The sequence below is a fragment of the Pelobates fuscus genome, chromosome 13 (genome assembly GCF_036172605.1).
Source record: "Pelobates fuscus isolate aPelFus1 chromosome 13, aPelFus1.pri, whole genome shotgun sequence".
In the NCBI taxonomy this organism is placed as follows: Eukaryota; Metazoa; Chordata; class Amphibia; order Anura; family Pelobatidae; genus Pelobates; species Pelobates fuscus.
Window position 1 is genome coordinate 50,550,114 of NC_086329.1, and position 123,026 is coordinate 50,673,139.

At 40.0% G+C, this 123,026-nt stretch overlaps 2 protein-coding genes across 3 annotated transcripts; one reads left to right on the top strand and one right to left on the bottom strand.

Annotated features, from left to right (window-relative positions):
• Positions 1–8,931: 8,931 nt before the first annotated feature.
• On the bottom strand, positions 8,932–112,145 carry ATG2B (autophagy related 2B). Of its 2 annotated transcripts, none has more exons than XM_063439825.1 (42): positions 111,774–112,145; positions 108,880–109,042; positions 107,264–107,413; positions 105,293–105,395; positions 104,418–104,580; positions 103,178–103,357; positions 102,529–102,625; positions 100,852–101,034; positions 96,415–96,497; positions 84,786–84,903; positions 84,201–84,462; positions 83,941–84,091; positions 83,156–83,248; positions 76,833–77,021; positions 75,918–76,191; positions 75,733–75,835; positions 73,978–74,167; positions 73,320–73,462; positions 71,591–71,745; positions 67,645–67,817; positions 66,307–66,457; positions 63,244–63,446; positions 62,557–62,637; positions 62,362–62,468; positions 61,231–61,323; positions 51,519–51,589; positions 51,036–51,103; positions 48,260–48,430; positions 47,390–47,531; positions 46,389–46,591; positions 44,566–44,795; positions 43,455–43,563; positions 41,116–41,310; positions 36,858–36,959; positions 25,834–25,912; positions 21,245–21,446; positions 19,988–20,057; positions 19,066–19,148; positions 14,358–14,479; positions 14,125–14,279; positions 12,140–12,289; positions 8,932–9,821 (listed from the first exon to the last, which is right to left on the bottom strand). In XM_063439825.1, exons 1-42 carry the CDS (start codon positions 111,933–111,935, stop codon positions 9,591–9,593), a joined length of 6,153 nt encoding a protein of 2,050 aa, XP_063295895.1. In that variant the 5' UTR covers positions 111,936–112,145; the 3' UTR covers positions 8,932–9,590. The 2 variants fall into 2 exon arrangements, with proteins under 2 accessions (XP_063295895.1, XP_063295894.1); XM_063439824.1 differs by having other exon boundaries at positions 96,415–96,569.
• Positions 112,146–113,027: 882 nt separating this feature from the next.
• GSKIP (GSK3B interacting protein) lies at positions 113,028–119,572 on the top strand. The gene is made up of 3 exons (XM_063440336.1): positions 113,028–113,117; positions 115,418–115,677; positions 118,093–119,572. Exons 2-3 carry the CDS (start codon positions 115,420–115,422, stop codon positions 118,258–118,260), a joined length of 426 nt encoding a protein of 141 aa, XP_063296406.1. The 5' UTR covers positions 113,028–113,117; positions 115,418–115,419; the 3' UTR covers positions 118,261–119,572.
• The last annotated feature ends 3,454 nt before the right edge of the window (positions 119,573–123,026 follow it).

Sequence of the window (123,026 nt, forward strand, 5' to 3'; positions counted from 1 at the left end):
CCTAATTCCCACGGTATCAGGGAGCTATCTACTAAAAGGCTGAAAGACCTAAATTGGTCTTTCAGCCAAATTTACTAACACTAAGTAAAAATGACTTGGTATTAGTAAATAATATGCCCCTACTCGCTATACCGCGAGTAGGGGCATGTCTAGTAAGCAGTGAGCAGCCTGTGGCTGCTCACTGTAAAAAAAAAAAATATATTGCCCCCCACCCCTAAACGACGGGTGGGGGCTGTAAAGTAAAATAAGGGAGGGAGACCTATTGTCCCCCCCCCGGCCCCCACCCCTGAGCGGTGGGTGGGGGCCATAAAGATAATGAGGGGGGGGGACCTACTGTCCTCCCCCCCGGCCCCCACCCCTGGGCGGCGGGTGGGGGCCATAATGGTAATAAAGGGGGGGGGACCTATTGTCCTCCCCCCCGGCCCCCACCCCTGGGCGGCGGGTGGGGGCCATAATAGTAGTAGGGAGGGGGGGGACCTACTGTCCTCCCCCCCGGCCCCCACCCCTGGCCGGCGGGTGGGGGCCATAATGGTAATAAGAGGGGGGACCTACTGTCCTCCCCCCCCCCGGCCCCCACCCCTGGGCGGCGGGTGGGGGCCATAATGGTAATAAGAGGGGGGGGACCTACTGTCCTCCCCCCCCCGGCCCCCACCCCTGGGCGGCGGGTGGGGGCCATAATAGTAGTAGGGGGGGGGACCTACTGTCCTCCCCCCGGCCCCGACCCCTGGCCGGCGGGTGGGGGCCATAATGGTAATAAGAGGGGGGGGGACCTACTGTCCTCCCCCCCCCTCCGGCCCCCACCCCTGGGCGGCGGGTGGGGGCCATAATAGTAGTAGGGGGGGGAGGGACCTACTGTCCCCCCCCCCCGGCCCCCACCCCTGGGCGGCGGGTGGGGGCCATAATAGTAGTAGGGGGGGGACCTACTGTCCTCCCCCCTGGCCCCCACCCCTGGGCGGCGGGTGGGGGCACTAAGTAAATTCCCCCCCCCCCATCAAGGTGACTAGGGGTGCCCAAGCCCCTAGTCACCCACCCCCCACCCAAATAAAAAAAAGCCCCTACCTACCCCCCCTCACCCTAAAAAATAGTGAGGGGGGAATAAAATTGCTAACCTGTAAAGTAAAATTAAACTTACCATTCGACGTCTTCTTTTTTCTAAAATCTTCATTTTCAGCCCCAAAAAAGGCCAAATAAAAAACCATCATAGCCGTCGAACTAAAAATAAAATAAAAAACCCGAGCGCAAAAAAAAAAAACCCAACGAAAAAGAAAAAACCAGAGCGCACAAAAAAAATAATCCATCTTCACCCATGGAGGGCTCCGCGCAGACTGAGCTCCGCAGGGCGGGACAAGGCTTATAAAGCCTTGCCCCGCCCTGCAATTAGCCTAAGAACACTCTGATTGTTCCAACACTCTGATTGTTCCAAAGAACTTTCCCACGCTTGTAAAATTACACAGAGCACTGTGATTGGATGGATTTCAAGCCATCCAATCACAGTGCTCTGTGTCATTTTACAAGCGTGGGAAAATTCCAAAGAACTTTCCCACGCTTGTAAAATGACAAAGAGCACTCTGATTGGCTTAAACCCACCAATCAGAGTGTTCTTAGGCTAATTGCAGGGCGGGGCAAGGCTTTATAAGCCTTGTCCCGCCCTGCGGAGCTCAGTCTGCGCGGAGCCATCCATGGGTGAAGATGGATTATTTTTTTTGTGCGCTCGGGTTTTTTCTTTTTCGTCGGGTTTTTTTTTTTGCGCTCGGGTTTTTTTTATTTTATTTTTAGTTCGACGGCTATGATGGTTTTTTATTTGGCCTTTTTTGGGGCTGAAAATGAAGATTTTAGAAAAAAGAAGACGTCGAATGGTAAGTTTAATTTTACTTTACAGGTTAGCAATTTTATTCCCCCCTCACTATTTTTTAGGGTGAGGGGGGTAGGTAGGGGCATTTTTTATTTGGGTGGGGGGTGGGTGACTAGGGGCTTGGGCACCCCTAGTCACCTTGATGGGGGGGGGGGAATTTACTTAGTGCCCCCACCCGCCGCCCGCCGTAGGTCCCCCCCCATTATCGTTATGGCCCCCACCCGCCGCCCAGGGGTGGGGGCCGGGGGGGGGAGGACAGTAGGCCCCCCCCCTATTACAATTATGGCCCCCACCCGCCGCCCAGGGGTGGGGGCCGGGGGGTGGAGGACAGTAGGTCTCCCCCACCTTTTACCATTAGGGCCCCCACCCGCTGCCCAGGGGTGGGGGCCGGGGGCTGGAGGACAGTAGGTCCCCCCCCCTTATTACTATTATGGCCCCCACCCGCCGCCCAGGGGTGGGGGCCGGGGGGTGGAGGACAGTAGGTCTCCCCCCCCTTATTACTATTATGGCCCCCACCCGCCGCCCAGGGGTGGGGGCCGGAGGACAGTAGGTCCCCCCCCCCTTATTACTATTATGGCCCCCACCCGCCGCCCAGGGGTGGGGGCCTGAGGGGAGGACAGTAGGTCCCCCCTCATTCCCATAATGGCCCCCACCCGCCGTCCAGGGGTGGGGGCCGGCGGGGGAGGACAGTAGATCCCCCGTCCCCCCCTTATTACCCTTTTTTTTTTTACAGTGAGCAGCCACAGGCTGCTCACTGTTTAGTGGACATGCCCCTACTCGCGATATAGCGAGTAGGGGCATTGGGGAGATTTTAATCTCCCTTGTGCTATTATGGGGGTCATATTGACCCCCATAGAGTGAGGAGGGGACCTGGGGGGCTTATGAAGTGGTGGGGAGCACTGCTCCCTGCCGCTTCTGTCTTTACATATTGCAAGGAGGGAGCTGCACGCCGGTAGGTCCCTCCTTGTAATAAAAGCGAACAAACAAACGAACACTGATACACAGTGTTAGTTTGTTCGTCTGATTTTTTCTATTCATTCATTCGTCTGTCTGATGAATGAATAGGTGAAATTCCCGTTCGCATGTCCAGATGTTTCACTGGGCATGTGCGGGAATCTCAGGGCTATCTAGTGTGGGTAGATGACGTGTCCCACAGGGACTTCACCTACCCACACAAAGATGGCGGCGCCCTGAATATAGATCGGGGCAGAAAATAAAGAATAAAAAATAGGTAATGTGGGGGGCATAGGGGCATTTGGGGGTGACTAGGGGGTCGATTGGATGTAGTTGAGGCGGGAGGGGGGTTAAAAAAAAAACGGAATTCGGCATGACAGTGCCGCTTTAATTTGTTGCGAAAGCTAGTACAGTATGGCTATGTTTTAAACAGAATATTTGGTTGAAGGCTGTGCATATTCCGGGTATTGAGAATAAAATAGCTAATGCTATCTCTCGTTGTCAGCTCAGCGCTTTCAGAAGTTTATTGCCGAACATAGAAGAGTGCGTGGAATTGCAAAAATTCCATTGGCAATTAATCTGGACGAGTTGATCCGGTAGGTGGTAATATAGAAGCTGCCTTCTCTTTTGTAAATCAATGTATTACTAATGTTATATATAAACACACCATCTCCAGACACTTAGCAGGTGTAACAATTTTGCGGCTTTTAGGTAAGCCAGTAGTAGGGAATGCATTTGTGATTAAAGAGTTGTTATAAGGTTATTTTAAAGGGGTTCGAGTTGCTGACATTATGTGTCCCATAGCTTATTCAGTGTTAGGAGATTTGCTTGATGTTTTTAACTATGTTATTTACAATTCACAATTTTCTTTAGCCTTTTGCAGCATTTAGGATCAGTAAGTTGGTTTCTTTCAGTAAATTTAGACTGTCAGGTTTACAATTTAAGAATGTTGTTATAAGGGATTCACAGGTAGATATTTAGTTGCAATCTTCAAAAGCCGATATAATGGGGAAAGGCAGATGGATTAATTTGTCAAGTATCAAGGAAAGCAGAGTTTGCCCAGTGGAGACATTGTGTGCTTATTTAGCTGTCCCCCTTGTGGTACATGCAGTGGTGTATCCTGGTTTTGTGCTGCCCTAGGCAGGACAAAACTCAGGCGCCCCCCTCCCGCCCGCGCCACCCCCATCCAACCCTTCCCCCCGCCCTCACCACCCCCACCCTTCCCCCGCCCTCTAAATACAAACACACATTCACTTACAGATACGCATACACTAGCTAACAGAAACACACACTCGCTAACAGAAACACACACACTTACAGACACACTCACACTCACTAACAGACACACACACACTCACACTAGCAGATACACACACACACTCGCACTAACAGACACACACACACACACGCACTAACAGACACACACTAACAGACATACACACTAACAGACATACACACACACTAACAGCCATACACACACACACACACTAACAGACATACACACACACACACTAACAGACATACACAGACACACTAACAGACATTCACACACACACTCACTAACAGACATACACACACACACTAACAGACAGACACACACTAACAGACATACACACACACACACTCACACACTAAGAGACATACACACATACTCACTCACATATTTAACACATTTTTTTTTTTTTAATTTACCCCCCCCCCCCCAGCCTCCTTACCTTTGGGAATGCTGGGGGGGGGGGGGGGTTCCCTCTCTCCCTGGTGGTCCAGTGGCTGCTGGGCAGTGCTGGCGGGCGGCGAGAGAGCACTTCCTCTGAGCTGTCTGCTCAGCTCCCTCGCGCGCCGCACAGTGAGGCTGGGAGGCGGAGCCGGAATATGACGTCATATTCCGGCTCCCAGCCTCACTGTGCGGCGCGCGAGGGAGCTGAGCAGACAGCTCAGAGGAAGTGCTCCCTCGCCGGCCGCCCACCCGCCCGCACGGCATGTCAGTTAGCCGCAAGGCTAACAAGGCATTTGCCCTGGGCGTTTGGGGGCGGCTTTTTTTGCCGCCCCCTGGAAAATGCCGCCCAAGGCAAATGCCTTGTTTGCCTCGCGGCTAATACGCCCCTGGGTACATGGTCCTCTGTTGGTGCATATCTCAGGCTCTCCTCCATCACATTTTGAATTCCAGAGGGTTTTGCAGTTATGCTTCGAAAGGCTTGGTTATAAAGGCATATTTGCCAACACATTCTTTCAGATTTGGGGCAGACACTGCAGTGGCTAAATTAGGTTTTGGAAAAGAGGCAATTAAGAAGATTGGAAGGTGCGAGTAAACATTTTTAAGTTAAATGTGTGAGATGACATGATATAATGGTTTTCTTTCCTCCTTTCACTCTTATTTCTTCAGGTATTGTAACAAATGTTTAGGTTGTAGGTCATTCCTTGTAAAATGGACCATGCATAGAGCAGGAACAAGGATACATGGCCTGAATTTGGACTTCAATCGTTATGACGTCGCACTATATTGGAAAGGTGTAGGTGGTCTGCGAATTCATCAGTTAATGGAGCTCAGATTAGAGTGCGCATCAACTGACGTACTCCAGATAGTTTAATAAATCATACAGGGGATCATGATATAGGTGTTGTTAAATCCGATCAGTTATTATGTAATGTTTAAAGTGTTCGTTTGGAATTGAGAAAGTTTTTCCCTTACACCATTCTAGTTTGGTCTGAGATGGTACAGCGCTGGCGATGGCTTAAACCAAGTTAAAGGCGAGGGAGAGAGTGCGTAAAGAATTGAAGTTAGCAATGACAAGATTTTGCCTGGTTTTCATACAGGCATTTAGAACTGTTTAGCAAGGACCAGGTTAATTTGTCATATATCTGTCTGGACATTTTCATGTGGATTTGCAAAACATGATAGAAAGGACCTTGGCTGTGGGGGCCTCAGCTGGGGTAGTTCTACCTCAGGTGAGGTGGTGGGGCAAAGTCATCCTCAAGTTCTGAGGAAGGATATGTGTTAAATGGTTGTATTTAAAAGGTAGTCAGGTTAACTATGACTGACTGGCAATTAAGAGATGGTGAAAGTTAAAAAAGTTTTGGAAGTAAAGTAAAAAGTTTATGTAAATATGCTACTGTTATCAAGTTATGGTGGTATACCCCTTTTAAGCTTTAAATAAACACCACAGCCAAGTCCATTAAAATATAAATAAACTGTGTCTGTGTTTATTGTGTGGTCTAAATTATTTATGCAAAATATTGCCTACCATACATAAAAAACCAGGAGGTTTTAGTATCACTCCTCGGGGCAACGCTGACCCGGTCTTCAGGAATAGCTGAAGAGGAAGTTTCCCTTCTGTATTTGATATATCAATTTACACCCTATTAAGACAGTGTTCATTGGCTGATAGCGTTAAACACAGGTACAATTAACATGACTAATGTAGAATGTGCGATCTAAAGAGGGGGCCGGGCTGGGGAGACTATGGGACACACTTAAGTGCCAGACTGTTCAGAAATGGTTTGAACGTTACCTGGGAAATGGTGCTCAGGAACGTCAGGAACAATATCCAATAGATCATGCTTTAGCAGCTGTGGTGCTTAGAGTGTGCATTTAATTAACATAATTTTTTTTTATTTTTTTTAAACAACAAGTTGATATAATTTAATAGTATCATTTCCAGATACTCTATAGCTCTTCTTCTATTCATGGATGGGAGCAATGATGCTTACTTCTTTCAACATCGAGCACGGGTTTATCCACTTGCCACATATTTACCATCTTTTTTACATCTTTCAACCCACGTCCTTCTCAGCTTTGGCTCAAGTCATAAACAAAAATGAGTTCTTCCCTGAACAATATTAGTAATGAGAAATTGTACATTTCAGAACTACTACAGCTCAGTGTAGTGCTTACGTTGCAAAAGAGACTATGGGTGCTATCCTATGCCTTGTTTGTCAGAACATTTGTATTTTATCTCATTTTTGCCATCACAAATTCTTATGCATTCACATTTCTACTTTACAACAACTGATGATTACACTAGATTAATCAGAAGGCTGATGTTAGCAGTTAATTACAAGTATGCATATTTCTATACTACCAGTTGGTAGTTTAAGTCATGTAAGATTATGGCGTTATGTGCAATATGATGATTTAAACAAAACAAAAAAGGAAAGGAATCAGAAAGAAAAATGGGTACGTTTCCTAGAAAAATAAATAAAAAATAAACACATAGGCAGTTTTTCAAAGATAATTTAGAATTCAAAATGCCAATTTTGACTGACACACTTTCAGAGTTATTCCCTAAAGGGAGTTCATTTCAAATTAATTAGTTAGAACATACTTAGGTTGTCTGTGTTGGCATTCACTCAGTATTTAAACTTCACTTGACAAGTAGGCAGAGCTTGGCATTTCCTCTGGTCGGTACCAGTGACAATTGTAGGGAAACAAAGCTCTTTCTATGGAGGATCCATAGACCTCAATGTTGATCTCCAGCAACTGTGCGAGAGTATAGTGCTGACGTTGGCTCTTGTCAACTGGAGAGTCGTGGCCACCGAATCCCCAGCGGCGATACTAAATACCCCAGATGATGACAAAGCCACTTTAAGGTTAGAGTAGCCGAACTGGAATGCTTTCTGTTTGGATACTCCGACATAAAATTTGAAGTTCACTAGGAATCCACCTTGAATTTTTACCATCTAAAGGAGAAGGGGTTTGGCATTTACTGGATGTTGTTAGAAGAGCTCTATAATACACACACTGACTAGACAAGGCTAAAATTAAGGGGTTAGGGATGGATTTTGCAGGGGATGGAGATAGTCAGTGTTTAAGGTAAAAGATTTAGGGTTAATGATTGTTGGTGCTCATTTAGGGATAGGGATATTAAAGCACGTTCCCAGGGCAGGAACAACCATAACGTGATCCAAAGCATTCACCTAGGTCAAAGGGGATAAAAGAATGAAAGAAAAGGTGGCAACCGATATCCTGACTAGAACCCTGTGGGTTGTTAATCCTTCTTTGAGAATGGGGAATATGATTTGTGTTAGTGAGTGTCTAGGGATAGTTAGTCTTAGGGTTAAGGATAGAGGATTAGATTTAGTGAATGCTTAGAGTTAGGAAGAAATAAGGTTAGGAATGGGGGTTAGGGTTTGTACATGTTTAGGGTTAAAGAGGGGCTAGAGTTAGTTTATGCTAAGAATTAGGAGAATTAACAATTAGAAAGAGTTAGTGTAGGTTTAGAGAGGGATTTAAAGGAACACTAGCGGAAAATATATCTTTATTCGCTTCAGTCTTAATGTCCATAGTAAGTTTCAGGGACCCTGGCCTGCACTTTTAAAACAAAACAAAAAATAAATAAATAAATAAATTACTCACCTCATCTCCAGTGCAACAGCTCCCTCCTTGCCCGATGTCATGCCTTCAGGATGACTGTCTAATCAAATGCTCTTCATAGAGGAGCATTAGTGATCGTAGGTGCATTTACGACGGTTCTGCCATAGAGAATCATTGTATGCATTGATTTTCTATTACAGAAAGTGTCAGCACTGCACATGCGTGCGAGATGTCACAGTTTGATAGGGTGTGAGAGCCAAGAAGTAACAGTCCTGACTCTCATACCCCAAGGGCTTGAAACTGCTTCTAAGTCTTCTAATTAGTAGAATCCAGTCATTTGGGACCACTAAAGAGGGAACTACTGTGTGCACTAGAACAACTTCATTTAGATTACAGTACAGTGTTCCTTTGAGGTTAAGGGTGTTTAAAAGAGAATCCAAAATCAGTCATTTCTTACTCTGCAGAAAGGAGAACGAAAAAAACAAAAACATTTAATCGTATTAAAGGTTTATTTGCTCGTGTGGAGAAATAAAAAGGCAAATGTCCATTTTAGACCTGTGTCCAAGAAATTTCATTTTGGCCTAAAACATGGTCAATTGATTATAATTTATGATTTAGTTATTAAATCCCATATGGGAGTTAGAATTGTGAGAAGGTATCAAAAAGGGTCTTCGGCTAGGGTGGCAAAAATCCTTAACCGCGCCCCGGCTGTAGGCAAGTAGTTGAGAAGAGCACATATATGAGCACGCGTGCGAGGGAAAGGATATTCTTGCAAACTGCATTACCAATATCTTTCTATAAAAAGAACATAAAGTCACCAGAACACAAGAGGTTTATTCACACTTTAAACATGTACAATTTACAGACTAAATGAAAGACAAGATCCTTGCTTGCAGGATTCAGCCGCCTAATTACGGACAACATAGAACGGCTGATTTTTCAACAAATAGCAGTGATGCAAAATGAAAAACAAACAAACAAACAAACAAACAAATAAACCTACAAAAACAGAAAGGTACAAATTCTGTAAGCTTTGTATATTGACTACATGTAACTGTGGAAACAGGCATATTTTCCACGTGTTTGAAGCCAAATCACAGAAAAAGTTCAAAGGAGCTTTTTTTAAACCATGGTCAGGATATCCTGTAAGTAAAAAAAAAACATCACCACTTAGGAAGGAATCCAGAAGAACAGCAGCCAAAGCAGGGAGATGTCGAGTAACAGGAAATAGGATGCCCTAGTTCTTATTTCTATCTAGAATTCATTTGTCCAGAAGTCTATTAATGTCGAGTACCAGGAAGCTTCAAAATGTAGTGTTTAAAGTGTTTTCTTGACTTCTGTTGCTAAGAATGTCTAGAATTCCTGAGCCACTTTCGTAGAAAGACCCTGAAACCTATCCAGGATAGCTGCTTCAAATTGCTGCAAAGACAATGATCCTCGATGGAGGTCCCTTTAAACACTGTACTTGGCATCCTAACCTTCTTCTAAACGCCATTTCTGAGACTCTTCCTCCCACACATCAGGCCTGATCTGATTCCGCATTCCACCAAGTACATTTGACGTTGCTTCTGTTGCAACTATTAAAGGTTTTACCACTGCAGGTGGGATCTGTCTGAGGACTCCTCCAACTGCTCCAGTTAAGCCTCTGTTCTCATGTTCCCGAGCAGCCGTCTCGTAGATTGCCTGAGCTGTGTCTGTTATCCCCTGGTTTAATGAAATATATAAGCACAGAATCAGAAAAAAACCATAAAACAACATCGTAAAGATATAAAAAACCTACTTCCACAGCTATACTACCTGCTCATTTCTCTTTCTTTTGCCATACTACCATTTCAATGGCATAGAACCTGCTCCATTCCACAACCAAAATGCATGCTCAGTTTCCCCTTTTCAAAGCGAAACTGCCAACTCATAATTTCCATTCCCACCGCCATACTGCATCCTCAAAATTCTCAAAATTACACTCCCTATTTCTTCCATTTTAAGTTTCCCACCCATTTTCCCTTCACCCAAATTTCAATATTTCTACATTCTATCACATCACAGTCTGAATATATAACTCAAAAGCGATACTTCCGCCTTCCTGACATTAAATTCTAAAGCCCCATTTTATCCCCCATTCTCACATTCCTAACACATAGCACCAAAATCTACTAGCTTAAAGGAACACTATAGTGACAGGAACACAAACATGTATTCCTGACACTATAATGGTAAATTCACTGTTTAGATTGCTGACCCCTTTGTCTCCATTTGAAAAGGTGATTTTACTTACCTGTTTTCCAATGTCACGCTGGTCTTGCCAAGGCTGGCGTCGCCTCACTCTGCCTGTTGCCGAGGTCACCAAACTTGATGATCTCAGTCTATTCAATGTTTTCCCACAGGAAAGCATTTCTGTAGGGAACGTTCAGCGTCTCTATGCAGAGCGTGAAGACGCTGCACACTGTGCATCACTGACACAGAAAGCACCTCTAGTGGCCGTATGAGTGAATGTAACTAGAGGTGCTACTAGGCACCAATTTAAACACTGCCTTTTCTCTTAAAAGGCAGTGTTTACATTAAAAAGCCTGTGGGGACACACTATAAACACCTGAACAACCACAATAACCTGTAGTTGTTCCGGTGACTATAGTGTCCCTTTAATAGTGTAAGGAAACCTAGTATATCCAATCCTCATTCGGTAGTTTCCTTCCGAGCGGCCAGAGTATCAGTGATTATAACTCTCCGTTCGGCAGATAAAATAAACAATTCCCATACGAATGCAATAGCTTTACCAGACGATTCCCTTAGTAAAGCATACGAATACCCAAACATCAGCCGGAGTCTAGAAGGGTGCAACAGAACTGGCTTTTAATTACAACACACTGACTTTTATGCAAGTCCCGGTGCAAGGGGACATCCCACAGGGAGGGACATGGTACATCCAATCATTTACAATGAAAACATAAAACACTCCCAGCACAAACATACAATTCCATTCCCTAGTCCTGGAGATAATCAAGTCTGATAAAGTAATAACTTAATTATCTCCAGGCAGAAAAAAATATTTTACCCAATATTTAGAACACCCCTTTAGGCATATGGTATCCCCACAAATAATATGTCCCCTGATAGCCCCGATCTGGGTGACCAACATATTCAAATTTCACCCAGATCGGTTCAGGGGTTCGCAAAAAGTATGGAAGTCTTTCGTGACTGGCTGACCGCGATGTTGCTGCCCAAAACAGTTCCATGAGTTTGGGTAGTTTTGCCAGTCTATTTCGTAAAGTTGCAAAACCGAATGTTTCCTCGAACGGTTCCCCCTGGCTCTTAGCAACGATTGTTCCCCTCATACGAATGAACAAAAGTAACGAACAGTGCTCTTCTAGCTGTTCGGGAAATAAAGATCCAGCGTTCGTATGTTGGGACCAGTGTTCGGGAAGTCGAATGTCCGATTTTAGTTCCAGACACTCGACGACCAAGTCCCGCTGCCTTTGTTCTCACAGAAAAAGATGGCCGCCGTTTTCTCAGCCACGTGGCGTTCGGCAATACGAACGACGGCCGCACAGGTAGAGGGTTTAATTAAGGCATGCTTTGAAGTTAACGAGCCAGGGGGGTGGTCTCTGTTCGGTAGTTACATCTACCGAATGAAAAAGGGGAGAAATACCTAACACAAAGAGGGATTTCTTCACAAATAGATATATCACCCATTAGCTATATTACCCAAAAAACAAAATACTTATTATTATTGTATTGAACATCAATGTGCCTGTACCAGTTCTTGGATGATATCAAACAATGCAACTACTTTTATGATTCTGCCAGCTCAGTGTATACTTTAGATATGTGTACCTAACTGCAGCTGACTGTCATTCGCGTGTTTTGGTTTTGACATGGCATTTTCACTAAACTAAGATATAGCTGACTTCAAGATTTTTCAACCAAAAGTAACAATTTCCATTTCTACATTTTTAGCGTATAACCCATAAAGAGTTTCATGAAGATTGTAACACAGTTTCCCTACCAGAAAAAGACAATCTTACCTCTTTTACAACAGTGTAAGCTTTAGCCACACCTTCCCTTAGATCTACTGGTTGATGCAACATTCTGTGATGTGAAAATCTATTTGATTTTTTCAACTCCACAGGACTTAGGCCAGGGGACACCATGTCATAAGCTGTTTCCGCAGCAGCCTAATAAAATAAATGGATTAGAAATTACTTTTTTTTTTTTTTTTTTTTTACATTTTACAGATATACTGAGAGGTCAAAGCATGCATAATAAAATATTAAAAGGACTGCAAGCTGAAGAGTGGTCAACAATGCAGAGACCACACAAAAGTGGGATTGGCGCTTACAATTAAAGAAAATGCATAGATTTAGCAAACAAAAGGTTTAAACTTGCTGGGCCCACCCCCTTCATGATATCATCTGATGTGTAATATTTTCTTCCCCAACTGTTCCCACCCCTTTAAAGTGCAATTTAAACAGTATGGTGTATCTGTCCTTTCTGATAGCAGCCAAGCTATACACACACCAGAAATTCAGGTAAATTCTTTTTTTTTATTATTGTTATTCCATATACCATAAACACTACAACACTACAGGCTGCTGTTTGTCATACCATTTTAGAAACCTGACAACTTACATGGGCACCTCATGCATCCACACTGCATCTGGCCTTCTTTTGCAGAAGCCAGATGTCTCTATTCATGAATTCATGGCTGATACAAGACAAGAGCGAATCAGCATGGTCCTGCATATCTCATTTTAGCTCAGAGTGTTATGATGCTTGGAATGTTTTTTTTAGCTTTTGCTTTACACAGAGCAGTGTTTTTTTTTTTTGTAGGAACCCAAATTATTAATTAAAATAATTTTGACAAATCACTAATTAGATTCTTCCCTGTGTCAGAGGGAGTCTTTGTTACATTGTGAAAGCCAATGCCATGAGTGCAAACAACAATAGTAGACAGATGCATGGAGGATGATAAATACAATGTGAGTGCTCCAACCACTATAGACCCACTGAAATAGCATGGAAACTAAAAATATTGGTCCCAACCCAGAATTACAGGGACACTGTTTTTACCATAACCACTGCAATGGGTGCTGGGTCCTGCATCACTGCTAAACACGTTACTCATCATTTAGGAGAGATGTTGGAATCCCGTCAGCTTGCAGCTCAGCCTCCAATGATGAAGTAGCAGAGAAGGAGCTATGCACCGCTTCACTCTGTATTAGGGGTAGTGGGTAGTAGTAGGCTGAGAGAGTGAGCTAAGCAATCTCAGCTAGTCTTTGGCCAAATATCTTTTATGAATTGGTATGGTGCTAGGCGAAAGCATATAGCTGTGCTTCCATCATGTCTTAACTGGAGGCAAGATGTGTCCACGGTTCCAGGCAACATAACCAATTAATTTCACTAAAGTGGTTATGGTACCTGCAATGTTTCTTTAACAACCACTTAGAGAAAGATAGATGACTCCCCTGTTCCCATGACTAATATATAAATATTAACAAAACTGTATTTTTGTAAATCAATTAAAAAAGCATTTTCCCAACAGATTATTTTTATCTAACTAATCTACTAGTTCTACAGTAATTACCACTATTTTTTTTCCAAGAGGCAATGGTTATCTTGGAAATGTATAGCAATTTTAAATCCTCTAAAGAACTTGGTATTACAAGAATGTAGCTTATTAATTCAACATTCCGCTGTGCAGTGAAGAAGAAGAAATTCTGAAGAGCCTGTTGATGTAGAATGCCCACCAAGCCATTGGAATACAGTTGTTTGTAAATAACCCGGACTTTCCAATAAAATCCTGCTAAAAGATTAATAATAAAAAATAGGGTATATTGCTACCATAGCTTCTAAAGTGCTACCATACATGATGGCGCAAAGAAAGCGTCCAATGGCAAAGCTATAAGATGCTCTTAATTTACTTAATGACAGGAAGACACAGACAAATAGATGAATCACGCACACAAGAACCAATATACAATGTGCATTCATTTATCAAAAGGAGTATTACCTGGATGGTTTGGACAATTCGATTGGTCAGCTCCAGAGCAGCCATGGCAGTGGATGTGCCAAACGATGCAGCCCCTCTTTGAAAGCCCCTTACGATGCGCCCATCTTTTCGATACTGTTCTATCGGTAGCCACACCAAATCCTTCAGACCCTGAACTAAAGCACAATCATATAAATAACAGATAATGAAACACAACCCCACAAAGGGAAATTTGTAGTGAAATATTGCCTCACCAAGCTGGACCACTGAATGAATTGGCCCCACTCCTCCCAAAATTCCTGGCAGTTGGTTCTTTTTGACATCAGTTAGCCATTCGTTAATAGCATAAGAGAATAGCTTATCCACTCCTAATAACCTGTAAGAAACACACAGGAAGCAAGTTGAATGCAATATATCCCTACATTGTCAAGTGAACAAACTGGGGTTTATCCACCAAAAGGATTAATTAAAGGAACACTATAGTCACCAAAACAAGTTTAGCTCAGTGAAGCAGTTTTGTGTATAGACCATGCCCCTGCAGTCTCACTGCTCAATTCTCTGCCACTTAGGAGTTAAATCATTTTGTTTATACAGCTCTAGTCACTTCTGGTAAAGAGTCATCTAATGTTTAAACTTCCTTTATTGCAAATTCTTTTTAATATAGAATGTATTATCTCATGCTCTGTTAATGGCTTGCTAGACTCAGCAGGATACCCCTATATGTAATTAAAGTTCAATTTACAGAGCAGAATATAAAAACTTTTAACATAAGTTACTTCAGAAAAAAAAAAACATTATTTTCATGCAGGCTGTGTCAGTCACAGCCAGAGGAGGTGTGGCTAGGGCACTATAAACATAAACAAAAGTGATTTAACTCCTAAATGGCAGGTGATTGAGCAGTGAGATTGCAGGGGCATGATCAATATACCAAAAGTGCTTCATTAAGCGAAAGGTATTTTGGTGCCTTAATTGTCCCTAATTAATTTAGGCTAAAGACTACAGACTATTTTAACAGCTATATTGGCCAAAATGTTGCAATACTGTTTAGTAAATAGTTATCATAACCCACATCATATGAAATGGTGAAATGTGTCATCAAGGTTTAAAAACAGGAAACAATTACTAAATGACTTTCTATCTAGGACAAGATTAAAGGAAAAAGACAAGGTTTTTCTTCACACAGTCTGTCAGACCATTTTTGGTAAAAATTGAGAAACAAAAATATCTTCTGACGTTTACAATAATTCCATTTTGGGACTTGCAATCACTCTCTAAGGTTGATAGAGTTAATTGTCAGATACGCTCCAGTAGACTCCAATGGTCCATCTGTTATTGAACCCAAAAAGGATTTTATCTGAAATATTTGCTCCACAGCCATAAAACATGCTTCCACTCCCAGTAAGCACTGAACTGGTGCTGGCAATATTAGATCTTATTTTTTTTTTAACCTGACTTACGCTACAGAAAGCCCAGAATTCTTACACAGGAAGGATCAAAAGCATTCTACAAATACCTTACATATCCTGTGATATGTAATACAGAAAGGCATTTGCTTTGCTGTGTTTGTAATACAGTCACAAGTATTGCTGACTTTATAAAGCAGTTCAGTTCAATGCAATCCCTTTATTAAAAAGGTAATACAGAGTTAAGGTTAGAAACATGTTAATCTTCAGGGTATCTAAGGTCAGGTTAGTTGCTCTTAGCATTAATCCCATCTAAGTAACAGATGAGCTAAATATGTGCATTTACACTTCATATTTTAAAATCAGGAGCACACGTCAGCTTTTACAAATTCAACTACTCTGTTTGTTTTCTTTTATAAATACTGACCTAACAAATGATTAACCCCTTAGTGACCAGACCATTTTTCAATTTTCTTACCATTAAGGACCAGGGCACTTTTTACATTTCTGCGGTGTTTGTGTTTAGCTGTAATTTTCCTCTTACTCATTTACTGTACCCACACAAATTATATACCGTGTTTCTCGCCATTAAATACAATACTGCCTATTATCACCTCTAGTGGTTGTCACTTTAACAGCCACGAAAGTGATTTCCTGGGTTCAGTGTGGGATGCAGACAGCACACACAAATTGTACAAAATTCACATGTCTACCCTAACAGACACTTGCGGTGGTGTAGCTACACGCTCCAATTAAAAGGTAAGAGACTGGGCCTATGCCACTTCAGCAACCTGAAATGGTTTTGGTGCTTAGAGTAACTCTAAGTTCACATCTGTAGACAAATACATTGATGTATGCTGTATATCACAATGTTGTTAAAAATGTTAGTAGAGAAAACACATCAATTGGTACAAATCTAGCTGACAATACAAGTGTCTTCTATGAGCAGTATTTCAGCAGAATAATAAATAATTTGTCCATAAATGGTATGGTTTACATGATATGCGGAAAAAAAAAGGGACCGAAAGAACTTTGTAAAAATAAATATTAATACTTGGTCCAAATATAAGTCTATACACTAGTACATTACTAATTGAGATGAAATCCAGCCAACAAATCCACAAAAAAATCCTCAACAAGTTTCATGCCACAGTGGGCGATAACTCAGTGGATGTGCGTGACCAAAATTAAAGCAAAATAAAATATTTATATTTTATTTATTTATTGTTTTCTTTTTTCAAAGGTCTGTTGATCACTTGCTTTTGTTTTTTTTTTTCTTTATTTTTGACATGCATAATAAGAAACAAGCATTGCACTGTATAGCATAGCTTGCAAGATAAATTCTATTGCAAAAAAATTTAGATATAGAAAATAGAAACAGGAATAACAGAGCATGTTATGCATTATAGGAAGCTTAACCTTAATAACGGGAGTTACATGCGCTAAGAGTGCTTAACATAATGTAGAAAAAGCCCCAGGAGGTCCCCCAAGGTATGCAGGCCGCATTCAGGAAGAATGAACAAAAATCAAAAAGTTAAAAAAATAAAAAGAGTTTGTCAGTTCAACATGGAGGTAAGTCTGGCATACTGTTGGTGTAGATAATGCCATAGTTGATACGAGCCACCTCCAAGATCAGCCGCTACCCTGTTGTGGGAACATTGAGCCAAGCCACGATATTGCTGTTATCAGGCCCTGCAGGTCACCTAGCTGAAGGTAGAAGGCAGGATCATGCAAGTGAGGTAGGCCCTCAGAGGTCCTTAAGATCAGCCACTGTGGCGTGGAGTCTGCGGGCGGAGCGGCTTACAGACTCGCTGGCATAGTTGATTGATGCCTCAGCCGGCAGCCAGATCTGGAGTGAGTCTCCAATCTCTTGCGGCGAAGCCCTGTTGCTTTTAGCTTCAATTGTGCAGCTGTATTATTGGATGGGGGACGTCTCTTTCGCGGCCGCAATTTTTTAGCTCTTTTGGCTGTGAGCTCTGGGTGTCTGTGATGGGAGCGTGCAGGCAACCCCAGAGGCAAGTGTTTACCCGATGTGGAGGCTGCAGCTTGGTTTTGTCGGAGTGCTAGGCTTCTCCAGAAGGCAGTGAATATGCTGTCAAGCTTAGCTGCGAAGTCTGGTTTTTCAGCACGGCACATAGAGGAGCACGTGGCATCTGCCATGATACGTGTCTCTGCGTTTGCATGTCAGTTGTTCGACAGTGAGTCATGCCTTTCACAAGGCCAGGTTGCCTCCCGGGAATGGAGGGGGGAGGGGGAGCAGGAGTTCAGCGGGTGCAAGGACGAGGAGAGTGGTCGCCTCTCACCAGCTCTAGCAACCGCAGGACGCAGTGAACCATCTTGGGCTCTTGCGTTCTGAAACCTTCGAGTAAGAAGTCAAAATGTTCACCAAGGTACTCCCAGCTTGGGTAGTGTGCAAGCTTGATATTCGGGAGTATTCATAGAAATTGGCAAATGCAACGGGAGCTCTGTGAACATGCTTCTGTTCAGTTTGCAGGTCAGGCCTGCCCCCGTCTGTTGATCACTTTAATCATGAAATGTATCCTCATATAATCCATTGCATTCATGCTCGTAAAAATTTACTTTGGTCCATGAGCACGCAGAGAACTTTTTCTTTTTCTATCACTAAGGTAAAGAGGGCCTTGCTCAAAGAAGCTTACAGTCTATAGGAAGTGGGGTACAAAAAGAGGTAAAGAGCAATGTGTCCAGAAGGCATGGGGGATTGACAGTTACAAAGCCTGTATCTTTATAACATATATATATATATATGTGTTTATATATTAATAATACTAATTATATTATTAATAATAATAATCATATTAAAGGAACACTATAGGGTCAGGAACACAAACATGTATTCCTGACCCTATAGTGAAAACCCACCATTTAGGTGGCTTTTACCCCCTTACCTCCCTCAGAATGGGTTAAAACTCATGGGGAAAGCATTGGATTGGCTAAAATCGGCAAGGGGACGGTGCCAAACGCCGTTTTGGCCAACCAGCACCTCCTCATAAAGATGCATTGAAACAATGCATCTCTATGAGGAAAATTCAGCATCCCCATGCTGAGCGTGGAGATGCTGAACGGCAGCACTGCCCCAGGAAGCACCTCCAGTGGTCATCTGAGGAGTAGCCACTTGGAGGTGTCCCTAAGGGCAATGTAAACACTGCCTTTTCTCTGAAAAATGAAGGCAATGATTATACTCACCAGAACAACTACATTAATACTTGTATAAAACCTATTCCATTTGTATGATACCTATATCCATCCATCTCTAAAGAACCACTAGTGGTGACTGTGACTAGGCACTAGAGCAATGGTTCTAAACCAATTTCTTAAGATACACTAACAGTTCAAGATTTAGGCAGTCCCAAATTTGTTACCAATAGGATACCTAAAAAAACTAGAATATTAGAGACTGACAAGGTGCTTCAAGAAGAAAGACACTATAAATATTTGATCTTTGCCTGATTGTGACTGCAACAGAATGTGACCTGGTTTACAGACTACATCTGCATTTTATAGATTAAAGTTAGTTATGAGAATGAAGCAACTCAGTTACCCATGCCGATAGCAGAGCCTCTTCAGTTTTAGCTCGGAGCTGTTCAGTTGAGCAAGACCAATGAGAATTCCAGTAAATGTCCCCTTAAAAATAAAATACAAATATTGGGGGGTATGAGAATTAGTACTTAACAAAAATAAAAAATAAAAATAAAGAATACTGGATGTAAACAACGTCACAATATTCATGTTGCAGATTAGATAACAGTAGATATTCACTGTATATATAAAGAGAGGTAGCGTAAGTAAGTATACTTTATTTATATAGCAATAACAGGTGTCCTTTGGACTGTACAGGTTACAAAACAGGAGAGGGGGATAAAGTACTGTAGTTATATATTAGTCGTATACTTCTGTTCAATACATTTCTCAGTACTATATGCTTCTTTGAGGCCTTTAGTAGGACTTCACTTCAGTGTAAAGAAAATTAACCAAAGTGCAATTAGGGAGGAAAATGAATTTCCTGAGAATACTGATTTATTTAAAAATTTTATTTTTAACATAAATAATGAGGAATTGAGCTATAACTGGATGCTATTTTTCCTCCTAACTTTTTTTTAAATCTCAGGCAAAGATGTGTCAAGTCAAACACAGGGGTTTTCTTGTAAAATAGTGTATATTTTGGAGAGGGGTAGATTAGAGTCCCATTATGAACGCTAGCAGGGTTCATCATTAAACTCCGATTTTTCACAAATTAAATCCAAATGGAAAAAGTGAATCAAAAGTAGATGATATCAGCTCATAACTTGGCTATTTTTACCTCAATGTTGCCATTTGGATTTAACGTGCAAAAATAAGGAGTGAATAACCCTGTAAGTGTTTAACGGTCAGGCAAAGTTCAATAGATTCCCATTACTATGCTGAGAATATAAGGATGGGGTGATTAGACTTGTATTATATATTATAGGTTAATGGGTACCCACCTGATCCATCGATACATGTTTTCCATGATAATCCAGCCTTATTGGAACTTCAGCAGTAAACCGAAATTCACTAATAAGGAAGAGAATGAATATGTTAAAAGGCATATGGGAAAACCAAGCAAACATATACTCACAAATTTTACAGTATAGAAAGAAAAATAGCCAATACTACCAGGCACAGGAACAATCAAATCTAAATCTACAACATTGTACTTTTTTTTTCCATGTTGTGATGTATTAACCCTTTACTGATCAATGTTGTAATAATTCCTTTATATCTCAGAGGCCTTTAAAGATCCTATATTCGAATGTATGGAATGTTGCACTCATTTAACTGTGACAGTTAGTAAAGAGATCTACAAATACAAAATAAGCAGGACACCTCGTTCTGGCATTTAAGGACCAGATTGCGAGGACAGCAAGGAATATAATCAGGTTCTTAAGATGCTAAACATTCTTTTCAGGAAAACTGCATGGCAGATTTTTGTGTAATGTTCCTACATAATATATAGTTACATAAGAAACTATTAATTAGATGATCAAGGAAAAAATTAATCTAATTTCGCAAGGATGGACATGCCTTCAAAGCAACTTTGTCTCTTGATGTTTGTGTTGTATTTGCATAATGACATGTATGTATAGTGATTCTGAGTGGAAAAGGGGGAAATGTGCTCAAAGGCACAAAATATATTGTAGTCTCCAGCCCTGGCAGATTATGCCTCCAGGAACTGCATCATTCGTGCACTTTCTTAAAAGCATGAAAAACAGGGGGTCCACAGACACAGGATATACATAAAGAAGACATGTTTGTGAACATATTGTAATCAAAGATTTCAGAATATATCTCCTTTTTTTATTAAACCTATTTAATGGATCAAGTAAAGCAAGTCATTATAGCAGTGGATTAAACATATTAACTTCCTTGAGTGGCAACAATGATCACAAAGGAATTTCTGTATGGTGTGCCTTGCCCATGACAGTACATTAGTTCTGAGATTTATGTCCTTCCCATCTCAAAAAGCATCTGCCTGGGTCTCAACTTGGAATGCTGATCTTATTAGGATTTTTCTGAATGCTTTTCTGTTCGCCTGATCATTGTCTAAGAATGACAGTCCTTTGTACAACTGATTTCTAACATCTGAAGGCAGAAATGGTCGTTACAGAGTACAACGAGGAGACAGTATACTTAACATGAATATACACTGATAAATGATAGCAGATAAGTAAACTCAATTAAAATGGCATTGTGATCCTTACCGGAAAAATATTGGCTCATCACTATATGACCCAACCTCTTCTTGAATTTCTGCCTCATCACCATGCACCTTGTTTGAAAAACTGATCTGGTCATGGTTATCCCACTGAGGTTGACCCAGAAATGAAATAACGGGATTGGGTTCTTGAGAGCTAAGATGTTTTGGCAAGCTGCAAGTCACATCGGAGCCTGGGGATCTTTTTACTGTAAATATAATGACATGGTATTAAGGAGACATATCTCAAAATAAGGCCTAATTTCCACGCTTGGTGGTCATTATTGCCAACAAGTTGCTAACGGATAAAATAGATGTTTCTAAGGTACGTGACTATTAGACACTTTCATGCTACAAACATGACATCTAACAACTGATATCGCCCACAGCACAAAAAAAGGTAAAGACAAATTTATGACTGCAAACTCTAAATACATTGTTAAAAGAATACACAAAATAGTAACAATCCAATGACCAATTAAATGGGGCAGCAACTCCAAAAAGATTTGAAGATGTCTTTAATTCATCATCAAAAAATGGACCTGGGGGGCGGGGCCGGGCCGCCGAGCCGAGCGGCAGCAAGCCATGTCAGCTCTGACTCTGAGACGCCTAAAAACACCAAAAAACGCCAAAAAACTGCATCAAAACCCATCCGGAGACGGGGCAAAAACAAGCCCTGAGCGGGGAGAAACACAGGAGCAAATTACAACGACACCCGCAAAGCCACAGCCGCACAACCCGACCGGGCTGAGCACATGGGACCTACCCGCACAAGGAGATGGCAAGAGCCACGAGATCGGATGGCTGAGAGAGAGGAGGGGGTCCGGCCCCGTCTCCCCCCCCTCGGGCCGGCAGGGGTGATCCCGGCCCACAAGTCAAATCTCCTGAGACTGGAGGCGGAAGGCCTGCACACTGGGGAGCCCTTTCCCACGTGGAGCCAAGATGGCAACTCTACACACACACTGCTGGGAGTCAAGCGGGGTCGCCCTGACCTACCGGGGGGACTGTTCCCACAGATGGACCCCTCCGGGCTGCAGAAAGGTCGACGCGGAGCCGGCTCTAACCCCTGGATTTGGTGGTGGTCCAGGGAGGCCTGCCCCCGACTCTGTGAGCCCTGTGGAGCCGGGGTAAGCTGGACCCCTGGCGGACCGGTGGCTGGGGAGGTGAACACCGGCGACAAGTATGTGACCGGAGAGGAGGGAGGCACAACGGAGCTGGAGCTTCACCGGGGAACCGCAGGTGCTGGGGAGGTGCAGGGGACGAGGTGCCCGAGGACTTTTCAGGGGTGGGAGTCTGCCGGGCTGCTGCTGTCCCTGAGTGCCCACAGCACTGCTACTCTCCGGGCCGACCGTCCAGAGCAGACCTGGAGTGGAAAACAGGGGGGGTTGGTCACACCGGGGAGCAGGAGAGACCCTGCACTGAATAACCAGCAAGGCAAGCATATACACCCGGGCACAAGCCTGCAAGAGGCCACGGCAATGTTATACCGGATGGGTCTATTGGCCCCGCGCTGGACAGTGCTTCATATCAGGCATTACATCGCCACCTCCAGTGGAGAGACTCTAAATTTAGTTCTACGGAACGATAACTGAAGAAACACCTTAATGACCGAGCAACAGGACATTACACTGTCATTCAGTTTTTACTTACTTTGATTATTTGATACCAATTTGCCATTACCATGTTAACTTAAAATGCCAAAAGAACCCAGTCTATGTTATAATGCCCCTAAGGGCCAAAGATCGATGCTGACTATTGCCGCATACATAATAGCTGCCAGCTACATGATAAACTGTAAAGTCGCTAATCTTTACATACTAGACAACCAGATAGCTTCACTATACACTATGCCAGGCAATACCCAATAATTACAATGCGTTTGACCTGTTGGTAGCACTAGCACTACAGCTTACACTGTCTGACCCGCATATGTTCTTAACACTCTGCATTCGAAACTTTGACAGAGCAACTGTCTAGCTACCTGCTATTAATGGCCCTTACTATGGTCGCATAACTATGTTTATTAAGGTTGATTTTTAAGCGGTATGCCTCCTTTATTATTGCATGCCTGCACCATTGGCTATTTAAGAGCTGCTGCATGACAAACAACTAAATCTTATTATGGCCACTGACATGATACAGTGCGTTAACTATGCACATGCTGTTAATGATGCAAAAAGGATAAGAGATAATGCTTATACATTGTTCTGTTTATTGGCGCTGATTCTTAGTTTATCTGCCCTCGTTTACCCGCTTATCTTATTATTGCCTACTGGCTCCTGGAGGGAACACGCTCGCTTGTGATACTGTATTAACTGATGTACAACAATTGCAAAGATAACCAGGCCTCTGCGCAGGCACTAACCCGCATTAAGAATATTCTGTTTGCAATGGAATATGTTATGAAACTAATAAACATATTTAACACAAAAAAAAAAAAAAAAAAAAAAAAAATGGACCTGGCAACATTTTGACCTTAATGGCAAATTAATGTTACTCAGCCATATGATTGACATAGTCTTTTAGAATCTGGGCAAATGCCCCATAGGTAATGTATAAAGATAAATGAAAGTCACTTCAGTCACTGAATTGGCCTGAGAAACACTAGAATTATGAGTAGACATTTGTCATTGTGATAGATGACAACGGAATGGGATTTTGTTCAACAAGCATTTATTTGATTTCAACAGGGACACAGCCTTGCTAAAAAAACAGATCTCTCATTTGCTTGTCATTTTGTAATTCTGTTAAATCTAGTAAGAGTTCCTGGCATCATAACTGCTCAAGTGACTTTGGTGCTTAGAGTGTTCCTTTAAATTTAGGTGTTGGACAAAAGAAATACATTAATTAATTTAAAAAAAAAAAAAATCTTATCTCATATGTGACAATGTTTTTAAGAAAGGATGTTATGCATGACGAAAAAAATCTCTTCTTTAGGAAACAGAAAAACATTTAACATTTTTTTATATATTCTTTATTTTTATTGTGCAAAGATTGACAAGCTTGAGATGCTACGGCGGCAGTAACAAGCATATGATGGACATACATTGAGATATAGTGTCATAGCATATGAGAATTGCAAATTTTTATGGGTATAATAAGCAGGCTGAACTGTAGATCTAAACATAAGATCTGAGAGAGAACAAGCTTAAAGAAAAGTAAGGTAGTGCATAAAGCATGGTATATGCTAGGTATAGGTTAAGTAAAACGTAGTGAGAAAATCATGAAAGTCCAGGGAGGTCCCCAAAGTGGTGGGAAAAACTTAAAAGCAGCACAGATAGCCCACATAGCTAGAAATACTATAGAGTGTGGACCCTAGGACAGTGAATAAAAAGTGGAGGAGATGAGAGACCTAGAGCGGTATTCTGGCCAGTCCATGTGTCCAGATCATCCTATGCCCTCCATAGGCTGAGCATAGTCCCATTGCAGTGAGGAGCAAATCAGGCCACCCCGCCTCACAGAAAACAGGATTGCTTGATTAAGTGGTAGGGTCTTGTGCTTCGAGTCTGCAGGCACTTCTCCATCTTTGGCTATGTGCCAGACTGATGTCTCCTCAGTGCCGTGTGCACGCTCCACCACCATCTTTGGGCCTTGCAGTCTTGGGAGTATGGAGGTGGTCTTCGGGGGGAAGATGGCACTCGGCTGTTGTTGGACAGGTTGGGAAGCCAGTGCTCCAGCTTGCACCAGAAGTCGTCGAAATGCCTGTCCAGCTTTGTCAGGATATCCAGGGTACCGCCACTGGGGTCATCAGCACATGTTGCATCCACCATCTTGGTTGGATTGCACCTTTGCAGCTTCATCGCACATCCCTGCAGGAGCACAATACACCTCCCTTGGTGGACCGGGATCACCCCCGCCGGTTCTGGGGTTGCGGGGGAGGGCAGAGGGAATGCTTGTATCGTTATCAGTACCAGGGTATGGCCAGGTCTGGAGAGCGGTCGCCTATCTACCCCAATCCGCATCAGGCTGCATGAGTAAACAAGGTAAGGGAGCCTCAATCCGAGCACCTTTCCCCCCACTGCTTGTCCTCTATTGAAAGGACCAATTGAGCAACTGATGCCGTGTCGGGCCACTCGTGGGAAAGCTTTAGTTAGCGTTATTTTGTAGAGTTGTGTGGGAGCTTGTGTTAAACACATCTCTCCACCATGCTGGTCAGGCCCAGTCCCCTTAACATCTTTTTAATCTTGCAACAGACTTAGAACTAAATTCCAAAAAAGGCAAAAAAAATGCTTAAATAGACAGACTAAATAAATTAAACAGTATTACAGTTCTATGAAAAGTATCATGAGGCAATTAATATTTTTGCAGCTGACATCAATTCATATATTTTATTAATTTATGTCGAAAGAAATTATTTATTTAGAATGCGCTGAAAATAGTAAGAATGACAGATTTATTTTCTACATAGTAAATTTAGATGAACTGACAATCACACTGCTAAATTTTTCCAACTTGGCAGATTTTCCCTGAATTTAGAAGTTCGGAGAGTCAATTCATTAATTTGATGATTATTTATTAAACCTCTATGATTGCTCTTTTTATCAGTAAGTCTTATCAGAGTCCAGCAACTGAAAATCTTGTTTAAGGAGAAGTTACCTTCAGGGTCTGGCGTAACCAACATCTCAACTTCTGCAGAAAGGCTTGTAAAGAAATCCTTCAGGAAAAACAAGGCATCCTGGAGAACAAACAAAACATGAAATGTATCTTATGATATTACTATGACATATGTAAAATAGATTTGGCATTCATACAATTCATAGCGGAAAAGATAGCAGATAAAAGTCCACATCAAAAGATAGTCTATTTTTATACTAGCATTAGGCACATACAGTTCACTCAATAATACCCATTATTTGCATCTCTATATCAACAGAGGTAAGCAAAGAAAGGAATGCTACCACCAAAATATTAAAGGATCATTATAAACAGAAAGAGTGTTAAGAGCACCGTGATCCCACTTTAATGACTGAAAGTGGCTTGTAGCAGTAGCAGTTTGTATAATAATAATAAAAAAAAAAAAAAAAGATCGCTCACATTATTATTATTTTATTATTAATATAGCGCCATCACATTCCGTAGCGCTGTACAATGGGATGAGTTGTCAATCAGGCAATCTAATACTTAGAATTTAGTGAATAGAGTTACGCACTGCAAATGTCAATATGGTCACTATTTGTGCATGTAATATACTATAGATTATAGTACATATAGTATAGTATAGTAAAGTATAGTATGTAGTGCAGGTAGTTGCAACCATCCGATGTGATTATTGGAACTGCTCTGTGTGTATTAACATTTTTCTCCATAAAACTCTGCTGGACAAAGTATAATGGAATAAAATCAGTTCCTATAAACCAGAATGACATGTTTCTGATTGGAGCATCTGCAACGCACTGAGAAACACATTTTTTTTTTTGGACTATCTGTGTAGTATGCACCTATCATTTTTTTTTTTTTTTGACATTCTTTATTTTAAAATGGTATGGTTACAATACAGGTCGAGTAGTAGCAGTTAAAACGGCATAACAAGTTTTACAAGCTCCGTAAACCTTAGTTCCATTAGCAGATTTAGAGTTTCGTCTCCAAGTTTCCTTATATCTCCCCTTCTCCCCCCCCCCCCTTCCCCTCCAGTCTTGGTCAGTCCTCATTGCTCCGTTTCTTAGACTTAGTGTACGTAGTGGTCCTTTATGCTGGGCCTGTCTTTATAGGGGGATACTAGTCCGTGTCCTACCCCAAGTCAGTTTGGCTCTTATAGTGGGGCCTGCCGGAAGCGCAGTGGTTTGTCTTTCGTCCTGCATTTAGTGCGTGTTCCACACTGTGCGTGGGCATATGTTGCAGTTGGCGAGGTGCAATACGTTGTTTAAATATCTGCGTTGGAGCCGAGCCCCCCCCCCCCCCCCCCCCCGGCTCGCCCGGGGGGTGGTGGCCTCTCCGTTTCTAGGAGCGTTCCCTGTGGGCCCTCCCTTGGTGCAACGAGTCGTACGGGCACCTATCATTTTTTTAATTTTACAATGTATATGTTTTTTTGAACAAAGTTATAGTGGAAAATGTACTTATACTTACCGTAAATTTCTTTTCCTGGCTATTATTCATGGCAGCATATACACATGGGTTAGCTCCTCCCCTACAGCAGATAGGACAGGAAAACCACCAAGGTTTTAAAAGGAGGCTCCATCCCAAAGGTCCTCAGTCAGTTTACAAGCTCTACAGTACATAAATAGAGACATTAATGGGTGGGAAGTATATGCTGCCATGAATAATAGCCAGGAAAAGAAAATTACGGTAAGTATGAATACATTTTCCACTTTCCTGGCTAATCATGGCAGCATATACACATGGGGAATACCCAAGCTTACAAAGGGAGGGACAGAATAGCCAATCAAATAATCAAAATAATTCAACATAGATAGAAGAATGAACTGAGTTAAGTACTTGAGTACCAAATTGTGCATCAGACTGTTTTAACGAACAGTATGAAATGCCAGACAAACGTGTCTAAAGAGGTTCAAATGCTAGCTTACAAAAAGTGTCAGCAGAAACCATTGCCATGGCAACCCATGATGCTGCAACAGCATGAGAGGAGAGTGCCCTGATACCCTCCAGCACAGGTAGAGAACGGATGTGACGTCCAAATTGTGCCTCATTAATTGCTTCAATGTCCAATATGTAATGCAGGACAAACTAGTTCAAAGAGGTCCAAATGCAAACTTTACAAAGTTTCAGCAGAGACCATAGCCATGGAAACCCACGAGACGCTGTAACAGCACTAGTGAAGAATGCCCCGAATCCTTTGGTACAGGTAGAGAATGGCATTGAAAGGCTCTCACTTTAGGCAGGATCTCTGGTGCTACATGCAAGACAACCATATCCTGTTGAAATTCTAAGTTTGAGTCAGTGTATCCTGAACCTGGGCATTCTGGTCCTAGCATGTAAAAAATACTTCTGGACCTGGTAGTTCCAAGAAATGGCCATCAGATCTATGTAGGGTATCAGACAATCTGCGTCAACCCCGAGGATACGTTGCCAATCCACCTTGTCCACAGTTATTCGGCTCCAGCAAACAGCCATTGTATTCTGAGCCACTGTTTGTTCTTCTGTCCTGATCATTATAGGCTGGAATTCCATCAATACGTATCTGTGAGACCCATCTTGATAGACATAGTATACAGTTGCATTGATATTTTTTTTTTTGTCAATCTTTATTTTATTGAGGCAAGTGGTTATGGTGGTACAGAATGAAGAGAGGGAGATTTGCAGGGATTATACAGTTTAGAAGCGTCATGACAAATTACAAAATCTCCTAGAAGGATCAGCCTCATTTTATATTATATGAACATGCATAATGACAATAAGTTGCTAAAACTGGTGAACAGTAAGTGAAGTCGTGTTATCAAGCTTTAATACATGCTAGGAAGCATAAGGTCCGATTGGTTGCATGCTAGAATGTTATGGCCTGCTATTCGGTGGAGTATGGTTAGACAATATGACGGTCCAGCTAGTCACAGTTGTTTTCGACTAGTGCTCGAGGTGAGAGCAGAGTGTGCTTATTAGCGGTACAGGTATGCGTATAACTGCCAGTCATGTGTAAATTTACGTCGCTTATGGCGATTTGTGTAGGACTCATGTCAAGCTTGTTAGGTGAGAGTGTCGTGAGGATGTCAGACTGATCGGTGTCGCTGCGTGGTGCAACGTGTTGATGCTGCGTTTGTCTGAGTTAGTTCCCTGTCCGTCTGTAGTCATGTAACCATGGGCTCCAACTAATACGGTCAGAGGCCTAGAATTTGCACAACACAAGTAAACAGAGTTTAGAGATAGGGTCTCTTCGCCACTAGCTAGTAGCTAACTTAAACTAAGTACAACTATACAACATGGGTTTAGGAGAACACAGATGCTGGTGCCCATATAGAAAGCATGCATAGAGACATTATTTATAGCAGACCTGGTGATTACATAGCCAGAGCATATCTCGATTGGTAATAAGTTATGTAGAACAGTATGTGATAAGTTTCTTGCAGAACAGGGCAATACAGTAGGCAGGTCTGACAGCCAAAGTAGACACACTCTGCCTGGAGCTTCGTCATGTGTAAACTATATAAGTTGCCTTTGCAGCTAGTAGCATACCATACATTTAAGCTAACTTGTCAGTTTACTCTAGGCTATCTTCATGTCAGGTACAACATATATCTACGGTGTTTCAGTTGGTACAAAGTCAATCAAATAACCTGTAGAAATGATATTAAACATAAGAGGTAGGGTAGTGTCCACTTTTTCGTGTTTGTTTTTCCAAATCCCCCAGATTTCGGTGGGTAGGGTTGGTGGACGAAAAGTCCTCGTGTTGAGGGGAGCTTACCCGATTCCTCTCCGCGGGCATACAGAGTCCCATAGTCCGACTGGGCGTCGTAGGTTGACCTGATGTGCTGAGGGTCTGCAGGTACGAGCTGTTACTGTGTGGGGTCCCCTTGAGACTGACTGTGAAGTACGTTTTCTGGTCTGGGCTCGCCGCTGTCTCTGAACCGGGCTCTCTTGCCCTGCTCTGCGTGACTGGGTTCGTCTGTGTCCGCTGTCGTTGAAGGACTGTGGTCTCAGCATAGGTCTCGGTGGTTTAGGGGTACTTAGAGTACGGGAGAGGTGTAAGGGCGGCTGGGTCTCCCTTTTGTCCCGGGCTCCGTGTGGGGTCAGCATCATGGCCCCACAAACTTGGGTGCTGCTGGAGGCCAAGTTTTTCCCTGCAGGGGCGCTTCGGGTAGCCCTGGTGTTTCGGCGCCGCCAGCGGCGGTTAGGCATCCGGCGGTGTGGCAGACGCTGAGGGATTCGTTTCGCCAATGACCCTTGGCCCAGGTGGGCAGTCTGTTTTCGGCGTTGGCGCTGAAGGGTATGTAGAGCCCTTAGAAGACCCATTCCGCTTCTGTTTCCTCGGCCCATCTGTTGTGCCCCCGTTTTGTATATGGGGTGTTGCGAAGAGTCGATCCAATTTGTCCATAAATTGTTGGAATATCAATTCCAGGCTTGAGGGTTGCACGGCCACAGATTCCATAAGGCTCGGGGCCTCCGCCATACTGCTGGGCCCGGAGTGTCCGGGACCCAAGCCCGAGTGGGTTGGTGCCGTCCGAGTAGCCATATGTGTCGCTTCGGTGGGGACCGGGATAACCCCCGCCGGTCCATGGGGGGGGAACGGGGATTCCAGCTTCGCCTTGCCGTGTGTTGCAGCAGTGGGAGAGCGGCCGTCTCCCCCGCCACCGCCATGCTTGTAGGCCGCAGACCCGCGTGGGTCGATTCCGGCACATAGAACCACTTGTGTGGTGTCCACTTTTCGGTTACGATGTCCCCCATCGTTTGGGAGCGCCAAGGCACCGGTCCGCAGCCTCCGTGAGTCGATAATCGGCTTTAGGTGATTCTATAAGCGGGAGCAGCAGCGACATGCGACTGCTCCCTTCTGTAGTCAGGCCCCGCCCCCCTTGCATTAATATTTAAGCAAATTTGGACCCACTCGTTCTTCAGCAAGCCTCTGGAGTGAAAAAGAGCCTTGAAAATGACTTAATTCCATACAAATTAATGGAAATATTGTGCAACATGGTCCAAACACTGTGCAACCAATCTTATAAAAACTGGAATTCGATCTAATATTTGACCAATGAGGTTCTGTTCACTGGAAACTCAGAGATCTAATCCCACTTTCAGCTGCCAGGGTAAGGTGTAACTCCACTGATGGGGACGTAGTAAGTGGCTGGCTCCAATAATCTGTCTCTTTTTAGACCAAGATAGGAAGGATCTGTAAGGAATCCTGAGATGCCATTGCGCCCATCTGACAAGTCTGCTGGTGGAAGTCAGGATTCCTAGTAGTTGCATCTATTTTCTTGCTGTTACCAAGCAGAAATGAAGAAACTGGGAGAGAAAAACCTTTACAATCTGTGGAACTGTTCCCGAGATAGGGAAAAGCAGAGCATAGAATTTTCCACTCAGGAATGACAACCACTGAGCTGGTATGAAACTGCTTTTCTTGATATTCATCAAGCAGACAAACTTTAGGAGTTATGAAAGAACTATATACCTCTGTGTGCCCGCCTTCTGAGGGTTTAAGGCTATCAGAAGTAGATCCTCCAGATAATGGAACCAGGTGGAGTTCTGGACTCTCAATAACACTATAAGCACATACAAAGATTCTTGGGGCCGCATTGAGGCCAAATGGTAGGGCACTAACATGGATGTTCTCTTCTGAGCTAATGCCGAAGATTTCTTCTGCAGATTGGACTGAAAGTAAGCATCCTTGAGATATATAGAGGTAAGGAAATTATCCTTCCAGATTGCTTGAGATATGGATCTGATTGACTCCATCCCGAAGACTCAGACATTCAGCCTCTTGTTGGCCCCTCTTAAGTCCTCTTAAGTGTAGGCTTTCATGTGCTTTTCCTCTTAGCACCAGAAGAGAGGCGAAACTTGTCCCTGGAACTGCTCTTGTTCTAGGACCTAAAAAAAATCACCTCTTCGTCCAGAAGGCTTCTTCCTTCAGTGCTTTACCTTTTGATTCATTGGTCTTAATACTCCTGTTGGTATGGAGACTCCTGTGCCTGAAGAAAAAACGCCAGTCTATATCAATCTGGACCATGGAAACCACTCAAGCCTCCAGAGTATGACGAGCCCAGGTATGTGTGATCAGAAAAATGAAGCTCCTAGTCCTGGAGGAAATATGTTCATTGCTGAAGAGCAAAACGACTGCTTTATAGCTCCATTAGAACCTTGAAAGGCAGGTTTACCAACTGCCATGAGTTACCTCTGGAGTATTCCCTGCAGGGCCAGTAGATCCATGTATCTCAAATACTGGTTACTGGAGATTCTCCGGTCAGACTATGAGGAGCTGGGATCCTTGGAACTTCCATCCTGAGGTACCAATATCTTGCAGCCCTCATTTGGCTTTTCAATGGAATTATCCAAAGTTTTCCCAAACAGCACCACCCCTTCAAATAGAATGGTGTAGAGGGAAGACTTGGAGGATGAGTCATCATCCCAGAAACAGAACCATAATGCTTTCTTAGCTGCTATAGATAAAGCCATATGATCCAGAGAATATCCTAGTTACATCTAGGGAAGTTTCTGTGAAGAAGTCAGTTGTAACCTGAAGACTTCAGACTGCCTCTTCAATCTTGGCTTTTAATATCTCTCTCCATAGTAGCCTTTAGATCTTTGATCACATATTTCATGTTTGTAGAAACAGCAGCGGAAGTCACAGCTGGCTGGCCTCCTGCAATGGTAGGCGTAAAATTTTGGACAGGTCTGCGTCCATCTATGATCCATAAGTGTGCAACTTAGGTGGTGTAGTTCTGGGGTTGGAAATCATTTCCGCATGTCATGTGGCTGCACAGTGATAGGTCATGCTGAAGCGACAACCTTCTGGAGGAAGTCAGTGCATAACCGATTCCTTCTACTGTTTTCTCCTCATAACCAGATCCTGGTGAAGAATCAGACATCTGAACAATAATAATAACTAAATATTACCTGTGGTAAAGTATTAAGTAAGAATGTGCACTGTTAAATTCTATAAGAAACCAGTGAAACAGCTTTAAAACAGGCTGAAGACAGCACTTATCCATGTCTGGAGACCCGGCAAATACTTACCAAATAAGTGTGGTATGTTTACTGTAATTTTCCCTTTATTTTAGGAACTTTCTGGCAATTGCCCTTATCCAAGATGGCTGCCACAACTTGTATTCCCACAATGCAAGTCATCTGTATTAGGCCCAAACTGCACACATGTGGGCCTATTCCGAGTGTGTTTGCTGTTTAGAGACCAGGGAGAGGACTCTGTCTGAAGCCTACATGGCCCCTAAACACCCAGGGAACCAGGAATAAATCACTGGGACCGAGGGGAAGCAAAATAGATAACAAAAGTGCCTGCAAGGAAGTTTAAAAGGCCACCAGGTGCAAAAAGTCAAAGTTTAAAGGCACCACAGTCTAAAGGCCTCAAGGTATAAAAGGTAACAGTTTCCAAAATGTATCACAGTTTCCAAAATGTATCACAGTTTTTAAAATAAATCAGTCTTCAAATGCACTGTAGTTTTCCAAATGTACTGCAGTTTCCAATGACTTGCGGTTCTACATGCAACAGTATTAAATGCAAATTTAAATTAAGTTTTAATTGCCACACAGCTTAAATGCTTCCTAGCCAAAGCACAACCGCATAATGTACCACAATCTTAAAAATAAGGTACAGCTGTATAAAGCACTAGTTTAAAGATATCAAAGCTTAAATGCATCACAGCATAAAAGCACAACTGCATAATGTACTACAGTAAAAACAGGCAAATAAAGTAATGAAGATAAAAAAAACATACATGTCCGTAAGTAAAGGGAGCAAATTGCTCACGTCCTAAGGGCTGTAGGACAGGAAAAAAACTGAGGAACTTAGGGATGGAGCCTCCTTTTAAAACCTTGGTGGTTTTCCTGTCCTATCGGCTGTAGGGGAGGAGCTAACCCATGTGTATATGCTGCCATGATTAGCCAGGAAAATAAAACATACAATCTATACAGTAAAACATATTTAAAGTATATATTACACAATATAATAATTTTCTATATTAAAAAGTATAACTATTAAATACTAGTTCCTCCCCCCCATCCTGGGTTATTCAAATTAGAGCTTCCACCTGCCGCCTATGGTTGGGAGACAATTGGTCAGCACCCACCCGTCACCACAGGTCGAGACACAAAATCACCTTCCACCTGTTTGTTATTTAATTAGTTGCCCTTGAAGGATGTGATAGCATCTGTCCAGCCCCATTCTGTAATCTAACCACCCACCCAACCTGAGTCAAGTCCCCACTGTATGTTATTAACAACTGGGCTACAATAGCTTCCCAGTAAATACTTTTTAGCAGACATGCCCCCTCTTGTGGTCATTTTGGCAAAATAGTAAAAAATAATAATCATTTATCAACATCTTTCAAGGAGTTAGGATTTTAAAATATATTTATTAAGGATTATGATAAATGGAACTGAATCGCCAAATCTGATATTTTAAATTACAAGTATATGAATCGGTTTTTAATATATTTCTAAATTCAATATTATTCAAACTGATTTTTATCAACACCTGCCTTTAGCAGTGGTAATCGTTTTGAACCAGTAAAAGGTTAGAATGCAATCCAAGTCAGTGTTAGTTGCCTCATGTTACTGTAAAAGTCCTATGTAAAAGTGCGGCTTGTGTGATGGCTTTTATAGTAGACCCATACGAACTGACAATCAACCTAATATTACTCATGTCTGCTTCTGTATTTGTAATTGTAATGTAGTCAAATGTAAAGAGTAGAAATTGCAATTTCTTTCTCCTTTACCCCAGAACAACACTATTTCAGCGTTTATTGGGTTGAACAATGAAGCGGAGGCAGGGCCGTCTTTAACGCGGGGCAAGGGGGCAGCTGCCCCTGGCCCAGTTACTCCTGGTGACCCAAGGCAGCTGCCCCGTGGGCCCCGCTGCTCTAAAAAAAAAAAAAAAAAAAAAAAAAAGTTCCCCGGTAGATTTAGCCGGGTCCCATCGGGTGACCCATGCACTTAGGGCTACCCGGTGGGCTTGTACCAGCAGGGGCCCGTTCAGGCGCTGTGGCCCTTTAACAGCGTGACCGGGTCCCTTGCTTTTCGGCAGCCAGCTGGGAAGAAGTGACAGCCGCGAGTCACTTCCTACCATAAAGAGAGCTGCTGCGTGGGAAGGTGCAGAAGGAGCTGCACGGGAGGGAGGAGGAGGCAGTGAGGATGGGGGCTTCTCACTCGCATCAGTCTCAGGCAGCACACTGGACCCCAGGGAATCCACCCTCCAGCAAAAGGTAGGAAACTGGAGGGTGGGTTAAAAATTTAAATTTTACATGTATGTCAGTATGTCTGTCCGTGTATCTGTGTGTGTGTGTGTGTGTGTGTGTCAGTAAGTCTGCGTGTGTGTGTGTGTATGTCAGTATGTCTGACAGTATATGTATCTGTGTGTGTCAGTAGGTCTGTGTGTGTGTGTGTCAGTATGTCTGTCAGTGTATGTGCCCGTGTGTGTGTCAGTATGCCTATCAGTACGTAACCATCTGTCTATCTGTGTCTGTGTGTGTCAGTATGTCTATTAGTGTGTCTGTGTGTGTGTCAGTATGTCTGTCAGTGTATGTACCTGTGTGTGTGTCAGTATGTCTATCAGTGTATATGTTTGTGTGTGTCAGTATGTTTGCCAGTGTATGTGCCTGTGTATCAGTATGTCTATCAGTGTGTCTGTGTGTGTGTATATGTACCTGTTGTGTGTGTTTCAGGCACATACACTGATATACATACTGACACAAACACGCAGGCACATATACAGACACACACACACACACATTGATAGACATACTGACACACACAGGCACATACAATGACAAACATACTGACACACAGATACATACACTGACAGACATACTGACACACACACTAATAGACATACTGACACACACACAGACACACACACACACACACACTGATAGACATACTGTGTGTGTTAGTATGTCTGTATACGTGCCCGTGTGTGTGTGTCAGTATGTCTGTCAGTGTATGTATCTGTGTGTCAGTATGTTTGTCATTGTATGTGCCTGTGTCACAGTATGTCAGAGGGTGTCTCAGTATGTCTGTCATTGTATGTATTTGTGTGTCAGTATGTCTCAGTGTATCTGTCTGTGTATCTGTATGCGTCTGTGTGTGTATCTGTATGTAGTCGGTGTGTGTATCTGCATGTGTGTCAGCATGTGTACCTGTGTCCCTGAGCATCTGAGCACCAACATTAAATACAAATACACCCCTACATCCAAACGTCAACATTACATACAAATACACCTCTGTGTTAAACACCAACATTATATATAAACACACACCCCTACATTCAAAAAACAGCACTACACATAAATGCACACTTGCATTCAAACTCTAACACCCCACACAAATACATTCACACAAACATACTCCATACAAAAACATCCTTACATTCAAACACACAAACACAGTGCTAAAAACAACCCTGCAAGCATGGGATATTGGTAGAGCCCCAGCTGTCAAAGCATTGTTGGAGTTGTACAACAGATAGGGTTCTACCTTCTTTCCAACCTTGGGGGACCAATGAAATTCTTGCACCAGGGTCTTTCTACTTTAGTTCCGCCACAGTTTTGGAATTGAAGGCGTGATTGCATTCCACGGAGTGGGACCAGGGGGCCCAAGCAAATGCTTGCCCAGGGCCCAATCAATATTAAAGACGGCCCTGAGTAGAGGAAAGTGAAAAAAACCTTTTATCTGATGTACTTCCATGTTGCAGCCATGATGCGTCGAGCATGGACATGTACGTTTGGACATCGAATGATGAAGTTCCGTACACAAGCTCTGAATTTTCTCCAGCAATGCAGTGTTCACACATGCGTTGTGAATACAGTACTGCAAGAGTTAATTTGCATACTTTGTCTGACCAAGGCTGGTAAAAAATGTCAGTAAAATAAAAACATTTTAAGACAGTATTTAGCCATTTCATTATGTTAAAATCAGCCAAGTAACAGTTTTTCTTTAAATTCCTTATTCAGTTAGTGTTTCCATTATTTTATCAGAATTCTGTGTATGCACACAAATGCATGATTTTTACAAACCTGGTCAATATTGAGGCGCAGTGGCATCAGCGTTACTCTCAGACAACATTCTTGTGGCGAATGTGAAGATTCTGGACGCACATGTAAGGCTTTGATAGTTAGCTAGAAAATATAAATAACCTTATTAAACACTGGTTATAACAAAAGAAGGAAAAATAATCCCACACACATACACATTATGAAGGCACTTATATTTTCAGTATTGTTAATTTTGCAAAATGTAAGGCAAAATAGCCAGTATAGAATTTTCTTTTTAACTTGGCTATAAAATCATATCTTGGCTATTTTATCCTGGGTTTTGCAAATAGTCATTGAAAAGTTAAGTATAAAAGATAACATGACATTTTACATATACGCAGTTCAATCTATTTTGATATTCCTAGTTTTATAACCTCCTCAGACTGGAAAAAGCAGTATAAAGACTACAAACACTGCATCTGTGGACAACCCTAATTGATACAGCAGCCATTTTTGGGTGAGGTGATTAGGATAGCAGGTGTCTCATCCATTTCCAATGGTCATCATGGAGGTGAGAATTGTTTTAACCCCTTAAGGACCAGACTTCTGGAATAAAAGGGAATCATGACATGTCCCACATGTCATGTGTCCTTAAGGGGTTAAGTATCTGTATTCATTATATATGACTGCCATCAGAACTGGCGCCCTCTTTATAGTGCTTTCAAATTTGTTATCCGGAACATTTTTTTTTTACATTACGATAAGCCTTTAATGGCGGGAATTCCACAATTTAAACTGCTAAATGGCTAATAAGGAACAGAAAAACTGTTAATGACACCTATCAGCTGACATTAAATTGAGGCCTTACTCAACAGGTATTTCTTGGGTCTTTGCCCAAATTATTTTTCTGTACTTGTGAAAATTCCTCTAGCTTCTACAGTCAGCAGTCATGTCATTTCTGATGACTTAAAGGTAGGCAGACAATGTAATAGAGCAGCAGGAAATGCTAGCAGAATGCTTGGTTGTATAGGGAGAGGTATTAGCAGTAGAAAGAGGGAAGTGCTCATGCCATTGTACAGAACACTGGTGAGACCTCACTTGGAGTATTGTACGCAGTACTGGAGACCATATCTTCAGAAGGATATTGATACCTTAGAGAGAGTTCAAAGAAGGGCTACTAAACTGGTTCATGGATTGCAGGATAAAACTTACCAGGAAAGGTTAAAGGATCTTAACATGTATAGCTTGGAGGAAAGACGAGACAGGGGGATAAGATAGAAACATTTAAATACATAAAGGGAATAAACATAGTAAAGGAGGAGACTATATTCAAAAGAATAGAAAATACCACAACAAGAGGACATAGTCTTAAATTAGAGGGACAAAGGTTTAAAAATAATATCAGGAAGTATTACTTTACTGAGAGGGTAGTGGATGCATGGAATAGCCTTCCAGCTGAAGTGGTAGAGGTTAACACAGCAAAGGAGTTTAAGCATGCGTGGGATAGGCATAAGGCTATCCTAACTATAAGATAATGCCAGGGACTAATGAAAGTATTTAGAAAACTGGGCAGACTAGATGGGCCGAATGGCTCTTATCTGCCGTCACATTCTATGTTTCTATGTCCTCAATAAGGATTAGTGAGCCAGTTCTGATGGCAGTCAAATATGTCCACACCATAGCATCTATGAGTTTTTTTTCAGAAACAGGGTTGTTTGCTAAAAAGAGAATCGTGAAGAATTTGAAAAGGAATTGCGGGTTTCAAGCTCACAGTAGACATAGAAAAATTGGAAGTTGTACTTTCAACGCTGTTATTTGGGCCTAAAAAATTTTTAATAGCCTTCTTAATTCTTCAAAAGTCTTGGTTTGGTGAATAAACCAATCTACCACTCAGGTACAGGCTAATATTTTACTAATCTGTCAACAGGAACTTTGTTTTTAAACACTATAGCTTTTAATGTACATTTTTAGCCACACTGTTCTGTGAACTAACATGTGGTTTGCCTCAAGTGATAACCCCAGTGTGGTATTGGCTATTCAAAACTTCTCATTCTGGTACTTTATTTGACACCAGATAATCTATTTTAAACAAATGTACACATTCTTTGCTCATCCAGCAATGTGTTTTTCCACATTTTTTTTTTTTTTTTTTTTAAGATTGCTAATCCTGAGCTCACTAGAATTTTCGATCTTTTTTAATTCTTCAAATATACGTTTTATTGAGCTTTATGCACATGTAACCAAGTATCTATTCTGTCAAATGCAAACAGTAAACACAGTGTGCAATCAATGTCCAGTAAGTTACCAGATAAAGTGGTAAAGAAAGTAGAGTACCGCAAACAAACTAAAAATGTCAATCCACTGGGGGAGGTGGAGGGGCAGACTGGGAGTAGTGGGGGAACGAAGAAGTATATGGATGAGGTTAGTGGAGCATCCAGTGAGGTTAGTAAATTAATACCACTTGCTGGTTCTAGTGAAAGTCACACTTCTGATAATGATTTCTCCTTCTTATTCATAATGTCATAATACATGGAAAAGGAACTGAAACTTGCACGATTGCAAGATATGGGTGACAAAACAAACAGATTAAAATTAAAACAGGTAATGACTTCAGAAAAGCCATTTGTGGAGTAGCAGAAGCTGTGGTTTCCACTACACAAGAAGTGTGCACTACTATTTTTAGAAAGCTTTTTGTGTGTAATGTGGCCATTTTTTTTAGGATGTCTCAAGTGCGGACACTTGGAAAAAAAGTTGAGACCTAGAGCACTTCAAGTTTTTAGCTCTAAAACTATCAGAACTTAACTTTTTTATTTTTTGGAAGAAATTAAAAAAAAAAAAAAAAATTCCTTCTTTTCAAATGCCTGTATTCTCTATTCTTTGGATTAAAGTAGCACAATTTGGAGAGACCTGTGATACCACATTGTCCTTCGGCCTAATAATGTGCGATACTCTTAAGTTCCACTTTGATATTTCTAGGTAATTCTTACGAATCGATAGCTGGAATGTCTTCTACCTGCTACCAAACATGTAGAAAACCCTACGATTTATGTGAAACTGCCTAAAAACATAAAGCTAAAAAATATAACTGGAATGAATAGGTAAAGAGATTCCTTCTATCCACTGCACCTTTTACCTTCTAAATAGGAACACTCCTCAAATGTTAACATGAGTTGTATAAATGAATGGAAAGATGGCATATTTCCTAATGTTTCAACATGTAGTAAATAATCCACTCAAATTCCAAATCCCTAAAACACATACCATATTTTTCAGTGTATAAGACTGTTTTTTTCTAAAGTCTAAAATTGGAGGTCGTCATAATTGGTGCCTAAGCCAAGATGACACCTGCCGCGTTTCAGTGTGCCACAGCCCACACACATACCTGGTCTCCCTACCGCCGATCTGCTTCTGAATGCTGTGGCAATGAGGTCCCTATATGCGTGGGAGCTGCAGCAGACGTCAACACTTACCACCAACGGAGCTCCAAAGACATGCCACACCATGAAAGAAGCAGCCGTAATAAGGTTTGCTTCACCTCAGGTAGATCATGCTTTTTGATTTATATTTATGGTGGATGAAATCGGGATCAGGGAACACTGCTGTGATGTCCCAGCATGTCCTCACAACAACTGATGTATTGTGGAGCTGTAGTCTCCCAGCATGCACTGTGGAGACATTAACTTCACAGAGAGGCATGAGATTTAGAAATGTGTTGTTCTCCTCAGAAGTCACCTCTAAAATATCAGAGTTGTTCTATTTGATGTTTAAAATATTTATTTCTTATTTTGGGCTCAAAAAAGGGGTGTCTTATACATGGAGAAATACAGTATATACAAATCTTAACTTGCAAATTTTGTTTCTGAGACCTAAAACTATTAATGGCATGTCCCAAAATGCTGCTCCACACAAAGTCCTCTCAGTGAAACTTCTAAAATTCCAATATTTTCTGAAAGTTAAGTGCAAAACGGGAACATTTTAGGTCCACTTATGAATTATTTAACATAGGGTACTTACAAGCAAAGTGCTCTAATCGGCACACAAATATCAATGAAAAATGTCTCAGTCTTGTGTCCAGCTTTGCAGTATCTACACTCAGTCTCTCTTGCTGTCCTTCCAGGAATCTTACCTCTAAAGCTGTGTCCTATCTACATGTTTCGTGAGTCATGACCCACTTCATTAAGATCCACCCTTTTTATTCCAAATACTAATGATTAGCGATTATCTCTGGATGATCACTAATTACGGTAGCCCTAAACATACTGGTGCTTTTTAAGCATTGCACATATACAAACATACTTACCATGTTTGAGTGAGCTTTTCGGGGCATTTCCTTGCTACTGTAAAGATGCAAGAATTTATTCATTTGAGAGGAAGCCAGGCGATCACGGATCTCCAGATCCTGCACTATGAACACTTGCCGTGATACTAGCTGTTCTGCCACATGAGATTCGTGAGAGGCTCCTCCTGGGGGATAAACTTCATGCTGGAACTTTACCTGTGAGTGGAGATCACAAACAATTTGAGCATTGATCATCTGTGAAAATACCATCATGTTCTTCTTCACACTGTACTAATGAGCACAATTACTCATTCAAGTATGTGCCATTTATTATAACGGTTACAAGTTAATTCTTTGTGTGACTTAAAAGTAAGGAGTGGATTTGGGGATAATGGCAAGATACAGAATCAGTAGCAGATGACACAGGCTCTGTTAACATCACTAGCATAATTATAATTATCCATAGAATGTTTTTTTCCCTAGAGTCATTATTTAAAGGACCACTCTAGTGCCAGGAAAGCATACTCGTTTTCCTGGCACTAGAGTGCCCTGAGGGTGCCCCCACCCTCAGGGACCCACTCCCGCCCGGCTCTGGAAAGGGGAAAGGGGTAAAAACTTACCTTTTTCCAGCGCTGGGCGGGGAGCTCTCCTCCTCCTCTCCGCCTCCGTTCCTCCCCGTCGGCTGAATGCGCACGCGCGGCAAGAGCTGCGCGCGCATTCAGCCGGTCACATAGGAAAGCATTCATAATGCTTTCCTATGGACGCTTGCATGCTCTCACTGTGATTTTCACAGTGAGAATCACGCAAGCGCCTCTAGCGGCTGTCAGTGAGACAGCCACTAGAGAATTAGGGGGAAGGCTTAACTAATTGATAAACATAGCAGTTTCTCTGAAACTGCTATGTTTATAAAACAATTAGTTAACCCTAGCTGGACCTGGCACCCAGACCACTTCATTAAGCTGAAGTGGTCTGGGTGCCTAGAGTGGTCCTTTAATATAGATCTGAAGGTTATAGGCTAGTATTTACATTGTTATTTGCACTTGAATGATTAAAGAGACTCATCAAGTCTGCTGATAAAGCATCTGTAAAGATATATCTCTACTGAGATTATCCTTCGTGAATTAGCCATAAATAGAGGCTGAGATAAAGTGAAAGTGTGATGAAATCGATCTACGATAATCAATAAAAAAATATAGGTCTTTAAGCTCAAATGTTGCACTAACAAACAGTGATTCCTGCAAAGTATGAATCTGGCTTACATCGCATTACAAATGCATATCAAATGCACTCTAATTTACCTTGATTTAAAAGAATAAAAAAGAGAGAGTATTATATCATACTTAAGGTACCGAAGTTACAAAAATTGAAAATTTAAAAAAATGCTCAATTTTTTTTTTCTAAATTCACTTTTAGCTGTTTTGTCACGGTCTACAGGAGCCAACATATGGGATAAAGATCCTCTGGACTGGAGACAGAAAGTTCTTATCCCACATGTTATGGCTCTTGTGGACCATGACTTCATTAAGACGAAAAACTACTTGCAAATAGTGTCAGGCAAAAAGTAAATCCAAGTGATTATTTTTTTCTGCAGCTGATAGCCGATAGCTGAAAGATCCTAGGATTTATAGGACCAATGCAGGTCTCTCAGAGTGTTATGTGAGACAGATATGCAGCAACATTAAAGTGTACCTGTCATAAAACACGTAACCATATTTTAAAAGATTGTGGGAAACTTTAATCTACCTGGTATGCAAAATTGCTAAAAAAAAAAAAAAATGTTTTGATTTTTCAATACTTCAACAGAAAGAAAGGAAAAAAAGAAACAATCCCTCCCTATTGCACAGATGGGTATTCCAGGAGCAGAATGACAGAAGAGAGTAGAATCACTCTCCTAAAGGTTATGCTCTCCATGCTCTGCAGCTGCGGTAATTTTTCCTCTGATGAGCATCTACTACACTTCACTATAGGAATATAGGACAAGAGAGAGATATGCCACTCCGTTCAGACACACACGATATGCAGTATGTCTATCATAGCTTAGTGCCAGCGCCAGCTTCTTGGGGAAGTTTTTCTAAGCAGGACTTCGAAGGCTACAAGACGCAGAATATTGAAAATGACATGGAAGTGGTAGTGAGTGTTACATTAGTATAACAAACCCAAGATAATGTAAGCAGTCATGATGAGAAGATGACTATTGAGTTAACCTCTGGTAAAGAAATGAAATGTATATATTATATATTAATTTCTCAATGAGATGCTACCCATAAAAATAAACCCATCAACACAAGCTCCGCTCCTTTTAAAATACCTGTCCAAGGAAGTAGAAAGCTCAAGAAAAAACAGCAGAAGTTACATTTTACCTTGGTAAGCTGTATTTCCATCAAAAGATCATGATTCCTTCCACGGCCCCCGCGTACTAAGGAACTTCCACGCCGTGTGGGGGTGCTAGATGGTGAACTGTGGGGACTCCTTGGGATGGAAAAAATAAACGTATGATGGCTGAATAGCAATAATTTAGAAATTCAAGTGCATTTGCATTTACAAACATTGGTAATAAAATATAATATGTCCCAACTCAGGTCAATATTCTACTCAGACTGAAACTTTACAAAATGGAATATGAACCATTGTATCACTGGCACAATGAATGTGGGGTAATTGCCATAACAGTTTTAATTACTTTTCTTTTATAATGGTTGCTCTATTGTTGGATTTTATAAGAGGTGCAAAGTTGTGGTTTGCAAGTTATACAGTATTGATGTTTGTTTGTTTATATGTATTAGGGCGGTCAGGTAATTAAATGACTGACTGGCTATAGTCTAGTAGAGTATTTAAATAACCATTAGAAGTAACATTTTTAGGGCCGGGGCCTGACTGCCATACTCAGTTGCATCGCCTGAAAGCTGCGTGAAAAACTGATATTTAAGTTTTTTGGGGGGAATTATTGTCTGCATCTACTGATTTAAAAATCGATGCTATCCTTTAACCTTGCAAGCTCAAGTGTAGTTACTCTAGCTGCAGGTCCGATCATGTTTGGAGGGTTTTGCTTGGGACAGACCTGCGGCCTACTCAATCCCTCCATCTTTAGTCTCTCCGATATTCGCAGTGTTGTTTTGTGGTGTTTAGTGATGTTTTTAAGTGAGGTTTTATATTACAGTTTTATTAATAATTTTGCTATGCCCTTCTTATGAAAATAAAATGCCATGGCCTTTGCCCAACATTTTTTTTAAAGTTAATTCATGTGTACAGAGACTCTTTTTTTACAGTTAATTCATGTGTTCCTTGTGTGGTCTCCTATTTAATATATCCAATTACAAAATATTGCCTACCATGCATATGACAGTATCACCATTTATGCCAGAAAACATTTGAAAGGAATTTGTACAGTCCTCAGTATGCCTAATATAAACAATAACGAGACGTAGAACGTGAGTGTGTGAATGGATGGACACTGTTACGGAGATTACTTACATGTAATTTTTGGCCGGTGAAGCAGGAGTAAAACCATGGCCAAAATCTTTGCCCCCGTAAAGATGCCAAACCAATGAGATCTCCTTAACCACATAACGGACGACGGGTATTGGAAAATTGACTGGGGCTTTACTGTTGTCCATCTTCTGTGTAGGGAAGCTGAAGTGGTTCTCTTTTATTAATATTATATCTTCAACCAACTTCCTCACAGATGGCTCTTCATCTTTTTTCTTAAAAGTAAACACATTATATAAAAATAGATCCAACATTAACTTAGATCCAACATGTTTGATTATGCATGGAGAGATAGTCCTTAGCAGTCATGGTATTCAGTGCATCCCATTTGAAGAGCTATAATACACTCACAAACAATACAAATCCTGATCACAAGTTCTTCCTGGATAAACTCTTCCAGAGGTAGATAAAAACACATAGAATTGTCTAATATGTACATGCCTGAGCGCCTGTTGAAGGGAAGGGGACCCAGAAGAAGTAGTTCTGGTCTCTAAGCAAGTTATTAACGACTACACAAAAATATCTTGAGATGATCAGAGACCACACTTGCTACTAGAACATGAAGGCCATATCAGTATCCTGCAACTTTGGAATGTATGGTAAGTATTTTGCACAATGGTATTCCAAGTGCAAGAGCAATACACTTGGGTAAACACATCACTAGCTGACAATATCTCCCATCAGATGTCCGCACCAGGGATCTGAATGACTATCAAAGTAACTTTCTAAAACGTCATGCAATGTCTGTGCATTATTTCTCCTTTCTAGCGTGAAACTTGAATTTGAACCCTCTTTACAGGGAGGACAGGAATATTCTAAAAAAAAAGACTCAATGTCTCTCTCTTATCACATTCCACTTTTTTGGCTTGTGAGAGGTCACTCTGGGATATTTTAGATTAAAAAAAATAATTCCGTTTTTTTATTGCTAAGCTTGTCAAACTATTAAATGTGAATCAAGCGGAAGCTGCATAAAATGGTCCACAAACCCTAATTAATGAGGATATTATTGGCAAAAAGAGAGAACAGATAATTGAGCACTGAAATAAAGAGCTAACAAATGAAGCACTGTAGTTACTCACGGAAGAGCTAAGACACCAACTTGTCTCTTTAATATAATGTAGTGTGAACTTCGCATTAAAAAAGTGTACAATATTTTGTAATACGTCTCAGGCACTACGGCAGTACTTCTTATGCAAAAGATAGCTAACAAAAATATGTGTAGAAGAGTAAGGTTGGTCAGGGATCTCCATACTCCTTGAGAGTTCTCCTATAAGAAAATATGGTAACAAGCCAGTGTGTTCCTACATGGGAAAAAAAATGTAAGTTCACTTAGGTTAATGATGCTCTTGGGTCTTGAAATTGGAGCCAGTAAGATGTGTGGACCTTCAAGTTGAACATCAGATAGGTCTGCCTGTCATCTGCTCACTGACCTTGTGGCTTGAAAGGGAGAAACTTTTTCTACGTGGTAGCAAGAAAGGAGGCACAGCTTCCCCCAACCATGCTGAAATATTACACCTGTAGCAGCAGATAATAGGTCTTAATATAAACCTTAAAATGTCAATTCTTACATCTCCCTTGAAGGGCAGACCCAGAACTATGGATCTAGAAGGGCAATGGTTTGTGGTTGTGCTCTGCCTCTCCAAGAGTGATGAGCCTAATGTCACAAAAGTTCAGAAAGATCTCTACATGTGCTCTCATCATACTGAGAAAGCAAAACCTTCCATTTACTTAGGGAAACAAACACATTGTATGTTCATACTTCTTGTTTCAAAAATATGTTCTCCCCGAGGGCCGTTTAAAATTCTCACCAAAACAGCTGCTTTAGGTGCATAAAGAATACAGAAGTCATCACTTTCTGAATGAGCATCCATTATCGCTTCACTTAGAAGATGTGGAGTTGCGGCAGAAAATGCAGGACTGGATTCTTCAGACATGGTGCTGCTTTCATCGGGAAACAGGAAGAGATCTGAGCACGGCTGCTCTAAAGATTCGGATTTAATCCCAGAAATTCCTTAATAAAGCAAATGTGACTAATTAAAATACAGACAGAAATTAAATGTACAACCACCTCAACAAACTCCTTTACATGGATTGTATTCATGAGTTTTCCCACGTAACTGCTCATTAAACTCTTGTTCTGTAGAGCATTATCTTAGGTCTGAATGCTTAATTCTTTATATATAAATAATGATTATATCACGTAACTAAAATAGAAATGGAGGACAAACAGCAAACACTACAGTGTGTGTGTGTGTGTTTGTTTGTTTGTTGTTGTTTTTTGCAGAGAGGTCAATAGGCCGTAGTCCGAAATTAATGCGGTTGGATGAAGACAATTAAACAAAGAATAAAGAGCAGGTAATGTAATGTGAGCAAGGGCAAAGGATTGGAGGTGATAAAGAATGGAGTAAGACAGATAGACAGATGCAACATCTGCAATTTTATGGGATAAATAAGTTATGGAGATCATTCTATATTTAAAATGCACCGGTCATGCCTAACACGACTTGGTAAAAATACAAATAAAAAAATATTATTTAATGGTGGTACGAGCTGAAACTATTTTATATACAATACCCAAGTAGGCATGCAGTGTGCAAGCATTCTCACTCATTTTCTCTCTTTCTTACCCTTGTTTTTAGACATTTAAAAGGCTCAGTCAATTAAGTTGGTGGTAAAGTGCCTTTAATGTGGGAATTAGGCTAAAGAAGGTATAGAAGGGTTTATAACTATGAACTAGGGGTACCATCCTACAGAACAAGCTAGTAAAATGCTAACTTTATAAAATGTACCTAAGTGACTGTTTTTTTACCATTCATTTGAAGGTTCATAGGAGAGCCAGCCTGCTGCATGTCTGTATCTTCCATAGCATCACTCATTAAGTCACTTAATATTTGCTGTTCTGCATCAGCCAGCACAGAACCTTGAGAACTGGACCCATCACGTTTATCAGTCTGCAATGGACAAAACATTCATGTAGGCTAATAATGTATGTATTTAACATTCGAACACATCATTGAATTTAGTCATTAATGGAGAAGGGTGATTTATTTCATATTTACACAACTGTAAAACTCATGAAATTAAGAATAGGATGGGTTATTTAGTAATTAAAAATGTATTATATATGTATGTATATACATTTATTTTTCATCATATGCAAGAATATCAAGGCACACTCTGGCATACTGTGTAAATCAAACCCACATTAATAAGCATGAGCGCCCTGTGCAAGAAGTTGTCTATTTCATTATAGAAAGATGGCTGTGCCAGCACCAAGAAATACTATGGAGGCAAAAGTGTTTTCATATATTTATTTCTGCTCCGATTCACTCCAGTACACACATCAATAGCACTTATTGGGGTGCCCGAAAGGGAAATCCACTATTAGAAAAGGTAAAACTCCCTTTTAAGTACAAGTTGTAGAAAAGGGGCAGTCTTGAAGAAGTACTCTAGCTTTATCAAAGCCACTATCCAATCTGGATATCATTGATAGGCTTGGCCAACCCACTTTGAGTACACTCCGTCAATCACCAACATAAAAATAGGGCTTTCCCTGGCACACAGTTTACAAGCTGTTCTCAAAATGCGTTTGTTTATGAAAATGCGTTTTGTAGTTATTTCCTCCTAATAATGCATTTATTCATATGTGCATTACCAACAGCTATAATACTTGACCCACCTTTTTACTTTTTTTGTGCACCCCAGAAGACGTTTCTGTCCTGTTCGGTGGGTTTAGATCACCATAGCTGGCAATGTATTGGATTAGGTTCATTAAGGCAGCGCACGAATCGGAACATGTGCGAATATGTATCACATCACTAGAACAATGCATCTGAAAACGTGGTTTATACTGCCAGGGAGTGAGAAAAGTTGTTAGAACCAGCCAGCAACTATATAACCAACCAGTTACAATAAACATCATATTTAAAAGAAACACGTTAGAAAGCAATTCACAACTTACTCGTCTGGCACTTCGACCCTTAAAGCGGAATTGTTACACAATATTATTGCACTAATGGATCCCTTTTTTTTTCTTCAAAATTCTCCTTTATTTGAGCTGTATGCCTATGTTGCTAAGGTACAGCCAAAGCAAACAACCGTTTCATACATAAATATGTATGTATGTATGTATGTATGCATATGGCATCCTGGAAGGAATGTAGAATGCATGTGTTTGCACACATTTACTCTGCAGAAAACCTGAGTAACCTTGAATGTGGCAGTGCTGTAATAAGTAATAAATAAACAAATTAAGTGTTTAACTCACTTCTGCTTCGCTACTAACAAGAGAAATTGCTTCAATATCATTTCTAGTATAAGAGAATGAGGATGTGTCACTTTCAGGGAAGTCACAATGTGATAAGTATCAGGCACCCCCATGGAAATTTCCCAAGATCTGAGCGCGGGTGCACACAGTTTAAAGATTCTGTTCTGAGCTTCAGTTTAGTTAACAGTAATCATAGTCCTCAGCACTTTGCAATGATTTCCAAGTGAAGTTTCTTCAAGTATCCAAAATAGTAGGAAAGTTTTGACAACATGAGGCTTGAGGCACTTTGGTATAAGGAAATGTTGATCAATAAGCTGGCAAATTCCCTGACTACAAGCCTGCCCAAAAATGCAAGGTCACAGGTTCAAATCAACTCAGCCCTCATCCTTCCGAGGTCAATAAAATGAGTACCATCAATTGAGTAAAAATAGTATTTATATAGAGCCTTTCTCCCAGTGGGCCTCAAATCGCTTTTCAGAGCACGCTCTCGGAATTAACCAAATTGGCAGCTGGATAGTAATAGATGTTATTTTTACTCAATTGATGGCCGATTTGGTTAATTCCGAGAGCGTGCTCTGAAAAGCGCTTTGAGGCCCACTGGGAGAAAGGCTCTATATAAATACTAGTTGTTATTATTATTATTATAGTTAAATAAACTCTTGGAAATGATTGTGGAGAGCTGAGGATTATTAATACGGTTACTGCCATGAAAAAAACAGTTCTGATTTAAAGATCAGTGATGCTCCTTATCATTATCATAATCTGGTCCACCAAGTAATAGTGTTACCCCTACTTGTTTATCATCAGCAGTTTTATAGAATATTGCCATCAAATAAGTACTACAACCTATATTTTTAAATTATAGATGTATCTATTTTTTGAGTCTTTACGGAGTTTACAGAACAAAAGTGTTGACAAAGAGGGTTATTAGTACTTAATGAGTTAAAACCCATTGGCTGATAATCCATAGATAAAAATTAATAATATTCCAACACACACTACAGCAGCCTCAGTAATAGTGTCTAGGTGAGTGGGGGGGTACAGTGTTACTGTAGATGTTTCCTAGTAGCTCAGAAAGCTGCAAAATGACAGTAAAGAATGGATTTGCCTTCTAGAAGTTCTGGGTTAAACATTGATAAACAGCTGAATTAGCCACTTTAGTGGTTGTGGTGTCACTATCCTAGGGTAAGAAGATAAGCCATTTGCAAATGATTTTACAACTTAAGTGGGGTTCACTGCTGGGCTAGCTCAATGCAGAGGGCTTCTGGCTTTTTGGGGGAGGAGACTGGCACCTGGCAAATCCCAGATGAGTTGCCAAACTGTCTGGAAATGGTTTGATATCTTACCTGGGCTAATGCCAAAGCCCTCCTGGTACCATAACCACTACAGTGCATTGTAGTGGTTATAATGTTTGGCCTGTTCCGTTAAAATATCGAGGAATAAACACATTGGAATTTATTCATTAAACAAAGCATTGTGGTGAGTTGAAAAACAACCTGCCAAAATTTACATATATAGAAGAATTGCAGAATAAAATATCCTACTATACTTAGATGGCAGATTTTTTTTTTCCCCACTCTGCTAAATTGCCCTAAATTTGGGAGCTTCTCAATGATATAAAAACACAGTAAAAAAAGAAACAATATATGAGCATTATGATTTACTTCACTTTAATAATAATAATAATGATGCTTGGTATTCCACGAATGTTATACCTTTAGGGCTGAGACTAAAAAGTAAGCCGATAGAAAGATGGTGTAACTAACATAAAACTATGTTATGAGTTCTTGCATGGCTTAGATCTTTGTACTAAGCTTCCATGAAATGTGGACAAAGGAAATGAAGTCTGTAGCGTTTAGTTATAGAGATGAAGATGGTTAGTTACGTATCTGAAAATGTAAGCTGCATTTACTGGTTGAATATAGCTAATTCATACAATTTAAATAACTACTGTGAAACTGTCACTGATCCTTTATATACAGGAAGGCACCTCTCTGGTCTGCTCTAATAATGAAAAAAAAAAAATACAGGAAGAAGGTTTTGTTTTTTTAGAATAAATGATTTATATCTATACTCTAGGACCCATGGAGCCTGGTAAAGGTATACTGTTATATATAAAATAAATTACTAGGCAAGGCAGATATAACCACTTTTTTTTACAAAATACACAACTAAGTTAAAATGTCACCTTTTCTCCAATTTTTACAGCTTGTATAGTCAGCTCTAAAAGTCCCATGTCCACAACTCGAACATAATCTGGAAAATAAATTATTTCAGATGAAATTGCATGAAAAAGGATCCATCTAATTTTAAGACCTGTTTTCAGGGATTGTCAAAAAGCAGTTCATCAGTTTTTTTCCAGAACTACAAATCCCATGATGCTTTGCCAGCAACGGTATTATTTATTGGCTACTACAGCCCTACCGTAATCATTATTTTTCCCTATTAGAAATGCAAGTATTAAATTATAACTCGATCAAGGAATTGAATATTGCATGAGATAAGTACAATGCTATCCTTCATAGTGATAAACTCAAATCTGGGATTACATAGTGTGAGACTAGACTTACTCTGGGTCTTACTTGACATCACTCTCAATATAACTTTTCAGACCTGAAATTATAACCAGTTCATCTTGCATCCACCACTTATATAATCTCTGCTTACTCACCTCGGCTTAGATTTACAGCTATGGCATTACACTTATCCGATAAATGCAGAGTGGCTTCATCCAAAATTATCCTGAAAGAAAATACAGCATTTCCTTTATTAGTTTATTTTAATTAATTAATTTATTTTAATTTCTTTTATTTATCCAAATTGTATCAAAATGCCATCAGAGTTTTATCGAGAAAATCCCATCTGACCCTGTCAAAGGCCTTCTCTGCGTCCAATGTCAGGGTCAGAAGGGGGATGTTCATAAGTTGTGCCGCGTTGCATGTGTCCATAACCCGCCTTCGTCCACTAGTAGCAAGTCTGCCTGGTACAAATCAAACTTGATCTTTTTGTATCAATCCTGGGATCTTCAGCCTCTTAGCAAGGACAGTGGCATAGATCTTAACATCTCAATTTAGAAGGGAGATGGGACGGTAAATTGATAATATTCCTGGGTTTTTGTCCAGTTTCAGAATGGGATCGATGTTTGCACGTAACATTTCTTTAGGAGAAGTGCGATTGATAATTATCTCATTGAGCACACTGGAGAGACGTTTGGACAATAGATCCCTAAATATTTCATAAAACCTGTTTGTATATCCATCAGGTCCTGGTGCTTTATTAATTTTTTATTTATTTATTGCTATTTTTATTTCTCCTTTTGTCATAAAGACTTTCCAACAGTTCCTTAGATACTTTTGGCATTCTTCTATTTACATAATATTCAAAATAAGGAGGTTTCTTTCTATCTGTGCTTAAATTATATAGTTGTTTGTAATAGTCATTAAATGCTGCTCTGATTTATTTTGGAGCCATGCAAAACTCCTTCTCTGTTCTAATCCTATAGATATTTTTCATTTTTCTGCTCTAATTTATTTGAGAGTAGCCTATCTGCTCTACTACTCTTATAATACCAATGTATTTTTAAATATTGGAGATTAGACATGTGCAATTTGTTTTGGTCCGAATGTGAATTCGGACGAATTTCGGCCCATTCAGACATTCGGGTACTTCCAAATGTCCGAATAGCTGAATTGCCTAAGTTCCGAATTGCCAAAGTCCCGAAGTGCCGAAGCACAGTATTGCCTAAGTACTAATATACCTACCCAGTGGAAGAATGAAGAATGTTACACTGTATACAATTTTAAATAAAAAGTATACAAACATAGCCAGGATTCAGCTGTAAACATTTGCAACACTTACAACAATCAAGTAACATACATTCATATAAAATGTAAGTTACTTAGCCTGTCAATGAAATGACAGGAATGAATAAGTAGATAACTCCTTAATTCCCACAGTATTAGGGAGCTATCTACTAAAAGGCTGAAAGACCCAAATTGGTCTTTCAGCCAAATTTACTAATACTAAGTAAAGATTACTTAATATTAGTAAATTATGGCCCTACTCACTATACCGCGAGTAGGGAGATGTCTAGTAAACAGTGAGCAGCTTGTGGCTGCTCACTGTAAAAAAAAAAAAAAAAAAAACCTATTGCCGCCCCCCCCCCTCCCCCCTGCACCCTCCCCTGAACGGCGGGTGGGGGCCCTAAAGTAAAATATGGGGGAGGGGGGACCTATTGTCCTCCCCCCTGGCCCCCACCCCTGAGCGGCGGGTGGGGGCCCTAAATAAAAATGTAACCCCCCAGGTAACATGGGGTCCCCAAAACCCTAGTAACCCCCCTCCCCCAAAAAATGAACCCCAACCTACCCCCCTCACCCTAAAAATAATGAAGGGGAATAAGTACCTGTAAAAAAAACAAAAAAACATTTGATGTCTTCTTTTTTCTAAAATCTTTTTTCAGCCCCCCAAAAAAGGCCAAATAAAAATCCATAATGACCATCGCAATAAAAAAAAAAAAACAGACCGAAAAAAAAAATCGTCCCGCCCTGATATTAGGCTCAGAGCACTCTGGTTGGTTAGCTTGATATCCAGCCAATCGGAGTGCTCTGTGACATTTTACACAGCGTGGGAAAGTTCTTTGGAATTTTCCCACGCTGTGTAATTTGACTCATAACAACACTCTGATTGGCTGGATTTCAAGCTAACCAATCAGAGTGCTCTGTGTCATTTTACACAGCGTGGGAAAATTCCAAAGAACTTTCCCACGCTGTGTAAAATGACACAGCGCACCCTGATTGGATGGATTTCAAGCCATCAGATCAGAGTATTAGGAGTCATTTTACACAGCGTGGGAAAATCCTTTGGAAATTTCCCACGCTGTGTAAAATGACACAGAGCACTCTGATTGGCTTAAAGGACCACTCTAGTGCCAGGAAAGCATACTCGTTTTCCTGGCACTAGAGTGCCCTGAGGGTGCCCCCACCCTCAGGGACCCCCTCCCGCCCGGCTCTGGAAAGGGGAAAGGGGTAAAAACTTACCTTTTTCCAGCGCTGGGCGGAGAGATCTCCTCCTGATCTCCTCCTCCGATCCTCCTCTTCTCCTCCCCGTCGGCTGAATGCGCACGCGCGGCAAGAGCTGCGCGCGCATTCAGCCGGTCACATAGGAAAGCATTCACAATGCTTTCCTATGGACGCTGGCGTGCTCTCACTGTGAAAATCACAGTGAGAAGCACGCAAGCGCCTCTAGCGGCTGTCAATGAGACAGCCACTAGAGGACATAGGGGGAAGGCTTAACCCATTCATAAACATAGCAGTTTCTCTGAAACTGCTATGTTTATGAAAAAATGGGTTAACCCTAGAAGGACCTGGCACCCAGACCACCTCATTAATCTGAAGTGGTCTGGGTGCCTAGAGTGGTCCTTTAAACTAACCAATCAGTGTTCTTATCCTAATTGCAGGGCGGGGCAAGGCTTTATAAGCCTTCCCCCACTCTGCAGAGCTCTGTCTGCGCGGAGCCCTCCATGGGTGAAGATGGATTATTATTTTTTTTGTTCCCCCCCTTATTGGTATTTAGTGCCCCCACCCACTGCTCAGGGGTGGGGGCCAGGGGGGAGGACAATAGGTCTCCCCCTTATTCTAATTTAGGGCCCCCACCCACCGCTCAGGGCTGGGGGCCGGGGGGGAGGACAATAGGTCCCCCCCTTATTGTTATTTAGGGCCCCCACCCGCCGCGAAGGGGTGGGGGCCAGAGGGGAGGACAATAAATCCCACCCCCTTTCAAGTATTTTAGGGCCCCCACCCACTGCTCAGGGATGGGGGCGGGGAGGAGGACAATAGGTACCCCCCCTTTCAAGTAATTTAGGGCTCTCACTCACAGCTCAGGGGTGGGGGCCTGGGTGGAAGACAATAGGTCGCCCCCCCCCCTTTTATTTTACTTTAGAGCCCCCACCCACCGTTCAAGGGTGGGGGTCAGGGGGGAGGACAATAGGTCGCCCCCTTTGAAGTATTTTAGGGCCCCCACCCACCACTCAGGGGTGGGGGCCGGGGGGGGAGGCAATTCGGAATGCCGAACCAAACCAAATTTTTTCCCCATGCACATTCCTATTGGAGATTCCCTTTCAAGTAATTTAGGGCCCCCACAGCTCAGGGGTGGGGGCCAGGGGAAGGACAATAGGTCTCCCCCCTTGGAAGTAATATAGGGCCCCCACCTGCCACTCAGGGGTGGGGGCAATAGGTCCCCCCTTGAGTTTAAAAGCCCCCACTCACGGCACAGGTGGGGGCTCGGGAGGGGGGCCCCGTTTTGTTTTGTTTTTTTAAACAGTCAGCAGCCACAGGCTGCTCACTGTTTAATAGACATGCCCCTACTTGCGGTATAGCGAGTAGGGGCAGAATGTACTAATACTAAGTAATTTTTACTTAGTATTAGTAGATTTGGCTAAAAGACCAATTTAGGTCTGTCAGCCTTTTGGTAGATAGCTCCCTAATACCGTGGGAATTAGGGAGTTATCTACTATGCGGCTGCAATAGAACCTTCCGAAGTCCCGAAATTCCGATGTCCCGAAGGTCTGAAGTTGCCAAAGTTTCGAATGCCGAACCAAAACAATTTTTTTTCCCCATGCACATCCCTATTGGAGATTCCTATTTCTTTTCCTCTATTAATAACTCATTTATCTTGCTACTAGTTTTATACTTTTCTCCTTATTCGGTAACATTTTATTTTCTTTAGAGAGCTTATAAAAATGTATATACAGTTCAGTGAGAGAGACTCCTCTAGCTTTTCTTTGCGATTGATAATTTGATAAGATATACTCTTATAACGCATTTATAGGCGCTCCATACTACTGGCAGGGATACATCTTTCCCTTCATTTTCTAAGAAATCCTTTTCCATCATCTCTAATATATATTATCTATTTTCTTTTCAAAAAAGAATGTTATCGTTTAGGCGCCACTCAGTCCTTTTGGCTTTTTTTTATTATGCGGTAAGAGATCCATAATTAAAGCATTGTGGTCTGACCACGTAATTTCATCAATCAGAAAAATGAGTTGACCCTATTTGCTATTATCTTGTTTCCCAGAAATAAAACAATCCTTGAATATGAAAAAAAATCTAGAAAAACATGTAAAATCTCTTTCCCTAGGGTGATATTTATGCCATATATCCAACAGGCCAGGTTTTTTTAATAATGCGCTGAAAATGATCTGATTGAGATATAGTGTTTTTGTTCTTAAGCCCCTCATTCCTGTTTTTTCTATCTAAGCTTGCATCTAATATGCGATTAAAATCTCCAGCCAAGAGCAATTTGCTTTATTGTGTCTATTTTATTTAATAGATTATTGAGAGCCTAGACATTAACCAGCTTAAACAGTCCCTTTTGAATCTCTGCTAACAAGGAGCATTGTTCCTATGCTCCTTGTTTTATTAAGAAAGACAAGCATGTCTTTTTAATATGCCACTAAGAAGTGTGTTTTTATTTGGGGGTGTGTAAGATATCTATTTTGCACATACAAAAGGTGTTGAAATTTACATTTAATGAATACAGTACATGTGGTGTTTTATTCAAAAAAAAATATATATATATATATTTTTTTTAAATGTTTTTATTTTTGTTATGCATAGGAGATTACAACAGTGCTTGTACAGCCACATTAGCTCTCACAAGCGCGATTATAGAGTGATAAACATATATGTGGTATATAGATAACTTGCAATTTTTTTTAGCAATTTGGCGTTTCATTTCTAACGAGTTTAACGAGATAATATTAAAAATAGGTAGACATAAGCGTAATATCGAGTAGGATTTTAACAAGTATGTGCCATGAGGAACAGTGCTCATGCTATACTAGTGTGATAGAACAGTAGGTTATCGGCACATTTTTAATAATGAAGGACAAAGTTAGACTATAGTAGTGGCTTGGGTTATGCAGGGGCGTACGATTAGTGCCTTAGAGTTAACGCTTGATAGGTCACGTTATGGTGAGGTAACCAGGTCTTAGACATAATAACAAAAATTATAGCTTGAATTGGTAATGTAAATGTAAATAGGGCCTAACATGCAATGCTAGTATCTATTTTAGATCAGTTTTATCTAGTGCAGGTTGTGCGGGTGATCTTGTCTAGCAGTTCTGAGTTGCCAAGCCCAGTGGTAGGATAAAAGCAGTATACTCTCGTGGCTGGTAGGATACTAGGCATTGGAGTCAGTAAGGTACTAATGGGAGTCACCAATAATTAACATGTGGTCTATCGTCGCTAGGGTAGGCTGCGTTACAGGCAATTAAAAGAATTTAGGTAAAGGCAGACAGCCAGTAGTTAACCAAACATAAATAAAAAACAAAACAAAACAATAACTATGACATCTTTTAAACAGCATTGTTTGTCTTGGTACCAGTAGGCTGGGTTATAACTGCAAGTCCTTGCTCGAGGGTATGTGGCACTGTCAGCCAATACCTCGGCTTGGTAAGTCCATATCGTCCCTAGGAGATCTCGTGGGTGCCTGGGTGCATCTTTGTGGCAATGCGAGGTGTGGTTTGTGCCCGGCGTCCCGCTTGTCCTTGGCCTCTCTGGAGGGTAGTACCGCTGTTCCCCGGGTTTGTGGTGTCTGTAATGGGCATGGGTCTTTCCTCAGGTAGGTCGATTTTTTGGTCGCTTTGGGGTCCCTTTCCCCATCTTCGGCTGCGGGTGTGACCTCACTTGTATTCCCCTGTGAGGCTTCTGCGGTGCCGCTTTGTGTTTGGGTGGGGAGCGGTACTTGATCCGACGCCATGTTGGGATTTTACCCGCTGGTAGAGTTGCTGGCTTGGGAGGGGGACTTCGCAGTAATTTGTGAGTAGTAGTCGGTCGAGGGTCAGGACATTTCATCCGCCTTTCTAACTGCCGCCAAAAATTTGTGAAATGCCGGTCTAGTCTGGTGAGGATGTCCTCTTGGTGAGCGCTGGGTCGTGGAGGCCACGTGGCGTCCGCCATGTTAGGTGCGGTGTCGCTTTCCCCTGTCACCCAGCGTGCTGCTGTGTGAGCTGAGTAGCCCTCCTGAGGCGGACCGGGATCACCCCCCGGGTCCAGAAGGGGGGAGTAACGGGGCACTGATATGTGACTGGTATCTTTCTGGCTTCTCCATTCCAGTGGTACGGCCGCGTCCCCCGCCCGCCGTGTCCCATGCCGCTTCAGCCACGGTAGAGCTACGGGTTTCCCAACTGTTTTTTGTCCGCTTTTCCACTCAGTCTGTGAGTTGTAGGCACAGGGTTTTGCTTGGTTTGCCAGGTCTTGAGCTGTTTTAGGCTTTAACATGCTTTTAGTTGCTGGGCCATGGAGTTGCTCCTCCAAAGCACGTCTGCTCTCCATGGCGGTCAGGCCCCGCCCCCGTTGTTTTGTTTTTTTTAAGGTGAAAAGAAAAAGCTCTTGCTTCAGCATCAGCCTCTTGGTACATTATCTTCTATGTCATCACTTATGATGCTACTCCTCTTTTCCTTTCCTTTTCTAAAGGCGCACAAATCACTGTAGAGAACTTACTAGGAATGAATCTGTCAGGATCCTATCCTGGCAACCAAAATGATGTTTCCTTTATTCTGCTTTATTACAACAATTCCTACCTGCTTAATTCCATACTGGACTTTGATTCCTTATTATTTTGTTTCTAACCTACTGTACACCTACCAAAAACTACACAACTAACCTGGATATAACAAACATTATGAAAGTGATATTTGCAACTATATCTAAAACCTGTAGTACTACCTCCAAACCAAAGAGGTTAATCCATTAAACGTATAACTAATCTGAATTCCTTCAAACCTTTATATTCTGTTTAGTTCTGTCTAGTTGTATTTTGTCTATCTATAACCTATAATTTCATGTATAGGTTTTCCTTCTCTTTAATTACTTGTAATATCACTTATAGGTTTTCCTGATATCTAATAACCTGCCTAACTTCATTTCTGTTATTTCTTCTTATCGTCCTTACCTATAATTTCGCTTATAGGTTCTCCTTCTTCCTATTGCCTATAATTTCGTTTATAGGTTCTCCTTCTTCCTATTGCCTATAATTTTGTTTATAGGTTCTCCTTCCACCTTCTGCCTATAATCTCACTTATAAGTTGTCCTACTACTTTATAACCTGTCTGGGGCTTATTGTCTAAACTCTTTATTTTATGCCCCTCAATTTACTTACCTGTAATCTCGTTTATAGGTTCTGCCTTCTCCTTATGTCTATTTTATTTCCACTGCCCTTTAAGTCCTGCTATTCTTATTGTTTTCAAGACAAACCATGTCAAGGATTACCAATAAAGAACTTAAAGTTAACCCCGGTATAAGTCTCTTATCTGACCTGATCAGAAGCATGACAGAATCTTAAGCTAAATGCTTTCCTACAATAAGTTTCCTGTAGGAAAATAATCCTTCCTAAAATAATCAAATGCTTCGGCTCGTTTTCCAGGCGAATTAAGTCCCTGTACATTTATGGAAATACATTTAACCATTCTCAGACAACAACTGCTTACTCTGATATCTTGCCTTGCACGTCTCAGTTAAGCCTCCTGAACTAGCAGACTTTTATTTGGGGTTGCTATTTGAGAGTTTTCCATTGCACTCTTATCCACCTGTGTCGTAAAAAAGTTTGAGAGTTTCTTCTCTTGTTTTTCCTTCTTTTTTGAAGTGGGTTTTTGTCTGGTCATTTTATCTGCTTAACTAGTTTAGCTCTTTAAAACAGAGCGACCATGAGAAGGGAGAAAAAAAAATCTCTCTATCTATGTCTGTAGGCAGCAAGTAGCTACTGATATTTTTTCTTTTATTAATCAGTGAATTGTTGACTTTTTAACTATGGTCACCTTTATTTGCAATAACTCTTTAAAAAAAAAAACCTCTTTATTTGCAATAACTTCTTATTTATATGTAGAGTTAGCAATTAGCATTTTGTGGTTTAGTCTCTTTCAGTAGGCGAGAAATATCTTGTTATCTTTTGTCCCCTTTAATTTAGTAACTCTTTCACTTTATAGTCTTTATGGATATAACAGTATATGAGTCTTAATTATATTTAGAGTTCCTCTCATCTCTTTTCTCGCTCTTTTTTCCCCTTCTCTTTTTTAATTCAATCTCTTTCAGCAAATATATAGCAAATATTTTCATTTAGGGCAGTTCACTTTTTTATTAAATTAGCCTCTATTTTGGTTGTTTAAGCAGACATTTTCCCCTCTTCTTTCTCCTTCCCCTTCAGGACTCACTGCACCCAGGGCCTTGACAACAGGTCTGCTGCTAGCAGTTTTTCTTCAGGCACAGCTCTCTTCCAAGTATGTTCAGATCTGAAGGGCTGTTAATATTTTGGAGCAAACACCTTTCAACCACCTTAAGCTTTGATCCATCTTGTATTAAGGGCAGTTCTGTTCCTCCACAACCACTTTCTTGCGGCACCCATGCCCAGCCCTTATTATCTCGCCGGGATTCATCTCTGCTCTCCCTTCCTCACACCACCAAGCCTCCCAAACTACCTCTGTGTTAGATTTCCAAGGTTCCAAACACGGGTCAGCGAGGAAGCTGCCTCAGCTCAGCTCATCAACGTGTTGTGAAAGCCTTTTTGGAAAACTTAAGCCACTTGCAGTTATTAAAGGGTTACTTCAAGCACCAAGACCATTTCAGTGATTTGAAGTGGCCATGGTGCTTGCAGTCTGTATGTGCAATGTTACAATGTGAAAACATTGGACATGCAGAGTAAAAGTCCGCAATGCTGCCCAAGTCCTCCGCTAATACTTCCCTCTAAGACATCCCCTCATCCTCCATTGAGGGGGGAGTGAGGGCACTGGAGGAGGATCACACTGCTTGGAGAACTTGGTCTTGATCCTAAGTACAGTTAAGTTTTAACTTTAGTTATTTTACTTTAAAAGGGAACCATGCCAGTAAAGGTTACTCTAACCAGAAATAGTATTTTATTAAAAGTAACCCTTTAAGGTTTGCACAGTAAAACCAGAACAAGGCTTTATGGTGTTAATGCTACTATTTATTCTTTTTTCTCTATTAGACATTTAACAACTTTACTTACAAAGCAATTAGCAGGTGACTGGAACACCAACTACGTGGCTGAAAGAATATGCAACGAAACTTACCAAATATTAGGCGACAACAGTTCTCCCTTTCTTAATATGTTGTTAAACCTGAAATGATCTACTTGAAACTATCAGGGTTGGAATAAGCTTATATAATGGCATGCTTTACACTTGTTTTTTATTCTGGAAAATCAATAAAAACTGTAGATGGCAAAAAAAAAAAAACATGCTTCTCAACGTGTGTGAGAGAACATTTCATAACTCATTGTCCATATGACATCTGCTGTTGATTAGCAGCATTGCATCAAGACACGAAGACCAATGAGAATTATTAAGTTTTTCAATAAATATGATTTACCTGAGGCTAGTAGAAGACTTGTCCAGTGCAACGCTGCAAGAAATACTGAAAGTTTCTACAGTCAACAGAGCCCTGGTGGGTAAAAATAGAGGCCTGGAAAAGAAAATGGGACGGATTAGTCATTAAAATAAAGTAAACGAAATTAAAGTTTCCTGAATAAATCGTTTTCTTTTTTTAAAAGCTTAGCAGTAATGGTTATAGTCTGGGGAATTTGCAATGGCCCTCAATTTGTACAGTAACATTAGCTTATATCATCAGCCATTTGAGTAAGGTGACAAAGGCTCGAGGGGAACTGACGTTTTTCACACAGACAGACATTTGGTATGTGTGTAACCTGTTATCATGGCGCATCATTAATCAAACCGAGTATCTCCAACATCTCCACAATGTCATTCTTGTCATTACCTATCTCCATCAACCTTCCTTTTGCAGCATTATATAAGCTATTAAATACTCTACCCTCTCTCACCATCTCACTCATCACCATCTGTTTTACGTCTCATTATCTACTACCCTTACATTCTGTCACTCCTCTCATTATCTCACCATTGTCCTATCATGTGTCTCATATCTCATACACTCGAATTATTTATCTCTATAACCAACTGATCCATTGCACTGCCTTCCATGTCATTTCCCCATATTCACTCTCTTTCTCATCATTCCCCATCACCTCTTCTCCTCTCATTATATTTCACCATCACTCTTCATCTACCCTATTGTCCCCTCTAATTATCACTTCACCAACAGCCTATTTTCTCTTTTATTATATTATACTCGTTACCACTTTTCTTCCCCTAGATTTTGTTTTCAACCCCATCAGCAAAGTTGGGCTCCATTAAGAGTGACCAGGCACTTTATTCACACATAAGAATCTGTAAAAACATAATTTTACAGTATCTAATTGCACTAATGAAGAAAAGTTGACCATTTGAGAAGATCCATAAAGTAGCATATCCATCTAAGCAAATAAGATTATCGCAGGTGCCAAAATAAAGCACAAGAAAAACGTAGGACACCAGGATTTACACATTATTACGTAGAACTTTGTACCATAAAATCCTTGAAGAATGTATATATAACGGGAGGTTTTGTTAAACAATAATGGGAGAGCTACACAAACACAAATACCTGTAATCCAGAGCACAATTCCATAGGTGAACGTGAAAGGTTGTTATAGAGGCTGGTGGATTGTACCCTAAAACTGGCTCATCCAAAATATTCAGAAACTGTAAAATCTGTAGTGAATAAAAAGGAGATATGTTAAATATGTTAAAGGGAAAACAAATTATTTTCAACAGTGAGTCAGACTGGAAACAGTGTTACCTGCTCATGCCAAGTGAGAGCGGATGGCAGGACACGGTGCTGGAGAGTGGCACCACGCAATCCCACTGCAACAAGAAATTCCTAGAAGACATTGAGGGGGAAATCACAATGTAAAACAGGATAAAGTTTTGTGCACTTGAACAAAAGAGGGAGTGAATAACATCATGCAATGCGTGATGACGTGAAGACGTTGAATGTTAAAAAACAAAAAAAAGTCTGATTTGGTTGTGGGTACGGATGCAGCATCTAGTGGCTGGAAGGATGACCAAAAAGACAGGGCTACTGCAACCAAACCACTTCATTAAGATGAAGTAGTGAGTACAGTGGTCCTTTAAATGTATCATTTAATCTTTAGTCCTGATGATTCACACTTTGGTGAATAAGACTGTCAATGTTGTGGATACAACCCAATGATAACCACTAAAAAGACAATGGTCATAATAAACATCCATGGTCTCTTAACATATTCTTACAAACCACAACAAATGCAGTATCTACCTTGCAAGCTGTGGAAGATGAACAAGTAAAATTAGATACGTTAGTATACACAATTGTCATTACGCGGCTGTAGGCAGAAGGACATATATGCAGATCTTTTTTTTTTTAATTCACCCCCTGGCAATCCAGATTTGACATTTTATGAATTTAGATTTTGTTAATCTAATTGAATTACAACAATGAAACAACCTTTGTGTTACTTTCAGCTTTATCGGACTGGATTTTAACTGCTACAGTCAGCATGCTCAGAGTGTCCACTCCAACTCCATTAGTGGCATTACGACTGGCAATCCCATCTTCTTCAGAGGAGTAGATGGTTGGCTCTAACCAGAGGGGACGGATCACACTGGGCAACCGAAGATCACTTGGTGACACAACACCATCCAGCATCCCTGTGACATTAAATAAAAAGGTGTTACATAATATTACGTGTTTTAATAAAAAAAAAAAAAAATTATTACAAGTAAGATCTGAGTGGAATCAACTCAGGAAAGTTGGACCTTAAAATCCCAGGAGAGACATTGTCAGCCAAACGGTGTAAATTTCATGTAACAGCCCCATATGAATATATAAAAAATAAGCCAAGTAATAAGTATAAATGTCAATATTAGTATTAATAGGTTCACTGCATAAATGTCTTACCTTTTGGAACCAACACCCACAAAATATCAAATGTTATGCTAGCAGAAATAAAACTGTACAAACGTCAAATATTTGCTCAAAGTGTACTACCTTTTAGATATGTTAAAAAAATCCTTTTGTTAATAGGTTCAGAATCTAGCCTGAGAACACAGATTGACAATCTGAGTCTTGTGAGCCCTAAAATACCCTGACTGATATCAAATGGGGGGCACGCATCTGTAAAAGGGATCTACAAATTGAATCAAAATTATTTCACCAAAAAAAGAATGAAATTGATTAGGAGAGGTTTACTTGGTTCTTGAAATAGAGATCTCTTGTTTCCAGAAACCTAAACTATAACATCATCCAAACTGCCACAAAGAGGGCAATTCCTTTAAAAGGCAGTTATCACAAATGGAATTTGAGACCAAGGATGCACACCCTGACATATAGCAGATTATTGCTAACAATCAATACATGATGAACAACGTGGGGATACCTAGAAAACAACCTTGCAAACAAAATGAGGAAAAATTATCCACTACATTCAACATGACATAATAGAGTGACATAAAAGTGCATTCATAGGGATTTAAACAGACAGAATTATCCCTTCCACCATGGGGACACAAAAAGGCATGGCCTAGTAAACCAGTTAAAAAAGTGGATACAGTTAGTGATACTATGGCATCAATTTCATACAAGACACTACTCTCCATAAGTACCTCCTATGGAACCAGCAGCATTAAGGAAGAAGTAGTGGAAGGCAAAAATGACTGTCTCCGCGTGAAGATCGCAACACTTACTGTGGGAAAGGAAGCAGCTATAAGACACCATACAAATGCCACATCATTACCAGGACACTGGTGGAGTCAACTACTCTCAAAATGAATTTCCTCTGATAAAAAATAAAAGGATAAACCCCATTAAATAAAGAGATAATCTCAAAATAATTATAACAGAATGACAGTGGCTTTTTTAATGGATTAACCAGAGAAAGGAAGAAGTGGAGTGGTATATAAGGATAAACTATCAGACACTCTAAAGGGGTCTTGGGTAATGAGGGGGGCATGGATACCCTTGTGCAACACAAACAAGGAATAGAAAAGCAGGACAGCAAGGTTTTGATGTTCTACTTGGTCGGACAGCCTACATGCTCAGGGCGGAAAGCTAAATGCCGAAACGTCGGGGAGTGTGTGAGTCTCCAGCTCTGGGTTAGTATACCCTTCATTCTTATATACTTTGGATTTATAGTGAGTTTGTGTGGCTGTTTACATGGTTTATTCTCTGCATACACTTTATATTGTGGGTGTATTACATCTTGTGTTTGAATAAATATTTTTCCATGCAATACTATGTGGTGTGCTTTGAGTTTATTATTTTTTTTCTATATGATTTATAGACCTTGAGGAGCACAGGTTATTTTTTTTATACTCATTAAGCACCCTGCACTTTCATGGCTGCATGACTATTGGTTTAATATGGGGCACTAAACAACAGCTATTGAGGGTTTTTGAACTTTGCAGCCTCCAGTCTGTGTAACAACCCAAGTGTTCCTTGACGGAATCCTTTGACTGAGTAGTCCCGAACTAAAGTCTATGCATCTGACTGCTGTGCGGTTCGTGATTTAAAAAGCTGGACAATCTGACCTCACCTGATATGTAAAACCAGTAATACTGCAAAGTACATGGTACTTAGAGAACCCTGAGAGTGGCTTAGAGAAGTAGCAATTTTTAAAAATCCCTATAAGACAGCTCACCTAGGCTGTCAATCAGGCAGCCTGGAACACTTAGTTGTAAGTGTCAAATTTGTCTCAAATACCTCTCCCTCTGTCCCTCTCTACTCCCATATAGCAAAAGAAACACACGGAAAACAAGTAAATAAACGGTAATAGTGAAGGGCACCAGAAAATGCTACTGCTTTACAGGACAACAATACAGTGTAATAATGATAGTAAAACACAGTATGGTTCACTTAACAGAGAACTATGCATCAACTTATAGCAGCAATGCTAAAGCTGCTATGGCAGCTACCAGTTTATTGAAAAGTGAACGGTTCCAATCATTAAAATTGTAGATGATGAATGGAACTGCTCTTTGTGGATAAACTACTTATTCTGTAGACACTTGCTGGACAGGGGGTTTATGAAATAAGATCAGACCCCATAGACCAGAATGAGACACTATTGATTGAAGCAGCAAATTCTGGATTGGGAAGGATCTGCCTGTAAGCAGACCTACTAAGCAGTGCTCTGAAGAACCCTTTGCAGGAAAGTAATTTAATATTTGTATTTCATTCATAACACATTATCTAAATAACACATTAAAAATATAATGGAAGAGTTGATGTTAAGGGTTAGTGTAGAAACACTGAGTTGTCAGAGTAAAACAAAACAAAAAAAAAACAGTAATAATAAAGTGAATGCTACCACTGTACAGGATAAAAGAGAACTTGGCTGTGTATAAACTTACAGCAGCCATAAATGTTTAAAAAATATAGGGTGCATTTTCCCCCAACACTAACCCTTTAAATCAACTATTTCAACATAGGTGGATGGAAAAAATCCTCCTTTAAAACAGGCGTGTTTAAGTTTGACAATCCAACAGTTGTACACAAAGCAGACCTATTTACCTTGATGGTACAAGCTCAAACTGTTTGCATGAAGACAGATGTAGCTTTTATCTTCAAAGCCTTCATATTTAGTAACACTAAACAATGAACCACTGCGAAATTCAAGCCAGAATTCACCATGTTTATCTTCCATAATTTTTCCATCGACGTGCTGGAATTAAACAATAAAACAACCAACAATAATTGGTTATATATTTATTTTCAAGTTAAATGTGCTCCTTACTTGTTTTAGATGTAGGGCCCTCCACTTTATTAACAAAATAAAAGCTAAAAAGACCATTAAAAATTTCTGTAATCCAATACCAAGATAGTCTACTCGCTTCACCATGGTAAGATAGTCATGCTTGATGATCTCTGGTCAAAATCAGATGCTTCTCGTAGAGAAGCATTGTCAGACTATTTTCATGCAGAGCAATCGCAGAAACAGAAATGTTTTTCTCTGCCAAAGAAAAGGGAAACAATCTAGAGATCCAAACCACTAAATTTAAATGTAGTGGTATTGGTGTATTTAGTGCCCTTCTAAACAGTTTTACTAGAAATTAATTCACTCTTATTTCTATTCAACTTTAGAGCAGTCCGCTTTTTCTACAACCTGCAAGTTATGTTTTTCAACATCAGATATACACTAGGAGCTTAACCGTTAGCTCACTAAATGAAAGCAATTCACCTCTGGTCACTGTATGATTAAGTAAGGGGCAAAGCAAAGCTTTGATAGGTCTGCTTAGCCTCTTGTGATAGGATTAGGATACCAGGAGGATCAGGGAAAGAGGGGGAGCAGAACGTTGCCCAGTGTACTCCAGCTCTCTTGATAGTATTTGGACTCCAAGAGAAGCGGAGAGTACAAAGTATTTGTCCCATTTCTGATGCTCATGAGGAACAACAAGTGAGGATTCATGGAATGTTCCATGTTTATTATAGAATACTTTTCATCTGCTGGGAATCTATTTAACTTATATAAGAAAAATTCTATGGTGGAGAATGTATAATGTGTTTTTCTTGATGTGGTTCCACAATTTTAATGGCATGAAAAAAAACAGTTTTTTTGCAAGTGTAGGATTGCATATTTCTCAGCATTGCCCTAAATATACACAACGCCAGCATGTTAATTAAACGTCCTCCTGCAACCACACATGAAACAGTAAAGATTTGAAAACATATGAGAAGATCAATGGATTTTGTACTGTTATGGACTTGAAGATTGAAATTGACGACATCTGTCCAGTTTGCAAATTAGTTCCATATTTGACAAAGAAGATTAAGAAAACCAAAAACCCACAAATTCACTAAACACAAAATTACTACATTGCACCAGGGCTGTAAACTGGCAGATCATTTTACCTTGACATCTGTGAACAAAGAGGCCAGGCCACGATTGACATTGATGAGGACAGACAGGAAGCTCTGAGATGGTTTGTTCTGAGAGTCCATTTTTTTCTTTCTTCGACAGTGGTAGTTTGAATCCAGAATGTGATCAAAGTGCAAAGGCTCTTCCTCAGAGCCACTATCCTCATCTGCTGAAACAACACATGTTTTTAATAACACAGTAAAGGTAAAAAGCAGATCCAATTCGTATCTTGTAATACCTTTTTTATTGGACTTTTAATGACAAGCTTTCAGAAGAACCTCCCTTTCTCAAGTCTTAAGAAAGGGAGGTTCTCCCGAATTGTCATTAAAAAATTCTGTTAGTCCATTAAAAAAGGTATTACAAGACACAAATTGTATCTGTTTTTTACATCTACATCACTGGACTAATACGGCTACAATCTCTACTCTAACGCAGTAAAGGAATACTTAGAAATATTCCAAGCACAAGTATTTTTCTCATCTCTTTGACATCACTTTACTTTTGTCAGGAAGGCAGCGGTGAGTGTATAGCTGTGTGTTCTTTACTGAGGTTGCCCAGAGAATGCAGATAGCAGCCATAAGATCTCACAGCTTTTGCTATAAGGCCTCTAGTTTGCTACTGGGATATCAGCGCTATTTCCTACATCTTTCCAGCTGCTTCCTGACATAAGTGTACATCAAAGCAGAAGGATCAGAGGCCTTGCTGCAGAGTAGAAAACATCTTAAGGGAATATGAATGTAATGCATCCGTTTGATAATGCATAAAAAATAAAAAAATACAAGTGATAAAAATCCACTTTAAAGAGTACAGTAAGCACACACAGAATGTAATGGTAATCATATGCACTGACTCTTTGTGTGCTGTACTTTTTTTTTTTTTTTTTTTTTTTTTTTTTTTTAAATTCTTTATTTTTGTTGTGCATGGTATAACAACAGGCTTGTTTAGCCACAATAGCATTCACAAGCAGTAATGTAACGAACAGTTAAAACATAAAGTGGCATATGAGTATACAGCACATTTTTAGTTTTGTAAGAGAAATAACAAAAGAAACAAGCTATTCCGATAGCAATGCCTATCTGGGTAGGCTGTTAAATGAGAAATGTTAAACAATGCATTAGCTTAGGTACGCATTATGTAGTTACATTGCGAGGTTGTAGCAGAGGTTAGCCTAAGGTAACAGTATTATGCGTGCCAACAAAAGTAGAATAGATGAGATTTTGAACTATGTCTATAAACGATAATTCAACAAATGCTAGGTTCTAGATACTTTAAACTGACAGCCTAGGGTTGAGTAGTCACAGCGAGATTCCTGTAGAAGTATGCCTGTTATGGTATAGTATATAAGTGTTAGCTTATTAAAGTTAACGAACAAGACACTGAACATGTGTAGACAGAACGATTGTTTTTTAGGTAACGTGTGGTCGTAGTTTAGCTTAGCTGATGTAATGTAATAATTCCCTGTCTGAACGGTGTAGTGCTTATTTTTTAAACAATTGGTGTGGTCACAGATTTGTCTACAATCTTGCCTGACTGGACTCAGGCATGTATGATTGTGTACCTCCAATAGTTACTATACATAGTGACATGTACTTGTTAAGTTCTCTGCACTATCTAGGCTCAAGAAGATATTCACAGGGAGCAGAATATATCTTGTTAAACCAAGAGGCAAAGTCATCGCTTATGGTAGTTTAAGTTACAGTATTAAGGCCACGTTGGGTAAGCATTGATTGTGAGTTGTTAAGTTCTTTAAGGGTTAAAACATGCTTAGTGGTTGATTGCAAAATCATAAAAAATTATAACTTTACAGTTTAAGCTGATAACAGAGTTCTTGTAAGCTTTGCTTATCTGCAGAGGAGAGTGTCCTCAGTAGTCCAGGGCTAGGCTTGACATCTGCATGGGTAGAAGTTACAGGCGTCCCGATGAGGTGTCTCGGTGGTTAAAGGGAGGCAGCCGGTCAGCAATGGTACGTCCGCTGAGGGTTTGTGACTGAGCACAGAGAGTTGTCCCTGGTGTGCAGGTGAGGTTCCCCCGGTTCCAGTCTTTAGAGCGTTTTATGGCTAACCAATGCCCATTCTGTGGATCCGGGTCTCTCCTGAGGCCCGCGTGGATTGTTCGCCGCGCCGGCTGTTCAGACCTTCCTGCTCGTGTGCTTGGATGATGGTGAGGTCCGCTTGAGGGACGATGGTGATGATTGTCGTCGGGTGGTAAACGAGTTGGGCGGACTCCCCTTGATGTGTGTGAGAGCGTTGGTGAGTATTGGAGCACGGGGGATATAGCCGAGTTTTCCACCATCTGGGTTTGTAGGATCGCCTCTGTCGGAAGGTCGCCCTGGAGGCCTTGGTTGAGAGCCAGCATAATTGGCGCCGTGTTGAAGGGCGTATCCATGCCGCTGCTCGTTTCACCGCTGTTTGAAAGGCCAGGCCTTTGGCCTTGAGTTCCGACCAGAGGCTTATGCCGAGTCGATCGAAGAACTCTAAGGTATGCTTGGGGGGTGTGATAAGATGTCGTGCAGCCGTGGGCCGCGTCTGTGCCGCCATCTTGGTCGGGCCCAGGCCCTTTTGCTTGGTCGCTGGCTTCGTTGCTTGAGTGGGGATAATCGACCCCAGCGAGGACCGGGATAACCCCCGCCGGTCCAAAGGGGGGGGTAGCAGGGCAGAGTGTGTTTCCCGTTTGCATGCGGGTCCTACGCCAGGAGATCGGCCGCCTCTCCTAGGCTTTAGGCTCCGCTCCGGTTTAGGCCGCACGGCCAGTTCAGCCTCACTTGATGTGGTTCGACGCAGGACAGGCATCGTTCTGTTCCTTGCGAGGTTCTGTGGCATATTCCCAGCACCTTATGCTGCTGGCTTCTGTATTTTGGTCAATATTAGTGGTTTTGCAGCTGCTGGTGCTGGAGCTATCAGAGACCACGTCTAGCCATCTTGGCTGCCAGGCCCCGCCCCCCCGTACTTTTTTCCATTCCCTTTATGAAATAGTGAGTTTTGACCAAAAGTTTGCAATTCTCCAATTTCTGGTTTAATGAATAAATCCTAAAACATTTCAACATGCTAGAAAGCTAGTCTACATGCCATAACTTAAGTTACAAGTTTCATTAGAGGGACACACATCACTCTGAGACAACTATCTCAAAGGCTTTAGCTTTGAATGAGACAGTTGCCTTACTCTGCAGGCTGAAAAAAAGCAGGAAATTATGATTTTTTTCATATTTATCTGCTTCTTCTTTCTTATGCATTCCACATCCATGCCAGGGTGGACACTAATGTAACCAATCGGTGTCCTATCCCTAGGAATGCTGGAAAAGTGCATTTGGTATGCCTGACAGAGTCACTACTCTGCAGCAAGGCCTCTGATCCTTCTGCTTTGATGTACACATACGTGCAGGTGGAAGATCTCGTCACCTTGCAGAATCCTGACAGGAGAAGAGGATAAGGAGTCTGATCAGTGTAATTAAATAAAGCATATTCCAGTGTCAGGTTTCTCTTTCCTGATACTGCACAATGATGCCCTGTTTCTGTCATTAGTGGACTGGTCTGAAACTGAGATAATTTAGTAAGAGGGAATGTGGGGGAGAGGCTGAATGAACTCCCCTAGCTGATAGGGGTCCCCAATAATGCAAGCTGAACAAGATTATAGTACATTTATAAATGTTTATTACATACTTTGTAAATGTTTTCTTTATGTATTTTGTTTTGTATATTGCATAAAAGTGTTTGTATTTACAAGAAATAATTGTCAAGTGATGTATGTCCCTTTAAAGGAATAGCTCAGTGTACTGTTGCTATTGGAAATATTATATGAGTGCAATCCCCCAGATTTTTTGCCAAACCGTTTACAAGCAGATGGACAAAAAACGAGGATCACTCTGGCGCCCGCTCTTTCAGAAATGTGGTAAATAATGCTTTCAACAAATAAATAATAATTAAAACATAAATAAAAGCTCACCGTAATGAGTTGCTGATTTAAAGTGACTGCTATCCTTTGTGAAGGTGTTAATTAGCTGGCTGGCGACTGAAAGGCCGATTCCATAAGACAGGTTCTCAAAGGTCTCCACAGGAGATGGAGCAGTAGGTTCCCATAGCAACAAATCATTGCTTACTCTTAAATAAATCAATGTTAAACACATGAGAAGAAGTCCATTTCACCGAAGGTTAACTGTACACAACATAAACGCTGATAGCTATCTTCTAAAACTTTGACAATCATTTTTATTTATAAAGCCCAACAATAGTGAGCATGGGTAAGAATTTGAGAGAGTCACATTGCACTCTGTTGGAACTAAACAGGGTAACATACCTTCCTCCCTAACAGACAGTGACAGTAGTACAAAGTCCCTTTTGCATTAAGGACCCACTCTTAATAAAATAATGCTCTACTCTCATTCATGTTGGCATTCAGGTGTCTTCCCTCAAAATTAACAGTTTAAATGTAAATACATATCAGATCCAGCAAAGCAACCTGATAACAGAATTACCTACCAGTGTTAATTTTGTCGACTAACAATTTTAGTCGACTAAAACTAAAACAATTCAGATGACTAAAATACGACTAAAACTGAAATGGCTTTTTAGTCAACACCTATGACTAAAAGTAATTCGAAATTTGCCTTCAAAACGTACACTGGCGGGTAATACACATGGGGGAGATAGGAGAGGAAATGAGACACATGGGGGACTGAAGGAATGAGACACATGGGGGACTGAGGGATTGAAGTGAAGAGATGCTGATTGGCGCAGAGCGGAATTTTAATGCATATGTGCAATATCCTCCCAATGCTTTACTATTGGGAAGCATTGGATTCGCTGAGATCATCAAAATTGCTGATCTCAGCCACAGAGGCGGAGCCAGCTTCTGCGAGACCAGGAAAAAATGTGAGTAAAATCACCTTTTCAGAATGATCTAAGGGGGGCCAGGTACCTAAACAGCAACACAGGCACACGTTTGCATTCCTGACACTATAGTGTCTCTTTAGTGAAATGTGCATAAAATATAATTCTCTAGATTGTACCACCTCATGTTATTTGCATGACAAGTGCACTTTAATTTCCCAAATCCTATTAAAAGATTATTTTGCTAAGGGATGCATGTTGGCATCGTTCATCTAAATATAAAACTAGGATCCCTCCCCGAGAGCATTGGAAAAGATCACTGTATTAAACAATGTTTGCTTTTTATATAGAGTTCCAGATCTATTTATTTCCATTTTGGTGCTAGTGACAATGAAAAAAAATTCCATTCAAGAAAGCGACAAGTTTCATTCATGTATGGTGGAATAATGATGAATGAAAAGAGCAACAGGGTTTATACAGTAATTGTCTGTGGTCATCTTACGATAGACCCATTAACACTTAACCCCTTAAGGACACATGACATGTGTGACATGTCATAATTCCCTTTTATTCCAGAAGTTTGGTCCTTAAGGGGTTAAAGACTTAAAGGAACCAGGTCCACATGATTAAATCTTTGCATTGTTCTAATTTCTGTAAAGAAAAAAATGTAATGTGTACACATTGGGTTGGACATTTCTAACTGAATTTTTTGTTCCACATATTTCTATCATAATTTTTACGCCCATTCAATATTCTAGCATCTAATGCAGCAGTGGCTAGCCTAGGCACAGAAAAATTAGGTTTCTGTCGGGTCTCAAAGTATGTGCACTCTGAAGCCTACTCACCTGTTATAGAGTTTTTCATAGAAGGATTTGTTGGGAAGCATTAGGTACACAGTTGGCAGGGTCAGCTCTAATATATAATGAGAATTACTGATTGCTTTCTCTTGGAACTCAGTCATTTCTATGGCATCTCCAGGCATTACCATCTGGGAGAAAAAAGCGTCATATATCAATAAGAATAAATGACATGAACGTTACTGTGATATGAGTCTTGTTGTATTGCACGGTTCAGGACTGTGGGAGAGCGACAAATTGAGGGCATGTCAGCTAAACAGCGTGCCTCCAGTCGCTGCTTGCTGTAATAAGAGACTAGCGACTGGTCAATAATTGCAGCTCATGCTGCTTCCTGTTGCCAGCGTGTTGGAGCTATTACATTAAAAATGGAGGAGGGGACATCTTAGTGTCCTCTAGGCCCCATGGTGGAGCCAGCTGATGAACTGGAGGAAACTTAGTGCCCCCCCCCTTCCCCCTTACAGATAGGGAACCGATTGGCAAAATCACTGATAGGCGGCTGGAAGGAGCTCTAATAAAACGTATAAACCAGCAGGACTTAATGTCCACACAAGCTCCTATCCAGAGTCCAATAAAAAAAAGGTAACACAAGATACTAATTTCATCTGTTCTATCCAAAGCAGACAAATTATCTAGACATTTTTAGTACCTCCTCATTTTCAAACATTACTCTTCGAGATGAAAAGGGGGATGGCTCCGGGCGTTTGAAATCACAGACATCTTTCAGGGAGTGAGGTGCACCATCTTCATCTTCCTGAAAATGACCTTCATCATCCTCCTCGGGCGCAATGCGCTCCAAGATCGAGTGCACAGTTACGGGATTGATTTTAAGCACAATTCTATAAAGGAAAAAATATCACAATCACACCATTAATGTTCAAAGAGTCACATTTTACACCAATACAAAATAATTTACCACTTTGCAATGCAGGAAGGCCTAAAAGTAATGTAAGTAATGTAATGCATGTAAGCTCATTGAGCAGGGTCCTCCACCCCTCTGTTCCTGTGTCAAACTTGTCTGGTTACAACTACATGTTTGTTCGTCCTCCCACTGTAAAGCGCTGCAGAATTTGTTGGCGCTATATAAATAATAACATAGTAATGATAATAAAAGATGTTTTTGAGAGTAAAACTGAAGACCAGATGTTAGTGACTAATTCTCTTTCTACAGCCTTCAAATTACATTAAAGGGATACTCCGAACACCAATACAACATCAATGCATTTGATAGGTTTTGCCTCATTAACATACTGTATTTCGTGCATGCTCAAATCTTTATAATTTTTGCACACAAAAAGAAATAATTAGCCATGAACCCTCACTACAGAAAAATACTTCCTTATCAAACTAATATATATAACTCAGCCACTGATAGCACTGAGTGATCTAAACTACAAATAAACCTGCATTAGAAGGAGAGGACGCCCAGGGAGAAATATTGTAAGGATATCACTGCTTTATTTTCTCTGACTGTCGGCAGCTGGGTTGTGAATTAAAAGCAGCTCACTCAAGGTGCACACAATTCAGAAGGACATCTTTCTGGCACGAGGATGTTTGGCTAAGGAAACAGGCTTATGGTTCAGCATTCTGTATATATATATATATATATATATTTTTTTTTTTTTTATGCAAAAACTATAAAGCTTCAAGCATGCACACAGCGTATTAAATGAGATCAAAAGATTTCAAGTGCATTAAAGTTGTATTAGCGGACAATTGTAAAAACGTACTTTTTCCTAAAAGAAGGCAGTGTCTACATTTGTCTCTAAGGACACTTCTAGGAGCTTTTCACTTAGGCAACCACTAGAGGCCCTTCCTGATGTGTCCTGCAATCTTTTCTGCACCAACGTTGACATCTTCAGGCTCTGCATTAAGATGCTGAACACTCCCTACAATGATGTATTTACCCAATGCATTTATATGAGAAGATGCTGTTTTGGCACAGAAGGGCAACTGTTGTGTATGCACACAAGCCCCCTAATGTTTGCCAAGGTGCATAGTTGAATTCTCACTGCTTTCATACTTTAGTTTAAAAAAAAAAAAAAAAAACTGTGTTTTATATGGAGTTATGGCTAAAATGAAACTTATGTTATACATTTGCATTGAAGACCTGCATCAAGCTAAGCATTCTCCCCATTTCTTGATGGACTTAAACCCATTCCATGTTGCATTATTTACTATATTAAATATTAATTACATAAAGAACAATGACTGTCTATGTCCTCAAAAAAATATTCTTTAAAAATCCTACTCCAATGACCCAGTCATTTACCAATTGCAAGGTTTACCTGAACTACCATAACTATTTTTAAGGAACAAATTAGGATAAAAGCAACATGTAGCAGTTATTTTTATAAAGTATAATAATGGACATTTTACTGCAAATATAAGATTAAATATAAACCTTGGCCAATCAAAATTGTCAGATGTCATCATATCTCCATCCTGGACTCTGCATACTTGAAGGAACCTGATGGGTGATTCATCAGTATCTTCCTGGAAGGCTCCTAATGAAAACAGCATAGAGAAATAGTTGAGAATTCCTTCTCATATGATGTAAAGTGCAGCATATTTACAATGTAAAGCTACCTGTCAATTCTTTGAAGATAAGTTCCAGCTTAATTTGTTCTGGGGAAGAGCCGCCAAAGATTTCAGTTTTAAACTCTAGATCTGAGACCTGTAAGTGCAGAATTTCTTTCTGGAGAGATTTTTTAAACCATGGGCCCCTCTCTTGGTCTGAGCGGAGGTCAGGAATTGGGAATCGTACAGCTAGATTGAGTGCAGGTGCCGAGATTAGAATGGACAGACGTGTGCTGGCTGGATAGCGAGAATCATCCAAAAAAACTTCGGCAAATGCCTTGTGCTGGAGAACGAGCAAAAGAGGAAAACTTAGGTTGGAATAAACAAGTTTTTCCAGAATACATACTTCAAAGTGCAAAAATATACAAAAAAATAGGGGAAAACGCTGTCTGAACCTAAAAAGAAATTAACAACTCATAGTGTAAAATTGTATACAGCATGTATATAGACACGCAATTAGAAGCACTCACAGAGTGAAGGTAGTCAAAGCGCCTTCAGGATGCCACCCCTAATCCTTTAGGGGGGTAGAGTTTGGATCCACCAAACTCAGGAACAGAAAAGGAGCAGGAATCGTGGTATAAAAAGATCTAAACATATTTATTTATAAAAGCCACTGGTCCAGTGGCTTTTATAAATAAATAGGACCAGTGGCTTTTTATAAATTAATACGTTTATATAGCTTTTTATACCACAATTCCTGCTCGTTTTCTGTTCCTGCCAGTTTTCTACAAATATTAAGAGAAAACTCACTCTCTCTCTCTCTCCAAATGGAAACTGGATTGTTACCTAACCCTACACTCACTAGAAAAGAAGAGACTGTTTATTTAACCTAAGTGTCCCACCTTCCTAAATTACATAATCATTAAATAATACACTCATCTATTCTGCAGGTATATCCATTCCATCTGTTTCTATGCTACTTACCAGACTGATATGCTTGTTGTAAGAGGTGTACAGGTGTGATGTCATCATTTCCACAGGGCCCAGTTTCTGAGCCTGAAGCAGTGAGTTTAATCTGTCTACAATGCTAATATCCAACTCGCAGGACGCAGGTGCCAGTTTCACTTGGAGTTCTGATCTCTGTGGAACAGAGCTTAGTCTTCCTGAACTACCCTGAAAATGAATATAATGTTATCAATGAAATATCTCTCATCTCAGCCTTAAAACACTATGCAGAAAATTGCTAAACCTACAACAGAAAGTGATCAAAGATGATCGAGAACAGAATGATCAAAACCCTGCTTCTTTTATTTTAGGTTTCTTTGTATATTTTTTTTTATTTATTGTTGGCTGTGTCCTTAAATGTGACCTAAATTTACCCTTCAGAGTTTCATTGAGAAATGCTTTCCTATAGACTGTTTGAATGCGCGCACGTCACTTTCCGCGCATGTGCATTCGGCTCCACTCGGGAGCTGACGTCGGCGGGGGAGGAGAGATCACCAGCGCCGAGGGAGCCCGGCGCTGGGTCAAAGTAAGTGACTCAAGGGGTTTTAACCCTTTCAGCGCCAAAGGAGGGGGACCCTGAGGGAAGGGGGATCCTAAGGATGCTATAGTATCAGGAAAACGAGTTTGTTTTCCTGACACTATAGTGATCCTTTAAAGGTTTCGGATATAGACACCAGTGATTGGACCAATTTACCAGCTCAGCGCTCAAGCTTGCAGATCAGGCCAGGAAGGTACTTGGAGTAACCCTTTAAAATAGAGTTTGCTAAAATAAAATTTAATTGACACAACCACTTTAATATTAGCGGTTGGCAATATTAGGCATTTGGTAGAAGTAAACTATCATGTATTATGTAACCAAATGCACAAAAGGGGTGTTGCATACATAATTAAGGCTTCTGAACCAAGGAGTAAAATTGTTAATTAAAAGGTTGCTCTAAACACCATATCCAACTCAAATGGTTTTGGTGCAGACAACCTGTCTCTGCAACTTTTCTATTTAAAAAATGTTTATTTCTGGGAAATCTGGGGGGTTACAGGAAACATAGAAACATAGAAACATAGAAACATAGAATGTGACGGCAGATAAGAACCATTCGGCCCATCTAGTCTGCCCAGTTTTCTAAATACTTTCATTAGTCCCTGGCCTTATCTTATAGTTAGGATAGCCTTATGCCTATCCCACGCATGCTTAAACTCCTTTACTGTGTTAACCTCTACCACTTCAGCTGGAAGGCTATTCCATGCATCCACTACCCTCTCAGTAAAGTAATACTTCCTGGTATTATTTTTAAACCTTTGTCCCTCTAATTTAAGACTATGTCCTCTTGTTGTGGTAGTTTTTCTTCTTTTAAATATAGTCTCCTCCTTTACTGTGTTGATTCCCTTTATGTATTTAAATGTTTCTATCATATCCCCCCTGTCTCGTCTTTCCTCCAAGCTATACATGTTAAGATCCTTCAACCTTTCCTGGTAAGTTTTATCCTGCAATCCATGAACCAGTTTAGTAGCCCTTCTTTGAACTCTCTCTAAGGTATCAATATCCTTCTGAAGATAGGGTCTCCAGTACTGTGTACAGTACTCCAAGTGAGGTCTCACCAGTGTTCTGTACAATGGCATGAGCACTTCCCTCTTTCTACTGCTAATACCTCTCCCTATACAACCAAGCATTCTGCTAGCATTTCCTGCTGCTCTATTACATTGTCTGCCTACCTTTAAGTCATCAGAAATAATCACCCCTAAATCCCTTTCCTCAGATGTTGAGGTTAGGACTCTATCAAATATTTTGTACTCTACCCTTGGGTTTTTACGTCCAAGATGCATTATCTTGCACTTATCCACATTAAATGTCAGTTGCCACAACTCTGACCATTTTTCTAGTTTACCTAAATCATTTTCCATTTGGCTTATCCCTCCTGGAACATCAACCCTGTTACATATCTTAGTATCATCCGCAAAAAGACACACCTTACCATCAAGACCTTCTGCAATATCACTAATAAAAATATTAAAGAGAATGGGTCCAAGTACAGATCCCTGAGGTACCCCACTGGTGACAAGCCCAAGCTTCGAATATACTCCATTGACTACAACCCTCTGTTGCCTGTCACTCAGCCACTGCCTTACCCATTCAACAATATTCGAATCCAAACTCAAAGATTGTAGTTTATTGATAAGCCTTCTATGTGCAACAGTGTCAAAAGCCTTACTGAAATCTAAGTAAGCAATGTCTACTGCACCACCCTGATCTATAATTTTAGTTACCCAATCAAAAAAATCAATAAGATTAGTTTGGCATGATCTCCCTGAAGTAAACCCATGTTGTCTCTGGTCTTGAAATCCATGTGTTTTTAGATGTTCAACAATCCTATCCTTTAACATGGTTTCCATCACTTTCCCCACTACTGAAGTAAGGCTTACTGGCCTATAGTTGCCCGACTCCTCCCTATTACCTTTCTTGTGAATGGGCACAACATTCGCTAACTTCCAATCTTCTGGGACTACTCCTGTTTTCAATGATTGGTTAAATAAATCTGTTAATGGTTTTGCTAGTACACCACTAAGCTCTTTTAATAGCTTTGGGTGTATTCCATCAGGTCCCATTGACTTATTTGTCTTTACTTTTGACAGTTGAAATAGAACCTCTTCCTCTGTAAACTCACGTGTAATAAATGACTCATTTATCCTTTTTGTTAACAGAGGTCCCTTTCCTTCATTTTCATCTGTAAATACCGAACAAAAATATTCATTGAGGCAGTCAGCTAGACCTTTATCCTCATCTACATACCTTCCTTCTTTTGTTTTTAATCTAACTAATCCTTGTTTTACTTTTCTTTTCTCATTTATGTATCTAAAAAAAGTTTTGTCCCCCTTTTTTACTGACTGTGCTATTTTCTCTTCTGTGTGGGATTTGGAAGCTCTTATAACTTGCTTAGCCTCTTTCTGCCTAATCTTATAGGTCATTCTGTCTTCCTCACTCTGGTTTTTTTTATAATTACTAAATGCTAACTTTTTGTTTTTTACTATTTTGGCCACATCTGCGGAGTACCACAGTGGTTTCTTGAATTTTTTGCTTTTACTGACAAGCCTAATGCAATTTTCTGTTGCCTTCAGTAGTGCAACTTTTAAATAATCCCATTTATTTTGGACTCCATATAAATTGCTCCAGTCTGATAATGACTCCTTTACACATATTCTAATTTTAGAAAAGTCTGTTTTTCTAAAGTCTAAAACTTTTGTTTTTGTGTGGTGTGACTCAGTCACTGTTCTTATATTAAACCACACTGACTGATGATCACTGGATCCTAAACTTTCACCTACAGTAATATCTGATACCAAATCTCCATTTGTTAACACTAAATCTAGTATGGCCTCTTTACGAGTTGGCTCCTCAACGACTTGTTTTAGAGACAATCCCAGTAGGGAGTTTAGAATATGTGTGCTCCTGGCACAAGTAGCTATTTTTGTTTTCCAATTCACATCAGGAAGATTAAAGTCACCCATGATGATAACTTCCCCCTTCATTGTCATTTTAGCTATTTCTTCAACTAGTAGATTATCTAACTCTTCAATTTGTCCTGGGGGCCTATAAATCACACCTACACGAGTTACTGTGTGATTACCAAATTCTAACGTAACCCAAACGGACTCTATGTTCGCCTCACTAACCTTTATTAGGCTAGATTTTATGCTATCCTTTACATACAGGGCCACCCCTCCCCCTTTCTTGCCTTCCCTGTCTTTTCTATATAAAGAGTACCCTGGTATTGCTATGTCCCAGTCATTTTTCTCATTATACCATGTCTCGGTAACAGCGACTAAATCTACACTATCAGTTGCCATTATTGCCACAAGTTCATGTATCTTATTCCCTAAACTGCGAGCATTTGTAGACATGACTCTAAGCTTATCATTTTTTAACACACTTGCTACAGGCACCTTCTGTCCTTGTTTTGGGGGACAATTGGATTGATGTTTTATCACCCTTTTGCCCCCCCCTCCTAGTTTAAAAACATCCTAGCAAAACCTCTGAACTGCTCACTGAGAACATTTGTTCCCTTTTGAGAAAGATGCAAACCATCTTTTTTGTACAGTTTATTTCCTTTCCAAACAGAGCTACCATGAGCAATAAAGCCAAATCCTTGCTCCCGACACCATTCACCAAGCCACAAGTTAAAGTCCCTAATACGCATCCGCCTGTCGTTCTGAGTGTTATGCACAGGCAGAACTTCAGAGAATGACAGTGTGGAAGCAACCTGCCGTATATCATTGGCAAAAACACTAAAAACTTCCTTAACCTCTGAAACCTCATTGCAAGCCAAGTCATTTGTCCCTAAATGGACAAGTACATCCAATTCCCCTTCCTGCTTTGCTTGCTTAACAATATTACAGATACGTCTCCTGTCTCTGTGAGCAGTAGCTCCGGGAAGACACCTCACAAGACCACCATTGTCCATCTCCACACCTCTTATGATGGAATCCCCCAACAACAACTGCTTTCTATTAGGCCTCACCATAGTCTTCAAACCTCTCTGCACAACAACACAGGAAAAAGCCTGGATGAAAGCTGCACTGTTGAGGATAAGGGAATAATGGGAGGATGATAAGGTCAGACATGTTGAGCTGTGTGGGGTGATTGAGAGATTGTTTTAGGAAGTGACCTGAAAGGCTTCAGTAAATAAATGTGTCAAGAGAGATTGGATGTGAGGAGGGAACGTGATCCAATAGTAGGGGGCTAAGAGGGAAATTAAGCAGAATCGTGAAAGAGTAAATAGGTGTAGATGTTGAGTAAGAGAGATGGAGTTGAGGGAGCGGAGAGGACAGTTTGGAGTGTAGCAAAAGATGAGTGAGGAGGGGTAGGGAGGAGCAAAGTAATGGAAGGTGATGTCTCACTAAAGAGTAAGACATTGAAGAGAGACTGATGGTGTCCCTGAAGCCAGTTGAGCTTTTAAAGGGTGTCAAGCAAGAGCAGAATGGGGCATGTTAAGGTGTTTGCAGGCAGTAGCATTTTGGATTTGCTTGAGTAATGGAGTGTTGCAGAAGACCAAGTAGAAGGAAGTTATAGTAATCAACCAGACGTTACCCAGTACAATTTTGAGTACGAAGAGACCGCTAGTGAGGTGTTTTAAAATAACAAATGAAAAGGTAATAAAAGTTATATTTGATTTTCTACACTATTCATGTAATTAATTCTTGCTACCTTACTTCCTCCCTCTCTCTTTTTTTTTTTTTTAATATCTTCCTTCCTAGTTAGATACGAAAATAAAAAAAAATCTAGCTACTCGTTGGGATTGCATGTCTCAAATTTGATAGCAACAATTTGTCTGCCCATGTAGGACTACACATCTTATAGTGTTCTGTAATATTCTGGCTGATGCTAATGTGTGTTAAAAAAAAAGAAACAAGTCTAATGTAAAAAATAAAAAAAAGTTAAAACAACAACTTACTGAACAGCTTATGTGGAAAATAACTTAAATTAACCACATACAGTGGTTGGCTGAGCCTGATAAGAACTCTAGCCCATATGAGTTTTATCAATCAAGACAGCATTTTAATGGACACATAAAATTAAATACTTAAAATGTCATAGATCTAATAAAGCCCTAAAGTATGATACAAATCACAAGATTTCTGTAAAACAACCAATCTCTATGAGAAGCTTTTGACTGGAGATTTGTCCTCAATGCTTCTTTGTAAGAAGCATTTGACTGAATAATGTCCAACACTAACATGGAATTAAGTACTGGACTAAAAGTTCATTAGCTGCAAAGGCCAATTATACAACTGATAAAAGCAATTTTTGTTAGGGCTTGGGAAGCATTTGCACTTTTGTTAATATGTTTTATGATAGTCCTGAACAGGGGTGCCCAAAAAGTAGATTCCTCAGATGTTGTAGAACTACAACTCCCATGAAGCTTTGCATGCCTTCAGAATGCTTTAAGAATGACAAAGCATCATGGAAGTAGTAGTTTTAAAACATCTACCTTTAGGGCACCCGTGGTATAACAGATCAAACTGTTTCTGTGCTGCTGATTCCCATCACATGGGATGGGCAGCTGCATAATTCCTTTGGAGACTTGTCCTTGCTGTAACTGAAGGAAAAATACTATGCAGAGGTACAATAGAGTTACATAAAGTATTTTCGTATTGTCTTTTCTTTAAATGATAGCTCTTCTAATTGTGTGATTATGTAGCACAAAATAGCAAAGAGAATTAGAAAACACAAGCACATTTTAAATAACACAACTATTCAATTATCAATAGGGGGGTATAAGCATAACCTACTATTAAAACATTGTCATTACCTGGGGTCCTCTGGTCTCTGAATGTTTATATTGAAGATGAACAGATGGAGAGGAGGGCAAGTCAGTTGATTTATCACTCTCAAATTTTAGCAGCTTTTTTTGAGAAGAGAGAAAAGTGAAAAAGAGTGAGGAAAGCTACACAATTTGAAAATTTAACATGTGAATAAACACAAAGCGTATTTTAAACTATGTGCTTTGCAATGTTCGGCATCATAATATCACTGGATGAGGTGGTCCATCTAAGCACCATAAGCACTTCGCATTATTAGTGAGAGTAGTTTATAGTGTCAACAATTTGTACTAGTTGTCAATGTCAATTTTGGCCCAATTGTGTCTGCAACTTTCCTGATAGTAAACCACAGCAGTCTGCCATCAATTCATTTAGCAGTTAAAATCATCCTACGTGATGATTGGAACTGGAAAAACTATTTCTTTCCATAATTCCCTGGTGGTTAAAAGCTTACGGCATGAGATTAGCCCTCTCAGAGCAAAATCAGATGTTCCTAAGCAGCTGCAAGAAGACCCAAATAAGCAAGGCACTTTAAAAGAGGAGTAACTTTATTTGTTTTAAATAGTTTTATTCAATTTGTCTGCAGTTTTTTTGTAATGCATTAAAATAAAATACTGTCACAATTTACATAGACAGTCATTTTAGATCCAGTAGTCCTTAAGCCAACCCATAAACACCAGCCACCTCAAGTTTATGAATATGCCGAATGCGGAAGCTTTGCTGTTTCTAGCAGACTGGTTTGATGTTGATAGCACAGGTACAATAATTTCTATACCTCTGTGAATTGTGGTGGAATGGTCTTAGAATCACCAGGGAAAAGGCACTCTAGAAGTTCGGTTTGTCCAATACACACATCAGTGTTGAAACTACGCAAGCTAGACCTCTGACGTTGCTCATGGGAAACTTTAATTCCCATACCCACAAATCTGTCAAGGAGAAACAAAGAAAGATAAAAATTCAATGTCATTTCATGAAAAGGGAATATTTTATCTTCCATGAATTCAACATAGTTAAAGAGTTTTTAAATCCATCTACCTAAGGTGGTCATGAGAACATGCTTGAGCAAAAACACTTCGGAAGCTGGCAAAGTCATCTTTTGCAAACGTTAGTGGATCAGCTTTTTTGATGTGACTGAAGAAATCGGACGACATGCGAGTGAGAGGGTTGGGGCTTGAAGTGGATTCTGCTGGAGCCAATGGATCGATATGAAGTACAGAGATTGACAAAGATCCCAAGACCATTCTGAATATCAGTTCAGGTCTGGATTCATCCACAGATATGGAGCGCGAAGGCAGCTCTACAAAAGAACAGAACATAGAACACTAAACATTAAATCAAAGTAGATGACGTGATGGAAGGTTTTAGGCCAAGTTCTAAATAATGGACATGTAAATCTTTCACATTTAACCAGATATCAATTATCCTTTATTGTTACATGGCATAATGCCGTCCACCTGCTGGATTGTATTTCTACAACAGTGTCTCCTCAGGTGTTCGGAACCTGTGTTAAAAGTAAATCAATGTCAATGAGAAGATTAATTCATCAAAATATTGAACATCAAGCTGGACTTCAGCACCCCTGGTACTACTAATTAAAATGCAAATCAGTATGTTACTCACGTGTCCTCCGTATGGTGCTCTGCTGACCAAAGGAAGATCTCAATGGTACACCTCTTGATAAGTGTTCCCCTCTTGATAAGTGTTCAGAATCATGATAATCACCCCAAGTCGGCAGCAGCTAAGGAAAAAAAAAATGGGGTTCTGGTTTACTTTTCATCGTCAGATATTCTATAAAACACTGTTATATACATGATTAAATGAAAAACAACTCTAACAAATACAGACAGTGAATACATGTGAACATCTAAACATATATAAAATGATTGGACAATTAAACAAAAACAAAAAAAAATGACTCTCACTCCTCCGGGTGGTATATTTTTGTGTATTCCTCATTCTTGGGTCTACCAGAGGCCTGGTCTGACAGTTCTGCACAATATCTTAGCCGTTTCTAGAACGGCACTCTTTTCAACAGCGATCTCATATGTCCCACCTGGAATCTGCTGAAACCACTGCCTCAACTTGGGGTTCACAGCCCTGAGTTCTCCTTTCACAACTGGGACAACTGCCTTTCAGTCCTTGGTATTTGTCCGCCTTCTCATGCTCCTTCATCCTGAAGTTATGGTCACTTGGTATTGCCACATCCACCACCACTGCAGTCTTCCGTTTCTTGTCTACCACCACAATACCAGGTTGGTTGGCCACTAATTGCTTGCCTGTCTGGATCTGAAAGTCCCACAGGATCTTAGCACTATCATTCTCAACTACCATTTGTGGTATCTTCCATCTGGACTTAGGCAGGTCCACCCCATATTCTGTGCAGATATTTTGGTGCACAATCCCAGTAAAATGGTTGTGCCTCTCAGAGTATGCGGTCCCTGCTAACATCTTGCACCTATCTACTATGTGCTGGATTGTCTCAGAGGCATATTTGCAAGTCTGCACCTTTGGTCCTGTCTGGTGTAGTAGACCCCGGCTTCTACTGATGTGGTGCTCAGTGCCCGTTCCACTACTGCCAGGATTAGTGCCTCACTACTGTCTTTCATTTCTGCATTTTCCAACCATGGGTAGGATTTCATGAGCCACAACTACTATCTGCTAGTGGTACACCCCATGGAGATGTTTGTCTTGCCATGGAACCTCCTCCATCTGTTGTTATCTTGGCAGTTCATCTTTGAGAGCTGTCTTCCTTATGTACTTGTGGATGCTCTGTGTTTTATCCAGGACTGTGACCTTGACATTCATCAGGCCCCGACCTCCTATTATGTATATCCCGCTCACTCTTGGCATACATCTTGATGTCGTCCATGCTGAGTAACTGGTTGATGGTAGCTCCATTCTTGAACCTGTATCCATATCCACTTTGCATGGTGATCTGGCAAGATGGTTTAGGTCTGTGCAGAACAGTATTGGTGATAGTGCATCACCGTGGTACATGTCACATTTGATGTTTACTTGTGTTATCATCCTGGAATTGGATTCTAGAGTTGTTTTCAGGTTGCATATCAAGTTCTTGATGAAGGATCTTCGAATCTGGGTGGGTCTTGGGTGGATATTGTGGTTACCCTGCAGCTGTGCATACACCTCGGATGTTTTATTGGCAAACTGCATTTATTTGCTTCTCTCTAGCCTCTGCTTCTTTGGTGTACCTGCTCAGTCTGGTTGCCAGTGCTGTCAATTCTTTGCGGAGCTGTTTCCACTGCCTCTGACGTGGCATGGTATGGTATATATAAAAGTTTTTTATCCTCATTACACATCACAGATACACAAATCAACATTGCAGCACACAGAACTAAAATCACTCTACAACAAAATACAAGAAAAAGCATGATCCATGCACTGCACTTAACCATAGAATTGAGAAAATAGTCTACCTTTTACCTCTTCCTAGCTAAATGTGTGATCTATGAGTAAAACCACCAAAACTTACTTTGCACAAATTTCAAACAACCTCCAGTATCATCTGCAACAATACAGTGAGCATCAAAATTCTGAAAAATAGAGTACTGTCATATCTATCACTGTAAAGCTAAGACATTATAGTCGGATCAAGCTTGCCCTTCTGAGTCTCCTCTGTAGCATTGTGAGTTTCAACTTTATCTTACAAGGAACCAACCTTTGAAGTGGCCCTATTACAGGTGATGCTTATAGAAAGGTTTATTAAATTGCCAAACAGTCAATTTGTATATATTGTTACTCAGTGGAACTTAGTGCGCTAAAGGGCGGTTGCAGGTTTGTATCTGCATGGTACATGAAATGCAATTCATATATAAAAAGTTGACTTGCAGGAGGATAATCAGCCACAAAAAAAAAAAGCCCAAAATTATTATTCTGTGCAAGTCAGCTCTAGCATTAAAAGCTTAGAGAAAATCCATATTTCAATCACAAATACCTCTGCTGCGCTGCAAGGAGTCTATTTTACCTAATAAAAAATAATCCATAAGGCAAAGGTTACAATGTGGCACCTTGTGGGAAACAATTTTAATTTAATACACAGGAATAGAAAAGCATTTTACATCTCAACATCTACATTAGCAGAGAGATAAAATATTCGAATGTGACCGCTTGCTAAGCATTGTGGGAAGTCGTATTTAGCATTGGGAAAGGAAGCATGCAAATCACTGTACTCGCCATAGAGGAGGATAAAAATGTTAGGTAAATGTTTCATAAAAGGAAACTGTCACTTCTCTGGAATTGCACTACCGAATAAAACATTGAAAATCACCCATATCACCCAGATAGAGGGGGCGTGACGAGAGAGATGTGAGCGTGCACGCACCGTAAGGAGGAGCTTGTGGGGGGACGCAAGGCTGGAAGAGAGGATGCCACGAGGAAATGGCGTCCGGGCATAGCAAATGGATTTGGACCGACTTATTCCGATATGTAAGCTGAATTTGTACGCTGAACTTACTCAAAGCTGCAAGGCGTTATTTGGGACTGTTCTCTGTGCTGGCAGGGTCGAACTACAAATACGCAAGTATTCTAAAGTCTGTTTGAATTATATGGGGGCACATAAGTAAAGTGTGACCACTTAACAGTGACTCAGATGGCGATTGGTATTTATTTTTTCTTCCTCCTGAATACAACCTGCTTGAGCTAGGGAACTGCTCGCTCAGCAGTGACTCAGATGTTGTCAAATACTTCTTTTTCTTTTTTTTTTTTTTTTTTGGAATCGGTTTGATTTTGCGAACTGCTAGCTTTCATAAAAGGTTGCAATAATATTATTCCGACATAATATTCAGACAAACACGCAAAACTGAATAACAAGCTGAATAACAAGGCTTGAGAAGCAAAGTCTCATAATATCCGGACGTCCCACGATATATAAGTGATAACTTAATATATGCCTGTCTGAATGGAGGCACAAATGGGGTTTGTTTAGCAGTGTATAAATATCTAAATTATATTGGTGGGCTGAAAAGGTCCATCACAGAAACTGCAAAAGTAACAAGCTATAAATCCAGACTGGGCTAAAAAAAAAAAAGAAAAAAAAAAAAAGAAATAGAGAGAGACCATTTGAAGTCGGTGAATTGAAGGAGATAAGAGATCTTTCCTCTCTACGGATTATCAGGACCATTTGTATGGGGACATCTTATGGTTCTTAACAGAATAATAATTTTAAAATAACTACAATCCTCAGCGGAAGGAAGAGAGGGGAAGAGAGGAAGGAAAATAAGAAAGGGAAGGAAGAGACACAATAAAAAGTAAACAAAAATAAGAGTTATAAGAAATATAAGTGGCTCTATCTCTTGGGGTCTAATATCTGTAGAAAAAGAAATAAAGGGAAAGGATAAAGAAAGAGAAAAGGAAAGAGGAAGAAAGGGAAAAAGAAAAGAAAAAGGGAAGGAAAAACATAAGAGATAAGGAAATAGTAAAGAAGAAAATGGCTATGCCAAGGATACAAAAAAAAACCAAGGAGACCAAAAAAGAAAAAGTAAATGAAAAATTCCCAACAAACTTTTTTTCTCCTCAAAACAAACAAGGAGGAGAAATGTCCTTTTCAGACGAATCCATACCTGAAGATAAAAGAAGCTCCATGACTAACTTTCAAGATTTTATAAAAATGAGTCTAGACAGTTAAACTGAAATCTTTAAAAAGGAGCTGGAGAATAGCACGACCCAAATGACAAAGAGTATGGAAGAAATTAATAAAAGGATAACTAAAGTAGAAGAAATGCAAGAACAAGTAACTAACTATTGTAAAACAATTAAAGAGGAACAAAACAAGATGAAATTGGAATTGGAGACAATGGAAGATCGATTAAATATGCTGGAAGAAAAAGCGAGAGCTAAAAACATCAGGATAAAGAATATTCCAGAAATAATTACCCAGGATAAAATAAAAGCCTATCTAAATGACCTGTTCCTAACTCTGAATTTGCAAGATAAAGACCTGGTTACAAGTATGGAAAATATATACAGAATTAAAAAACCGCAAGAAATTCAAAACACTGTCCCTAGAGACTTGATAGTCTCTTTCCATTCAATGACCTTCAAGCAACAACTAATTCAAGCTTTGCGAAATAAAAACTTCCCAGAAGACGACAAATTTAAGGACATTCAAATTTATCAAGATCTCTCTAAAGCTGTAAGATTGGAGAGAAAGAAATACTTTGACGCGCTGAAGCCACTCAAAGAAAGAAAAATAGCTTACAGATGGGGCCCAGGCAAAGCCATCACAATACATTGGAATGATAAGAAGAAAGTTTTTTTAAACCCGAAAGAATTACAAGAATGGACGAATTATTCCTTGAGATAAGAGTCTAAAGAGGGGGGAGAGAGGGGGTGGAAGAAAAGGGTTTATTGTTAATATTTTTATATATATATATATATATATATATATATGTATAAATCTTTTTTTTTTTTTTTTTCCTCTTTTCTCTCTCTCTCTGCTTAGCAGAGAGGAGTAGAAAATTTAATATGATGGGCAATCTGAAGATGAATATTTAATACAATTGGTTGGTGGGCATACGATAAAACAATTTAGGAAATGGTAAAGTTATTATTTTGGTGATAAATACTCGTCACGAATATGGTAATTTATGACCAGGGGGTGGTAGGAAAGTAATATTAATAAATAGGATGTAATCTAATGTTAAAAATGAGTAAAAGTAGGAATCCCACTTAGAACAAATAGAAGGGAGATAAGATTTCCGAGTGGATCGACATAAATGGTATATATGTTCACTGATTTAGAATGGTGGGTATAATCAAGCACTTAGAAGTAGTAGGATTAAAAGGTTAATTAAAGAAATTGATTAGAAAATAGGTGAATATTAATATTGGAAATTGGTTGATATTTTTGGAAAGGAAGGTAAAGTGGCTATTATATGGTTAAACACAGCACGACACATTTAACCTTGAACAAAGGGAGTCAAATAATAGATAATGAGGGCTAAGAGGAGGAAAATTTAATTCATCACAATAATAATGAGACACTGAACATGGTTAAACCCAAATGAAAATAATATATGGAGATAAGATATTACTGATTTATTATATGTTGTTTAATTAAGCACCAAGGGGTAAATAGATTAAAAGGTTAATAATAGAACGTGTTTAGAACACTGAGGAATATTTATTTTTGGCAAAGTTTCTTTTTAAAAGCAGGCGATGTTTGGAATTTATAATGTTATCATTGCACAATAGACTTAAGAAAGAACATTACGATGGGTTGATCCATAAGATAAATTAATCAAAATAAGTAAAGGTTTTTTATTTTATTTTATTTTTTACGTTCCCTCCCTCCTTCCGGTTTTCCTTCTCCCGGGCTTCCTTTTCCCCCTTAGGTTAAAATTTACTATGGAGAGACGAGGGGATAGGGGGGAAGACGGGGGGAGGACGGCAGGGAGCAGGGAACAGATAATAATAACCTCAGCCTCGTAGGTCCCCCTTACGGGCTACCACTTTAGGGTCTGACTTAGACCTTAGCCCTAGACATCTCATGAGAGATTTTCTAGGCTTACAGACTGAAGAGACGGTTGTATTTATACTGTCATATCAGCTTGTAAGAATGAGTGTGTATGGGTTTCTCTGTATTATGAGAACTCAGATGTGTGTGAATGAAGTGGGTAGGATGACAGCTCAGAAAGGAGTTACTTGATAAAGGAAAACAATATGAAGTGTATTTCACTTAATGTACAGGGGCTTAACCCCTTAAGGACACATGACGTGTGTGACACGTCATGATTCCCTTTTATTCCAGAAGTTTGGTCCTTAACGGGTTAACACCCCTTATAAAAGAATTATGATGAAGGAACTACTCAAGAAAAAACAAATAGACCTGGCGATGTTGCAAGAGACACATTGGAACACAGAAGATAGGAGATGGGCATATGAAGGATATGAGATAATTTCACAAGCGTCCTTAAAAAAAAAAAAAGAAAAGAGGAGTGGCTATAATCTTATCGAAAAAAATTAATAAAGAAATAATATATGAGGAAATAGATATAGAAGGAAGATTTCAAATATTAATATGTAAGCTAGATGAGAAAATATACACTCTGGTTAATGTATACCTCCCGAATATACTCCCAACTAAATACTTTAAAATGATAATGGGAAAAGTTGATAAGATCAAAGTGGGACTTTTGGTAGTCTCGGGAGATTTTAATTGTATAATGGATCCTGTCCTAGATAAAAAAATCAGAGATAGTAAACCAATATCCAAGCATCTGAACAATCAAGCCAGAATACTTAGAAATATATTATTAGAACATAACCTATTAGATATATGGAGAGTATATAATCCAGAAGAAAGGGAATATACACATACATCAAAAGTTCATTCTTCTCTTGCAAGAATAGATTTAATCCTGGGAGAAGCAAATCTAGTAGAACAAATAATAAACATAAGGATAGAAGAAAACATATGGTCAGATCATAGCTACATGGTCTTCAATATAAAAACAGAAATTAAAAAAAGATCTAACACGACATGGCGGCTAGATGACTACATTTTGAATAACAAAAATGATCAAGAACAAATAAGACAACTAATCACACTGTATTTTAGAGAGAATTGTTCAGAAGAACTCTCAGCAGCTACAATATGGTGTGCTTTCAAAGCGGTCGTTCGGGGGTACTTGATTAATCTAAAAAATAAGATCCAGAGAGAAAAAGGTCTGAGTAGGGAAATACTTTATATTGAATATTATCAATTAGCAAGGAAAAATACAACTGTATTAAACACAGAGTCATCTAAACAACTATCAGAGCTTAGAATGAAGATAGAAAAAATAGAAAGGGAAAGAATAGAAAAAAATTAGATCGGATGAAAGCAAACTTCTATTATGAAAATAATAAGATCAATAAATGGCTTACTAGAAAATTGAAAAAAACAGAAGGAAAAAACAGGATACATAGTAATAGGAAGGAAAAAATTCTATTAAAGAAACCAGAAGATATAGCAAAGGCTTTTCAAACATATTACGAAGAATTGTATAATATTCCAAATCAACCAAAAGATCAAATAATAAATGATTATCTGAAGGAAATATGTTTCCCCAAGATTGCAGAAGACCAAAAAGGAAAGCTCAACGCTCCCTTGCAAGAAATAGAATTTCGTACAGCTATAAAAAAATTACTGAGCTATAAAACTCCTGGTCCGGATGGTCTGACTAATAGATTTTATAAAATCTATGGAGATATTTTGGTGGAACATTTGGCCAAAACATATAATGAAATAACAATGAATGGCAGGGGCCCAAAAAACTTTTACAAGCCAATATAATTCCTATTTTTAAAAAGGACAAAGATCCCCTAGAATTAAAAAACTATCGTCCCATTTCTCTTATCAATGTGGATTCTAAATTATTCTCTTCTATATTGGCAGAAAGGCTGAAAGGGATAGTAGGAGATCTAATACACAGTGATCAGATAGGATTTGTCCCCACAAGACAGGCGAGCACTAACATAAGGAGAATGATCGATGTCCTGGATTGGAGTGATGGCTCAGGGATTCCCCTCCTGACCCTGTCATTGGATGCAGAAAAGGCCTTTGACAGGGTCGGGTGGGGATTTATGATGGGGGTGTTGAAGGCAATGGGAATAGATGGCTGGATGCTGTCAGCAATTGGTTCTATTTATCAAAACCCGATGGCAAGAGTGGTAGGAATGGATTTGTGTTCAGAGTGGTTTCATTTAAAAAATGGTACTCGTCAAGGGTGCCCATTGTCACCCATTTTATATATATTGTCTATGGAAGCATTGGCGATTAGAATAAGAAATAACCCCAATATTCGGGGGGTTCCTTCTCTAGATAGAGAATTGAAAATCAGTATGTACGCCGATGATACCATTTTGACCCTTACAGACCCAGCCGAGTCAATTGAGAACCTGATGAAAGAGATAGAACAGTATAGTATAGTCTCGAATTATAAGATAAATATAGAAAAAACCTTAGTGATGTTCAAAAATTGCAATAAAAACTGGAAAGATGAATTTCTTAAGATCTATGGCTTTTCAGATGCTAACGGCAGCTTTGAATATCTAGGCATACTTATATCAGATGATATTGACAAAATAGTGGAGATTAATTATAAGAAGCTACTGAAGTCCACTGGAATAACATTAAAAAAATGGAATTGTCTATTCTTTAGTTGGTTGGGAAGGATAAATATAATCAATTCGTATATAATTCCTAGATGGACCTACTTTTTTAGAATGGTTCCTTTAAAAATTCCCTTACCCTGGATTGAGATTGTACAAAGGTTAATTAAAAACTTTATTTGGAAGGGGAAAAGACCGCGGATTAGCCTAGATCAATTAACTAACACTATAGGACAGGGAGGGGTAAATTTCCCAGACATGATAAATCATTACGAAGCCACTATTGTATATCATACCCAGTTATTGACAAAAATAGATTCTCGAAAATTGGCTTGGTATTGTTTAGAGACCCAAACATTGAATGGGATAAAACTAACAAGGGCTATTTGGCAACCAAAAAAGCATGGAGAAGTAATTGGTAATAAAATCCTTACTTAAAAATTGACTCTTGGAGGGGAAGGAACATCCTAATACTAGAAGACATATTATTGAGAGATAAAATGAAAGATTTCCTAACCTTGTCAGAAGTATTTGGTCTCCCCCAAACGGAGATTTTTCGATATCTAAGGATAAAATCATGTCTGGGGAAGAACCTCGCAAGTAGTAATAATAATAGGAATAGTCTTATAATACAGATTTTTGGAAATGAAAATCCAAACAAAAATATGGCTAAATGCTATGCCTTGATAAGATCATCCCCTAAAATTAATTCATCTAAACAGATAAAGAGCTGGGAACAAGAATGCAATCTAAAAATAGACTTATTAGAATGGGGCAATATGTTGACACAAGTCAAAAAAAATATTCATAATACGATTCTATTTGAGACACACTATAAAATCTGCTATCGGTGGTATTTGGTACCAAGCAGATTAAACAGAATCGATCAAAGGGAGTCCAGCCAATGCTGGAGATGTGGATCAGCAGTTGGTAGCTTTATACATATATGGTGGAACTGCAAAATAATAAAAAAAAATTGGGTGCAAGTCTTTAGAAAATTATATATTTGGGATACAATTTGGATAGAACAATCCCCAATCACTGCTCTACTTCACTTACATTGGCCGGACCTTTGTTTATACCAACAATATTTAGTGAACCATGCTTTTGTAGCAGTTAAAATACTAATAGCCAGAAAATGGAAAAATTCCACTACAATTGAGTATAAAAACTGGGAAAACCAATTGGTTTTACAGCTTAAAAACGAGAAAACACTATTTAGAACTAAGGAGAATGTACGAAAATATGAAATGAGTAAAAAATTTCTACAGCTGTTAGAAAGGAATCAGTAGCTCCCAAAGACCCTAATCTAGGGCTTCATCATATTGAATTGATATATACATAATCATATTCAAAGCAGCTCAACTGGGCTGCCACCTTATCCCACTATGTCCTGTGTGTGTATATGTGTGAGGTTCTAGTATGTACAAATGAGAATCTGTAAAATGGAAGAATTATATATGTGTATATTTTTTATATATATATTAATACTTTTGATATGAGATATTTGTATGTTATATGTTAAAAATCAAATAAAGAAATTTTTAAGAATAAAAAAAAAAAAAAAAAAGAAAGATATTGGCATGAGAGAGTAAAAAAAAAAAAAAAAAGAAGAAAATCACCCATATCTTGTTTGTGATTTTTGTGAAGCTTTTTTATTTTATATAAATTTATATAGCCAGTGAAAACATTGGAAATGAAGAGCAGAAATTGAAACACTCTTATTTTGTGGAGGGGGGGTTACATAATTTTTGTTTAATTATTTTTCTCTATATGCTTTTACTTTACAGACTACGAGTGGCAAAGGAAAGAATTTACAAAAGTGATTAACAGAGTACTAATATGGAGCCGCCCAGTTGTGTGGATTTCAACATTTAATGTTTACATTTCACATCTCACACATACACATGTATTAAATATAGGGATATATAAACATAATATTAAAAATCCTATGAAGTGACAGTTCCCCTTTAATGTATATATTATGCATTAATTAGCAATATGGGCAAATGGGAAGCTTAAAACACCATAACTGCTACAGCATATTGTACAGTTTACATAGTGGTTATGGTGCAAGATGCCTTGAATGCAGTAAATCCATTTTTATTTTTTTTAAACCATTTGGTAGCAGTAGGAAAAAAACAAGCACTCATTGCACTTCATGTCCAACCTCTCTGCCGCTGCCAAGACACGTTTTACCTCTGCAATATTCATACAAATCCGTACAAATCTGGGTGGCATTAGAAGCGTTGCTAGGCAAGTGACCTGGCTGAAGCCCCAAGTGGGGTCCTTAAAAGCCCAGTTTCTGATTTTGGCACCCTTTGATTGTTAGCCCTGAGTCCCCTGAGAGGGAAAATACACCTCCAATTATATACTGTGTGATGGTACCTTAATGCACCATCTTGAAGTTCATTCTACAGTATAGTTTTGAGTTTTGGGTATTGCTGTGGGGGCAAAATTTCAATGCAGTGGGTGCAGATTTAATGTATTTTTTTTTATTTCCAGGGTTTATAAATATAGGTTTACATAGTACTTATTCAAAGATTTAAAGTCATAATGTGATTCAAAGAACTTCTCAGGAGTATAGGGTGGGAGTTTGGTGGGGGCTTATGTCAGTAAATTGAAGTGGGCCATACAATTTACCCTTGTGCTGGAGACCCTAGTATCTTTGTCACCCAGTAACACTCCTGGCAGGCATTGATAGGCTTTGATTGATAGACTGGGCTTACAGCCTATCAATTATATGCAATATGGATGGTCAATGAGAAATTACATTTCTTATCTCTACGGCAGCAGGATGAATGCCATGTGCGCCCTGCTTCTGTTTAGTGTCTTTCACAGTCATATGAAGTTAATATTTATTCTCACCTTTTGAGAATAATCACTTTAATTAGATAAATATAGGAACCCAATATATGTATTAGCAGTAAATGATCATAACCTCTGGCAATCATGAAATAATCTATTTTAAAGAAGTATTGTCCATATGTTAGATCCCCAGCTTTTGCAATCCTTAACATTGTGTGAGTTTTAGTTCTGCAACAGCTTTTGGCCATCCTTGTTTTACAGTTACTGGAAAAGTAGAAGAACGAAGAACACTACAATATTAATAACAATTGCTGTAAATAAGTGATCATACCCCAGTAGATCCCACTGGAGAACCTGCTGGAGATTCGGTGTAGGTGCTAGTAAGAGACAGGTCTAAATCCACGCTCTGCGGATCTCCAAGGGGGGGAAGAGAAGAGAGACTGTGAGACATGTCCATATCTGCCATTGAGAAGAAAACTTCTTCATCTAGGTGGGAAGAGAAATAGCTTTAACTATAAATGACAACTACATTTCACGAAATACATTTTGTGTTCAGCAAATAAAATATGCCAAACCAGGTTTAGACGTTGGTACCCAGTGGAATCTATAGAAGATTTGCCAAACGGCTATCGGGTCACTAACCAGAAAAATACAAAGATGATAATTTCATGCCAGCAACCCTGCCTGTAATATCAGATTTCTTGGATAAATTAAAAGAGAATTAAACATATTCCGCAACTTTCATTTAATTTTATATGCTCGCTTTGATAAACTGCACTTCACTTAAAATTGCATGCAGTTAATATTGACTTACCAGTGCATTGTGAGATTCAAACGGTTACATTAATGCAAAATGTGGGCATTAATATTTTGAAATCTAAATAAAGAACATTAAAATCCATTGTACAAGAAGACACTGACTTATTTACATGATAATTAAAGGAACACCCCAAACACCTATAGCAATTTAGCTTGCTGAAGTGCTTTATGTGTGAAGATTATGTCCCTCTTTTCTTATTTTATTAAAAAAAAAAAAAAGAGGATTAATAGAAATTGGCACCTCTATAATTTAAAGGATCACTATAGAGTCAGGAACACAAACATGTATTCCTGACCCTATAGTGTTAACACCACCATCTAGCCCCCCTGTGCCCCTCATGCCTCCATAAATACAGTAGAAATCTTACTGTATTCAAGCCTGAAGCTGTAAATCTGCATGCTGTTAAACTCAGAAAAACAAGCAGTCTGCTGACATGTGGTAGCCTGATCCAATCACAGTGCTTCCCCATAGGATTGGCTGAGACTGACAGAGAGGCAGATCAGGGGCAGAGCCAGCATGATTCAAACACACTCCTGGCCAATCAGCATCTCCTCATAGAGATGAATTGAATCAATGAATCTCTATGAGGAAAGTTCAGTGTCTGCATGTAGAGGGAGGAGATACTGAATCACAGGATGCTGTGCAGATCTGAGTGGATGGAGGCATATTGTGCCTCCATCAACTCCGAAGTCCCTCTGGTTCACTCTGAGTGAGTGCAACTGGAGGTGTTCCTAGCTTTCAATGTAAACACTGTATTTTCAGGGATCTATAGTTCTCACCTGAACAACCTCATTAAGCTGAAGTTGTTCAGTTGACTATAGTGTCCCTGTTAAACCTGTTACACCCCTTTAGCTGTCAATCAGTTCTGTTATTTTCTGGTCGTTTAGCTCAGTGGAGCTAAACTCAAGAGGTAGGAAATTCCTAGAGCACCTGCTTTGGAAATACTTCTCTATGAGATGCATTGGAAAGTCTGTGATTGGACAGACACAGAAAGTCCGGGTTAGGAAGAAGGAAAGGACTTGCAAAGGCTGCAGACAAGAGACTTGCAGTTTTTGCAAGCTGTTTTAGATCTACCCCAATGAAAACGCATAATCAAATGCAGGTATGGTTTGTTTTTTTTTGGGGGGGGGGGGCTTACGGGGTGGAAGGGTGTATATCTACTAAATAGGGATTTTGGCATGGAGTGTCCTTTGAATGGAGAGAGTATAAATTTAGATATTCAAGTATAAAACGGACACCAGAAATAATTTCCCATAGGTTTGGTGCCTGTGTCATGCAATTTGTTACAGGCACAGCTAGAAAAACAACTTTATTAATGCAAAACAATAACACTGCAGATTTTTGTAGTGGTTATGGTACAGAGTGGTGTCCTCTCTGGTTTATAAAAAAGGTGTTTAGGTAGTCTGTCTAAAACTGTGCTCTCCATGCAACCAGATAACAAAACCTCTGCTTCAGCTCAGATAATGTGGAAGTTTTACTTCTGCATTAGCTGTCCAAAGTCATCCAAGGCTGGACAATAATGAAAGGCTTTGAGTGCAGGCAGGGCCGGCCTTAGGCATTTTGACGCCCTGTGCGAAAAATCTTCACAGCGCCCCCCCTCCCCCCCCGTCATCCATGTATGCTGTAATGTTTGTGTTGTCTGTGTATGTGATAGTAGGTGTGATGACTGTGTGTGATATGTATGCTATGTGTGATATTTGTAATGGGTGTATTAACAGTGTGTGATATGCGTGTATTGGTTGCATGTGACACACACACACACAGAGTCAGACGGCCATACACACACACAGGAAGACATCCACACACACACACAGGCAGACAGTCATACACACACACACACACACAGACACACAAAGGCAGACAGTCTCACACACACACACACACACACACAGACACACACAGGCAGACAGTCAGTCATACACACAGACACAGACAGTAATACACACAGACACACACAGAGGCAGACAGTAATACACACAGACAAACACGCAGACAGTCATACACACAGACACACACAGGCAGACAGCCATACACACAGACACACAGAGGCAGACAGCCATACACACAGAGGCAGACAGCCATACACACAGAGGCAGACAGCCATACACACAGAGGCAGACAGCCATACACACAGAGGCAGACAGCCATACACACAGAGGCAGTCATACACACAATCACACACACAGAGGTAGACAGTCATACACACAGAGGCAGACAGTCATACACACAGACACACACACACACAGAGGCAGACAGTCATACACACAGACACACACAGGCAGACAGTCAGTCATACACACAGACACACACACAGGCAGACAGTCAGTCATACACACAGACACACACACAGGCAGACAGTCAGTCATACACACAGACACACACACAGGCAGACAGTCAGTCATACACACAGACACACACACAGGCAGACAGTCAGTCATACACACAGACACACACACAGGCAGACAGTCAGTCATACACACAGACACAGACAGTAATACACACAGACACACACAGAGGCAGACAGTAATACACAGACACACACACACAGGCAGACAGTCATACACAGACACACACACACAGGCAGACAGTCATACACAGACACACACACACAGGCAGACAGTCATACACAGACACACACACACAGGCAGACAGTCATACACAGACACACACACACAGGCAGACAGTCATACACAGACACACACAGACAGTAATACACACAGGCAAAGAGTCACACTCACCTGACAATCCCACAGTTACCTGTGGAGTTCATTGTGGAGGCAGTGCAGCTCCTGGTGACTGTTTGGTGGGTCCCTGCTTCCCCTGCAGCAGTTTTCCGGCGCTTTTAGCTCCGCCCCCGCCGCACGGTAAGCTCCGCCCCCGCTGCAAATTTAAAAAAAAAAAAAAAAAAAAAAAATTTTTTTTTTTTTTTTTTTTTTTAAATCCACGGCGCCCCCTGCTCCATGGCGCCCTGTGCGGCCGCACAGCTCGCACACCCCTAAGGCCGGCCCTGAGTGCAGGAGACAGCTTAGCAAAGCATGCGAAGAAAAATAATTTTAAAAAAAGACTCCTTGTGTCATAATCGGTACAACAACGTGTATTGCATGTAGTCCATACAGTGTCCCTTTAAGGTTCCATGAAGATACAAATATAATGTGTGTTTTTTGTGACCTTCCCCCATCCCTCCCGCCCCCAAACATAACAAAAGCATTGTATGCTCATCTTCATACAGCTGTATTCAACAATGATATATCAAGAAATTGTGTTACCCTCCAAATAGAGCTCCACTGTGATGATACAGTGCCAGAGTAAAGAATTCTGCCTTCATAATTGCAACAGATTTTAAACACAAAGTAGCTTTGTCAAAGTGTTCAGTTCTATATAATGGTCTAAAGTACTAAAAGTAGGGAAATCTCCATGGAAACCAGTGGAATGAGGTGGATAATTTAATTTGTGACTGCCCCTTTGCCATTTTTTCACATTTTTGTTTTGAGTAGAACACTTTGATAAATTTCCTCCATTGGCCAAGATACATTTCATGCAAGTCCTTCAAGTGTGCACTGCACTAAGGTGGGTTAAACCCAACACAGTGAAGCTCATCATATGATCCTTTTTTCTTATTCACTTGCAATTTTCAATAACTGCAATAAATTAACAGCGATCTCAAATTCTGTGGGACAATTCATGAACAACTTGTAGCTAATATCACGAGGCTCACCGTATTTTCTATTGACAAATACTTTCATTTTCTTTCCATAAGATTTTGACAAAGCCAAATGAGAATTAAAAAGAAAAAAAAGATAAAAGACATATCACATTCTGTCTCATCACGTCTGCTCGTTTGAAAAAAAATTCAATTTGCACCCATTCCAAAACACTAAAATGTGAATATATTAGTCACAAACATAACTCACACAGGGTTGTAAAATCTATGTATGCTGTTAAACATACCATGACTGGAAGGAGTTTTTGCAGTGTCTGTTTCATAGAAACTATGTTCAGCAGATGGTCCTCCAGACATGGTCTCCTTTTTTAAATAGCGCTTCAACTCCATCTGAATGCGAAACTCATCTTCTTGTTGCATAGGGCGGTTTTTTCGATCTTTGTCAGACATGGTAACTCTGCTCGCACTTTCTGAAAACAGCAAACATCACCAGTATTGTAAAGTGCTATCACAAAATGGTAAGGGTGCATACAGGGCTCCTGTCCCACTGTCATGGCACACCCAACTGCTTATTACAGCTGTGATTTGTGGATACAATTTGTAGAGATAAACCCATCAACTCACTCAAATACGTCAAGGAGGAGGCAGCCTGTCCATGTACTCATACAAAATGCGGACATACATATCCCCAACCTTCTTTAACACTCACATAGTCTGTGAAGGAGACAAAGCTGCAGCCACAGCCATAGTGCCATTCACAAAAGAGTGAAGGGAACTATCAGCTTTGACAGCTATTCCATTGACATTTTCTGATGAATAGAGCAGCTGCCAAGTACTGAGCTACATATCCCAATATCCCTTACTAAGCACACATTTATGGGATATGCTCAGCGCTTATTGAAAGCAAGGTCAGTATTAACTGACAGGTATTAGCTACTCCCTATGCTAAGAAGAGCTCACTGCAGGAAATTGGAATCAAGTATAGGTATTTATTTTTTTTAAAGGGACACTATAGTCACAAGAATAACTATAGCTTAATATAGTTGTTCTGGTGAATATAATCAGTCCCTGCAGACGTTTCGCTGTATATACTATATTTTCAAAGAAAAGGCTGTGTTTACATCACAGCCTAGGAACACCTTCAGTGGCCACTCCTGTGCAGCACTCACATTCAGCGTCTCCGCCCTCTGCATGGAGACACTGAACTTTCTTCATAGAGATTCATTGATTCAATGCATCTCTATGAGGAGATGCTGATTGACCAGGTCTGTGTTTGGCTTGTGCTGATTGGCAAGGGTGGCGTTTAGTTACACCCTCAGCCCACCACCTTGGCTGAGATCATCAGAATTGATGATTTCAGCCAATCCAATGCTTTCCTATGGGAAAGCATTGTGATTGGATGAGAGCATCACTTCAGCCAAGCAGGCGGACCAGGGGCAGAGCAAGCTAGTTCCAGCAGATTGGAATAAAGGTAAAATTGTACTATATTTAGGGGCCCACGGGGGTCAGGAATGCATATAGGGTCAGGAATACATATTTGTGTTCCTGGCCCTATAGTGTTAATTTAATACTTCTATATTTTATAATGTCTTACATTTAAAGTATTATGCCTGATGTGTCCCTTTAAATGACTATTTTGTACCTTATGTAGTGCCCCACACAATGTGTATTAAGAAAAATGATTTGCAAATAAAAATAACCCTAAGATACAGTGGGCAGACTAATACCATTGAAACCAATTGCAGTCCACTTCATCCCCTGTTTCTCTTTAGAAATGTGAAGTTAAAATGCAGAAAATAGCACTTTGGCCCAAGCTTGACTGATGCCCATTTTTATGGCTGATCCTAAAATTCCACCGTGTTCTAAAGAATAGATTGCCATGTTAACACGAATGCCCCATTTCTGCTAGTAACAATTAATTTTTGGGAATTCACGAAAAAGAACTGTTAATTAAAAACTCTTACCTGGCGCTGCTATTGCTGCAAACAAATCCAGCAGCAGGTGGACTTGCCGGGGAGAGAGGAAAAAGTGGAAGGAGTCAATGTGTCCATCTACATCGAGCTAGAGAATACAGAAAACAAGTATTAGAATTGTGACATAGCAGGGACCTGCCATCCCTTCCCATGCCAGAAAATTAGTGAGTTTCACACGCAGCGCAAGTGCATCCTGGGATATTCTGGCTGCATCTTTGGCTACACTGCTGTGAATGTTGTGCTTTATAATAAGAAGTCATTTCGGTAACTAAGCTTCTGGGGGAATATAAAACATTACAGCCTAGAGAAAAAGGTTGCCCATAACTTAACCTTTTAAAAAAAAAAAAAAAAATTACAAAAAAGAGAGAGAGAGAGAGAGAGAGAGAGAGAGAGAGAGAGAGAGAATAACTAACAACATTAAGATTTATTGATTCACACTAAAAAGGTAATAGTAAAATATAACTATGGCATTTAAAGGGACACAAAAGCTTGCCTTATTGAAAATGGTGAGATTTGCAAATAGGTTTGATTTTTTAGGACAAACACAAAAATAAAATGAAGGGAAAATTAGTTTTTCTGGCTTTTATTAACCCTCACATTTACTGATAGTGCAAATGAATTAATGGCTGAAAATCCTGACCTTTGCTCCAGGAAGAACATCATTCTGCTTAAGAATTAGTCCCAGCTCAATTTTCCCAACCAAGGTCGCTATTTGCACAGGGTCTGAGGGTTCCACCTCGGGTATAGTTCTTGAAAACTGAGGATGCGGTTCAAACACAGGTTTGGGGTTCCAGCTAGGAGAGAGTTTTGGCTCAGTTTCCTGCAGAAAAAAAAAAAAGAAAGACATTTTTACTTTAAATTGATATGGTCCAAAAGAAAGGCTTGTATTTGTGTTTAGTTTTTTTAAGTTGAGCAAATGGTAAACTATATAAATAAATATGTAAAATGAAATAAAATATATTCTGTTGGTTCAACATACTCTAATGCAATTTTAAACTTCAAGTCCAAACTCCAGATTAAAATATGTTGCCAAAAAAAAAGAAAAAAAAAGAAAAAAATACACGTTGCAGCACTGCCCCAGGAATCACCTTTAGTAGCCATCTGAGGAGTGGCCACTGGAGGTGTCCCTAGGCTGTAATGTAAACACTGCCTTTTCTCTGAAAAGACAGTGTTTACTGCAAAAAGCTTGAAGGGAAGGATTATACTCACCAGAAGTTTAGAAAAGTGCAAAAAAGTGCCCGAAGCATAATTACATTCACAACATAAGACTGCAACAAATATCATTAAAGGACCACTATAGTGCCAGGAAAACACTCGTTTTCCTGGCAGTATAGTGCCCTGAGGGTGCCCCCACCCTCAGGGACCCCCTCCCGCCGGGCTCTGGGGAGAGGAAAGGGGTTAAAACTCTCCTCCTCCGATCCTCCTCCTCTCCTCCCATTCACCTTAATGCGCACGCGCGGTAAGAGCTGCGCGCGCATTCAGCTGGTCTCATAGGAAAGCATTATCAATGCTTTCCTATGGACGCTTACGTGCTCTCACTGTGATTTTCACAGTGAGAATCACGCAAGCGCCTCTAGCGGCTGTCAGTGAGACAGCCACTAGAGGATTTGAGGGCTGGATTAACCCATTTATAAACATAGCAGTTTCTCTGAAACTGCTATGTTTATAAAAAAAATGGGTTAACCCTAGCTGCACCTGGCACCCAGACCACTTCATTAAGCTGAAGTGGTCTGGGTGCCTATAGTGGTCCTTTAATAATGAGTTAATTTAATAGGTTGATCGCTAATTTACTAGGTCATGTAATCAGTCTATTTAAATTAATTACAATGTGCAAAGCTTCTTCCTTTAAGTATCTTAATTCTATCTTAATTCTTCCTTACCACACGTGAAGTTTCACATACAGGGGAGGACTTTGCAGAGGCTGGAAATTCATCCCAAAATAAAGAAACTCCACTGAGATTCAGAACTTTATGAGCAAATGCAGAGGGCTGGTGGACGTTAATGCCAGAGTTTTCATCCGCCGTCTCATCAGAATACACAGTTCTAGGTGGAAAAATATGCAATTGTAAAAGGCAAGCTTCATTTGGTAACACTTCAATCTTTGTCTATTTTACAAAGTTTAGGGCTGTGAATTTAGATTAGTGATGGTTACATTTGGTACCCCAGATGTTGCTGAACTTCATACCTCATAAAGCTCATTTAGCATCACATCTACAATAGTGACACTTTCTTATTCCCTCACAACAGTAAATGCAATTAAAAGACTTATTATTAAAGAAGTGCAGAGGAGAGAAGCATAAAAGACACTTTCCTTCATGGCATTTGAAGTCTTCAACCCCTGGTGCTTGAAGAATACTTATGTGCACTCAGGCACCTGTTTGGAAAGAAATTGTATGAGGGCATCTTTTCCAAAGAGATGCACATGCCATTGCACCCTTAGGCAATACTCCATTGGGAATAAATGCATTTGCATTGTATTTTGGCTGAGCAAAAATAATGCAAATGAAAAAAAAGTTACAAAATTAAATAATTCTATATATATATTTTTTTTTTTTTTTTTTAAAGTGCAACAGATTAGATAACTGGGGAGCTATAACTGCTGCAATGTTCAGACAGGTACAAACTCTTTCTTTTACTGTGATTTCCAGACGTTATAGTAATTCTAATGCAGTTACAAAGCTCTATGTTCATTACCTCTAAGCTAAATGTTACTTTATAATCCAAATGTGCATTCCCAAAGAAGTTATGCCCTTACCTGCTGATTCGAATTTCAAGAGCTGTTCCTGTCTTGGAATTTTCAGGTATGTTTTCTATTCGAAACACTGTGTCGACAAATGTTACTCTGACCCGCCTTAAGACTAAATAAAATCGGAAATATAACATAAAAATAATTACTTTTCATTTACCATAGAAAAATACATTTTGAAGGCAGGCAAAGATAACTTTTCATGCAGATACAGTGGAACAATAACATCTTATGTCTATATTGTGCAACCAAATTATTTGCAAATACACAGAAACATTTCTGATCAACCTTGACGATAACAGCTGAAAACTGAATACAATGGATTTATATGCACGTGTGGCATTTTAAGGCAAGGCTGTGTGGAATTTGTCAATTGGGCTGCAGCCAATGTAGGACCTAAGGCATTCAGGTATTGGGATCAAACGTCATGTAGGAAGTATCTCTTTTTTAACTTATCATTATGTTTTAAAGGTTCAGTCTGAGCACTATAAGTAACCAAAACATACATTTGCAATGGTTATGGTGCTAGTAATCTACAGTCACCATGGCCAGGCCTGGTGAAACTTTTTTGAGCAGTTTGACTAAAACAGGGAATATCTGTAAGCTCTCAGATACTCTTACTACCTGTTTAAATATAGTTTAAAGTGAGAGGAGGTCAGGCAGCAAGATCCACAGTTTAAGGTAAACCGCTCAAAAACTGTTTTTTCCAGAGACAGGGGATGGTCACAGCAACCACCTAACTCCATAACTATTATAATGGCATGTACTGGACATCATGCTCACACTGCCCCTTTAATACTAAAGTGATCATCTTTAAAGGGACAATGCAGATACCCAAGTTGCAAAAAGATTGCAGATAGAATACCATGCATGGAGTCAGCAAGATACTTGCATGCTACGAAGTGCACTCATTTCTATAAAACACAAAAATGTCTTGTCCCTTGTCTCTGTATTCTAACAAAAAGAGACATAAATTATCAGGTACCAAAAGGTAGACCTAGCCTATGCACTGTAATGTAAGAATAATAGCAATAATAATGACATTATAAAGCATTTTGGTTTTCAGTTCTCTACTTCCAGCCTGACTATCATCTGTTTCAGCGAAAGCAAAAACAATTTACTATTTCCTGGAAGAATGATGATAAAGCAAATGTCACAGTGCTAAGAGGAAACAGAGCAAATAATAAAGAGGACAATGACTGAATGTGTGGTGCAGGTATATCATATACTGAGCTCATACTGATCTCTCATTGGCTGAGCTGAGTCCATATATTGAGCATTGTCTTCAATCAGGGAAACATTTTGTGAAAAGGGGAGGTGTGGCTCAGGGGGTGGGGTTACGCTGCAGAAACATGCAAAACTTGAAGTGAACCTATTGGTGAAATTCCAAATGTCCTTCAACATGTTCCTTTTGTTTCATATTTGGCCACCTTCATTGGCATGATATATGTCATTTGTACTGCCTCTGATTAGGAAGCCTACCATAGCTTTCTTAAGCCTGGCGCAGCCCCACTGATGACTATAGCCATGTTCATAGGCAGACAGACATCGGCATAGCTAGGCCGACAATCTTTTTGCGAGAGAGAGAGAGAGAGAGAGAGAGAGAGAGAAGGCAAATTATGCTCCGGTCATTACAGAAATCTATACATTTGCTCACGATTTGGCTATCACAATGTATAGATAAATCTGAAGAGGATGTCAGTTAAGGCAAGTATAACATACCACAACAGGAACCCTTTAAATAGATTTCAATGTAGAGAAAAACAAAGCATGAATATGAGGCCAAAATCTGTTAAATGTACGTTGGGTTGGTGTCTTCAATGTTAACCCCTTAAGGATACATGACATGTGTGACATGTCATGATTCCCTTTTATTCCAGAAGTTTGGTCCTTAAGGGGTTAAATTGTGCTGGTACTCAGAATGTCCCTTTAAGGGTCATTGCATTTATTACATTTCAATAAAAGTCTTGACAGTCTTACCAGTTTCAATTGTTTCTGCAAACTTTTCCAGACCTTCAAATGGCTGTGATGCTTCTTGTTCATCAGTTAGTTTGTGGCTTAGACACTCCTTAGCAAGTTGCATACTGCTGGTCATGAAACTGGACCAGTACATTGGCTCAGAGCCAGAACCTGAATAGCAGACAAAGCAAATCAATATTATATCTCCCTGGACACGTCACAGAGCATCCTCTCAACCAGTTACATCCCACAATGCTTGAATATACATATAGACTGAAAAACTTTGTAATACTGAGACAACTAAGTAAGATAACCAAAATAGACTGTAAACATCATATTGCCAGATTCACAGAAGGAAAATTATAACAGTATAGCTAGACACAGTGAATAAACATTCACTGGGAACATTATAGCCAGCTTCAGAGTTTCAGCATCATTAGATCCAGCTCAATAGATGGATTGATAACATTATAGCTTAGCTTGTTTCAGAAACTGAAAGCTGGCTCATTATAGCTAAAGAGATTGAAAGTTGGACTATTACAGCTATTTCAATACTCTGATAGCTGGACATTTATAGCCAATTCCAGTGATTGAAAACGATACCATAGTAGCTAGCGTCAGAGATTGAAAGCTCTATAGCCAGTTTCAGAGACTAAAGCTGGCGGATTACAACCAGCTCCCGAAAGAGGATGTTATAAGATTATTTTGCGGATTCTCTGAAATATAATAAAAGCATTTAAACCAGAAAAATAAATTTTAAAGATAATTAAGGGTTTTATTCTTTGAAAGATCCAAAAATTACAAAAGTGGAAAAATTGGCCAACAATTTACTGTAGATACGCTGTAGATACGCTGTGGTTGTCAAACTCTTATAACTAAAAATAATTTATTTAGTGTTTATTTAGTGTTATACATCCTGTCAAATCTGCTTATCTTTGTACTCTAAGTTTTATGGAATTACAGTCCCCATGTATTTTAAAGGAACAGTCCAAACACCATAACCACTACCTAGCGCTGTAGTGATTATGGAGCCATTATGGAGCCCCCCCCCCCCCCCATTGTAGGTACTCATCCCGTTTTATAATGGTTTGACTTCTTAATTGGGGTCTGCCTGGCATCACTACATGACTACTGTAGCCGACAGGGAACAGGAAGTCTGCTTAGGAGTTTCCATTAGCTCTCCTGAGCTAAGTCATGCAATGAAGGGCTAATCCACTGGCTGGGAGCATCAGTTTATCACTCTCAGTCAATGAAATGAGGCCTGCCCTGCTTGGCTTAGATCAGACAAAGAACTTTCAGCTCTTACAGCTTTGTCGGCAGTAGTGGAGGTAGGCCTAGCCCCCAGAGGATCCCAGTTAAGAAGTCAAATTATTCTGAAACAGTTAAACTACCTACAGTTGGGAAGTGCCAGCACCATAACAGCATGTTGTATAGATTATGGTGCTTGGGGGTTCCTTTAACAATATCTTATGTGCCAAAATAACCAAGCATGCCTCTTGTCCAGCTAATGCGCATGCAATAATAACAATCTTGCTTTCAATACCAAGGACAACAAGTCATTATGTATATCCTCTATTATGAAAGTTTTATGAGCCTAATGGCTCTAAACAAAGTAACAAAGATTACAAATTACTTACGTGGCCTAGGTCTGGGCCGGAATACCATTTCTAAACCTTTAACCTCTAGTGCACAGTTTTCATACAATAAGGAGCCCCACGGAATGAACAGAGAAATGGTCTGTATGAAGCCTTCTGTAACTTCCAGTGGTACATCTGCTGACTCCAATAGCTCATTAAGGCTCTATTAATTGGTAAAAGAGAACAAATATTAAGATAAAAATAAAGGTAGGAAGTTGGTTATCTTAAGATCTACATGAAAACTTAGATAAAGATAGCAAATGCAAGGCATTTGATAGATAATCAACCTTTCAAGCCAGATAACACCAACTAATATCCCTTGAAATGGGCGAAGTGGCCAGCAGCCAGGTACTGAAGTGATCTTAAGATAGCAACAATGTGGGTTAGCATATTTAAGAATGCCAAGACTTAAAGTGGATAAAAGGATGTACACTAAATTCTAAAGCATATTTAGATATGGGTTTCATCCTGCCGTTGGCCTGCCCTCAGTCTCCAGGGCCTTGGACAGATGATATCCAGAGTGGTGTTAGAAGATCCAGACCGTTCGGCTCTATCCCCAATCAAAGAATGTTGCAGCGGTTAGGGTAATTGGAGTGTTCTATTGATGATTGATAAGTTATCTATTGATGACTCTACAGTCATAATTTAACTAACTAAATACAATGGACCTTACATTCATTTAACATTATCATTTAACATTATTATATGAAGGCCATTGGTTTTCAGTCTTTAAAAGGGACAACCCACACACCTAAAGCACTTTAGCTTTAAAAGTTTAAAGTGTTTCCTCTTTTTATATTACAAAAAAATTTTTTTTTTAGAAATTAAAACTATCTTGCGTCAGGACGAGTAGATTGGGCTACCTATTTAGTCCCTTGGACAAATAAATAATTTTTTTTTTTAAAAAGGCCACACCCCTGTGAGGGTTTGCAAAAGTTGCATAGAAGAAACCTGCCACTTTTGTAAGCAGTTTTTAGATATACTCCCCCCCAAAAATGCATAAATATTTTCATTGTGGGTTTGTCTACTAATTTGTTAAAAGAAATAAAAATGTTTCCATTAGAGTGCTCCTTTAAAAGATATACTCTAGTCCAGGGTTCCTCAAACTCTGGCCCCCCAGATGTTGCTGAACTACAACTCCCATGATTCTCTGGCTATCTATGTAATTCAAAGAATCGTGGGAGTTGTAGTTCAGCAAAATCTGGGAGGGCCGGAGTTTGAGGACCCCTGCTCTAGTCTAAGCATCAAAACATACAGCTTATTGTAGTGGATGTTGCAGGAATACTTTCAATGCCATTTTCTGTCAAGTCATATGAATAATTGCGAGGTAAGGGGCAACAAGGCTACTCGGAACCCAAACCCCATCCTCTCTGAAGCTGCCCAAGTAATGAATTAGTTTAATTTCCACATCATCTATACAAATAAATCCAGATTTTAAGGGCAATAATACTCTATAACCATTATATAACCTGTAACAATTATGGTGCTAACAGTGTCCCTTTAATTTGTATACAAATTGAATGAAGCAGGAATGACGTATAGTAACTATAATAACATTCAGAAAGGGTAACGTTGAACCGAAATACACCGCAAAGTAACAAACTTGCACTAAAACGCATGCATCCACTGCAGCAGACTGGAGATTCGGAAGCAAGCTACAGGAAATTTAACACAATAATATTTTGCACGAAGAAGCAAACACTGTTAAAAAGATTATATTGGTTTATAAAATCCACACACATGATGCAAAAACTTTATATAGAGAATAGAATATTGGAAATATGCTATATATACTTTGATTGCTACAAATAGCAGTACTTCTTGTAATAAATCAAAAACAAGTATGTAAACAAACACGACTCTATAAATATCTGCTTTCCGAAAAGTGATCCATTGGTTATTGCCAGCCAAAGAAAAGTATGTTAGCAGGAGGGGACTGATGTGGGTGCACTGTCATCCATCTCAATTTTGTACATCTCAGTTTATTTACCAATATAGAAATTGAGGAGAATTGACAAAGGCACTGCACATTGTAGGATAAAATTCTCCAAATGGATAATCTTTCAGCTACTCAAAATTTCCTATTTATTTGTAAATTCTCAAAATTTTTGATTTAGTTAATATACTCAAATATTCTTGCAGCCCAAACAAATTTAATCTACCAAAAGAAGAAATAGAGGTGTTAAGTAAGATGTTAAGCACCAATACCGTCAATATCTCTAATTTCCCAATTAGTTAAAGGTATTGGCCATCACATAAACAATGAAGTCTAATAAATAATATCATTAAAATTCTTATTACGTTACTTGCTGATTACTAGCCCGAATAGAATTTTTTTTTATATAGAAATCCTACTAACTACAAAAGAGTTACAATAATACATAAATACTATGTTTCCAGCATGATTCTATTGGCTTGAATCTGCAATGGAAACTATAAACTGAAAAGCTTCACCAACCAAGGGGTAATACAGGGATAGCATTGACCAGTTGCACGATGTTGCAAATGCTGTGGACTACACTGTTCATGATGCTAATCCAAGCAGTGGTAGCTGGGGCACAACAAAAAAAAAATATAGCCACTGACCGATGTTGCTCCAAGGGTTAACTACTATTACAGGACTAAGTCTAAACCAAACCCCACTGTACATGTCATTAAACACACCCTCCTGTACTCACATGAGTAAACAAGTGCAGACCTAACATGTTAGTCCTTTACCTGCTGTTGCATGATTTCCATTTAGCTTTGAGTGGCATTCTTGCAATATATAATCATAGTATCCTCAGCCATCATCTGAAGACCTCCAAACCCAGACCCACCTATGGTCTGAGGCCCCCAGACCCATGCCATGACCAATGTGACAAGCCCAAAACCCAAAATGGTGCAAAGCTTACCCATTTATCAAGGGGCACCTGTGACAGGGAGCCAGTGCCCTGGTATAAGTCCAATGAGAGCTGCTCCAGGCTGAGCTTCTCCTGCAGGAAGTGGCCCAGGTATCTCTGCAGCAGGTACCTGCAGGCCCTCTTCTTGATGGAATCTGAGAAGGGCCAAGGCATGGTTGACACTGTGTGTACCCCTCACTCTGTCACACACTTGTGGGCCTAGCTGGGTATTTCTCCTGGCATTATGGCTCAGGCTGTCCCATCTTCATGGCAGTGCTGAAGGGTGTTGGGATATTTGGGGGCTCCCATAGCACAGATGCCCAAATGTGCCCCTTAGTACCGGCTCATCTGCTTCTGCGGGCTCCAGACATAAACAATGACGTCAGCTCCCTGGCAAAAAGCATGTGACCGGGCAACAAGCGCCATCTTGGATACTGGCAAGTCCTTGTAGTACATTTTCAGGGTTATTTACTAAAGTGAGAATTCATTTTCACATTTAAGATCAGAATAGCCAAACTGACTTAGAGAACGTTTTCAGTTCGGCTGTTTTGACCTTAAATTTGAAATCTCACTTTGGTGAATTACCTAATAAATGTTTTGGGTCATTATTTTCTAGACACATATAAGTCATTATTAGCTTGGATAGTGCAGGAAAAATGCTGCCCTGTTTTGTGTGTAATAATTCCAATTGCTCAAGAAGTGAACCCAATGTGACTGTTTTCACATGATACCCTCTAGCATTTTTCCTGCACTGCTTCATAATATAAAGATGTCACATATGCCATGAAAAACATGATGTATTTTGCAATAATGGCTATAAATAAAATACAAGTGGGCTACCTGCAAGTGATGATCCATAACTATAAACTGGTTTTATGGTTTGACTATACATTGTTAACTGGCCATGTGTTTATAACTGTTACTTGCTTCCACTGGGGTCGTTTTATTGTAGCAATAGTAGTGAGTACAGTAGTGATTAACAAATAGACATTATACATTTATCAGGACTGGACTTTCGGAGGCCAGTCCAATGATCAGAGCTATCTGGCTCTAACTTATTAAGCGAGTTCTAAGGTCGGCTGTATAAAAGTGTCCCCATTGCAGGACCAGGGTACATGCACAGAGATAATGGATCACGTGACTCAAGTTTCATCTTCCCTTTCAACTCCACCAACATGTCCACCAACAGCCTGTATTGGAGACCGGAAGTTATGAATGTTAGTGTCTCTAGAAATTAGAACTCGGCTGTGAAGGCGCCATTGAGGTGGATACCAGATGTGACGTCATTGTTTAGTTCGGTGCTGCGAGTTGTGTGTTTCTGCGTCAGACGATAGGGCACCTGCTGGCTACTGCCAGGTAAGGGATAGGTATGCGTTAAAGGGACCCTGACAGAGGCCAATAACCCTGGATGGTTCTATAACTCCAAACATAGAGTCCAAAGAGAGAGAGAGAGAGAGAGAGGGGGGGGGGGGGCTCATGAGTAGTGACATGGCAATAAATGACAGTGGACCTTCATTTACATCATTCAGGCTCCAGCACAGCTCTCTGAGAGTGGCCTGATCTGCATTGTTTTACACGTTCTGCCATGCAGTATGTAAACAGGCTAGGCACCCAAAAGGTAGATCCCAAGATGCTTTAAAACTACAGCTTCCATGATGCTTTGCCATTCGAAAGACCTGCAAAGCATCAGGGGAGTTGTAGTTCTACAATATCATGGGATCTACATTTCGGCCACCCCTGGTATACCTGTGTGGTTATTTAGTTGATTGCTTTCTTGGAGCTTATTCATTTGCCATATTGTGTCCAGGAATATGACTTGGTCACAACTCTTCTTATGAACCCAATCAATTATAATGTATCAATGGCTGCCTCTGGAAATGCTTTCCTGTATGCATATATTTATTATAGATTTGATTTTCAGAATATATAGTTCTTGATGGGTCTGCTGCATTTTAAATGGACAGAGTGTGGGGTGCATAACAATTATGCAAATTAACACTTTATCACTCCATCACTCTCTTGAGTATCTCTATTCCTTGTATACAACAGGAAAGGTGTAGGGCAAATAAGCAGGGGCGCTAGGTGTCATGATAAACATGGCTACAAATGTTATTATTATTTAGTATGTACAATATATATAGCTCATAGTCGACAACATTAGGTATTTGGAAAATACAAATATACCAGTAGAAAGGAACCAGTGAGCGTAAACTCTGTATAATCAAATATGTTTATTCAGATTAATTAGAAAATTTTTTGCACCGGTGAAATCTGAGATTTCCAAGTTTACACATGCAAAGCATTTGAAATTTCCTTAAAGAGCCACGGTAATCACCAAAACCACTACGTCTTAATGTGTTGTCCCTTTTCTCAGGCAATATAAAACATTGCCATTGTTTACTTTTGCCTGAAGACATACCTCTAGTGGCAGTCAGCCACCAGAACCATTTCCTATTTTCAAATGTCTAAACCAGGGGTAGGTAACCTTGTGGGCTATATCTCCCTTGATGCGTTGCCAGCATTATGGCATTAGAGTGCCAAACGTGTCTTAACCCTGGTCTAAACATTTACATGGTTATTCACTGTAGTGAGAATTGTCAGGAAATCAAGGTGATTTTTATATTTAAAGGGACACTGTAGGCACCCAGAACACTTCAGCTAATTGAAGTGGTCTGGGTGCTGTGACCCTTTTGCACTTAGGGCTGCAATGTAACACATTCCAGTTCTACAGAACTGCAATGTTTTCATTGCAGCTCTAAATCTGCCCTCAGTGGCTGTCTACCAGACAGCCACTAGAAGACTTCCGGAAATGTCAGATAACAGAAGGCTTCTGTTATCTGACGTTGGCAATCCTTACACTCTGCATGAGGAGCTCCAGCATCAGATTTTCCCCTATAGGAAAGCATTGATGAATGCTTTCCTATGGGGAAATCCTAATGCAAGCGCAGCCATTGCGGTGCATGCGCATTAGATCTTCCCTGCAGGCTGACGTCGGTGTGGGAGGAGCGTGGGCGGTACCTGACCCAGCGTTGAGGACATTGGCGCTGGATTCAGGTAAGTGGCTGGAGGGCGAGGAAGGGGCCTTATATATCTGTTTTCCTGGCACTAGAGGATCCCTTTAAGACACAAAATAGCGAAACAGAAAGAAAAGAGAATTTTTCCAGCTAGTTCATCTATTTTTCACCTTAAATTTGAAACTAACTTTGTATTCATGACAATTTTATTTTAACCAATAACGCTGTCATTGTCATCTCGCACAGCTTTATAGCAATGCATTGGAGGAGCAGAGATCTGCACGTCTTCTCTACAGTCTGATTAAACCAGAAATAATCATGGTTGATGACCTTTCTGAAGGCAGGTTGGGCCATAAAGAGGATGCTGTCTTGACATTAGATTCTGAGTTAGTTTGATGTCTTTTTAAAAACTTAAAAAAAATACCCAGAGTGGGGTCACTAGTGTAGTGCTGCTTTAAGATGTTCAGGATTAGGCTGAAAAAAAGTTGTAGGTTTACCAGATTGTAACTGAGAACAGAGTGGGATACCCACTCCAGCTTGTGTTGTGTTCACTGTTATTTTGCTCATCAATTGCAAACGCCCGGTGAATTTTATTTGCCTAATCTGAAATTATTTTTGGGGGTTTTTTTCCCTTCATTTTAGAAATGGAAGTTGACTACAATCCAATGGACGTACCTATTAACATAATTTACGACCAAGATAGTGAATTCAGAGATTTGGAAGGGGCTGATGTGAAGGACATGAGGCTTGAAGCTGAAGCAGTTGTTAACGATGTTTTGTTTGCTGTTGGAAACATGTTTGTTTCCAAGAACTTACCTTGCGCTGTGGATGTGGCCTATATCAATGTGGAGATAAAAGAAGGGACCAGATTCTGTCTTGAACTAACCGATGCTGGACTAAGGGTAATTGTAGCATTTAGACATTTTTTTACGTAGATATTTTCAGAGGCAATAAGCGTATATGTAAACCTTATTAAAGTGAGGATGATGGTGAATTGTTCCTAAACCAGTAGGACCCTACAGGAAGCTGCTCCTATCCTGCAAATAAGCTACTACTTTAAGGATCCTGAGATATTAAAGAGACACTATTTTCTCCAGAACCATTACAGCATAATGTAGTTGTTCTGGTGTCTATAGCATGTCCCTCCAGCATTTACATTGCAGCCTAGGAACACCTCTAGTGGTAGTCACTCAGACGGCCACTAGAGATGCTACCTAATTAAGTTCGTCTTTACCCTCTGCATGGAGAAGGTGAACTTTCTCCACAGAGATTCGTTGATTCAATGCAGCGTTTTGCTGTGCATGCGCAGGTGGGAAAGCATTGGATTGGCTGACATCAAGATTGAAAAGGTAAGTAAAATAATCTTTTCATTAAACAGGGAGCTAAATATAAATAGACTCTCCAGCACTGTGGTGTCAGGAGCCAGTTTTTCTAAAACTAGCTAAGTTTAATTTACGAGAAATATACAATTCTTAAAGGGACACTATAGTCACCAGAACCAGTACAGTACAATGTAGTTGTTCTGGTGCTTGTAGCCTTTTCAATATAAATGGCAGTGTTTACATTGCTGACCATTAACACCTCTAGTGACAGTCACTCAGACGGCCGCTAGAGAGCCCCTCTCTTGTGATCGGATGGGTTCAGGTACCTAAAAAGACACACTGACAGACACACACGCAAATTGAAATTTGTAATTTTAATCCACCCAGCCTTCCTACCTTTGGGAGACCAGAGTGGATCTTTCCCTGGGAACCAGTGGGGCTGCTTGCTCATCCTGTGTGCGAGGGAGCAGTAATCTATCTGCAGCTCCTCTCTGTTTGCTGTAGGGATGCCGGGGCCGGATTTACGTTATATTCCATCTCCCAGCATCACTATACAGCGCGAGGGAGTAGAGAGGAGCTGCAGGAAGATCACTGCTCCCTCGCGTGCTGCCCCAGTCCATGATCCCTGAGCTAACGGGCTTCAAATCCCTGGCGCCTAGGATTTGTCGAGCCCTGTCTGACACTAGAGTGTTCCTTTAAAGGGATTCAGCCTCCAGCATCATCTGACAGGGTGAGGGGGGTAGTTTGCATGTGCAGCAAGCCTATTAGGCCCTCCTTATAGGAAAGCATTACTATGGGGATTTAATTGACTCTGGATGTTTTCCTCATGCAGAGTGTGAGGACGTTAAGCGTCCGTTAGGCAGCCAAAAGTCCCTTAACCACCAGGAAGTCCTTCTAGTGGCTGTGTGACTGCCACTAGAGGCAGTCTTAGTCCTGTTATGTAATCATTGCAATTTCTCAAAAACTTATATATAATTTTTTTTTTTTACACTTATATGCAATATATTCCTCTCAAAAAGAAAAAAATAATAATTTGTGAATCTACTTTCTATACCTTTTTATAATGTGTTGCTGCAAGCTCCCTGAAATTTTTAAAGAAAAATGGGTTGTTAAAATGACCTTGTATCCATTAAAGGAACACTATAGTCACCCAGACCACTTCAGCTCAATGAAGTGGTCTGGGTGCAATGTCCTTCAGGTTTTAACCCTTCACATGTAAACATAGCAGTTTCAGAGAAATTGCTATGTTTAGATTGCAGGGTTAAGCCAACCTCTAGTGGCTGTCTTCTTGAGGCACATCTGCAATGCTGGATGCGAATTTCGCATCAATCGCGCATAGCGTCCATAGGAAAGCATTGAGAAATGCTTTCCTATGGACTGTTTGCGCGCACGGCACTTGCCTCGCATGCGCATACGGCTCCACTCGGGAGCCGACGTCGGCGTGGGAGGAGAAGTCACCAGAGCCAAGGGAGCCCGGCGCTGCATTAAGGTAAGCTGCTAAAGGGGTTTTAACCCCTTAAGGATCAAACTTCTGGAATAAAAAACGCTTTGTTTTCCTGACACTATAGTGATCCTTTAACCCCTGTGTGACATGTCATGATTCCATTTTATTCCAGAAGTTTGGTCCTTAGGGGGTTAAAGCATTTTACTTGTGCTCTGCCCCGCCTCTGGTGGTTGACCTCATCAGTCCAGTATGGAAGCATTGTGAGGCTAGTGCGCCTCATTGCGCCAGTCAGCATCTTATCATGGAGATGCATTAAGTTAATCTTTGCAGGACCACATCCAGGAAGTCCCTCTAGTGGCTGATTTTTAAGGATGTTTTTTTTTTTTTTTATTTAAATAAATGCTGTTTTATTGCACTACGATTTTGTGAGCAGCCTTTTTCTGTTACAAATAGCCATTCAACTGTGTTGTGCATAATATATATATATATATATATATTTTTTTTTTTTTTTTTTGTGCTTTTCAAAATTTAATAATTTTGTATTTTTGTAGGTTGTTGGTTATGCCTATGACCATATAGATGAAGAGACCCACAGCCAGTACCATGAGACAATTTACTCTTTGCTTGATTCCCTCAGTCCTGCATACCGAGAAGCATTTGGAAATGCACTGATGCGACGACTTGAAGCATTGAAAAGTGATGGCCAGTCTGACTCTTGATTACCAAGTCATGCCACCGTCTGGGTTCAAAACAGCCCTTATTGTTTTATATATTTTCTTTGTGTCATCTCCTGGCACAGGCTTCTTTGAAACATTCCAGAGCGGCAAATTTCTGCTTCAGAAATTAAAAAAAAAAAAAAAACTAATTGCAATGCAAATTGCCTTTATTCTAGAAAATCTTGAATTACATTTTAAATCACCCAACATGTTGCAGAAACCCAAATATATCATCCATTGGATCATTGAATCAAATAATGATTTGCTTCTCTTTTAATTGGTTATTAAGTTCACATCTTCAGGTATTTTTGTTTTTGAGAAGCACTGTTTGAGTACTTGATATACTGTAGCATTCCTTAAACCGCTCTTAGAGGGGAAAGTCAGTCCACATATAAATTGGGAAGGCATATTCACTATATAATGAATTGTAGTAAATTAAAATAGGAATTTCAAATTGTATGCCAACATATTTGAATTGGGATTATTTCTCACTTTTCGTGTTGCAATACCCTTGGTAATTCACCACAATTTGTTAGTCAATAAAACCCATAAGAGTGCTCACCAACCTATTTTTTTTTTCCCCATAAATTCATCAATGAAATCTTAATGGCACCATCCTTGTTGCACGGAACAAAATTATGTTCTGAAAGCTAATATGCAGAGGCATGTACTATATGGTTTTAACCCTCAAAAGAACTATACAGTTTAATAAAATAACCAACCTCCATCAAAATTGTTATATGCTTGGTTTAAAACAAAAAAAAACAACAAAAGTAGCTTTTTGGTTGCTAACAAAGTATATTGTGTATTTGGCTTTGCAGCATTTAATGTGGACTAACTACAGTATAGCAATCTGTATTGGTGAACATGTTAACGCATTTCGTATTTACTGCTTTCTAGACTTAAAAGAATACTATAGGGTCAGGAACACAAACATGTATTCCTGACCCTATAGTTCAAAATCCACCATTTAGGTGGATTCCCCCCCACCCTTAGCCCCCTTAAAAGTCAATAAAACTCACCTTATTTCCTTGCCCTGCCCTCTTGGTGACTTCATCAGAATTAGCCAATCCAATGCTTTCCCATCGGCAAGGGGTCAGGGCCGAACACTGTTTTGGCCAATCGGCATCTCTATGAAGAAAATTCAGCGTCCCCATGCAGAGCGTGAAGACGCTGAATGGCACTGCTGCTTACTGTGCAGCACTGAGCCATGAAGCCCCTCTAGTGGCCATTTGTGGAGTGGCCAATTGGAGGTGTCCCTAGGGGCAATGTAAACCCTGCCTTTTCTGTGAAACGGCATTGTTTGCATGAAAATGCCTGCATATAATTATACTCAGCAGAACAACTACATTAAGCTGTAGTTGTTCTGGTGACTATAGTTCCCTTTAAAAAAGTTTGCTGATTATGAATGAAGTGTGCAGGAAACGCTCTGTGCTGAGGACATTATAGCATGCTACTAACACGTTACAGTACTGAGCATTTTGTGCTGTAAAAATACTGTAAACACAACTCCTTGCTGTTTTACAGATTGTGTGCATGGTGATATCTTTTAATATATGCTTATGTTTTTGTATAGATTTTACTGTTCATTTTCTCTTTTTCTCAGTAGTATATATTAAGTTTGTAAAAAATAGTGTTTGCACTGTTTATAATATTTACACGGTTCTGCTGGTATTCTGAAGACTCCTTTTTGGGCTGTGGAATTGGAGTAATTTCAGTTCAGTATTCTTAATTGTGCATAAATTCTACTTTCTGGTTTTCAGAGCTTTAGTTGTTTCTTTTGGGGGGGGGGGGGCGGTTCTCATTTTTATTATATTCTAAAACTGTCTCATCTGATCTTATTCTATAGAAAACTTTATTTGATGTTGAATATATATCATTCTTCCAGAATTTATGTCAAAATTTATTTATCAGTAATATATCTTTCAGGGCAAATGGTTCACCACTGTGGCCCCGCAGTGAAGCGAGTTTCCATTGTAGTTTATAATGCTGTTTTGCAGATTACACTCAAAATGCTCTGTTCTGGTGCATTATTATGGCATTTTTAGTTCATTAACACTTATGAAACCTGGGACTTTGTGGTCCTTGTATTTATAAAGAGTCTAAACTTCATCAAGCTTGATGGTCTGTGTGTGGAACAATAATCATACAGGGTTATTCACTAAAGTAAGAATTCAAAGTGGTTTTCAAATTTGAGGCCAAATTAGCCAAAGTGGAAAAACTTTCATTTCGGCTGCTCTAGCATTTCTTTTAAACTCACTTTGGATTCACTTTACTAATTAATCTCCGCTAGTGTTTCAACTATCCTTAAATGTAAACAAACTCTAGTGTCAGGAATACAAACACATATTCCTGACACTATAGTGCCTGTATGGCTGTATACATATCACCATTCACCGTACACTTTACAGTTCACTCTATTGTTTTTGTAACTTTGTTTTTTGCATTGCAGTCCCATATTTAAGCTCATCTCTCTTACAATGTTTAACTATAATAAGCATTTTGCAATGGTTTGTTTTTAAAAATATAAATGTATCCTGTGCTAAGTTGCAAATAAATATATTTATGCAAAGTTTTTGTGAAAGAATGAAATGTCTCATTATATTGATGTCTAATTGTGTCCTTTATAGGTGTATTTTATATTTATACATGTATAATTATTTTCCCCCCTCCTATTTTCTTTTAGCCTCAGTATTGGCTCATTTTCTTAGCTACGACGAATGCACCCTAAATGTATGTATGTATTTATTTATTGTGAATGATTTCAAGGTCCCTGGGTGCCTGCAGCTCCTCCCTATTGATAAAAAAGTTTATGAAGGAGTTACACTTCGCCACTTTGCACACTCTGTATGGAGGTGCTGAACATTCCCCATAGAGATGCTTTAATTGAATGCATCTGTATGAGGAGATGCTGATTAGGGCAGCGTTTTGCTGCACATGTGCAATAGCTCCCAATGCTTTCCTATGAGAAATAATTGGATTGGCAGAGATCATTAAGACTGATGATCTCATCCATGTAGGCGGGGATGCCGCATCAAGATCGACACAGTGAGGGGAACAAAAGCGGGTAAAAACACTTTTTCCATATGATTGGAGGGAGGCTGGTTACCTTAACAGACCACACACTCACTGAAAGACACGCAATCACAAACAGACACAGACAAGGTGTTCTTGCTCTGCTTATTCGTGTGCTCTAAAGGGACATCATGTTTCGACTCCCAGCATCACTAAGGGAGCAAGAAGAGCTTGAAGATTACAACTCCCCTGCTGTTGCCCCTATTCCGCAAAGCCATTCCACCTCAGGGGGATCGGGCTGACAAATACCCAGGCTCCAGGACAAAATTTCTAGTTGCTATAGTGACCTGTCACATAAGATATGTCGAGCCCTGATACACACATCATCCCAGCTCGGTATTTAGAGTGATGCTGACAAGACATTTACCTTGGGCGGCAGCTTCAGGGGGCGGCAAAAAAAAGACGCCCCCAAACGCCTTGCCAGCCTCTTGCCCTGGGGGACCAGAGAGCTGGCCGGCTGGCCACCTCAGGGCCTCCCGAGGCTGGCATCTCCTGCGCACACCGCAGCTTCCTCGCCAACCGCAGTGATGTCGGAGCCGGAATATGAACTATCTCCTCTCTTTCTGTTTGGTTTTGACTTTTTTTTTTTGCTAGTATAAGCATTGATTTGGATATACACATATTACATGTGGTTGATGTGACGACCTCTAGTGACTAGATAAGTGTAATACACAAATAGGAAATAATTTTTGTCCAAGGGCTCTAGTGACTTCTTTAGATTATAGGAAAGTACTAAAATACTACTTTAAGCTTATTATATTAGTGCACAAATCTTATTGCTAACCCAGTATTATTATCATTATATGTTCCCCCTTTTTTGTCTATGGTCAGTGTATTTGCAAAATATAATATTGGGAAGACTGTGATCCCACATGACTACTTTTAAGGCTATATATATATCAATTTCTCCCCCACCAGTCAAGCCATAAGACTTGCTTTTCGCACAAAAACACACACATTTACTATTGCAAAGGATTCTGGGTGGGCATATGAAAATTGGTTCAACAAAGAATAACACTTTTGCCTCATTCCATTTTAAACATGGATTCCTTTGTGTGTGTGTGTGTGTGTGTGTGTGTGTATATATATATATATATATATATATATATATATATATATATACCCCACAATTAGGGAATTGGCTTTAGCACGTGACCAATATGTATGTATATATGAATGTATGTAAAACGTTGGGCCAAAATTCAGATTAACGTTTGAGAGGTCAATTTGTTTTTTTTTTTATTAATGAATCAATTTTAATGGATGGAGATTTGTTTGACTAGGTACCTTAGCGGAGATCTTTTAAATCACCTACATTTGCAACCTTGCAAAGTCGGAATCTTTGACTTGCATTTTTCATAACATTCGTTAATGTTTGAGGCTCTAGCTCTCAAATCTCTGCCCGGATATTATCCTTGAGCTGCTCAAATGTACAGTTTGCTCACATACACCAGCTCCTTCAGATAATCTCACAGGAAGTACTCGGAGGCTGAAAGGTCGGGCCGAACATGGCAGCCAGTTAATCTGGGAATTGCTTGCTCCTTGCGTCAAAATAATGGACCTGCTGTTTTGAAAATAAAATTCCACTATTTTCACTTTTTGTTCCGTTCCTTTGTGAAATTATCCATGCAGAATCTCCCAAGACTTCGTTATAATATGTAACTACAAAAAAAAAAAAAAACAATCAATCAAAC

Coding starts and splice junctions, on each gene's coding strand:
- GSKIP (XM_063440336.1), top strand. CDS start 115,420: ATGGAAGTTGACTACAATCCAATGGACGTACCTATTAACATAATTTAC. Junction 115,678..118,092: donor TAACCGATGCTGGACTAAGG/GTAATTGTAGCA, acceptor GTATTTTTGTAG/GTTGTTGGTTATGCCTATGA.
- ATG2B (XM_063439824.1), bottom strand. CDS start 111,935: ATGCCTTGGCCCTTCTCAGATTCCATCAAGAAGAGGGCCTGCAGGTAC. Junction 71,746..73,319: donor TATGAAAAACTCTATAACAG/GTGAGTAGGCTT, acceptor GATTTATTTAAG/AGTAAGCAATGATTTGTTGC. Junction 43,564..44,565: donor TCACCGGCCAAAAATTACAT/GTAAGTAATCTC, acceptor TTCCATCCCAAG/GAGTCCCCACAGTTCACCAT.